Consider the following 104,186-nt stretch of genomic DNA (forward strand, 5'->3'; position numbering starts at 1 on the left):
CTGGGCACCCTGTGCCAGCGCCTCAGCACCCTCACAGGGAAGAGCTTGTGCCTAAGAGCTCAGCTCAGCCTCTTTTACAGCCATCACCCCTTCTCCTGTCACTACAATCCCCAATGAATTACCCCCACTTCCTGTAGCCCCTGTTAGGGACTGGAAGGCCACCACGAGGCTCCCTGGAGTTGTAGAGGGTCTTTGGCAGGAGTGAGCCCTGAGATGTCGATGGTCCCTGGCGCCGGAGCAGGACAGGACAACCCTCTGCAGACCTCAATCTCTTTATTAAGAAAAAGGCATATTACAGCAGCTCCGGAAGTACAGCTCCATACTCTAGTTTCTGGCTATTAAACGCGTTTTGAAAAGCACTTGGTCAAAAAGCAAAGTCGGCGTCAGCATCGTCCTGGCGAGCAATGGTGTGATGATGGAGAACGAGCATTTGGATCCAGCAGAGCAGTGTCAGACCTTTGGCATCAGCTCTGCCCAGCATGAGGCTTTCACTGTGCCCAGCTGAGCTCACAGCCGCAGCCAAGGAGAGGCCGCAGCTGCAGGGGGACACAGGGAGCTGCACCCAGGGGTGCCCCCCGGTCCCTGCCAGAGCCCTCCCCGGGGTCCCTCTGCCCTGGCACAGGCAGTGTCCCCCCTGGAGAGGCCTCCGCAAGGACCAGACAGCAGCGACCCTGAAACACCTGAGTGAACACAGGCATGGGGGAGCTGGGGCTTGGGGCCTTACCCCCATCCCCTGCGGTGAACGGGTCTGCTTTACAGGCATACAGACCGGGGGCTTCCCACGGCCAGCGTCACGTTCCTGCTACGGCTGCAGTGATGGAAAGCTCCCTTTGGAAGCTGCAAGCGCAGTGAAATCTATCGGGAGGAGGCAGGAGCACCACTGCTGCCATGGGGGGGTGTTGGTGCTCCCCTGCTCCAGCCCGAAGGTGGGAGGGAGGGAGGTCTGATGCAGCGACAGTGCCGAGTGTCCTGCACCGTGTCCCCCCCTTTCGCACGGCTGTAGCAGGGAGCTGGGATGCAGCGATGCAGCATCACTGCAGGGCCAACCCTCGGGCAGTGCTGCCGGGCAGGAACCAGCCCTGGGCAGCAAAGGGCAGCTCAGAGCAGCGCGGGGACACGGTGCTGTTACCTGTGTGCTCCCACAGCCCACATCCGCTGCTGGGGTCCTGTGCTCATCGACCCCAGATTCCTCCTGCTCACCCAGCCCAGCACAGCGGCATCACTGATCTTATCCGCAGCATGAGGCAACCTCTGGGCGTACCGGAGTTTTCTCTCCCCTCCAATCGCTTTCCCCATAGGACTTGGCAGCCAGGCACCCACGGTGCAAGAGGGTGACAAGAACAGACGTGCACCGGGGCGGCCGCGGCATCACTGCAGGCTCCTCACGGCTGCTGGGAAGTGAGGGCTGGTGTTCCCCAGAAGGGCGGGATGATGCCATGGCTTCACCGGAGCAGAAAGAGCTGGTTCCTGAGGCTGCACACAAGGACCCCAAAATAGGCCCTGAAAATGACAGTCCCTCAGCATGCTGCTGATTGACCTCCCGTGGGGAGAGGGACCCAGCCAGCGCTGTGGGGCAGCCGCTCCCCTGCCTCCAGGGAGCTCGCTTTGAGGAACTCATGCATGGAGATGCTCTGTGCAGAGCGGAGCAACCCCTGATGCTCCAGCCATGCCAGGCAGCGCGTCTCTTGCCGTGCTGCTGCCCACCCACCTGGGCACACAGAAGGGACCAGCCTGAGCCCCCCACAGCATCCACCCTGGTGACACCCATCACCCTGCACCCAGCTCTGCTGCAGTGGGGGGTTACAGGGCTCTGCCTCAGGTGAAGCTTCCCCGAGGCCGCAGGACCCGGCCCCTTGTGCAGCACGGGGAAGGTCCTGCAGCCTGCCAAGGGGCTGTGGGGAGCGGCTGCACTGCTCAGGCACCCTCACGGTGGGATGGGGAGGATGCTGCGGGGAGCGCTCAGACTGGCCGCAGGAAACACATTCAGAAAATATGGCTTTTAATTAACAGGGTCAAGAGGGGAACGTCCCGGCTGGAGTGTGGGGAGCATGCACCAAGCCACCGGCTCTGCCTCCCGGCCCCGCTGGCTCTGGCACCGGCACAGCGCAGCGAGCAGAGCGGGTGCAGCTCCTCCCCACCACCGCTCACCCCGCACAATTCGAGACATCGCTTCCTCAGAGGGCATTAGGAAAAACACTAATGGGGAAAAGAGAGCTTAGCAAAGCCAACGCATCAAATCCATGAGCGCTGCAGAGCCAAGGGGGTGCAGAGCGGTGCCGGCTCTTGGTCTGTGCGCAGAAAGCTCCCGGCACACGCGGGCTGTACACGTAAGACATTGTTTAACAACCGAGCGTTATTGCTATGATCCATTTCCAGTCCAACCATTCAGCTTTACATTAAGCATTGCTTGTTCCACAAAAAGCACGTGGGGTCAGCGGTTACACTCCTTGGTCTGTGCACCCTCTGGACCCCCAGGGGGTCTGAACTGACTGACTGCACCTACAGAGCTCGCTACACCCCCCAGGCTAAGGGCTGAAACAGCCTGAGGAGCTGCGGGGTCTGCAGGAGCCCCCGGCCCAGGGAGGGGAGCACAGGCACTGCCGGGGCTCCCGCTGCTCTGGGCTGTGGCTGGCAGCAGCTCCCCCAGTGACAAACAGGAACACTGTCTTCTTGTTCTTCCATCCTTCATCGTTTTGATCTCTTTGATCATTTTATATAAATACAAAGATTAAAATAAATTATCTCGACATCGTTTCTATTACAATCATACAGTGTTTTTCCTTCAAAACAAGTGTGTGTGTATATATTTATATATATATAAGTGTATATATAGCATCTCTAAAGCTCCCCCCCCTAGAAAGCAGCAGTGACTGAAGCAGGTACAGCACGCAGGAGCTGATCCTTCCCGCTCCAGGGAAAAGCGCAGGGATCACCCCGACAGCTCATTTCCAAGCACATTACATTGGCATGGAGGTGGAACTGGGGTGCTCCCTCTCCATCCCTCTGGGACCTCCCCCTCACCGTAGGCAGCTCTTCCTGCACATCCAAGGGCCGCGGGGCTCGGGGCCTGCCCAGCCGCCCGCCAGCACCGGGGAGCACCGGGAGGAGGGGAGCAATGGGGGGACTGGAAATGAGATCACTCCTTGAGCAAGCTGCTATTAGTGGTGAGGAGGAAGGGATCCTGCAGCTCAGACAGGGATGCTTCATTTGCATACTAGGCACTAAAACTGCTGATTGCTAGGCAGGTATTTACACAGAAGGATCAGTGTCTCCCTCCCCTTTTCAATGCTCAGGTCAGTCATGCACACCATGATCTTACCACTAAAAATGCATCATTCTCTATCGGGATTGTCTAGGGAGGAGAGGGGAAGGCAGCTGCGCACACCACAGCTAGTGGAACAGCCGAGCAGCACAGGGACATGCATGACCCTCTTTCCTGTTAAAAGAGAATAGAGACAAATCCTCAGCAGAACCTCTCTGAACCTGAGAGAAACGGAGATTTCCAAAGGCCAAAACAGCACCTCCCCTGCATCACACCACGGGGACCGGGTGGCTGCCACGCTGCACCGGTGCAGTGCAGCACAGGCTGCCCCTCGCCACGCTGCTCTGCCTCTGACGGGTGGGCGATGGCTGGGCCCCAAGCACACCTCGAGCCTGCCTTGAACCACTCTGCAACAGGAGCCAGGCTGGGGCTTGCCTCCCTTGTGCCACTGTACCACACTCATGGCAACGCACCCCCCTGTGCCCCTGGCTCCCCTCCTGCCTCGGCAGGGCAGTTGGGGCGCACAGTGCTGTGCAGCCGGGGCGTGAGAGCACCCTGCAGCCTTCCCAGGGTGGCAGCAGGGGAGGGCGGGCAGGAGCCGATGGGCTCTGCTGCTCTCTGTGCTCTGGGATGCATCAGCGGCTGCAGAAATCCCCTACCAAAGCTGAACCTCCGCAGGGCTCCACACAAGGCGACTGCTCCCTGGACCGCTGCCACTGGGGAGCTGCCCCAGGGTGGCTTTGCTGGGCTTCTTCCCAAGCTCATACTGGGAAGTAGAGGTCCCAGCCCTCAAGGGGGGACAGGAGGGGTCTTGCCTTCCAAAGCTTGACTATTCACATCACAGGCAAATAAATAGCTACAAAAGCTGCTAATTCCTGTCCTGCTCGTGCAGCTTGTACACTATGGGGCTGGTTTGTGCCAACGGCCTAGGGACTGCTGCTGAGAATCTCGTAAAAGCATTTTAATATAGTATATAAATATTGAACTACAAAAATAGACACCTCTGACTGCACGGGCACGCTGCGGGGGAGCTGGGGCAGGCTGAGCCCCGCTGTCTGCCAGGGCCATGTTTCTGGAGAGGTCTCAAACTGAACTGGAAGGAAATGGGGTTCCCATCGCGGCCGCACCAGCCACGGAGGCAGCGGGGCAGGGAGCAGGCTGCAGGCAGGGACCGGGGCCAGGCCTGCAGCCACACACCAGGGTAGAACATGCCCCTCGGAGCAGCGCAGGTCCCGATGGTGCCGGAGCAGTGAGCCCTTCACCCTGCCCTGCCACCAGAGCCCTGCTCTGCTCTCCCTGCTCTGCGTTTCACAGCACCCAGGCGATGGAGGTGTAACGATGATGGTTTGTGCTGCAGACCAGGCGAGGCTGCCCGTGCTGCACGGCCGCAGTGCAGGGAGGCCGTGGGGAGGACTGGAGGTGACAAACCCAGATGTGGCTGTGGAGGTGACTGGGGACCGAGATGCTGGTGTCGAGAGGAGACCAGCCCGGAGCCGGGGAGATGAGCTGCAGCACATGGAGTGAGGCTGTGGTGGGTGAGGAGCCAGGCGGACATGTGGCAGGACCGGTGCTCACGGGTCAACTCCAGCCACCTTGTCTAAGTCCTGCGAGTAAATGCAGAGGCAGAGAAACTGCTGCGCAGGGAGCAAGGGAGCGGGACCAGGCCGGCACGGCTGCACTGTGCCCTGCACATGGGATCCCTCCTCAGCCACAGGACCAACTCCACTCAGCTGCCTGCAGCCCAGAGCACTTTGCTTTGACATCCGGGATCCTCTCCAGCCCGGCCCCAGTGAATGAGCTCATCCCGCTGTGCCAAACCCTGTGCCCCTTGCTTGCTGCTGCACATCCACCTCCAGGCACCCCGGCCCGGGGAAACACACCTGGCATCTGCTCCGAGGGGCAGCGGCAGCAGGAAGCTCTTCTCGTTGCCGAAATGCCACCTTTCCTGCCTTCCTTCCTTCCTCGGAGCTCTGGACAGGCGCTCAGCCGTGTCCCCACTGCAGCCCCTGTGCCCTTTGCCCACTGTCCCGCAGCGCTCAGACCCTTTGTGCAGGGGGATCCTCCTGGCTGCCTGCATCAGGAGGTGCGAGCAAGGCACCCGCCTTCCGCTGCCCCTTCCCCTCGAGGGGACGGGGGGACGCAACGCTGGCCGGTGCCCACCCCGGTGCCGCAGGGCTCAGGCCACGCGGGCCGCTCGGCGTCTACTCCTTGGTGCCGGGGGAGCCGCGGGGGCCGGGCCCCTGCCTCTTGCCGGGATCCCCCTTGCCCGACCTGGCCCTGGCCACGGGCTCCTGCGCGGGGGGCCGGGGCGGCCGCTGCGTGCGGGGGGCCACGGAGGGCTGCGGGCGCTGCGGCCGCGCCGTGTACAGGAAGAGCGCCGGGTCGGGCATGGCGTCGTGCTCCTCGGGCCCGGGGTCCCTGGGCCGGGCGCCGTCACCGGGCGGGCGCCGGGGCTGAGCCCTGTGGCCGCGGCGCCGGGGCCTGCCGTCGGCCGGGGCGCTGTCGGGGGGCTGCTGCGGGGCGCGGGGCGCCGGCAGCCGCTGCGCCGTGGCGTGGAGCTGCAGCGAGAGGTACGCGGCCGCCTCCGTCTGCTTCTGCAGCTCCGTGTCGAGGATGGTGACGCGGTGGCTCCGCCGCTTCAGCTGCTCCAGGAACCGGCGCTCCTTGTTGCGGAGGCTGGACCGCAGCGCGGCCACCAGCGTCTCCTTGTGCTGCAGCTCCTTGCGCAGCTCCAGGTTGTCCTTCTCCTTCTCCTGCAGCTGCGCCTCCATCGCGCGGCACTTCTCCTCCAGCTCCCGGTCCAGCACCTCTGCGGGGACAAGGCACAGGCAGGGGTCAGGGCAGGCTCAGCCCCCCCGCATGCTCCCAACAGGACCATGGGGGCACATGGATGCGGCTGCCGGCCGTGCCATGCGCCGGCGTGTCCAGCAGCGCCGTTGAGGCTGCTCGGGTGCTTTCTGGAGCTGGGACTCCCCACACTCCTCGTGCGCACGGGCTCCCTGCCTTTCCCGTGTGCCGCAGGCAGAAGCAGGAGCCGACGCAGCACGATGCGTAGCACACAAACGCAAAGGCAGTTTGTGGAGGATGCTGTTGCCACCTCCACCTCGCTGCAGTTTCTCTGAGTGGCACAGGGCAGCATACAGCTGGGAGAGAAAAGGAACGGCTGGCACTGAACCCATCAGCCCAGTTTAGGGGGGTCTCGGACCTCAAGCCCTAAGGCCCCACAGCCGGATGTGAGGATGGAGATGCTAATGCAGGATTACAGAGCAGCCCGGCTGTGCTCGCAGGGAGGGAACCTGCATCCTGGGCTCAGGGGAGCCTGTCCCCGGTGCAGGATGGCCGGGCAGCCAGCCCCTGCCCTGCTGTGTCACCTCGTGTCACCTCTGCCCCTGCCAGAAGCCAGCTGCCAGCAATAGAGCTTAGGCAGGATTGGCTACAGCAGAGGTGCTGTGTCAAGCAGCATCTTCCCCACGGCTCCCATTGCCCTCCCTGCCCTTCCCACACCTCAGCGGGTGACAGGCACCCTCCCTGCCCCGGCCCTTCTGAGTCACGGCACCGGCACCCTACAGAGTGTGACTTCAGGTGGGGCTCTGCACGTTGCTCCTGCACACCCCACGCTGCTTCGGCCTGACACAGAACCATGGAATGGTTTGGGTTGGAAGGGACCTTAAAGCTCCTCCAGCTCCAACCCCTGCCCCGGGCAGGGACCCCTTCCGCTGGAGCAGCTTGCTCCAAGCCTCTGTGTCCAACCTGGCCTTGAGCACTGCCAGGGATGGGGCAACCACAGCTTCTCTGGGCACCCTGTGCCAGCGCCTCAGCACCCTCACAGGGAAGAGCTTGTGCCTTAGATCTAACCTGAACTGTTTAAGTTTAAACCCTCTCCGGTATCCTTGTAGGCCTCCTTCAGATATTTGAAGGCTGCTATGAGGTCTCCACCCATCCATCCACCCATCCATTCATCCATCCTTCCTTCCTTCCTTCCTTCCTTCCTTCCTTCCTCCCTTCCTCCATCCCACCTGCCATGGTGACATCAAGAGAGACTGCACTGAGTAAACACCTGTAAAGGAATCTGAATACCAGAGCTTTGCATTTTCCCTAATCCTTTCTGCCTAAAGCCCTTGCAAGGCTGGAGGGTGTGCGGGATGGAGGGAAGCACTGCACCCACAGCAATGCATGTGACACACAGGGGCATGGGGGCACAGACAGCCCTGGTGCCCCTGGCAGCCCTGGCCGTGAGCTGCTGCACCCAGCCCTTGGTGTGGTGAGGAAGAGGAGCGAGGCTGGCACCCGCCTGTGCTCCCCGCGCCTGCCCGGGCCTGCTCCCATTGTCTGCAGTAATCTCTGCTTTTTACGATGTGATTTGCAACTGCTTTATAGCCTCAGCTCCTAAATGTCTTCTGCAGAGGAAAAATGCTTTATAATGAGAACGTAAGGGAGGCAGTTGCACGCAGTAATTATTACATGAGTGGCACTTGAAGAGCAATCATTTGATAGCATCTTAAACTAGGTGGTTGCCCCATAAATGTGGCAAGTCTGACCGTACTCTTTGTAAGCTGTTAAAAGGCTGAAGGATGGGCAGAGACCTGTGAGGGAGACTCGCACATCATGGTCTGTGACACGCTGCCTGCTGCACGTCCCAGGGCTGGGAGCACCAAACCCCCTGCAGCCAGCACAGCACTGCCCAAGGTCAGCTTCATCCCTGGGATGGAGAAGGAAGAGGAGCCGAGCTGCTCACAGAGCATCCGTTGCCAGCCACAGGAGCCTGGGCACCACTGCCTGCCCCTGCCCCAGGGCTCTCCGGCCAGACAGGGCTGCGGGGCCCAGCTCAGGGCTGCCCCAGGACACCCGAGGGGACAGCCCGTTGTGAAATGCCTTTGGGCAGTTCTCTGTGGCTGGTCCCGGGCCTGGGACGGGGCCTGGGGCTTGCAGGCATTCTCCTGAGACATTTCTCGCCCTTATTTTGGAACGTGAAAGATAATTTTGTGGACAAAAGGGACTGTTTCATGACCCAGGAGGCCTCCTGAATCAGCACCGGGATTGCCAGCAGTGAGCGGAGCTGGAGGCGGGGCTGGCAATGTCCTTGGTGGTGCTTCCCTGCGGATGGAGGGTTTGCAGGCTTGGAGTCCCACCGCAGGGATCTGTGTCAGGGCTTTAGGGATGCTGGCTTTCACATGCAAAACCTCACAGGTGGCTCCCAGGACTTATAGGGGTCTGCCAACAGGCTGTGAATGCGCACAGTGACATCCCGGCCCTGCCCTCAGCCCCTCTGTTCCCTACAGACAAGGTCCGTGTCCCCTCCCTGGGCAGCCCGAGGGGCCCCCTCCAGCCGCAGGCTCTCTGGTGGCCCTCTGCTCCCCTTATCTTATCTCTGCAGTGCTCTTACCTTGCTGGCGGGCTTCCAGCTCTTTCATTTCCAGGTCATGAGTGAGCTCTGGAAGAGAAACCAGACAGGGCTGAGAGGGAGCATCCCTGCCACCCGTCCCATGGGCTCCCCGCGGTCACCGTGGTGGTGGCACTGCTCTGCCCAGCCCTTGGCGTGAGCGTGGCCGTCCCAGAGCACCAGCCACAGCCTGAGCCAGTGACAGGCGATTCCAGCAACTTGTATGTATGAAGCAGGCCCTGGGATCTGGGGTCTGGCAGCGGCCCCTGTGACGTGGCCACGGCAGCGTGCTCAGGTCCTGCCCCACGTTACTCCAGCAATGCCTTTGCCTTTACTAAGAGCTGCTGAGCCATTTTTGGTGCTTTAAATCAGGACAAAGAGCAGAGCAGCCGGCTGAAAATAGACCAAAGTGTGAGCTGCTGCCACCCGAAGCATTCCGTAATTTACTGCTTCCAGGCTGATCCCTGCCTCTGCACGTGATGCAGGTGGGACGGCCTCGTCCCACACCGTGTGCCTGCAGGAGGATGCTGCCCTGCTCCACAGGCACCGTGCAGCTTCCACATCCCCCCTGGGCTGGCCACCGGGACTGGCAGGGTCTGGGGTTCGGGTGCAGGCAGCTGCAGGCAGAGCTGCCCCGTGCCCACGCTGCACCCAGCAGCGTCCTGCAGGGATGAGCCCATCGCAGCCCTGCAGCCCCTGCCTGCTCCCTGCCTAGTCCCAGGCTACAAAACCAGCTCAAAAGGGAGCTCCGGGCTTTCTGGAGCTCCCTTCGCCCTGCACCCCGTTACAGACAGCCCCATGAATTAATTGTCCCAGCCCACCCAAGCACCAGCCGCTCCCAGAGGAGGAGGAGCGGGGCAGCAGCAGCGTTCACTCGTTCTGAGGCTTCTTTTTCCCCTGGAAATGAGCTCAAACGGTTAATCTTTGCCCTACATTTTTCTTTTAATCTGCTTTCATGTTGAGTGTAATCCTCATCGCTGCCACCCTCCTGAAACGGAACGCTTGGCTCAGGCTGCTCTGCCCGTCTGCCGTGGAAAACAAACCCGGAGCGGGAAGCAGAAGTAACCCAGCACGTAATGCAGTTTCTGGAAAGCTTTCAGCACTCCCGACTGCCCATTGGAAATCAATGGGACTCTGGTGCTCTTCTGAAGCTACAATAATAGGTTTGGAGGCTTGGATACATTTCAAATGCCAACTAAAGGAGTTGCCTGTTCCCAAAGCAGACGTGGCCCTGCGGGGCGAGTGCACAGCCCGGGTCCCGGCTTCTGCACTGGAGCCATGGGGCTGCTGGGAGCCTCACGGAGCTCCTCGGGACGAGGCGGTGGCAGCTGGGGCACAGCTCTGCAGGGGAAGGGCACTTCCAGGGGCCGGTGCAGATGTGTGAGGTCTGAACCGTCAGTGCAGGGCGCAGCATGGGGAGCGCCGGCTTCCCCACCGCGCTTCCCGCTGCAAACAGCCCCACCGGGCATCAGCATTCAAACCTCACCTTCAAACTGAGCAGGGCTTTGCCCCATCGCCCCGGGAGGAAGGGCCTTGCAGAGCCACACACCTCAGAGCAGGGTGTCAGCCCTGCCTGCTCAGACACTGCTGGCATCTGGTCACAACAGAAGGAGGAGGCCACGGACAACCCACCGAGCACAGGCTCAGTTCTGCCCCTGGGGACTCAGAACCCCCTACCCTGATTTACGTACAAAACCTCTGCTATTTCTCCTATCTGGAGACACCATAGATGAAGCCATTAAAACAGCGAAACAGAACAGCAAAAGCTTGGAAAGGATGGGGAGAAAGAGACAATTGTATCACTGCAGATACTCCTTCGTTTCCCAGGAATCAGGCAGGGTGAGAGGCTGGAAGACAAGGAGCAATTAGCTACGGCTGAATTATTGATGTGGGCGACGGCACGAGTTGGGATGAGTTTCAATGGCGGGCTGGAGGCTGGGAGGGGAGGAGGTGGCACTGCTGCAGCAGGGCCGTGTGGGGCTGGCTGCTGCGCACCCCACATCTGCAGGGGTCCCTGAGCCCCTCAGCAGGCTTGTGCCCGTGCTTTCCAGGGGCCTGGGGCTCATCCGGCGCGGACCAGCCCCAGGAGCTTCCCCACCCAACGTGTTCTGTGGGCATGCAGCTCCCACACGCCGCGAGCACCCCAGCGCTCACCTGAGCAGTGCTTCTGCAAGCGGAGGATTTCCAGGTGCAGGGCATGGAGCAGCTCCATCTGCTCCTTCTTCAGGAAGGCGATGTGCCGGTGCACGCTCTGGATCTGGTGCTCCAGGGACACGGTCTCCATCGCAACCAGATTCGCTGTCCAGGCCTACGGGGAGCGGAGGGGGCTCGTGATCAGCAGCACGCAGGTTGCCCCGTCCCCAGAGCCCTTGCCAGGGGCAGAGCCCCCAGGGTGATGCTGCTCTACCCTCTCCACAGGGATGTGGCTGTGGGTGAGGCAGCTCTGCCCAGCAGATCCCCTGGGAATGGCCCCCAGCCTGCCCCAGCTCCATCCTGCCTATACCCGGGCTGGGGGCTCAGAGGCTGCACAAGGAGATGCTGCTGCACAGACCCTGTCATCGGAATGGCTCGTTTCTGTGTTGACTTTGGCCTTAGGAAATGCTCCTTCACTGAGCAGGATTGCACAGGGACAGGACTGCTGCCCGCAGTCCCCAGCTGGGAGCTGCACCAGAGGCGATGTTGGCTCTCACTTGACAAGGCACATATTACACAGCAGTAGCTGCAGAGACAGATCTACACATGGAAAGCACAGAACGCTCGCTCCGACCGGAGCACCGGCAGGAGTTGTGCTGTCTTTCTGTGCCGCCGGGGCCGGGGTCCATCACCACGTGTTGATGGCTACAGGAGCTGCCTACCTGAGCTGCTGCACCGGGGGGGGGGAAATAACCCCCCAAAGGACCCTTCATCCTGGGGAACACCGTTCTGTGTGGATGTGGAACCCGTCCTCACTGCCCGCAGCCAGCCCAGGGGGAGGAGAAGCTACAGCAAAGGGAGAACCTGGCAGTGCCGGGTTAATGGTTGGACCTGCGGATCTTAAAGGCCTTTTCTAAGCTAAACAATTCCATGGGGAGATGTGGCAGGAAGCCTGAGGGGCAGCGGGCACTGTCCTGTCCCTGGGAAGCTGCTCCATCCCCTCCTTCACGCACATCTGACTTCCGTCTCCTTTCAATAGGAATCTCAGAACTAAGGAGCGCGTTAGCTCGTGCTCTGCTCACCCAGCACAGCCGTGCACTGCATTCGGAGGCAGCTCCTGCCACCAAATCGAATCAAGCTGCACTTAAAATCCATCCCACAGAAAGGGGTCTTGGCAGTGCCCCGCGTTCTTGCCAAAGCCTCTCCGACCTGTGCTACCCTAAAACCCAGGTCTTCGTGTTCCTGCTTATTTCTGGAGGCAAAATAATGACATCTTCAGCTCTGGGATGGCTCTGCTGCTCAGGAATGAAACGTTCCACACATCCACTCCATGAACGTGAGGGGTAAGCATGGGAAAGGCTGGCGTGATACCTAAAAGCAGCAGATACAAGCGTCCTGCTTCTCAATCGAGGCGATTATTGCAGGAGGTAAGATTTACACTGGCTTAAAGCTTCCCTGGGGAACAACGTCATGGAAGTGAAAACAGCCCCAGCCCAGCCTGCACAGCCCTGCCTGGGGGAACGTGCTTGGGTGCTCTGGGCAGGGATCTGCAGCCCTTCCATGCTGGGCTTTTTAGAATGGAACCGGGGGGAGAATCCAGCTCTAGACTTAACTTCCCAATCATCCCTTTCCTTCTGAGTGGCAAGCTCATGATTCTGAAGCCTTTAAGTCCCCCAGCCTTTCCTGACAAGGAATCGTAATTAACAGACAAGAGACATGGCAATGATGGGGGTTCGCTAAGGTGCGAGGGGGTGTTGGAAGTGATGGAAGTTACCTGGGAACACAAATCATGCTATGGCACACACCCTCTGCCACCCTGTGGGGCTGTGGAAGAGCCATGTGCTGGGCTCTGGAGCAGCTTCATGATGGGAATTGTGGCACCTCGTCTTGGGAAGCACAAGAAAGTAGGTTGGACGAAGCCCGAGGGACACGTAGTGCTATTTTCAAGCACTTTGCTCTGTCTGGTGGAAATGGCTTTAGTAGAAATGGCTGCAAATTTTCCATTGAACTTTGCCTCCTGCCTTTAAGTAGGAAATTACCCTTTTCACCAATGAAAATGTTTTTCTTGCAAAAGAAAACGTTGGTAAATATCAACCTGTAAAGGAAGTCAAAGGAAAACCATCTGGGATCGGGATGTCTTTGCTGTCTCTGCTATGGAAGATAAAAAGCCTGCATAATTTACTTGTGTGTGGGGAGAGGGGGAGTCTGTTTCCCAAACTGCCATAGGAAATCCTTAGCGGGTTCAGAGCAGCTTTGCCTGTCCTGCGGCTTCCACTGCCTCCCTCAAGAAACAGGTCTCAGCTTGCAGCAGGAGGAACGTCAGAGCTGTCACTGCAGGGGAGGGCACCTCGCTTTGCCTGCACAGAAGCTCCCGCTGGCAGCAGGACACGGAGGGAGGGCAGGAGCTGCCTTCCCAGGCAATGGGGGACAGGGCTGGACATGTGGAAAGCAGCGATGGGGAGTTCCAGATCTGTCCTGGGGCTCCTGTGCCCCTTCCAACAGGAGCTTGGGGGCCACTTATAGTGACCAGAGGCTGCTGCTGCTTCACCACCCGCAGCCCACAGGTGAAGGAAGGAACGAACTGTTCCACATCGTGGCCATTAGACCGCTCTGCGTCACACACAGGTCGTGATGCAAGAGCCGAGAGCTGTTAATGGAGCTGTAATTTGGTCCTGAGGCTTCATCAGCATCTGCTGCTGTTTGAGGGTCTCTAACACTGCCAGAGGCAGCAGCAGAGGCTGTGTCCAGCCCTTATCCCAAGGGGTTTCAGAACCAAACTCTTCTGATCTCTTTCCCCCAGTGCTTCCCAAGTCAACTGGAGATTGCAGCAGCAGTTTGAGCCTTCAGTCTGGTGTGTGCCCGTGGTCATTTCACACAGCACAACCACTCGGGAGGTGTTGGGAGTTAATAGGGATTAGCTGCTGACTGACTTAATGCTTTATGGGGCCACTGCGTCTCCCAGCTCATCATGCCAAAGCTCCCCATGTCGAGGGCTTCAAGGCACCCAGCAAGTGCTGATGACCCGATTTCTATGTGTCGAAGCAAGACAGGAACCTTCAGCTTGTGCCAGAGACACAAGAGCCAAAGCGCAGTGACTATCTGTTCATGAGAACTCGTGTTTCACAAACTAAGAGGACCGGAGCAGCCTCCTGAAATAGCTACAATCACCGATTCAGCTGCAAGCCTGTGAAGAGCTGATTGCCCTTGCACAGGCAGATTGTGTGAGTATTTGCTTCCAGGGCAAAACTGTACCAAAGTCCAAAGCCTGTTGTTTAATGCCCATCAGAATCCCAAAGCTCTGATCCAGATTAAAACCCCTCAGTTTCCTGATGATGCATTCGAAAGGCAGATGCAGCCTGTACGCAAAACCCAGCACAAACATCGTCACGCCAGGATCCAGCCCTCACCCATGTACTCATTTTCCCCCATAAATAGCAAATTAACTGGGAGTCAGAGGGCACAAACAAGCTTTGCAGGAACAGGTCAATAATTTATCCTGCTACGGCTGCCAGCAAACCCCTCTCCATCGCATTAAAACATGCACAGGGATAAACACTGATACCCACTAGAAATCCATACTGCCTAGAATTTGTCATCTCAGAGAACACGAACACAAACTTTGCAACAACGCCACGGAGCAAGTGCGCCTTTAAAGGGAAGGGAAATAAGGCAGCAGGAAGCTAAGAAACTCGCAGAAGGTCGCAGAGGTAGTGGCAATGCCAGGAATAGAAACTAGAGGTGAAATCCTGGCCTTGGGAAAGTCAGTGGGAAACCTTCCCTGATCTCAGCAGAGGCGGAATTACACTCGGAGCTCTGTTTGCCGTTCGTTTTCTATCAGTATCCATTTAAGATGAAATCAGTGCAAACGCTGATCAGAAACTGCTGGGTTTCCTCACTGCCGCCTGCCAACAGCCGAAGCCGGAGCTCCTCATGCGGCTGCGGGTGCCTTCCCCCGCTGCTCCGGGGGATGAGCACCGGGCTCGGCTCTGCGTCAGGGGCAGGACCGGGCCCGGCAGCTCCGCATCCGTCACCCCCGAGGCGGGCGATCCCCGCGGAGCCACCCCGCGCCCGGGGGGCTTCGCAGCGGGGCTCCCGCTGCCCGGCCGAGCCCTTCTGCCGGGGCAGCCCCGCCGGGCCGCGCACAGCGAGCGGCCGCCGGGTCCGAGCGGGGGAAGCGGCCCCGGGGCGGGCACGGCAGGGGCCGGGGCGCCGCGGGCGGGACAGCGCCGCCGCCGCCGAGCCCCCCCCGCCGGCCCCTGCCCGCGCCGCCGCCTCCCGCGGCCCCGCAGCGGCCCCGCGCCGCCGCCGCGCCCTGCGCCTGCCCCGGGCCCTTACCTGGGGGGAGCGGCGGGGCCCCGGGGGGTGCCCGCTGGGCGTCATGCGGCGAACGCGGCGCCGGGGCCGGGGCCGGGGCCGCGCCGGGCGCCCGCGCTGCCCGCGCTGCCTGCGGCGGCCCCGCCTCGCCCGGCCCGGCCCGGCCCCGCCGCCCGCCGGCAGCCGCGCCGTAAACAGGCGGCAACGTGACCGGAACTGGGGAGCTCCGCCTGGGCGAGGCGCGGGCGGGCGGGGACCGGCGGCAGCCGCGCGGGGACCGGCGCCTGCGGAGCGCGGCGGGGGCCGGGGAGCAGGGCACGGCTCGGCCCCCCCGGCTCGGCCCCCCCGGTTCAACCTCCCCGGTTCAACCTCCCCGGTTCATCCGCCCCGGTTCATCCCGCCCCGGTTCATCCCCCCCGGGTGTCCCCATCCCTGGTCATCCCCGCTGGTGCTCCCCCGGGTTCCCCCCCGCCACCGCATCGGGGCTCCGCGGCTCCCCTCCGCTGTCCGCGGTGCTGAAGGCGGCCTCCGCAGCCGCCTCCTGCCCGGCCCGGGGATCCAGGGCACCCCAACGGGTACCGCGGCTCGGGGAATGCGATTCAAACGGGGACGGTGAGGGAACCGGCGGGACGAGCGGAGCTCCCCGGGAGCTACACCCAGAGGGGGTGAGGGGTTGCTCATGTGGTTGCTGGTCCCCCGTGCCCCTTTGTCTGCGGTACCCAGAGCAGCTGGGGCTCCGCTTCCACAGATGACTCAATTCATTGCACCTCTTGCACAGCAGGGAAGCGCAGATGCAGCGGCCTGTTCCATGCTCACGGCAGTGCAGGCACAGGGAGATGGTAGCGTCCTCCCCGTCAGCTGACAGTCTGATGATTCCCCTTCCCTTCAACCAAAACTGCTCCAGGGAGAGCGGTGCTCCTGGAATGGTGCTCAGCTGGGTTGTGCTGCCATCCTCACATTAAACCTGCTGCTGTTCTGTGTGTATCAGCTTCCAGCGCACAAGCAGCATGTGGATGTGCTGTAGGGTGGCCCATAGGGGATTGTGGAATCATTTTGTCGTCCCACATCCTTTTCTTCCCTCAGATGGTTCAAACCTCTGACTGCGTGCCTGTGCTGCACAAAGTGACTGAGGGTGTGTGGTGGGGAAGAGCCCTGCCTCGTCCCTGCGAGGGCAGGCAGACAGGGGCATGCAGTGGGTGCAGTACGGTGGGTTCATCACATCCCTGAGCTGTAACAGCCACAGGCTGGCTCCTCGCCTGGCACCAAGTGCTGCTGACGACAGGACAGGGCTGGGCTTGGACTTAGGGCTCTTCCACAGAGTCTAAGTTTAGGTCATGCTAGGAGAGAACTCATTAGGTCAGGAGAAGAGGTGACCCTGAGGTGTGATGGTCTGCACCTGCACACACAAGCTTCCGATTTGCAACGAATTGTTCAGACATCTCTGCTGAAAGCTCAACCAGTGCAATGAGAGCTTCAGTGCTTCCTAACACTCATCCCATCACACTGACCCCTGTGTGGGCCCCGCGTTGTTGGGAGGTGAAGGATTCATGTGTGAAGGGGGAGAGTGCAGTCTTTATCACTCAGAGAAGTGCTGTTTCATTAGGAGAACCTCTCACCCATCCATAACCATTGGGTAAATGCTTGCCATGATGTGTCTGTCCCTCCTGGTGCAGCCTGTGATGTTTTGGGGGCTGTTTTTAATGTCCCACTGTGTCTTCTCCTGGCTCATGTGCTAACCTGAGCAGCAGTGATTTATAGATGGGGAGGTGGGGGGGAGAGATGAAGGGGAAGCTCTGGGTGCATCCTGTTTCACCAGGTTTGTACAACTTTCATTGATTTTCCACTGAACAACAGGCAAGCCTGCGCACAACCAAGGCCAGGCATTTGGGGACAGGGAGCTGCGGCTGGAAATGAGGCCATGGCCTCAGGATACGGCAGCGGGAGGCAGCGGGGCACAGCACATCCTCTGCACCCTGCATGGCACAGGATGAGGCCGGCTGCCTCTGCAGCAGCTGGCAGCTTGGATTCAGCCACAGCGCACACATGCTGTTAACATTTACCATCGCCTCTCTTGCTTTCTCTCACCATTCCACTGTGAACTGGTTTCACCAGTAGCTTTTGCTCTCAGAGAGCTGCTCTTGGCTTTTTCATCTCACTCTCTGATGGGTCCAAGGTTGTTTGTGATCAACACGGTAGGACAAAAATGGCAGGAATGCCATTTCAGCCTTAAAAGGAGTTGAGGGGTCCCTGCTGCCAGCCCACATGTGTGGCGGAGCTCTGGAGGCTGCCAGGCAGAGCTAGCCTGCTCCTTGCCTGTTGTACCACATAGAACCATAGGATATTGGGTTGCAAGGGACCTCAAGGATCATCTTGTCCCAGCTTTCTAGGCAAAGCATGACCTAGACTAGATGTTCCAGCACCCTGTCCAGCTGAATCTTAAGAGTGTCCCGTGTTGGGAAGTCCACCACTTCCCTGGGGAGATGATTCCAATGGCTCATTGTTGGGAGACATCCAACTGCAGTGCATCCTGAAGGAGGGTACTGAAGGAGGCTCTGCTCGCTGTGACCCCTTGGGTGCAGGCAGGGTGGCAGCAGTGGGGTGACAGTGGTGGGGTGACAGCAGCGGGGTGCAGGGGCCAGCAAAGACCCATCTGAGCTCTGCAGCCCCGGGGTTTGCTGCAGAGACACGGCTTTTCCCTGGGGAAGCCACCCTGGAGAGAGGAAGGAGGCGGCTGCAGAGCTGCAGAGAGGAGCTGCAGAGGAGCTGCAGGCAGCGGCAGCAGCTCTGCCGTGCGGGGCTGGGCGCAGGCAGCTGCCTGCAGCTCCGTACCGGCACTGACCTCTAGCGGCAGCGGTACCGGCAGCCGCGGATCGCGCAGCGCCAGAGCCGGGGCGCGGTGGGTGCGGATGGGTGCGGATGGGTGCGATGAAGGTGCTGGTGGGTGTCAGGCTGCGGCACGGAGCTGGGCACCGCACCAACGCGCTGAGCCCTGGCCCTGCTGCCCTGCAGAGGGGGGAAGATGAGCTCTGCACCACGGCCTTGCTCCGGGCCTGCCTGTGACACCAAGGTCGGGTTTGATCCCATCTTAGCTGAGGTACTCGCCCAGGCAGGGCACGTAACAGTCGCGGTCATCTCCCACTGCACTTGCAGCTCCTGGCCGTGCATCCGCTCCTCTTCCCTCTGGCTGCAGGAGCTGGGGGCCATGAGGCCCTGCCTGCAGCTCTGCCATGGTTAAACACCTCCTGTTAGCACAGACCACCTCATGTCAGAGGCCAGTCCCAGGATAAAACAGCTGCTTCCCAAAGGGAGTGAGCATCCCAGTGTACAGGGAAGTTACACCTGCATCCCCTGCTCTTCTTGTGAGCTACCTGAGTGCTTTTAGACCACGGCTTCCCCCTCCACCCCCGAGTTAATCATTAGGGGAATTGTTGAATTTAACTTAGAAATTAGTTTAACTGTGCCTCAAATACTGTTTTTCACCCTAGCTGAAGCACAGTGTGCGTGTGTCTTCTTATCGCTTTGAAGGACCTAATAAGAAGCTCCTTGAACTGGTGCAAGGCTAAAAGCGAAAGGGTTTTGATAAATTTAACATTAGGTTAACGCTTCCACCGGGATTTCAAAATACCGGGCTCGAGCCAAGCAATGCAATTGGTGCCTCTCCAAGGCGCTGTTCCTCCGCCTGCCTGGCTGGCGGGGGGCGGCTGGGGGGGCTGGGGAAGAGGCCCATGGTGCCCACGCAGGGCAAAGGGCTGGGAAATAACAGGACAAAGCTGTCCTGGCTCTGGGGATGCCCAGTTGGGATCAGAGGTGCAAAGAGGGACATGAAAGATGCTGGATGCACCAGTGCGTTTGTGCCACACGAACGCTCCTGCTTGTTAACTCTCTCACTGTTGTAGAGCTTTTTCCTTTTAAAAAGGAGCTGGTTTTGCTTCTAAATCTCTCGGGTGTGCAACACCCGGTGTGCTGGGGGTGCCCAGGCTCCAGGGCTGGGAGGCAGAGCTTCGGCCTCCCCTGCACCCCTCCTATGGCCTCACATTCCCATTGCTGCTTCCCTGCCCGGGACCTCTGGCAGCAATGCTGACACTGGGGAGCAGCCTGAGCTGTGAGGGGTCAGTGGGGGGCTGGCCACAGCTCTGCCCTACTAGGGACCAGCTCCATCATTCCCACCAGCCGGCACAGCAAAGCTGCCCTTTGCTCCTGACAAGGGGCAGATGGGATGGAGGCACCAACGCCTTTCAGGTGCACTGGTTTAAACTTTGATTTAAATGGATTGTGGGGGCACCGTTTGGGTTTGCTGTGTTGTGAAGTCCTCAGGGGTCAGAAAAGCTGGGATTTGGAGCCAGAACTTTGGTTCTGAGAAGCAGCTTTTAGTGGGCTTGGAAGTTCCTTGAAATAACACCTCAGCATGGTCCTGGGTTGTTTCCTGAGCACCATGGGCATCCTGTAACCGTGCGTACCCTGTAGCTCTGGGGGGCTCGGGAAGGGACCCCCTGCTTAGGCAGAGAGTAGGTTTTAGCTTTCAGTCTGTGGAGAGTCCTTTCTGTTCAGCATTCCTGGACCTTCTGCAGGTGAGCTCTGCTGGGCTATTTGTGGGTTCCTAAGGGTGAGCAGGGACCAGTGGGAGAGCCAGGGTCCAAGGGGCAGCTGCAGCCCCGCAGCCCTGGAGTGGTGCTGGGGGGCCCAGGACCCTGTCTCTGGGCTCCGTTCCACCGGTGACTGACCTGGGCACTTCGTGCTGCTCGGCTCAGGCTCCGCTGTCAAATGCGCGTTTCCGTGCGGAGCCGGGTGGGAGCGGCGGGGGCTGCGGGCCGGGAGCGGCACGGCGCGGATCACCGGGGCTGCCCCGGGGGGCGGGCGTTGTGTAAGGTTTACGTAACGGGGCCCGGCGGTGTGACCCCCCCCGGCCCTACCCGGGTCCCCCCCGTGCCGAAGGAGGCGGCGGCAGCAGCGAGCAGGAGCCGGCGCAGCGGCCCCGGCGGGACCGGGACCGGGACCGGACCGGGCTGCGGGAGCGGGGCCCTGCGGCGGGGCTCCCCGTTCAGCGCCATGGCCTCGGGCAAGGCGGCGGGGGAGCGGCGCTGGGAGCTGGTGCGCTGGTGAGTGCGGGGCCGGGGGTCCCGGTGAGTGCCCGGGGCGGGGCTGAGCTCCAGCGGGGTCTCGGCGCTGGTGTGGGGATGCTGCGAGCCCGCGGTGCCCCGGCTGCTGAGCGGGGGGAAGAGGGGAGCCCCGGCCGGGGAGGGCTCCGCGGGGTGGGGGGGGCACACACGGGACCCGGCCCCTGCCTGAGGAGCTCCGGGGGTCGCAGCGTGATGCCGGCTGTGGTGGGACCCCCGGGGCGGCCGCTGCAGGCGGGGAAGGAGGCGGGTGTTACCTCCTCGGGCAGCGCGGGGGCATCTCTGGCGTTTGGGGACCCGTGGGAGTGGAAGAGTTGGATCCCAAAGAGAGTTTCTGTGTGGGGAGTGGCCCTGTCCCACGCAGGAGTGGTGTGGCAAGCAGCAGCTTCCTGGTGTGTTGGGGGGCTGTCTCTGGGACACTGGGATGCTTTGGGGCATCCTGGGGTTGTCTGGGGGTGGAGGGTGCTGAGGCTGTGTCATGCTTTGGGGACCGGCAGATTCAGCTGGGGATGGGTGATTGCAGTGCCCTGAGTGCTGGGATGGGCTGACATTGGAAACAAGCTCTCCCTGAGCCTTTGTGTGTGCAGTTGTGTAGTTTGTGACGTCCAAGACTTGTGACTTTTGAGCAGGACGCTGTCAAGATGCCAGATGGTGACCGGGGGGGGGGGGGGGGGGCTCCGGTGCTGCTGATGTAAGAGCTGGGACCAGGCCCAGACTTGTTCTGGTACCGGCTGCCATGGAGCAGAGCCAGGATGGAGCTGGAGCTCCCAGTGCGGTGGGATCCGAGTGAGCCAGAGTGGAAATCGGCTGAGGATTGCCCTAAACTTGTGAAGCTCTTTTCATTCTGTTTCCCCCCTCAGCAGCTGAGGGCGCTTTGTTTCGTGCACACTTAGACCCCAGCTGTTACAGCGGCTGCTGGGCTCGGCCATTCTGCCATCCCTGAACTTCCTTCCCAAAAAGCATCCTGGCTTGCCTGCCACCACTGTGTGCAATGCTGTCACATGCAAGAGCTGCAGGGGAGCGCTGGGACTGCACCATCCCTGCCTGCTTTCACCCAGACAATCAGGAGGTCACTCTGTGCCGAGGACACTCCAGGAGCCTTTTGGGTTTCCTTCTGCTGGCAGCAGGAGGTTCTGGCTCTGTCACTGCCCCCAGCTCTGGCAGGACCTCACATCCCCGTGTTGGATGAGTTCGGGTGGGCAGCAGAGCACTGAATGGCTCCAGACGTGTCCCTGCTCAGCAGGCCTGTGGGCAGCCTGTGGCACAGTGGGGCATCCCCTTGGCCCATCCAGGCAGCGTGGCCGGATCCCTGCTGTTCCTGGTGGGATTGTACCACCCAGAGCACCCTTGTGTGGAGGAGAGGACCATGAGCTCGCCCCAGCCCTGGCTGGGGTTTGTGGATGCCGCAGCTGTGTGCGCGTCTCCAACCAGCACCACGGAGGCTTTAAATAATTAATGGCTTGCTGATGAAATTTCATGTCCAGAGGAGGGTGTGTGAAGTGCAGCTGGCTGCTGAGATGGAGGCAGGCAGCAGAGCTCTGCTCTGAGAGATGGGAACAACTGCAGTTACTGACACAGCGCTCACTGAACAGAGAACCTGCACTCTTCTAATCAAGATAGCCATCAATTCATCACTTGAATATTATTTAATAAGCTTCAGCATCTGGCCTGACATTCAAAATGGTGTTAGAAAGGCATTAGCCTGGGCTTGGTGCTGGTGAGAGCTGTGTGGGAGCAGTTGGAGCAGGCTGTGCTACTGAGCTGGGTACTGAAGCTGCCCCTCTGCCTGACAGGGGTGCACAGTGCAACATCCTGGGCTGCTTCGGAAGTGTTGGCTCCTCGAAAGGGCGCCGGGTCCAGCCACAGCCGTGTGCCTGTGGGAGCGTCTCCTGATGGGCAGAGAAGGATGGGGACCTGCAGGGGTGCAGGCAGGGCTCCGCTGAAGGGGCGGTGGAGCTGCGCCCAGCCCTGAGCCGCCCTCCTCGTCCCGCAGCTCCCCCCCCCCCGCTGATGAATATTCCAGTCTCTGCTGCTATTTTTAGGTACGTGCGGGAGGGCCGGTTTCGGATCGAGGAGAGGACACTGACGGCCTTCCAGTGGCTGTACTCGCCCCAGCAGCACCGCATCCTCAGCCGGGCGGACCTGGGGTCACCCAGCAGGTAAGGGGGGGCCGGGGCTGCGGGGCTGGGGGCTGCAGGAGCACTGGCACGTCCCCTCGCAGTGCCACCCGCTCTGCCACAAGCTGTCGTAGCTTTGACGTGGGTCTCCTGAGCCTCAGCCCGTCTCTGGGGCCCTGTGAACACCTGAGCATCTTTAAGCAGCAGTAAAATTAAGTCCCAGATGCAGCAGCTGGGAGCTGCAAGCATCGTCTAAACACCCCTCGGGTATAAAGCAGTGCAAAGGACAAGTTCCTGCCTGCCCGTAGTCTTCCTTTTTAACCCTCATGCTTTTGGTCACACAACCTTTGAGGACCTGCTTTATGCATGCAGCACACCTGAGGTTTAGTTAAAAACCAGATTCAGTGCCAGGGGATGCAGATCTCCCAGCATAAGTGATCTCTGGACAGTATTTGTTCTGATACCCCGGTCTGGTGCTTAAGCTCCCTCCATCACAGCTCGCTGAGGCCATGGCCTGGGCATGTGCTGTGGCTCTCCCTGCCGATGCGCATGTGTTGCTGTCGGTTTGGATCCCGGTGTTTGGTGGTAGAATGCAATTAACATGAGAGCCTTGTGGGCCTCAAGACACATCTAGCACAGTGTCTGCTTTGCTGCCCATTAAGGGCACTGAAACACCCAAGTCCCCGGGGGGCTGAAAGCTTTTCCCTCTTCATTTCTGCTGCAGTTTTTCTTCTTAAAGCCCTGAAGTCTTTATCCGGCCAGGGATGCCTGGAGCAGAACAGCAGTGGGAGGGAGGGGGTGCCTGAAACACCGCATGCGGGAGGGCTCTCGGAGGCACCTCGCAGGGTGAGGGATCACTGGCAGGGGCACCGTGCTCTGGGCCATGGGCTGGGTGGGGAGGGCTCTGCCCTGCTCGCAGAGGTGACATCCACACCCAGAAGGCACTTGCAGGAGGGAGGTCCCTGCTTCCCTCGGCAGCAGCCATGGTGTGCGCGCTGGCCGCATCCCGAGGTGGCCATTCCTCTGGCTCCCACCAGAGAGGCTTCCCAGAAGCTGCGGTCACCATGCTGGTTGTTAATCTGGACTAATTGTAGGAAATTGCTATCAAAGGCTGTGTAATCTCACCCCTGACGCACGCGTATCATGAGGCATGTGGAACGTCAACGTGCGCAACGTCATTTACAATTAGTGTGAAGTACCACCGGGGTTAATTCCATTGGATGCAGTTGATTTCCCAGTGGGCAGGGGAATTACCTGGAGAAGTCTGGTAAAGCCATGAGCGGCGCCTGCATCGCTCTTACGGAGGTGAAAGCTTTACCCAGGTTGCAGCTCAGGCTGTCACCCCGAGCAGCCCAAGTGCAAATCCAGCTCGGTGAGTCCCAGTTTTGCCCAACTGACTGCGAGCAGAGGCAGAGCAGCCTGCTCAGGCGGTGCCTGCAGCCAGGTCCTGCTTGGGGCACAAACCTGGAGCGAGTTGGCTCCAGCAGCTGCTCCACAGGATGGGAGTGAGCTGTGTTGGGGATGCATCACCACTTCCAAGCGCCTTGTTTGTGCTGCAGCCTCCTGGTCCGGTGGGCCCGGTGAGCAGGCAGCTGTGCCCAGCACCAGTCCTTGTTTCTGCTATAGCACGTTGCTTGACGCTGCATCTAAGGCACATTATGGTGCTTCAGGTGGCACACTGACACTGGGATGCTCTGTGGCATTTCAGGCTGTTGCTTTATTTGTCACATTCGTTGGATCACTGCCTCTGTTTTGCACTGACTGCTGCTGCTTTGCATAAGGGTAGTGACACAGTTTGGGGCAAGAAGAGAGTCGTGTGGCTGTTAGGCACCTCATGCAAGCACCGGCCTGGTCAAGTGGTGTGTTACTGGTGTGCTCCACAGGGACCAGGTGGCACAAAAAGGGAATTGCATGAGTTTCCTTGGATCCCTTGAAACTGGTGGGACCAAACTGATGCAGCTTGTGATGACCAGGCTGTGCTCTGGTGCAGGCTCACCTTTGGGCTCTGCTGGGGGATAGCAGCCTGAGGCCAGGGTAGAAAGAGCTAGAAAGGATGGGCCTGTCAGTGGGAATGGGAATTTTGCTTTTGCCTTTCCCTTCAGTGGGTCCAGATTTTCGACCCTGGAAGCTGCTCTTTTGTTAGGTCTGTGTCTGTAATTCTGCTGTAACAGATGAAGGAGCTCACATGAAGGCTAAAGTCTGCTTTCAAAGCTGAATCCAAAGGGGGCTGCTCCATTTTCCAGCTATCTTTTCCCAAAACAGCCCTTTCCCTCTGGGCAGTGCAATGACCAAGCTCCTCAGCTCTCCCTGGTCGGTGTTGCTCCAGTGAAGCCCCCCAGTAACCCTCGCCCAGGCGCCCATCGCGACTTGACCCTCCTGTTCTGCCCTTCCCGCTGCAGGGACCCAGTCCCAGTTTCCAGCTCCCGGATGCACTTGCCCTGAGCAGCTCTTGCACCTCTCCCTGGGCGTGGGTGAGGCGTTGGGGCGGCGGCAGCCCCGGCTCTGCCATTGGGAGCGGGGCCGCCGGTGCGTGGCCGGGGGTCTGCGGGTGCGCAGCGCCCGGCGCAGGCTCCTGGGAGCCCGGGGCTGCGGTAGCTGCTCGCATCGCACCGCACCGCACCGCCCCGCGCCGGGGCTCCAGCACTGCCGGCTCCGCGCAGCGCAGCGAGGACACCGGGGTAAGAGGCGTTCCAGGCTTGAGGGATCGGAGCCGAGGGCAGCGCACGGCGGGGCCGCGATAGCGGGGGACTGGGGTGGGAGCCCCCGGGTAAGGCTTTAACGGGAGGTTCAAGTCTGTGTTTGTCCTTGTTTTTTTGCGCTGAGCTTGTCTGCATGCAAATGTGAGGCAGAGCCGGCACTGCTATTGTTAAAGGCTTTACAGTTCTCAGCCCCTCGGTTTGCATTTAAATACGCGGTGACTGCTTGAGGGTCTGTGTGTCGGGGCTTGGGGGCTCGGGGTCTATGGGGTTTGGGTGCCGGCGCCCTTGTTAAATAGGGAAAATTCAGTGAGGAAACTTCAAAAGGTGTCTCCAGGGCTCTGCTCCGATGTGTTGGGGGTCGTGGTGTTGGTGCTTGCCCTGAGCAGCTTCCCAACAGGGCTGTGAGGGGTTCAGGTCCTGCCTTTGCTGGGCACCCCCTTTGCGGAGGGGCCCCAGATTCTTTGCATGACAAAAGCAGGGCACAGAGATTGTTTGTTCCGAGCCTCTGTGCACCCAGCGCTGTGTGCTGGGGTGACCCTCCTCCCCCCTGCCTTCGGGTGAGACTGCAGCTTATCTCTGTCGGAGGAGCGGTGTAATGTCTGCTCACACGCAGAGCATCGCTTTTATCCGGCTCCTCTCTGCGGGCAGAGCACCGGTGGAGCCGGTGTGCGAGCTCCGTGTCGCCTGCATCCCTGGTGGGGACGGGCTGTGAGATGGAGCCTGCCAGGGGCTGCCGTGTTTCTCATCTCCTGCACGCTCCAGGCTCCAGTGTTTTGTTTAAGCCTGGTTGTTGTTTTAGTAGCACAAGGGACATAATATCTGTCCACACGGCACGGTTTATTGGGGTTGGAAACACGCCAAGGAGTTTAAATTCACATTCAACAAGAAGCATGATTCCAGCCAGCAGGCTCCCTGTGTGCACCACGTTTAGCAGCTGCCTTGTCCCCCTGTGCTGCTGATTCCTCCCAAAGGGCAGCTCACAATCACCACAGCAGCAAAACCACCTTTTTGCTTTGCCCCATGTTTGTTTTATCACCCTCCTTCCCCTTCATGCCCAAGTGTACCCGTACAGCAGCAGGGTCCTGGGGGCTGCTGGCAGAGTCCCTCTGTTGCCATCGCCTGTTGTGTACCTGGAGTCAGATGCTCTGGTTGTCGGTAGCGGCTGCTGTGGAAACAGGAACAGGACTTCAGCAGCAACAGTAGGAAGAGGCATTTTTTCCAGGAGCTAAAAACAGCTCATTCTGCCCAGACCTCTTCCAATTTCGTGGGGGTAGATGAATCCCTGCTTGGAGTTAACATCTGCCTCCAAGTTGGATGCCAAACCAGAAGGAGCTGTTCCTTGACTCTGATTTGGATCTAGTCCAGCTCTTTGCAAAACCCACCCAAAATGGTGGAAGAAGACAGGTGACAGTGGTGAGATGTAGCAGCGGTTTGAAGAGCTTGAGTCCAAACCCTGTGTGTCTCGTTTGCTGTGTTCAGATGGAATCATGTGCAAGTTTGGCCTGGAAGCCGAGCCCTGACTGCTGCCTGGATCTCGCCCTGCTCCAGCATCCTGGCTGTCAGCAGTGGCTGCTGGAGCTGGGCAGCGTGTGGGGTGCATGTTGGAGCTGTGAGAGGGGGTGTGAGGGCAGGAGCTGGTTCTCCGAGCCCAGCTCCCCACTGCTGCCAGCGCCCACTCGTGTAACATCCTCATGAATGTGCTGAGCATCACTTAGAGCTCTTTTCTTTCTTCTGCTCTTAGGAAACTGTTCCAGAGATTGTTTGTATTAAAGACTAGAAACCTCCTAATTTCCAGACAAAGCATATTCAGGTCTATCTCATGCCCATGCTTTCTTCCCACCCCCGTGTTTTGCCAGCCCTTGTTTTTAGTTTAAGCAGTTCTTTTTCTGTCTTGCCACGATTTCTTCCTAGGCTGCAGTTGTATCGCTCCCACATTTGTCGTGTGAATTGGGCCAAATGGTCTCTGGTTCTGCTGGTCTAGCTGTGCACTAGTGCCAGCCTGCCAGTAGGAATGGGGTTTGGTTGGGTCTTGCCTTAATGCATCCTCCCTCCACCATCCCTGTGGTGCCCGGGTGGACAGGCAATGAGCTCCTGTAGCAGGGGACCACGTACGGAATGCGGGATGCACAGTGGATGTGCAGGTAGCCATGGTAACAGTGCCCAGGGACCAGGCACTGGGAATGGTCAGCTGCTTGCCTGCCTGTCCCCTGCCTGCAGCAGGGCTGCCCCAGGTGTGGGATGGGGCACTCTGTGGGCAGTGGTACCTGCCCTACCTGGGGCTGGGCTGTCTCTAGAGCAGGGATATGGATACAAAGAGAAACCTTCCCTCAGATTCCTCAGGGGAGGCACCGTGTGCATGTGGATACAGGCATCTGCTGCTCTTCCGAAGTACCCCCTCCTGGGCTTAACTTGCATGGGAAGGGACATGGATGGAAGAGGTGGGGAAACCACACACGCAGTAACAGTGTGCTTGAACAGGCTCTTCGCAAAGAGAGAGCCTCTTTGGGGATTTCCCTCACTAGCAAGATATCTCTAAAATGGGTGAACCTGAGAAAATGAGCAGCTCTGTACATTAAATTCACTGTGGGCTGAGATTTTAATGAGCCTGGAAGTATGTGTGGTGACTTTGTGCAGTGCTGTGAGCAGATGAGATCTGTGTCCTCCTACAGGGAAGAGCCAGGTTGTGTGATGCTGGCAGAAACCCGTTACTGATGTGTGTCAGGCTGGGTACCAGGGAGCATGTGTGTGTCCAAATGTGTATGCTGGTAGGGCTCTTGCTGCTGCAGTTACCCCAGGAGGCCCAAAGGCAGGAGCCAGGGACCAGAGGGTTGTGTCCACATCCCCTGATGCTCTGTGCAGAGCAAACCTTGGAGGGATGGGGAGTCACCTGCTCCTTGAGGTTTGCTCCAGGCTGTCCTTGCCTCCCCTTGGCGCTGCTTGGAAATGGTGAGATCAATACTGTAAAGAAAAGGCAAATTAGCATCGATGGACTTCAGACCCAGGAACAGTTAAACACATTGATTTCAGCGGGTGGTGTTCGCACCAAGCCGGGCTTGCAGGGTTTGGCCTTATTTTCCTCTGCAGTGGTCCCACAGAAGTGTTTCTGTCCCCGCCAGGCTGAGCACGGCCCCTGCTGCTCGTCCCCGAGTCCCACTGCCGATGCTCACCAGGATGCGTGTGACAGGCACTCGGGAATGGCCCTTTCTGTGCTCCCACCCTTGGCTGGGTCGGAGTTCGCCTGTTCTGTCTGGCTGCTCCATTCCGCAGCTGATCCAGTTAAAGCTCAGATGTACTGAGCCGTCCCTAATGGGTTTAACAAGTGGCTGCAGACAGCAGGCGGCTCGGCTCTGCTCCCCGGGCTGTGCCTGTGCCTAAGGAGCAAAGCTGTTGGAGCTGGTCAGTGCCCTGTGATGAGCAGCGCTGAGACTGATGGAAGCAGGCAGGTATCTGGAACCTGCCCTTGGCTTTACTGTCCCTTGGCTGCAGCTCAGCTCTTGAGTGACAAACGGTGTCCCCCTTCCCGGTGCTGGGGCTGAGAAGCCCTGTGGCAGCCGGTGGGTGCTGCAGGCCCATGGGCTGTTGAGCAGCAAATAAGCACCTTTGAGAGCAAGCTGGGTTTTGTGGAACCTGCTGTTTAAGACACCGACTTTCTCACTTCCTTTCACTTCAGCAGCACCATAAAGGGGAGAAAATACTGTTAAAAATATTCCATGTACTGAGTCAGAAATAATTCGGACCCTATTTTGTTTGCTTTCCGTGTTGAGGCTGCTGATATGTACAGCGTGTTCTTCCTGCCAGGAGAAAACCTGATATTTCTGGGTGCCCACAACCTTCCTTGGAATCATAATAGAAAGATGAATACCCTCAGCGTGCCGCATGCAATATTAAAGCACTAATGATGCAATCAGTTTCTCTTAGCCCCAGTAACAAAGGGAAGAATTGTGCTGCCCTTCCCGGGCAGTGTTCTGCTCTGCGGTGCGGGCCGAGGATGCTGAGGATGCAGTGTGTGCCCATGGCTGCAGCCTGGCCTGTGCAGGGGCCCTGTCTGTGCTCTCATGGGCAGAGGGTCAGCCCTGTGCTGCAGTTCACCGTTCCATGGCTGCCTGAGTCACCCGGCTGCTGCAGGAGCCTCAAGCAGCCCTGGGAATGGGAGCAGCAGGTTCTGCCTGTGCTGGCTCCACCGCAAAGGGTCCTGAGCCGCTGAGAGATGGGGGCTGGTGGCCTGGCTAACCCGTCCTGCTGCTGCCGCTGTGTGCACAGGAGGGCTGGCCGGCAGCTTTGGTCGCCTGGGAGGAAGGTGCCTTCAGGGCCTGCTTTCTTCTGTGCCAGGAGTTGGTGCTTTCACTGGTGCTGAGGGTTCGGTGGCCTCACTGGCAGCACACGTCATAGAATCCCAGACTGGGTTGGGTTGGAGGGGTCCTTAAAGCTCCTCCAGTCCAACCCCTGTCACAGGCAGGGACCCCTTCCACTGGAGCAGCTTGCTCCAAGCCCCTGTGTCCAACCTGGCCTTGAGCACTGCCAGGGATGGGGCTGTCGGGGGCAGTTCAAGCCCTGCGGTCTCCTGCAGGGGATGGGAGCTGAGCTGGGGCTGTGCACAACCCGCCTGTGCTTCCCTCTGTGAGCAGCCCAGCTGCGTGTGCTCATTATCCCCAGCACTGCGCAGTTGTCAGCGCGCTGCTACGGCTCAGCCACGTGCTCCCTCCTCTCTTGTCTTGTGCCTGGTTGGGGTGATGGACATGGGCACCTCTCCTGCACGCTGCTCCCCTCTGAGCTGCCTGGGGGGCTCCAGGGTTGGTGTCCTTCATTATCCATTAACGATACGTGGCACTGAGGATGCTCACCAGGGTTGGAGATATGGCTGGGGTATGTCGGGGTGATGGGCTCATGGCTCTGGCAGAGAACCTTGGAAATGTTAATTCTGTCTTGTGCAGATGGCACCAAGGAGGCACCATCCTCCCCCAGGCCTTTGTTTCTTAGTTTGGGCTGATCAGTTCTGATGTGCCTGCTGTGAAAGGAGGAGGGATTTCTTTATCCTTTTGTTTTTGAGCTCAACTGTGTGAAATACCCCGAGGGGGAAGAGGGAAGCAAGCAAATGTCACTGCAGACACATTCCTCCTGGATGCCTCCCGTGCGGGTGACGTGGTGCTGGTGGGATGCGCTGGAGCAGAGTGGGGAAACTGGAGGCCCCTGCGGTCTTAGATTTGGGTCCCTGGTGTGGTTTTAACCTTTGCCTGGTCCAGATGCTGTTTGTCGCCTGTGTCTGGGGTGGCTGATATGGCCCTGGAGGGGATGAGGAGCAGGCAGAGCTGCTCTTTTGCCCCTGGGCACCCTTGGGTACTGGTCCTGCTGGTGCAGGGTGAGGTTGGCATCACATGGAGCTGCCTCGCACCTCTCCTTGCAGTGAGAAATGGAGGCAGCTCCCCCGTGGCTGTGTCGAGGTCCTGCTCTCCTCGGCTCTGACGTCCTAGGGGAGGTGTGGGAAAAATTCCTCTGCTGTGCCAAGGGGCCATAAGGAGACCCTAGCAAGCAGTGGTGACCCCCTGGCTGTGCTGACTCCAACAGCAGGGAGCGAGGCCCTGCCTTCTGCACGTCTCCCCCTCTCCCTCTGCTTCCGTGTGCCTCCGACAGCAGCAGGTTCACGTAAGGACTGAAGTGGCAGAGCGAGATGTGGTAATTGCTGCTTACAGACTGCAAGAGTAAACGTTCAAATGAAGAGCTGGCTGTTTTCCTGGGCCCTCCACGCTGCTTCTGGTGCGGTGCCAGCTGCAGACTGATGCTTCCCATGGCTGCTGTCACTACTGGCACTGCACCTCTGTCTGCAGGGCTGCACTGGGCCACAGCAGCCCCATGCAGTTCCCATGCACTGCAGGGCTCCCTGCCTGTGTTTTCAGGCATGTGAATCATGTGCGGCTCAGTAGAGCTGGGCAGAAACCAACTGCTGCGAGTGTAAGAGAGATGTGGCCTGGGGGGGAAGATGAAGCGCGAGGATAACGTCACACTGCTGTTGATGCAGAGCTTTAACACGAAGCATCCAGGCCAGAAACAAACGTGCTCTGAGCAAATGTCTGCTCCAGATATTTCATGGTACCTGAGTTACGGCTTTCAAGCCTGCAGCGCGCTTGGGAGGCTTTTGGGTTTTCTTTCCTTTTTTTTTAATGATGTTCTTAAGAGCCCTCAAATGCAAAGGATTTTGATCACTTCATCCCTCTAAGGAGAGACGGCTGTGGGCAGAAAAGTAGGAGTTGAAATAGCTGGGTTTGAGTCCAAGCTTTTTCCCCAGAATTGAGTGATTTCTCTCTCCAACTCCCCATCCACCCCCCTGCCTCCCCTCTTCCTTTCACACATCAGACAGGATCCAAATGCTTCTCAGTTTAAAGCTTTCGGGTGCTTGGATGAGAGGCTGGCTCCCGCAGAGCTCTGAGCTAGGATTCGCATCAGGACCCAGGGAGCGCTGGGAGCCAGGCTCTGCCCAGCAGCACTCCAAGGGATGTTTGCTGTGTGTGCGGGCTGTTATGTTGAATCACCGGAGTAGGAGGTGAGTGCACAAAGAGTTGAACCAGGAGCACCTGAGCTCTGAACTGAAGGGACTTCGGGAAGGGAGCCTTGGGTTCCTGCATCTCCTGAGCTCGGTGGATGATGCGAGGCTGCGGTGCGAGGTGCGGCTCCAACCCGCGTCCCACTGCAGCCCCTGGATAGTGCAGCCCCCCTGGCTGCCGAGGGATGCTTGGGGTTCCCACCCTTCCTCCTCACTCACCAGGGAGGGTGAATCCCCTCTTGCAGCCTGAGTGGGTGCAGATGGGTGCTGGTGGCTGGTGTGGGGCGGTGCAAGGTGTGAGGACGGGATGGCAGCCCCTGGATGTGGTGCCCAGGACCTGGGCGCTGGTGAGGAGCACAGCTCCCAGCTCCCATGGGCTCTGATGTTCCCAAAGGCTGGTGCGGGCAACAACAGCCCGTTTTCTTGTGACCTTGTGATTGATGGAAGCTCGTGTCCAGCTGGAGGTCAGCGTTTCCATCGAAGAGGGATTTACGAAGCCTGGCTGTTAGAGGACTGCGTGGTTTTCAGGGGCGGTCAGGCTGCAGATGCACATCACGGAGCTGCTGGGGAACGGGAGAAAACCCATGTACTGCTGCTGAATGGAGCGGGGTGGGAGGTGCCCCACTGAGAGCTGGAGCAGCCGGGGACCTGTTTGCTGTGAGAAGTGTGCTGATGGGGTTTTTGGGTCGGGGTTATTGAGGTTCCGTGCCTTTAGCGGGAAGCCCATTGAAAGGGGCTGGAGACACAGGAGGATCCCTGACCAGGGAGCCAGCTTGGTGCAGAGAATGCAGGATTCGGGGATGCAGACCCCTGCAGTGCCACCAGAGACCCTCTGCCAGCTGGGGCAGCCCCACGGCACCATGACGCCGTGTCCAGCCCCAGTGCCACGGCTCCTGCCGTTAGGAGAAATACGACATCTGCAGCACGGGGCTGTGAAAAGCCCGAGGCCGCAAGAGAAAACAGAGAAAAGGAAATGACTTTTATCTGGGTGCGTGGAGGGGAGGCGCTGGGTCCCCCCGCCCTGGCACAGCGCCTGTCCCGCAGGAAGCACCCGGCGCTGCTGGCGCACGCTGCCGCCGTCCCAGTGTCCCCATGGCTGGAGCGCCCCGGCAGCACCGAGCCACCATGTTCCAGAGGAAGCGCAGCGTCTCCTTCGGCGGCTACGGCTGGTGGGTGCCTCTTGTCCTGCGCCTCCTCGGTGCCGCATGGGGAGCTTCTCTTTCCCTCTGGAAGGAGGCACCGTGGTGCTGTGCTGCGGGGTCCTCATGGCAGAGCCCTTCCTGCTGCCCCGCGCCAGCACGTGCAGGAGTCAGGGTCTTCCCCCTGTGCCCACAGGGAAGCCCAGGCAGCTTCTCGCTGCTGCGGACCTGCTGCCCGCTCCTCTGTGCCTGGGCAGTGATGCTCGCAGCCGCCTTTGGCACCTTGTGGCACATGATGGGGTCCCACCGCGTCTATGGCAGGTTCCTGGCACCATTGGCACCTCCTGAGTTGTCCGTGCTCCGTCTGTGCTTGGCAGAGCTGTTTGGGTCTGCTTGCTTCTTGTGTCCCTTCTCTCCCAGATGTGTTATCTATAGGGAAATAAGGAAGTGGCACTGCTCTTCCCCAGTTTTCTCCTTTCTAATGTCCTTTATGCCCATCCCAGGTCTGTGCTGTGTGACTGTGGTCACTGGGGACTGATGGGCGAATGGGTGATTTTGTGGTGGCTTTGGCTCTCTGGTGCTGGCTCGAGGGCAGATCTGCTGCGGTGCTGTGGGGGCTGCAGGCTTGGGAGAACACTTGTGGCAGCTCAAAACCTGCTGGGGAAAGTGCTGCAGGGGGGCAGTGAGCTCGGGGGGGTTCCAGGTCCCTGGAATGAAGCTCTCGCCCCACTGAAGCCAAGCGTTTTCTCAGCTGTTTTTTTTCTCTACATGAAAAGGGGAAGGAAGTCCTTGGACATCCTCCTGCACACATAACTTCAGTGGAGGGCAGGCTCCTTCGGGGCAGAAGTGGCAGCTCTTGGGCAGCTCTGCCCCACTGCTGCCACCGGGAGCAGAGGCTCTGGGGCCCCAGCTGCAGCAGGCACACGCCGGGAGCTGCTGCCGGTGAGAGCCTCCCGCTGGGATGGAGCGGAGCCGTTACCCCCGCGCTGGGGTTTCGGGGCCTCTGGGCTTTGCTCTGTTGTTTTCCTCCTGGCTTTGGCAGTTGCAGGGAGCAGACAACCACAGCTGCGGCTCGGGCAGGAAACGAGGTCTGCTGGAGCGAGGGGGCTGCGCTGCAGGGCACGGGCTTGCTGCGAGCATCAGCACCCGCGCCTGCACGGGGCCCGAGCAGGGTGCGCGGGGGCAGCTCCCGGTGGGTCAGGGCACGGCTCCCTAGGGAGGATGCCCCTCGCAGCCGTGCGCTGCCCGGAGAGCTTTGTGCCCAGCGGGAAAACACTTCCCCGGGTGTTTACGGGACGGAAGAACCTGCTGCAGCCGGTACCTGCGCCTGCATCTTCTCACCCTGCCCCAGCCAACACACCCTTCCTGTGGGGACCGTGTGTGGGGTGGCCGGGCACACCCAGACACCACTGCCGGTGCCTTGAGAGCTGCTTCAGCCCTCCAGCAGGGTGTGAATCGGGGTTTATCCTGCCCACCGTCTGCATCTGCAGCCAGAGAGGTCCTGGGAAGAGCTGTCCCGGGGCAGCAGATGCGCTGTTGTCACCCTGGGATGTAGGGGTGCGCATCGCGGGTGATGTAAAGCCACGGTGACGGCCCTGGGGGCTGCCACTGCTCCCCTGCCCAGCTCACTGGCCCCAGTGCCTGATGCAGGGGCCCTGTCCCTCTGCCCCCAGCCGGGGCTGGCTGCTGGTGTTGGGGCAGCGGGTGCTGTGGGAGGCGCAGGGCTGTGCTGGGGTGTGCAGGAGGAGCTGGGCTGGGTGTGGGGTGTTTCACTTCACCCCACCTTGGGAGGGGGCACGGGGCAGGGCCGGCTCTCAGCTTAGTCATCCTGCAGCTGCGGTTTCCCTGCGCGGGGCTCTCTTTGCTGTGGTTTATTTCTGTTTCTTTTCTTTTTTCCTCCGCTCTCTACGAGGCCAAATACCAGCAACGGGTTTTAGTTCCTGCGGTTCCAGATGGAGCCGCTCGGTGTGGATCCCGCTCCGGTGCGGATCCCACAGGAGCTGCCCCAACACCCGCTGTCCCCTGGCTCTTTGCATCTGCCACCGACCCCAACAACAGCTCTTTACCCCAGCACACTTTAATGTTCAACTCAATTTAATGATCAACAGGGGCCATGGACGGGCTCGTTGAGTATTAAGTGACAATAGCAGGGGTCTGCGTCTACTTCAGGAGCAGGAGCGTGCCTGCTCTCCCAGAGCTGTTTGGGGGAATGCCTGGAACGAAGCTCCCATGGCCTTGGGGTCTGGGAGGCGAATGCTGGCCCAAGAGAGGGGATGGTGCAGGCACAGGCACGGCGGGCAGGAGGTGCCGGCTCGGGCCCTGGAGTACCAGGATCTGGCCCCGTGGGTACAGCCTCTTGTGACGGGGAAGTTGAGCCTGAAAGCAGAGGGAGGTAAAGCTGCGAGTAGAGGGGAAGCAGCATTTCTGCTGCCCTGCATCGTCCTCTGCGGGCACAGGGTGAAACAAGTGGGGTTTGGGGCTGCTGTTTAGTGTTTGCTTTTTCCTCGAGATGCGGCTCTCATCCCATGTGGCAGAGCGCAGCGTGCGCAGCGCCTGCCAAAAGACGTAATTTTGTATTTTGAGGCATTACTATGATTTGCATTAATTAATATTAATGTGACTGTAACCACAATGACTCCGTGGAGATAGGCACTTATTAGCGGTGCTAAATAAAGAAGTGAGGCACTGGGGCTCCCGGCAGGGCTGGCAGCAATGGGGCTGCTTCGTGGTCCCCCCATCTGTGTGCATGTGTGTGCTCACAGCAGCTATGGGCAAGGGAAGGGGTGAGTGCCCGGGTGGGGATGATGCAGCCCTGCAGGGACGAGCCTGAGCTCACACAGCGAGGCTGTGCCAGGGCAGGTACAGGCATCCTGCCCCTGCTGTATCCTTGTTCCTTTCTTGGGGGCATCACGGGGCTTCTCATGAAGCTGTGGGGTTGGGCTTGCCAGCAGCCCCCAGTACCCACGTTGGAGGGGGACACATCCCTCCTGCACCTGCAGTGACACCCTCCTCTGCTCTCTCCCCAGGATCGACAAGACGATGCTCGCCAGCCTGAAGATCAAGTGAGTGCCCTCATTCTTCTCTCATATAAAGTGATTCCCTGTGAGATACGCGGTGCTGGGGATGGCTTTGTGCATGGAGGATGCTTTCCTGTTAGCCGGGCTGTCTTTGCGGTTCCACCTCTGTGCAGTGGCACACCAGCCATATCTCCCTGCTCCTGGAGCTGTGTTTGTGTGTGTCATGCAGCTTGGTCTCCCTTCCAGTCCAAGGTGATTCAGGCACTGGGTGGTTATAACGACTGCAGCAACACAAGTGCTGCATGATCAGTGGGTTAACTCGCAGGTGGTGGGATGGGGGTGGGAATCGCCACCGAGCTTCTGGCAGTGGAGTCGGAGCTGGTTTATTCTGGTTTTGAACCGTGCAGTCTGGAATGAGGGTGGTGTCAGTGGGCAGTGGGTGCCTGTGCTCGTTGCATTGCTCCTGCTCCCGCAGGGCTTTGGGCATGCCTCTGGAGGGATGAAGATGCTCTTGAGGCCCAGGAGGGTCCGTGAGCCGGGGCTCTTGTGGTGCTGGCTGATGGGTGCCGGCTGTCAGCGTAACCATGTGCTGGCACAGAAGCACTCCAGCTCAGCCTCCCCGGGCACGGGTGATGTGTGTGGTAGCAACTCCTGTGGTTCCCTCTACAGCCATTAGTGGCAAAGTGCACAGAGAGCCCGGGGGAACCTGCTGCCCCAACGTGCCTGCAACTGCCCGTGGTAAATAGCACAACAGAGCTGCTGTCCCCGGCTCGGGGCTCGGGCTCTGCTGAGCTAATGAGAGGTTTAAATCAATGCTCACCGCTCTGGGTGAACCTCAGCAGGCTTCCCTTTTCCCATCGAGACGGGAAGGAGTTAAACACCCCGGGTACGTTGTGCCCTGATGTTTTCCCCAGGCCCCATGCAGCAGCCCTGCTGCAGAAACACCATTCAGCCTCCTTTCCCCACCATGCCGGGCACTGGGTGCCATGGGGCACGTTGCTGTGCTCCTGTTTAGGCAAGGGTGAGGGTCCAGGGCCACTTTTCTCTCTCCCATCCTCCTCTCCCGGCTGCAGGAGGGGGTTCGCTCCGGGCGTTCCATGAGCATCCACTGGAGCTGCTTTATCCCTGCCATTTGCAGCTAATGCTTTCCACAGCCTTTCCTAATGTGTCTGGTTTGTGGACAGATTGCTTCGTTAAATGGTTCTGTAATTGGGGCCCAGCCAGAGCCACATTAGATGTTTGTAAAAGCTTTTAAAATATATAGAAAAATAATAATAAAAACATAGTTCTGGTTTTCTAACACCCTCTTATTACTGCTGCAGCCTTCTGCTGACATGCCAGGCGTGGGCAATTCCTTCACTGTGTAACTTGCTAACAAAAAGACAAGCTGCTTTCTGCAAGCCAAGGAGCACTTCACGAAGCCTTGTGTGTGCTACAGGCATCAATATTGACTTGCAGGAGCCTGGCACGGAGGGAGAGTACAGGGTGGCAGATGTGGCCCCAGTGTTAGGCTGCAGGGGGGTCCCAGCGTGGTCTGAGCTGGCACCCAGGTTCGCTGGGGCACTGAGCCCCTCGATCCCCAGGGGTCAGTGGGTTACGTGCCCCTGCTGGGGTCTGGAGGGAAGGGTGAAGGTTGGGTCCTGTGTGGAGTTGGTGTCTGGTGAGACCGAGTGCGATGCTGGGCTGTGGGATGCTCCCTGCCTGCTGCTCTCCTCACTGGTGTAATAAACTCACACACACAGGTGGCACCAGAGCATCGAAGCGGTTTTCCCTCTGTCTGCCTCTCCTCTCTCTTTTAATTCGGGTTTCATTAGTTCCTATGGTAACCATGAATATGTCTGAGGGCCTCGGAACTGGAGAGGATGAGTGGATGCTGTGGAGTGGGAGTGTCGGGGCGAGGTGATGGATGGAGAGCCCTGGTACCGCGGGCAGGGGCTTGCGCGGTGCCGGGCGCTGCGGGGAGGCACCGGGGCCGTGCTCGGGCGGGGAGGGTGCTGTGAGGACCCAGCACCCCCGGGCGGCCGCCGCGGAACGGCCGCGCTCGCTGCTCGAGCTCCGAGATGCGCAGGAAGCTCCGGTGAGTTCGGGTCTGGCTCTGCCCCGGGGGCTGCCGCGGTCCCGGGCTGGCGGGGCTGGGTCTGCACCGGGAGCGGGTGTGCCCGGTCCCGCCGGCTCGGGTATGGGCGCTGGAGAGTGTGGGGGAGCGCTGGGAGATGCCCTGGTTGCCGGTTTGGGGGTGCATGTACCCAGGGGCTGGTGCTGCCAGGAGAGGGGCCGGGGCTGAGAGACGGAGGCTGAGGCACTTGTGCACTAAATGGGATTTGGCACGTGCCGAGCCAGGACTTTGGCATGGGCCGGTCCTGTTGCGATCCCTGCTTTTCTGTTCTCATGTTCCTTACTCCATGGGAAAGCACTGGGGCAGCTGAATCCCGCAGGCTGGCCAAAGGGCCTCACATCCAGAAGCAGCCCTCCAGACCCTGGCTTGGTGCTGGCATTTGAGCCGTGTGAGTGCCTGCAGAAAGCCTGCAGCTTCTGCGGGACTGTGGGGTGCTCCTGTGGTGCCCTGAGTGCTCCTCGGGGCACGGGTTCATGCAGAGCCTGTAAAACGTGGTGGAGTTTGAGGTCAGGTCGTGCTGCCTGGGAAGGGAAGAGCTGAGCCAGATGGCAGCTAAACCCACTTCCCGAGCGGGGAGGTCACCCCAGAGGAAAGCATCAGCCTATCGCAGCATCTTTGCATATCAAACCCAGCCCAGCCAGACGGGCTTGCCTGGTGAGTTTGCTTCTCATGGCCCTGCACTGACCCCAGGCAGCACAGAGAGTGCAGGGACCCCGAGACCCCTCCACACAGGAAATCCTTGTGCTGGGGATGCGGGAGGTAGGAAGGTGTGATGGGGACAAACCCGCTCTGATGGAGATGGACCCATGGGGACCTTCCTCTTCCCTGCAGACAGACTTCTCGGGAGCGAGCAGGCCAGGAGATGTCCCACGTGGGAGGTTAACCAGCCCCTTGCCTGCAATGGCTGCTCAGCCCCCTGCACTCTTTGGTGTCACCAGCCAGATACACTGAGAAACCACCAAGTGTTAAAAGCAAAAGTCAATAGAAAGTGCCTCCTTCAGGCGGAGTCACCTCTTTAGCCTTAAAAACAAAACCAGCAGTGAAATACTCATATCTCTGAGGAACAGAGGAGCCTTGTACACCGATTATTGAGAGTCAGCGTGTGTACAGCTAAAATTCACATGAAAGAGCATGTGATGCTCAGCTGATGGTGGGAACAGTGACGGAGATAAAGGTGGGAAGAGAAGAGATGAAAGATTTGCTTGACCTTCGAAAAATGAGCTGTGTCCAGGCTTGAGGCTCTTTAATATTTGATGGGCCAGAGCTGAGTTAATGGGAAGATGTGGGAATGATTTAGCTTCTTGGCAGTAGCTGCACTGAGTATTGCAATAATCTAGGAGGTCTGCACTTAGGTCCTATGAGGACAAGGTCTGGAGAGCAGATTGTGTTGGAGTTAATCCCTTTGACTTTATTACCACCTTTCAAAATGGGTAATTGCATGCAAATGTATGCTTGGCAATTGCACTGTAGCTGTAGGAACATGTGCATTGCACTGCAGAGGAAATGCGATCACAACTACGGCAAAGCAGTGGCAATTCCTTTGGCTTGGGGGCAGGAATGCAAGAGGAGAGCTGAGTGTATGTGGCTGGTGTGCCATGGGGGTGCTGGGACCTGGAGCAAGTGTTAGAATTGGTGAAAATGGATTTTAACCAATTTTAACCCAACCACTAAGTCTGGGTGGGCAAAATGAGGTAGGGGCTGGCCCTGCTCCCAGCCAAGTGCTGGGCAGTCTCTAGATGGGTCTGTGTGGATGGCGTTTAACTGGGCACCCAGCCGAGGCAAAGGCTGTTTAACGGACATTGCCCCACCATCTTGATGCTCTCCTCTACCTAGAGGGATGCCTTGCCCTCTCCAATACTGTTGTTATACTGATTGCCATTGATGTGCTTGTGGCTTACCTCACAGCAAGTTCTGAGCTTTCCTGAGCCACCTTTCTGAGTCCCCTGGCTCTAATCCCACCCCGATTTCTCGTGAAGTTTTGCTGGAATCCTAAGCCCCCCGTGCCAGGCGATAGGCCAGCCACCCGAAGTGGTTCAGTCCCTTCAAAATGATGGTGGGAACTCGGTTTGTACCTTTAGTGCTTCCTCAGTGAAGCTGCTGCTCTGCCTCCTCCCGGGGAGCTCCTAGGGCACAGTGGGCTTGCGGGGCTGGACACAGCATCCCTGGCAAAACGGGTTCTTGTGCCGGAGGCAGGTCTGGTGCCAGGGTCCCTGCCGGCACAAAGCCCCTCACCAGTGCAGGGAGGCTGCAGGCCAGTGGCCAGGGATGGTGACAGCTCCCGGCTGCCGCCATCCCCGCTCCCTGCCTGCTGCCTTTGAGCTGCCTCTTGAGCCCTTGTGCCAGCCCCGGCCAATGCGGGGAACACGGGGCTGCGCGGATCCAAGTCACTGCTGCCCTCGCAGCCCCCAGTGACAGCTCCGCCCGGCGGGAGGCTGGAGGCTGGCAAAGCCGCTGCCGCTGACCCGAGTCCTTCACCGATCCGCCGCTGTTTGGGCGCTGTCTAAGCCAAGCCCCCTCCGCTCCGGCCGGGTTTCGGTGGGCCCGCACCCAGGCCGTGCGGGTCAGCCCCTGCCTTCTGCAGGAGGCGACGGACCCGCGAGGAAGCGTCCCCAAACCCTCCTCCGTTTGCAGCGCGGATGCGAACACGCGGCAGCGGGCGGCGGCGGTGTGGGACCAGCCCGGGGCCTCCCGGAGGCTCCCGGCCGCGCTCCCCGGGCTGAATCCTCTTCCCGGCTGTGCCAGCAGTGGGCACACGAGCGCTTGGCTTCTGCTGCCGCTGGTTCCCCCTGCGAGCAGATCACAGCGGGGGGAGCCGGTGCCGGGGGTGCTGCTGCTGCCTGGCCACATCGGGGTGACCTCCTGTGTGCTGGTGACCAGGCTGCTGCGAGCCCGGTCCCTCAGCTCGCATCGCAACCGCGGCCGCCCCTCTGGGCAGTGGGGTGAGCCCCGAGCAGGGGCTGCAGGGGATGGGGCAGTGCTCGGTGCCCACCAGGGAGCAGCGGTGAGCGTTGCCCCGTCCCGGCATTCCCAGGCCGGAGATCTTCAGCCCGAGGTGGGAGTCGCTGGTTCCACAGGAGCGATGTAAACCTCCCAGAACCGGGGCGATTGACAAAATCCAGCCGGCCCCAACGTCTCCCCGCTATCTCCGCCGGCAGGCGGGAGCTCTTCCCTCTTCCTGGAAGGGCGGTTATCGGCCCGGCCGTCCCCAGAGACACCCACCCCGAAGCATCCTTGAAGCACGCTTCACTGCCTGCCCAGGCAGAAGAAGCTTTCCCAGCAGCAGAAAGGTGCTGTCGGCTTTGAGGACTTGGGGCGTCATATCCATTTAACCTGGTAAGCCCTATCTATGCGCGATTTCATGGGGGGATATTGGCACAGCTCGAGTGATGCTCCTGCCCTTGGAGACTCTCCTGGTATGTGGCTCCCAGTGGCTTGCTGTAGATATTTGGGGTTATTTGGGGGGTTATTCCTGCAGAAGCCTGAGCTGCAGAGCCGAGGCAGCGGATTGGGATCTGGCGATGCCAACGCCGCTCCCCGGTGAAGCTGAGCTGGTGCAGCCTGTGCTCACCAGTTCCATATGTTAAAATGTTGTTGCTGTCAGCCCTCACATATTTAAAGCTAGATTATCCACAACTACATCTGCCCAGAGGACTTAGCAACCCCACATGGGTCTATTTTTAGCGGTGTTTCAGACCTAATAAACCCTGCTGGGTTATAGATCTTCCCTCCTGCCATATTTGCAGCCTGTCAAAATAGGAGCTGTTTGCAGACAGCCGAAAGGCGGCTGCTGGGAAGAAATAACAGCCTTCTAAAAGCAAATATTGTTGTGACGGGCTGGGGGGAGCCTTAATGGCTGCAGTGACAGAGGCACCATCTGCCTTGGGTGCGTGTTCGCAAAGATCTGGGTGCGCAGGAGGACGGGGTTGTGTGTGGGAGCCGAGGGTGCAGCAGGGCTGCCACGGAGCTCACCCGGGGCAGGGTCCTGGCTGCTGGTGAGTGCTGGGGGTGTGGAAAAGCCTTTTCCCTGCTCAGAGTGCCTGCTGGCCTCCCCTTGGCTGTGTGTCCTCTTGCCTCTGGGATGGGAGCAATTTGGGAGCGCGAGCAGCCAATGAGGCCGGAGCAGGGCTGGGAGCACGGTGCTGGCACAGGCGCTGGGCCAGAGCCTGTGCTTTGCTCCTGACGATAACCTCATTAACTGCTGCGCTGCTCCTGCCACCCATTGCTTTCTCTTTGGTCTGCAGGGCCCTGGCTCCGCAGGGGCCGGTGCTGGCGAGCCCATGGTGCGGCAGGAACACGGCCGCTGGCACCGCGCCGGGTGCTGGAGCTGCCTGGCAGCGCTCTCACTCCAAGGGAGGGTTTGGTGCCAGACGGTGCCAGCAGGACCCGTGGTCGCTGTCTGGAAATGGCCCGGCTCCATCTCTGATGGTTTATTTCCAGTGGGGCTCGTGATGCTGGGTTTGCGCTTGGTCAGCAAACACTCGCATCAGCGTTGGACCCGTGTGACATCCAAGGACCTGGCGTCCTCCAAAGCCTGGTTTAGAAACCTGTCTTAGCTTAGACTCCCACCCAGAGGAGATGTGTAGAGGCTTGACAGGTACTTGAACAGGTCAGAGCTGTTACGATGTCCCTGTGAAGACTCAAAGGTCACTCCTTTCGGACACCGTTTCTCTCGTTCCTCTCGAATGTTACCGGTGTCACATCAGGGACTGCGACCCCTCCTTCTCCTAAAGGCAGTTTGGTGTTCCGCCTCTCCAGCTGGAGCTTGGTGCTCATGTGAGGGTGAACCAGGGGCTGAGGAGTGGCTCAAGAACTTCCATCAGGTCTTCACTGGAGCTCCAGAACCTAAACACAACTTTGTTAACTGAATGATTTGCTTTTCACTTGCACTCTAAGCTCCAGGGCAGGGGCTGTGCTGACGGCCAGGAGTGTGAGGCCGTGGTGGTGGAAAATACAGGATGAGACCAGAGGTCTGTGTCCACCTCCTGGGAGTGCCGGTGCTCAGGGGAACACCGGGAAGCAAGACACGTAAGTCATGTCCTTTCATCCGAGGTGCCCACCTCCTCCTGGGCACACTGCACCCAGGCAGTGGGAAAGGAGGGTTTTCCTTTTGCCTGTGGTTATACCACTGCCCATGTGGCTGATGTGGTCATAGTGGCTGCAGGCTGGACACACAGAAGGTGCTGCTGTGAGCGGGGCTCTCCCCTGCTGCTCCAGGCACGTCTCCCGGAGAGGACAAGCACCCATCCGGAGACCCTGTCGTGGTGCGGGCAGTGTGCATGTGGCACCAGTACGGAGCAGGTCTCTTGTTCCTGCTCATCGATGAGGTTGCACAGTCTGAGGTGATTTAACAAGGGAGATACTGGGCTGGGTTTCCAGATAACAACTGCATCATTTTCTTTCTATCTGAAGCAAGAGGCAAGGAAAAAGACGCAGAGCCACAGAAACCCATTGCTGAATGTGATTGACTTCAGCACATTCCCTATTGTACAGATGTCACTGAGATAATACCTGTGTTTTAGCTCCACAAATTATATGTCTCTTAACACTCTCACATCAAACAAGGTGTCTGAGGGAGACGGGTAATGGAGAGGCCAGCATCTCCTGTGACAGCATCTGGGAGCTGCTGGCCCAGCCACTGCTCCCCATGGCACAGGGACACGCTCCTGCATGCACCGATGACCACCCCTCGCAGCAGAGCAGGGCACTGATCTGCCCCCAGGTTTCTGGAGCTAGAAAGGGTTTCTCCCCATTCAGCACAGGTTGACGCAGTGGCAGATACCATCCCTCCTGTCACCAGAACACCGCAGCGCTGAGGGAAACCAAGGCCCAGAGACAGCATGAGATTTTTCCATGGCTGGATGCTGGTGGTGGCTGATTGGAACAACGGCTTCGGGGATGGTGGCTGCTCTGCAGGGCGAGCTGGGGAAGGACCAGGGCTAAGCAGGGTGCTGGTGGTGCTGGGAGCGTGTGGCTGATGTTGGTTTGCCATGCATCCTGGATCTGGCTTTATTAGTGATGTTAAGGATAAATGACGGCATTTAGGTCACTGATTTGTTAGTAAAATTCAGAGATCTGCTCATGCTGTAAAGACCTATTTCCTCTGCTGATTCGATCTAGTTTAATTTAATGCCGAAATCTTGGTGCTCATCTCTTCAGAAAGTCTGCGTTTACAGGGAAAACCACCCCAAATTATCAAGAAGACAATTTCCATGTAATTATGCTGCTGTCACAGGCGTGACTGCCTGGTGCTGTGTTTAACCATCAGAGATTATACACTCACACAAGGGAGCAAACCAGGCAGGGGCTGGTGCAGCACCGGAGGCTGACACACGTCTGCCTTCTCCTCTGCCACTAAATCACTGCCTGGCCTTTGGCATCTCCCTCCATCTCCCCAGGCTACCATTTTCCTCTTGACTTCGGTTTATTACAGTACCTGCTGGCCCACGATGTGCTGAGGAGCCAGGGCCAGCGCTGCTTGGCTCTGTTCAGCACTGCTCTGCTTAGCTCAGCACTGCCCTGCTCTGGTTGCTGGCGCTGAAGGGGCACCAAAATCATGTGCTCAGCACCAAAACATGATTCTTGTGATGAAGTCCCAGGTGCGTGTGATGGGAAGGTGCTTCCTAAGAGCAGCCTCCAGAGGGACACAGCTTTGATAAGAAGCTCTCGTGCTTGAGCAAACAGCCACTCGGTTGCCCTCCCACCAGCACTGCTTGGTACCAAACCTTTGCTGCCTCCTTCTCTGTGCTCAGGGGAAAGGGAAGGGGCACGGGGTGACCGCAGGGTGGGCAGGACCTGTGGCCCAGCCGTACCTTCCCCTGTGATCTGCAGTGGGTCACCTGCTGGGGTACAAACAGCCACGCCGTGCCCTCCGCTTGCAGGGTTTTGTGCTCCAAGTTGAATTGCAGTGTGATAATCCGAGCTCATGTTGTATCACTGCGCTAACGCAGAACACAGCTCTGCTCTGCAGCCGCGCTGCTGCTGGCCAAGGCTTTGTGGGGGCAACACTCACTGATCTCTGCGTGGTTTTGGGGTGGGCAGGGGTGTGCCGGTATTCAAGGAGCTGTTTTCCACACCGGCAGGATGAGAGAGGAGGCCGCTGACCACAGCGTGTGCCACAGGTACCACCAGGTTCTGCCTAAGGAGCTCAGCTCTGGTGATTGCGTTACTGCTCTGCTTCATACATGGGCACCGTAGTGGGAAAATCACTCACGTTTCACTCCAGAGGGGCTCATAAACCAGGGCAATCGGCAGCACCGCTGACCATCAGACCCCGCTGCTGCTCCCGTGCGGGGCCAGCTCGTTTTTAGTGGCTGGCAATACCTGCCTGAGCCTTGGCTTCCTTCTGCAGCGGGAGGTCGCCCACTTGTAATGAGTTTTTGTTCTTTCCTTGCGGCTTTGATTGCTTTCCCTGCTCATTTCCTGGGAAGGCTGATGATTGCGCTGGGGAGATGACACATCGCCGGCCGCGCTCGGCCCCAGGTCAGGCAAAGGGTCGATGCTCATGTGTGCTTGTGATGGGCTCTGGATGAGGAACAAGCCCATTGTGTTGGCTCCCAGATAAATTTCTTTTGCCTGTATCAATCCTGTGTTCCTGTGTATCTCCTGTGCTGGATGGCAGGGAGCTGCAGGCGCAGTGGGAAAGCTGGGTCTGCCCCACACTTTGGCACACATCAATCCCTCTCCTGATCACTCTGAATCGGCAAGGTGCTGAGGTTGCTGGTGGTGTATTGTGCCCATCTCACATGGTTTCAGGAGAGATAAACCTTGCTGTGTTCCATCCCTGCACTGCCTGCACGGAGCAGCTGCTTTGTGCTTTCTTGGTATTTCCTCTCTGTCTTTCTGATTGAAGCCATAAAATAAATCTCTAATCAGATTACTCGGGGCTGGATGTAACACAATCTAAAGCTCTAGTTCTTGTGATACTTCTCTTAAAACTGGATGCACTCTTATCCTCCTCCTGCAGCACCGTTTGGAATGTCCTAATCGCCTTCTCCCTACTTTTGCAAGCTCCCAAATCCTTTTCTTCCTCTGCCAGGGAAATCAGAACGTGACTGCTCCTTCGCAGGGAGCCGGTTGCTATTCCTGGCTTTCGGTCTGTGCTGTTTCGACTCCTTTTGTTCTCCCCAGCTGTGCCCAGCCACGTCCTGCTCGGGTGGGGGAAGCACCATGGGGGGCTCTGGGTGATTGCTGCGGTGATGGGGAAGGGTCCCTGGGCAGAGCTGTTGGTGCCCCATCGGCCGCGGTGGCTCAGCCACGCCAGGGCCGGTCTGGCTGTGCCTGCAGCCCCTGTGGTACATGCCTGGCATAGCTCGTGTGTTTCTGGCCCTGGCCCTCCTGAACCAGAAATACCTCCTGTGAAGGGAGGCGCAGAGCGCTCCAGGGACGTGCTCAGCGCCGTGGCTCTGGCCGGAGGAGCCCTGAGTCACCAGAGCCGGGCTGGGCTGTGCCCATGGCTCAGGTGGGAGCGATGGGGCCATGGGGTGAAACGCACCCATGAGCGGCTCAGGAAGGGCTGCTTCGTGATGGGGGCTTTGCTCTCACTGCAGCACTGACACAGAAGCCGAGTTGCTCCACAAATACATGGCGTCATCACAATATTAGTAGCATCACTTATTCATGGGAGGTTCTTGACCTCGTCACAATCTAGTATTTTCGGATCCTGCTTTCTTAGCAGAGTGTCCAGAAGGAAATGTCAGGCTTTGTGTAAATGAACCAGCCACCCATGATCTGCTAATCACAGCGTGTGATTGTTCTGACCTGAGCATTCCCTGGCCTGGCTTCCTCGCTAGCTGCAAACCTGTCTCCTCTGAAGCAGAAATGTCAGGGTGTTTTTAAGGAGAGATTTATTTCTTCACGCAACAGGGGCAGCTGCTGGACTCGGAGGTTATTTAATCACTGCGGAGTGACTGATTTAACACTGATTGTTTTGTTAAAGGAAGGATGGAGCCTCGGAGGAGCCCAGCAAGGCTGGGGGGATGGAGGGAGTTCATGGTCTCTGGTCCAGGCTCCACCACAGAGAGGGCTGGAGCTCCCTCCATCTGAGCCCGGGACCCTTCCATGGATGGGGAGCTGACAGTGCTCCAGGGACCTCTTCAGAGCTGACCCAACCTGCCCCTCACTGGGACTGGTTTGATGGGATCCTCTCGGAGGGAGTCAAGGCTGGATTGGGGACCCACATCATAGCTGATGTGCTGCTGGAGCCAAGGAGACCTGGCTCTGCTCCTGGGTGAGGGTGCCCCAGTGGCCACTGTGGCCATGCAGTTCAGGTCCCTGTGCTCCCAGCTCGCTGTGCCCACCCTGCTCCTGCTCCTTGCATTGGTGATCAGAGCTGGTCACTGTGTGCACCGTGAGCTCTTGTCCCTTTGCAAGGGGGACCCACTGGATGTGAGAGGGGAGAGCAGCAGGGAAGGGAGAGAAGGGAAGGCAGGCAGGGGCTGGGGCTGTTCATATGCACCAGTCCTGCTGCCTCCCCTGCCTCCTGGAGCATCCCTGGTGCCCTGCCCCAGGCTGTCCTGGAGCATTTGTCAGGTAGCAGAACACAGGAAATGGAGGGCAGCTCCTTCGGGGCCCCACTGCAGCCACCAGCGATGTCTCTGGGAGGAGGATGTCTCTGGTTCCCCCTCACCTGTGTGTCCAGTGCCTGAGCATTCTGATCCCCAGGGGGACCCACAGCCCCTCACCATTGCTTGTCTTGCCCTTGTCCTATAAATTGCAAATCAGCAGAAATTGATTTCAGGCAGGCTTGTTTGCCCTGCTTGGATGGAGAAGACGTGGCTGAGTGTGTCTGCGCAGAGTGATTCTCTATTTCCAAATATGAGAGAATTGAACATCTTTAAAAATCAATACAAAGCCACTTCAGCATAAACCAGGAGGAGATTAATACTTAACTTGTCTGGAAAAGGGGAAGAGAGACAGTGGAAAATGTCTCCAGGGAGAGAGACTCAATGAAATTCAAAGCTGCCTGTTTAATGCGAGAGGGAAAAGGTTTAAAATTAACGCCCTCCCCCTCCATTAACCAGGAGCTAATGAGGTGCTGCCGAATCGCTGCGATTTGGGGTGAGAGGGGCTCTCATTTCTTTCTTTTTTCTTTGCTATGCCTGGAAATCTGTCGTTCCAATGACTTCTGCTCCGGAGGAAGCAGTCGGTGTCGCCTGCAAGAGCAGGCGTGTTGGGCCAACAGAAGGCTCTTCAGTGTGAGCTGAGCACTCTCCCTTCCCACCAGGGAGGGTGAAGGAGGCACCGGGGTGAAGAGGAGCCTTTCCTCTCCCCACACAGGTTCTCTTCCCTACCACGTGTGGTTTGGCTTCAGCCAATGTTGTGCCAAGGGGGCAGGAAATGTGTTTTGGGGTGTTTTGAGAATGGGTTGGGCTTTTCCTCATGGGGATGTGGGGATTTGGGCTGGGATCCCTGTGCCGAGGCCCTGCTGCTGCTCCAGCCTCCCCGGGGACTCATGAGGTCTGCTGGAATACAGAAACACTGGTCTTGGCTTGGAGCTGAGATCTTGACTCTCTGAAGAGCTGTTTGTGTGCTGTGTAGGTCCGTGTGAATGGTGTGGTCAGGTCCTCCTGGGCTGAATTAATGTGGCATCTTGACAAAAATAACACTGTTCATACTTTTATCTGGCTTTTAGTAGAATGCAGGAAGAGATTATGGGGATGATGGGGTTTTGTTGAATTAAAGGATATGCCTGATTAGAGATTGTGCTAAAACATTTAGATAGGAAAGGCTGGAGCTATGGTCACATTGGTCACCTTAAGCATGGCAGGGAGGGGTGGCAGCGAGAGTGGCTGCCAGATGTGATCTGTGGCTCCCAAGCAAACACATTCATTGCAGGAGAGCCCCAGTGCTGTTAATGATTGACTGCCCCAGCCAAGGGCTTTCCAGGCCTCTCCTGCTCCAGGGCCTTGTGAGACCATGGGGATGTTGTGTTGTGTGTGACCGGGTGGGCAAGGGATGGGAGCTGCTGCAGGGGGATGTCCTGCTGCAGTGGGATGCTCATGGTGAGGTAGTTCTGGCTGGGGCTATGGGTGGGTGGCCATGGTTGTGTGCCCCCAGATCCCTGTGCCCCCCAGCCCCCTGCCCATTTGTGGCAGGGCCCCTCCTATGCTGTGCTGGGGGTCCTCCCATGCGGGAGGTGTGCTCCCTGCTTTGGGGCCAGGCTGGTTAGAGCACATCCAAGGGGATGTTTTCCTGGGCTTCACCCGATGTTGCAGTGGGATTACGGTGACTGCAGGGTATGGAGCTCTGCTGGGTTAGCTGCAAGTGCTGATGGTTCAGTCCTGTTCAGGGCTGGAGCTGTGCCTGCGTGTTCTCCTAGATGCCTACAGCATGGGCTGTGTTTTCATCCCTCCACTGAGGAGCATGCTCAAAATGCTGTAGCTGGTCCTGTGTCTAATTCCTGTGAAAATTAAATTCACAGAGGAGGAAGGTGAGATGGGGGGGACGGACAGGGAGGCCCGGGTGTTTCATCGCCATGGCAACACAGACTTCCAGGGGAAGGTGCTGAGGTTGGGAAGTAGATCACATACAGTTTACTTAACTTAAAAATATATATGTCTTTCCTGGAACAAGCTGTGTGCCGGCTCCCTGGTGCAGGAGGCAAGCTGAAGGGCTCCTGCTGCCGTGCTGCTCCCGGGCCTGGCTCCGTGCAGCTCTGCACTGGGAGGGAGGGATGCTCAGCTCTGGTCCATGCAGCTCTGCTCCGGGGAGGGATGCTCAGCTCTGGTCCATGCAGCTCTGCTCCGGGGAGGGATGCTCAGTCCTGGTCCATGCAGCTCTGCTCCGGGGAGGGATGCTCAGTCCTGGTCCATGCAGCTCTGCTCCGGGGAGGGATGCTCAGTCCTGGTCCACGCAGCTCTGCTCCGGGGAGGGATGCTCAGTCCTGGTCCATGCAGCTCTGCTCCGGGGAGGGATGCTCAGTCCTGGTCCATGCAGCTCTGCTCCGGGGGAGGGGGAGAGGGATGCTGAGCCCTGGCGCAGGCGCGGCAGCCACGGGCTCAGATCGGCTCCGTGTTATCCCGTTCGGGGAAGGTTCGGAATGTCAGAAAAAGGCAGAGGGAAGCGGCTGCGAGGCAGGAGCGCCTCCTTCCCCCGGTCCGGGTTCTGAGGGGCTGCCATGTAACTTCCCCCGCTGGAAACCCCGGTGCCGGCGTGCTCAGACGCGGCTCTTCCCTCGGTCCCGGTCTGGCGGCGGGCGCACGGAGCGCGGTCGCGGTCCCGCACACACACACGCTGCCGCCGCCGGGGAGCGCGCAGGGCGGCGCGGGAGCGGAGGCGGGCGCGGACGCGCTGCTGCCCCCGCAGGTGCCGCGGCGAGGGCCGGAGCTCGGGCGGCGGCGGCGATGTCCGTGTCCCGGCCGGCCGGGAGGATGCCCGCCCGTCGGGCCGGCGTGCGGGCGGCCGTGGTGCTCATCGGGCTGCTGCACCGGTCCCGCAAGCAGAGCAAGGAGAAGAGGTGACGAGCGGTGCGCCCCGGGGGGCCCGGCGGCGGGCGGCGGGGGTGCCCCGGGGCGGGGGCTCCGGTGTGGGATGGAGCTGGGGGTCGTGTGTGTGCGGGCAGCGCTTCCCTGGGGCTGGACCGCAGGCGCGGGGACCACCGGGACCGGCCGCCGGGGTCTGTGCTTGCCTGCCCGGGGGTGATGGCGTGAGAGGGGGAGCAGGGGCCGCCCTCCCGCCTCCCCCAGCGGGGTGAGCCCCGACATCCGCCTCGGCCCGCAGGGCACGGAGCGGGACCGCGCTCCGCCGGGGCTCCGGAGCCGCTTGGACTCGGCGCAGCAGCCGAGAGCAGCTGAAGGAGGGTTTCGTGTTTCATTGACTGAGCCGCGGGTTGTACTCGGTGCTCAAGTTTGCGCTGGGAGGAAAGGGCCTGCCGGCCATGGTGTGCCGCGGGCATCCGCGCCGCTTCTCCCCGCGCCCGAGGCGCTGTGCGCTGCCGAGAGTCGCCCCGCTCGGGTTTGTGCTGCACGTCCCCGGTCACGGAGTTCTCTCCCCTCCAGGACTGTGCTGCTCTGGCAACTTTGCTGTTAAAAATAGTGAGAATTGTGTGCCCAGACCTCGGCGGTGCGTGTGCCGCTGAGCCGGGTGGAAGCGACGTGGGCACTGCTGCAGATGGAGCGTTTTTTGTGTGGTTTTCTGGCTGGTTTTTTGGTTCAATTTGTGATTTTGTACCACAGCCATATGAATGGAGAATTGATTACTCGGAATCTTTATTGTAACGTATCTCCCCATCCCCTTATCTATGAGCCTGAAAAAAAATCAGCGTAAGACAACTGGGATGAAGCTGTAGCTCTTTGCCCACCCACAGCTCTGGGGCATGGAGGTCATACCCCCGTTTTTCATGCCCCATTTCTCAGTGCTGCTGCCTTGGACAACAGGTGCCCTTGAGGGCAGGATTTCAATGATGCTTTTATGACTTAGCCATGGCCTTCCCCTGTAGTTCATGTGCTGCTGATTTGGGATATTTTCTCCTCCTTTGCTGAGGTTTTGGGTGGATCATTACAGCTGAGCAGTTGGAGCCCCTGGCCTTCTTGGCATCCAGAGGTGGGTGCTCACCTGAGCTGGGCCGTGCCACCGCTGTCCAGTGGGATGTGGGTGCAGGAGCTGCCTTGGGGCTTGGCGGCTTGGCCATTCTTGTCTGTTGCCCCTCGGGTTTTGTCTTGTGTAGCCCAGGCCCATCCCTGCCATAGATCTGCCCATAGGCCATGAGCTCAAGCTGTGGGTGAGCAAGTTTCGTAGGGGCTGGTTGGTTGTGGGGTGGCCAGAGTCCCCCTGACCCCCCAGTGCTCTGTTGTCTGGAGCCTCTTTTCCTGCTTTCATGTGCTGTGTGTAGGGAGTGTCTGAGCACCAGTAAGGTCAATGCTGCCAGCAGGGCCCAGATGCTCCTTCAGATATTGTCCCCCCTGGAACTCATTTGCCATCCTGAGTTTGCCCCAGAGCATGGCAGGGAAGGAAGGGGAGAGCTTTACCAGTCACACCGAGAGAGGCTTCTCCCAAAGAGTCAGCTTTCCCCTGGGCATCACCTTTCCATGAATGAGCTCAGCACGACACTCGAGGGCTGAGGAAAAATCTGGCTCCAAACTCTCACTGAAATCTGGGTGATGTGCGAGTCTGGGTCTGTTGGTTTTTTCCCCCACCATCACGTCGAGCACAAGCTCTCTCAGTGTAGCTCTTGCTGGGGGGTTTGCTCAGTGCAAGAATTGTCACACAGACACCTCAATGGGAGAACAAGACCCTGAGGAGGGGTTTTCTCCTCCTGCTGTGGACTGAGGAGCCTTCGTGGGAGCGACTGCAAGAATTCAGGCAGTGCTTTACGGCGGTTGCTTTGCCTTATGCAAGCTGCCAGGGCCATCAAAGTGACATAATCTGCAGGAAAAGGAAGGGACTGCTAGCGGCATCGTCAAAAGGGACTCTGTTCCTCCACCTGCTCCTATTTTCTTTTTTTCCTCCTACATTCAGTCTTTGTTCTGCGTTTGCAATTGAGTTTTGCTTTACACGAGCCATATGCAAGCCTGGCAGGATCGGTGGCAGCTGCAGAGTCCCTGGTGGCCTGTGTCCCTTCCTTGTTAGCAACCCAGCAAAGAGCAGCACAACAGCTCACCCTCACCATGCTCCCCTCGCCGTGCTGGGGTGATGCTCCTGTCCCGCTCCAGAGATCCAGGGTTTGGATCTGGGTGTTTTTATCTAGATGCCTTTTCCTGGATGTCCCATGTGTAAGTGAGAGGATGCTACAGCGGCTGTTCTCTGGCGGGGTACGGCCGGTGGGTGGGTGCTTCAGGGTGGCTGCACCCCTCCATTCGCTCACCAGTCTCAGCTATGGTGTAGATGGCTGGGAGCAAGGGAAGTGTCTTCATTCAGTGCTGGTGGTTTCTGGGTTGGTTCAGGGCTGCTCAGAGGTGGTCTGCGTCCTTGAGAAAACCTTTGTGCTGCTGGAGCCCGTTTTAACCCCTGGTTGTTTCAATGGGACATTCACCAGAGCAGGGTCCTGAGTGGTTTGGGCCTCTCTGCTCCTGCCCCAGCCTGGGCCCACGTCCCTTTGCCCTTTGGCATCGGTTCTGCCGGCGGTTGGAGACGCTGGTTTCTGGGAGCTGTTCTCTGCAATTTGCGGATTACTGAATCAGCTCAGGAATGGCTGCCCAGGGCTCGCAGGCTCCTGTTTGCCAGGAACTGGCTCAGACGAGCCTTCTGCTCTCAAGTCCATGAGTGCCTGGGCTGACGTACCCAACCGCTGCGGGAAATCACTGCTTTCTGCTCCTGCGAGTGACAGCAGACACTGAAATGTGTAAATGGTAAAATCCTCTTTCCACCATTATCTGCACGTGGAGCTGTGCTTTCCCGGTCAGACCAAGTGGGAAGTCCTTGGCTGGTTGGAAAGAACACAGTGCCTGCAGAGGTGCTGGCAGAGCAGGAGCGGGCGGCCCCTCTTGTACCCAGCACAGGACAGGCAATGCGCAGGGACCCAGCACAGGCAGTGCTGCCTGCACGAGTGCGGAACACTCTGCACTGTTCTCAGCGGTGTTTATTCTCTGCGCAGAGGGGTGATTAAAGCTGAACTCATGGCAGTGAAATGTCACCTTGCTGCGAGCAGGGCCCTGGCTCCCGCTCGCGGGAGCTGCCCGTGGGGTGCGCGCAGGTGCAGGCTGGCGCTTCGCGCTCACCGTGATTTATTACATGAAATCTAGAGCAGAAAGCGCTGCGCTTGTTCTCTGCTCACTCTCAGGCTCAGCGCACCAAGGTAACGCTTTGGGGCAGGGCCAGCCTGAGCCCAGGACGTGACAAGGTAAATCAGCTCATTAGGGAAGATGTTCCGCAGCGGGGGCTTTGCAGCTGGGTGCCGGATGAGACCTGGGTCTGGGGGGAGCCCTGCAGCAGTGCGTGTCCTCTGCAGGCGTCCTCCCCGGCATGAGTGATGATGCAGCGAGATCTTGCCTGCCTGGAGTGCCCGGGATTGGATGGAGAGCTGTTCAAAGTCAGAGTAAGGTGCTTCGCTCAGGCACTCCCTGCAGATCTCCATGTGTACAACCTCAGCCAGGTGCCCTTGTCGCTGTTGCAGAGAAAAAAACCACTTTTGGATGAGTTCCTTTTGTAGTGTGAGCAGGCGGCTGAGGGCTTCTGGCTCCACTGGTCCCAGGCCTTGGGGTTGGGGGCTCGATCCCAACGTGAGTGGGGTGGGGAGGATGCGGGATGGAGAGGAGCCTCCGGCGAGGGAGGACAAGCAGCCCCAGCTCCGCTCCCACCACTGCCGGGCACAGGGGCTTAACCCGGGCGCTGGAAGGGTGAACGGCAGTACGGAAGCAGAGTCTCCTGTGCAAATCAGATGCTGGGCACTGAATATTAAATAAGCTAAAAAGGGAGCAGCTGGCAAGGTGATGGCCATCAAGGGCAGAAAAATGATGAGGCTGAAAATAGAGGCTGTTAATTTACAGGATAATCTTTGCTGTCCTTCCTAAGGATGCAGCATCTGGACAGGCTGAACCTGTTGCTGCAGGAGTTTTGCACCTCCTTAGACCAGGTTTCATCTGCAGAATTAAGAGTAGATATAAAGGTAACCCGCAATGCTCCGTGTTTAATTTACCCAGTGTAACAACTGGTAGAGCCAATCACTTAGTGTGAAACACCTCATTGTGTCAGGTAATAGGTTGACATCTCCCTTCCCCGTGTGTGATTTATATGAGCACGCCGTGTCAATTTAGAGCCTGGCTGCTAAATCAGACAAACAAAACAAGAAGGTGGGATGCATTAGGTGTTTTTCATTAGGCTTTAGGTTGGGAAAGCGAGAGAAAAGAGTGCACTTGGAGGAAGAGGTTCAGCTGAAAAAGCTGAGGGGGCATGGATATGAATTTGTAGGCAATTTTGGGATGAACAGGGATGCTCTAAAGACAAGAGAAAGACTTTGCTCTCACTGTTGGGAACCCACCATTGCCCACGTACTCAAAACGTGGGGGGACCCCCCTAAGCACATCCCCATGGCTCTGGGAGGGGGATGGACCCATGGTGCGGTGGCAGGGCTGATCTCACGGTCTCCATTAGGAAACCCTGCAGTTGGGCCTGCGTAACTGCATTAAGGTATTTCCTTAATTAGATTTACTAAGTATGTAGGATTCTAATTCTTTCTTTTCCTTCTCTCTTAATTTGCCTAATGAGAAAAACGAAGAAACAAAATTACAAAGACGGAGCCTGTGTTGCATCCGGAGAGGCCGCATGTGGCTGTGTAGCGCTGGAGGATGCTCTCACCCATCCCGTGTGCGTGTGTCTGGCCCTGGCCAGGGTGGGCTCAGGGCGCTGGGGCTGGGTGAGGCCCCTGGCTGGTGCCGGGCACTGGGTGCTGCCTCCAGGCAGTGTGTGCAGTGCTGTAACCTCTGTTGTTGATGCTGGAACCACAAGTCCTGTCCTGCCAGGGAGAGGGGGCAGAGGGTGTTTATTGGAGTTGTGCTGTGCCAAGCCCAGGCTTCAGCTCATCGCACCGTTCCTGATGTCCTTTGCTGTGCGTTCTCTCCCCTGCTCCCCAGTTGCCCTCTCCTGTGCTTGCGGTCAGGCTGCTCAGGCAGGAGCTGTGTGCTCACCATCCCGGTGCAGGACTGCAGGTGTTTTGGGAAGGATGATGTGCAGCGTGCAGGGGGTTGTGCCACGGAAGGGTCCCAGCCCCTGGGGTCCATCCTGTGGCACAGCACAGGCAGCGATGCTCGCAGGCTGCTGACCCACCCCATCCCGGTCTCCAGGGGGTCTCAGTGTCCTGGGGCCGCTCCTGGGGCTCTGCTGTGGGTGGGAGCTGGGTGCTGGTGCCCTGGGGGCTCTGTGGTGTCCCTCGGCCCTGTCCTCACTGCTGTGGACCCTGGGACCCTCACTGCAGCTTGGCCTCCATGGACACTTGTACCCCTGGCGCCAGGCAGGAGCGGGTCACAGCGTGGGGCAGCCTCCGTGGCTCTGGTGGCACCTTCAGGGGACATCCCCAGGGGCTGCTCTGCCTGTGAGCACGCCAGTGCACAGATAAGGACGTGCTGATCCTCCCCATGATTCATGCAGCATCCCAGGAGGGCAGTCTGCTTCGGAATCAGGCTGACGGTCCTTGACCCGGTGCTGACGGGAGACTGAATCATCCCAGTCAGTGGCTGGGATGTAACGTAACGTATCTCCAGCGCATGGAGGCTAATTACACACGGCGGCTGCTGAATGGGTTTGTTTTGCTCTCCCCGGAATTGCAGGAGCGGCTCCAGCAGTTTGGCCCCAAAGAAGCAATCAGCATGTGACAGAGGAACATGTTGTTGAGTTGTGTGAGTGATTTTGTAATACTTAGGATACGATGCTATGGCAACCTGCTACAAATCACAGATAAATCAAATTATTTGTGCATCCCTGTAACTTTCATCTTTGCAAAGTCTGATACATTTTATGCCTTTGAGGCCACTCTGCAGATTAGAGCGATCAGGCAGAGCTCACGGTTCAAAGCAGGAGAGCAGAGGATGAGTGGTTTGCTCCAGATCAGGCTGTGCTTTAGTGCCCCAGAAAGCCAAAAAGCAAACAGTGGAAATCTGTCGTCCTCAGCATTCTTTTCAGCAGTGCAGCCATGGCGAGTTGTGGAGAGGGGAATGGGCAGGAGCTCGATGAACAGTATGGAAGGGCAGGGAATGAATTCTGCTATTGCCTGTAAACCGACCCACATTGCTTTAGTTCATTTCTTGCATTGAGAAACTGGAAGATGCTCAGAGCTTAAACGAGATGAACTAATGGAAAGCAAATGTCCGTGCGTCTGCCCCGGGCTGTGGGAACTGCAGCCAGCAGTTCATAACAAGGACAGAGGGTTTGGTCTGTGGGGTTCCAGGGGTCTGTGGGCCAGGTCCCTGTGTGCTGTGCCAATCCCTCTGCGCCCCTCCTGGGCTGGTCCTACACCTCCAGGACAGAATCGTAGGCTTGAATCCAGAATTCCCCGTGACATCCAGCCCCTGTTGCCCTGGCTGCAACTGGAGTCCATTACCTTGTTCCTTGGTCGCTGGATAATGAGAACTATCTGCCTGCAGCCTGTTCCCTTGGCCACAGGCGCTGCAGCTCCCTGCTGCTGTCTCCATGTGTGCAACACGCCAGCAGCAAGGGTTGAGAGCTGGCAGCCCCCCAGGTCTGACCGTGCTGCCCTTGGGACCCGGCACCGCTGGTTCCAGCTGCTTTGCCATGAAGTCAGTCCCACAAAGACGGGGAGAGATGCCAAATTCCCAGTGTGGGCTGTGGTGCTGCGAAGGGCAGGCTGGGACCCTGCAGGAGCGTGGGGCTGCAGTGCCTTCCTGAAACCATAGCGCGCAGGGGCTACCTCCGGACCGCTGGTAGGTACATGTGTATGTGCTGGGGAGATGGAGCCAAGGTTCATAGGCAGCAGAAGTCTGTTTGTTACCAAGAGCAGGAGGAGCAGCAGCCAGCCCTTCCCAAGCTCTGTTTCTGTCCCTCAGTAGCAGGGATGCAGCCAAACAGCCACCCCTTTGGTCACAGAGGTGACAGTGGGGTTTTGCACTTCCTATTGCACCAATGGCATGTAGAAAACCTGCAGCATCCCCGCAGCATCCCCGCAGCATCCCTGCGCAGGAGGTCGGGTGTGCACCTCTGACGGGAGCTGTGTGCTTGGACATGGCCCCAGCGGGTCCAGGCTGCCGTGTGCCGTGCCATGCCGTGCCGTGCCGTGCCGTGCTGTGCCGTGCTGTGCCATGCCGTGCCGTGCCGTGCCGTGCCGTGCCGTGCCGTGCCATGCCGTGCCATGCCGTGCCGTGCTGTGCCATGCCGTGCCATGCCGTGCCATGCCGTGCCATGCCATGCCGTGCCATGCCATGCCGTGCCATGCCATGCCGTGCCATGCCGTGCCATCCAGGGCGGGCTGCCATGGGAACCAGGCCTGGTTACTGTGAGATAAACAGCGGGACATTTTGGCCGGGTTTCTGCGGCGCTGACCTGGCAGGGGCGAGAGGAAACGAGATTAACTCAGATCTCCTGACTCCCAGGGCAGCGTCTGGCAGCTCTGCTGCGAGCGGCAGCTTGGGCGTCTGCCTGGGGAGCAGCTGGTGGGAAAGGGCTGGGGTGCTCCGATCAGGCAGTGAGCGGAGGGCTGACGCTGTGCTTCCGGAGGTTTGGGGGGATTCTGTGCCGGGTTTCTTGGCAGGTCCATGGCACGGGCGCTGCTCCCCCTGCCCTGGGGTCTCGCATCCTCCTGACACCTCTCACTGCCTCCAAATTCGGCCCTTGCCAGGTAGCTGTTGGCAAAGGGGCTCTGGGCTGGGCCCTGCCAAACCTGCACTGGGGTGTCCGTGGGTCTGTGCTGGTGTCACCAAGCTGGCTGCATCCCAGCGCGGATGAGATTCTTTCACCATCCAGGCTGCCAGCTGGCTGCAGGTCCTGCCCCAGCCAGTGGGGCAGTGGAGGGACAGCCCCAGCCGGTCCTCCCAGTGGAGGGACACTGTGGGGATGGGTGCTCACGGCAGCCCAGTCCTGCTTCCCTCCTCCACCTGCATCCCTGTCACCGTGCCCAGTCCTGCAGCCGGGCTCTGGCTGGCTCCTGCGATGGAGGCGGGTGCTCAGCGGGGCAGAGGGGTCTCACCCCGCACTGGGCCCGGGCTCCTCAGGTGGCTTTTACCATCTTCTGATGCCGTTTGGTCCCTTCTCAGATTCACGCTGCGCTTCCCGGCCGCCGGCCCGCGGCTTCGCCGAGCAAGATAAGCGCTTATCTCCCGCCCCGCTCCGCGGGCCGCGGGCCGCTGACACGCCTGTGCCTTGGCTCTTTCAGGAAACAGGAGCTGCTCGGCAGCGCGGATGTGACCGTCCCGGAGCGGCCGCTCTCGCCGCCCCTCACCGCGCCGCCGACCATGAAGGTGAGTGCGTGCGCGGGGGATGCTCACGGGGCTGCGGCGCGGAGGGGCCGAGGCGCCGGCTCCGCGCGGCCGGGCTGGGGAGGAGCAGCGCTTCCAACGCCGCGGCTGCACGGGTTCGGGCTGCCCCGGGGGCGGCGGGGGGGCAGCAGTGGGTGGGTTCTGGAGCTGAGCCCGCAGGCGTTCAGGCACCATCAGCCGTGCGCGTGTCGCTGGGCCCCATCCTGCATCGCCGCTCGCATGAGGCGGCTGTGGGCAGCGGTGCCGGGCAGGGTGCAGAGCCCCGGTGCTGTTGCCCTCTAACAGCCACCGTGAGGCAGCAGCAGGAGCTGCGGGCAGCGCCTGACCCAGCGCTCAGCCTGCCAGGGGCCGCTCTGCTGCTGCCCTTTGCCGTGGCTCTTTCTCTCTGCTGTGCCCATGCGAGGTCACCTCTGCAGGCTCTGCTCCTCCTGCATCTTCCCAAACCCAGCGGGAAAGGTCGGGAGAACCTGGCTAGACCTGGAAGCTGGTCCTGGGTGAGCTGGGGCTGGTTGGGCACCTCCGCAGCTCCCAGCTCGTGTGTTTATCTCACCCAAACAGCCTCAGGCGAGTGGGGAGCGCGCAGCCCTGTGCCAAGCAGCGCGATGCAGAGCTGGGTGGTGACCTGGGGCAGAGCTTCCGAGCGAATTCAGCAGGAAAAGTCAATTTGAGACATGGAAATGGATGGAAAATAGGATAAAATAACGGGATTCACCAAAAGCAGCTTCCGTGAGAGCCACCCGAGGCGCTTCAGTGATGCCAGTTTCCAGACAAAGGCAGTTGTAGCTCTTCTCCCCTGGTTGCTGCAGAGTGTTCCCTGTGATGCCACCCGGGAAAATACTCATTAAGCTGGAGATGAGGTGGATGTGAGGATTATGAGGTAGCTGAGGACCTGGTTAAATGGTTAAGAGCAAGTGGGTTTGGAAATAGAGCACTGAGTTGGAGGAGTTTATTAGTGGAGCATTTGGTGGTTTGGCTGTTTAGGGTTTTGTGCATGACCTGGGCACACAAAGCATGTGGGAAGTGACATAGTGCACTGGTGACATGAGCTGTGGCACCTCGTTGGGCTACAGAGGAGGAGAGGGGGATCCCAAGGGGGCTCAGAGCCTGGAGCGATGGGAGGAAACAGGAATACCTTTGCCCACATCATGTTTTAAATGGAAATTCTGCCTTTTAACGCAGGCTGAGCCCAGCCGTGCGGGTGCAGAGGTGGCTCCTGGTGCTGGGGTCTGCTCCCTGCCCTGCTGCTGCTGCAGGAGCGGCTGGGGGGGAGAGACCCCAGGCACGCTGCAGGCAGGGCTATGGCTGCCCCTGGCTGGAGCCAGGGCAATGCAGGCCCGTGCATCCCAGCACGGGGCTTTGCATCCCAGCACGGCGCTGAGCACCCGGCAGCACCCGGCAAACCCTGTCCCGCTTCCTGCCCAACCTGTTTCGGGCACTTTGCCTCCCAGGGAGCCACCCTTTGAGACAACAAAGCAGCAGCCCTGCCTCTGGCCTGGGGAAACATTAACGAAGGAGGTGTGGGACAGGCAGGGATGGCGGCGGCCGGGGCCCATGACAAGCGTGGCCGTGGCTGCTGCTCAGGGTGGTGATGCCAGGAAGATGATGGATTTCTTCCGGGGCCTGCTGGTGAGTGCTCCTGGACCCGTGGGAGTGGTGCTGGGCAACACTGCCCCACTGCGCTCCATCCTGGCTGATCCCACCAGTGCAGGCTTTCCTTATGGGGATATCTTCTCTGGAAGCCTTCAAAGGGCACTTTCTGCCACAGCTTCTGCTGAGAGGAGCCGTGTCCTTCGCTGTGCTGGCGCACCGGGATGTGACCATCCCTCGTGCTGCCTGTAGCACGCTCAGTGGTGAGGGTGAGGACACACGAGCTTGGAAGGAAAAGCAGCGGTGGCATCTCAGTGGAGTGTTTTGTATTTCTGAGGCTGTTCGGACCCGCTCCTGGGCAGGTCTGTCCTGCTGAAGATGGGGGGACGCACTGTCCGCTCCTGCTGCCTTGGGTTGCCCTGAATAAGCAGATGCGGGGTCAGTTTGGAACCGTCCAGCTTCCTGCTGGGCAGCACAAAGGTGTAATTGTCTCTGCTATAATTACCAAAGTACCTGTGGCCCAGTGAAGCTGGCTCCAAGCTGCAGAGATCCCTGCAGGGCACAGGCTGCCGTCTGCTGCACTGAGCACATGGGCAGGCTTCTGACGGAGCTCCCTTGGCAGGTGGACCCGGTGCCGCTCTGCAGGTTGGTTCCCTGGGTCTGGCTGCTGCCGGAGCGGCTCCTGGGAACTGTGTCAATTGCTCGAAGAGTGTTTGTCCACCGCAGAGACCTGAACATCAGCTGGAATCTAAACCAAGCTCAGAATAACGAAAAGCCTTTTAAAGGGCTTCCAGCTTCAGGCTCTTCTGAGCCCGGGGTTTGTTTTCCCTCCTGTAGGTGCCGGAGGTTAAACTGGGCACAGTCTGAAGCTGGGAGCGTGGCCAGGGTTGCGGTTGAGCCTCAGCAAGTCCCCGCCTGCATTGGCAGTGTCTGCCCCATCCCAGCCGGTGTCACTGGGGCAGCCATAGGCTGCCCGTGCTGTAAAGCAAACCTTTGCTCACCACATTTGTTAGAACAAAATCTCTCTGAGGTTTTCCTTTGGGTTTTGATTTTCATTTCTTCGTCTCCCCGTTTGTTTTTTCCTCTCCTTTTTGTTGTTTGGTAAATCCAGTCTGTTCTAAGAGCTCACTAAAATCACCCCTAAGCCTTTCTCCTTGGTATTGTGGCTCTTTCTGCCCCAAATCTCTCATCCCTCTTCTGCAAACTGTTTCTGGTAGCCGGCAGCATTGGAGCTGCTGATCTGGTTCCTGCTCTCCCTCCAGGACCACAGCATCACCTGCAGCAGAGATGCCCCTTGGTCTTATGAGCAGGGAGCAAACATGGGTTAGAGGAGAGGTGGGAAGGATGCGGGAAGGAAGGACAGGGAGGCTGCAGCAGGGCTCCAGAGAAGCCATGGAGCAGTTTACTGGGAAAGCCTCAACGTTCACAGCCGCTGCTTGACGAGATCATTTATTTGCCTGTACTTGAGAGCAGGAAAAGCTGGATGAGGGGTCGGGATCATCCAGCTGTGCCTGAGCCCCTGCGCCAAGTGTTGCCAAAGAAAGGGAGCCACTTGCCCTCACGCACTTGGGATGCTTGTGGGGCTGCAAAGCCCCGTGGCCCTTGGCTCATCTTCCTGAGCTGCTTTGGAAGGGGAGCACAGCACAGGAGAAGTCAGGAGGAGAGGAGGGAGCTGCTGCTGCTCCCTGTGCTGCCCGTGGCTGCACCGGGGGTACCTGCTGTGGGACAGCCATGGCCCTCGGAGCAGCTGTGGGGTCCATCCCTGCCCAGCAGCAGGGCTGGAGGGGATGTTGCAGAGCCATTGGCTATGGATGGAGTCTCTTCTTCCTGTTCCTGCTGAGGGCTGGGGTGCCAGCATTGGCGGGGGGGGGGGGTCTGGTGTCCTTGCCTGGACGTGCCTGGGGCTGTCTTGGCTCCTGTCTGTGCATTGAACAGGAGACTCCTTCTTCTCTTTTCCAGTCTGCAGAATTCTTCGAAATGCTGGAAAAAATGCAGGTGAGCAGCCGTGTGCATGCCAGCAATGCGGGACCCCCTGCACCTCCTGCACTGAATGTGCGGGACCCCCTCTCCAACCATACCCTGCTCTGAATTGCTGCTGAAGCCCCTGCGCTGTGAGCCCTGTGTCGCCAGGCAGGGCGCGTGCTCTCAGACCTGGTTCCATTGCTCCCTGGTAAAGTCAGGATGCTGCTGCCTGTCTTTGCAAGCACCAGGCTCTGGTGCAGAGCACGGCTGGGTCTAACGGTATCTCAGTACGCTCGGGTCAGGGCAGGGCATGCTCTTGTCCCACTATGAAACACATCAGGATGTGCATAAGGAGGACAGTCAGGGGACCAGGGTGTCCCCTGGCATGTGCCTTGTCCCTGCAGGAGGGATGCGGGCAGGCGGCGTTCACCCCCAGTGCTGGGATGTGCAGTGCTCCCCCCGCATGGTGCATGCTGTGTTTGGTGCCTGGGAAACGATGGTCTCATGTAGATGTTTTCGGTGCGGTGTTGCTGTGTCCCAGGTCTTGTTCTGCCACATCCTGCGTTACACTGGGGTCTGTCCTGGCACACCAGCACCTCTGCAGAGCCCCTCCTTTCATGTCGCTCATGTCGGTGATTTCTGTGTAGCAAAATACCCTTGTGGTTCTGTCTGCGTCGTTGTGAACATCTTAATCATTCAGTCTATTTGTTGTGTACCAAACAGGCACCAAAACTTGAAGAACAGAGGGCTGGAAGCCAAAAACACAAGGTTGGTTGAATTCTTGTGTGGGTCTCTTCAGGTGTCCCCCCCCTTACCTCAGAGCTTTACTGTGCATCATCACCAGTCACTGAAAGGACTAAAAAAGATTTAATGTTATCGAAAGCCAAGGCACAGACTGAACTGCAAAGATGAGGGAGTGGTGCGGGTAAATCCCTAATCCAGCTTTATGTCCAAGCCTGTGCATTTCAGCGATGAGCTGTGTAAAGCCTTGCGCTGGGCCACAGAGCTGAGAGCTTACACGGGTAATGGAGACCCCCTGGGGAAGGGCTTGTCTTGCCCCGGGCCTTCCTGCTGATGTGGGCGCAGAGGGGTCCCCACCTATGTCCCCAGGCTCCCGGGGTTGTGTCCATCACCCATCAGGAGCATCGCGCTCTGTTACTGCCTGGTGCTCAGTGCAGGGCGTGGGGATGGGAAGGACCAAAGCAGTTGTTGGATGTGGTCTTAAGGGATGTCTGGTGGGGAACAGACGGTCATATACGGTGTTTTGGTTCCTTCCTGCAGGAAGACTACATCCCGTACCCCAGCATCGATGAGGTGGGTGCCCTGAACCACCCTGAGCGCCTTCTGGCTATTGCCTTTCCAAAACCCCTGATGATGGGAACTGGTGGAATCCCGTTTCCAAGGGGAGCTGCACAAAGCATGTTCCTCCTCCCCACCTTTGTAGCTGCTGCTTTTCCTCAGTGGCACATTCCCTCTTCTGGCAGAGAGAGAAGAGTTTTCAGAGAGGGGCTGGATTTGCCGTGGTGCCAGGGCTGGGAGCTGTTGTGGGAAGGACAGGATGTGGGGCAATGAGCCCTGCAGCCCACATCCACACCCCAGTCCTGCCCGACCCCTCACGGACACATCTCCTGCAGATCCTGGAGAAGGGCAGCCCGTACCCGCTGATCATCCTGCCCCAGTTTGGGGGATACTGGATCGAAGACCCGGAAAACCTTGGCACGCCGACCTCGTCCGACAGCAGCATCTGCGAGGAGGAGGAGGAGAACCTCAGCCCCAGCACCTATGGCTACAAGCTGGAGTGCAAAGGAGAGGCCAGAGCCTACAGGAAGCATTTCCTGGGGAAGGTGGGTGCCCTGGTGCAGGGGCAAGTGGTCGGCTGAAAATTACCCCCAAGAATAAAAGGAAAGTGTGAAATCGCAAGCAAAATGGGCAGATTCTGCAGCTTCCCCCTTTGCAAGGATAGCAGGGACTGGAGGGTTACAGCCGTGGCTCTGTAATCCCCTTCCTCCGTCTGACCAAGGCTGAGGGCATAGGGCAGAGGGATGAAGCCCTGGTCCTGGCGAGGAGGGTGGGAGGGAATCGAGTCCTCACCTCCAGCCGGGCACGGGGCTGCCCTCGCCATGGGCAGGCTGCTCCCCACTGACGCTGTTTTGATGGTTTCTATTCTAGGATCATCTAAATTTTTATTGTACAGCCAGCAGCCTTGGGAATCTGATCCTTTCCATTAAGTGCGAGGAGGCAGAAGGCACCGAATACCTAAGGATTATACTCAGGTATGCTCTGTTTAACAAAATATTTTCCTTTGGGAGCCTTTGGTTTTGTTTCTGTAGTAAAGGCCGGCAGCATGCCACCGCCACTCGAGAGGGGCTCAGGGAGGGATGGGATGGGATGGGACGGGGTGGGATGGGAAGCAGCAGCATCCTCCTTCTACTGTTTTAACACGGGAACTGCCTGCCCCCTGATAAGGAACATGAGACTTTGATCTGCTGCTAAACCTGCTGAAACCAAGTGTAAACCCCTCTGAGTTTAATCCTCCCTGGGATAATGCCAGTCACATCTACCACTGTCCCGCTGTAAGCTGACAAGGCACAGCGTGTCTGAACCGTTGTGTCACTTCCCTCCAAACTATGAATATTTTAAGAGCTGCAGTGATGAGAAGACAAATGGAGCCTTTCCTTACTCACCAGCCCCAACAAATCCAGCAGAACATGGTTTTCCATGCAGCATCACTGCGGGGGCTGCACGCTGCATCCCTTTGCCTTAGACACTCCCTGATGTCTGCTCCTTTCTGCTGCTTTGCTAGGTCCAAGGTGAAGACATTGCATGAAAGGATCCCCCTGGCAGGATTTAGCAAGCTCCCTAGCATCCCCCAGATTGCAAAGGTAAGGTGCCAGGCGGGGCTGGGAGACCTGCAGCAAAGCCCACGCCACTGGTGTTGGATGGCGTTGGGTGCTGTTGGGCAGCAGTGCCTGGGCTCTCAGGACCAGGGGCACTTGGTGGCTGGTGATACGCACTGTCCCTGCTGGTTTCCCACCGATTCTGGGCAGGTCACTGGTTGATATGTGGGGGAAGAGGTGAGGAAATGTCAGCACCTTTGACCTGTGGAGACACATGGGACTTGTCTTGCTGCATCCTCAGTTGGGTACCAACCAGGCCACAGAGCATCCCTCTGAGAGGGTGCAAAGAGGGCAGCTCCTGCAATCGGAGGCTGGATTTGGCTCCTTTACGAGACATTCCCAGCCTTGCTGTGGTGGGACAGGGGTGTCCCCTCCGCACTCAGGGGTCCGGCACTGACTGCTCTTTCCCCTTGCACAGGCCTTCTGCGACGATGCCTCTGGGCTGAAGTTCAACCCAGTTCTGTACCCCAAGGTGAGGTCGCTTAGCCCAGGTCAGCCAGCAGAGGTTGGGTAGGGTTAATTCTCCCCTTTCCTCCAGGACCTGGCAGCTGCTCTGGGACTCTTTTGCACATCAATGAAACAATTCACATTCTGGTTTGCCGCAGGCGTCCCAGATGATAGTGTCTTACGATGAGCACGAGGTCAACAACACGTTCAAGTTCGGTGTGATCTACCAGAAGTTCCGGCAGGTGAGGGATCCCTGTGCCATCCTCTCGGAGCCCTCGTGTCTGTTTCACAAGCGGAGTTAATCCTGCCACGTGCAGCATGCTGCGTTGCCGGGTGTCCTCAATAACGCGTTTCTTACCGGCTCATTGAAAAGTGATGTGACTGAGGAACCTCGGCGCGGAAGTCAGCCCACAGGCTGCTGTAGGAACAGGGGATGTGAGAATGGGTTGTAGCAGGGATGGTATTTTAATCAGATGTATGTTTAGACGGTGAAGCAGTTACGTTTGTCTTGGAGGACCGTGGGCTCTGAAGACACGCTTTTGCTGGAAAGGCTGTCATTAGATGGGAATGCTGGACGGGGAGCGCAGAGGCAGCTGTGTGTCATAACTCACCGAGGATTGTTCTGACAGGCACCCTAATTATCTCTGCATATTGCATTTTACTCTGGGTAGGGTGACTCACACAAGGCCACAATTGAGGTCTCGTTGCTTTGAAATGTAGCACGCAAGGGATGGCGAAGACTTGGATTTTCCAGTGGAGAATTCATCTGCATTTTGGTGTTTCCTGAACATTATCCTGAGGTCCTCGCTGCTGGTCAGGAGCTGCTCTCAGCAGCTTCACCTTTGGGTATCTTGGTGACCGGGGGGGTTGTGACCAGCCCATGGCAAGCACAATGGTGCCAGCTGGGGAGCAGCTTGTGGCTGTGTGTGGCGCCCGGGACAAGGTGCTGGTGGCACCCCCGGAGACCCTGTGGATGGGCAGGAGGTGTCAGGGGATGGACAGGCAGGGAGAGGTGGCCCAAGCAGAAACCACCAAGCAGAGCTGTGGCAGGACGGTTCCTTTCTGTGTTACTGTGGCACTTGCTGATAGGAAGGTTTGACTGTAAGGGTGAAATGCTGAAGGTGCACTTGGAAGGGACCCCCCATGTTCGTGGTGTCCGTGGTGGTGTCTGTACCACCGGTAGCATGGCAGAGGAGCAACTGGCTGCTGGAAACAGGCATAGCTGGGGCTCTCAAAAGATGCTCTCTGTGTTTCATAGACCCAAGAGGAGGAGTTGTTTGGCAATAATGAAGAGAGCGCTGCCTTCAAGAACTTCTTAAGTTTTCTGGGAGACACCATAACACTCCAGGACTTCAAAGGGTAAGTTAAATAAAAAGCCTGATTTTACAAAAACATTTAGCAAGAGACCGTGTCATATGTAAAAATATCCACGGTGCAAGAACAGAAGTCACCTCCCCCCTGAGCGGGATGTACAAAGCAGAAGCAAATATAGCTCTGGCTTGTTTGACAAAGCTGGGGGAGTTAAATAGGAGCTGCCAAGAGAGAGCGAATTCCTTCTGCAGAGAAAATCCGGCTGCATTCACCGCAGACGAGGGCAGCTCTGTATGGTGTGCGCCCTGTCCAGTGCCATGGGCTCGGTTGTGGTGTGATGCCAGCCCGGTTGCTGCAGCGGCCACAGCATAGGCAGAGTCCCAGCTGGTGGTGATGGCTGAGGGCAGCCTGTCACCGCAGTGCTTGACACTGCTGTTGGTCAGCCTCAGCCGCTGGCCCAGTGCTGCCGCGCTGCGCAGGCTGCAGAGCGGTGGTGATGTGCCATTACCGCACATGATGCACAGTTTGTTCTCTGCCGTTTGCTCGCTACCAGACAAAGACAAACGAGGCAGTTGGTTCTATTCCCTGTCCTCCAGCAGCTGCTGCTCTCTCTGCGAAGCACTCTATTAATATCTCTTGGTTTCTCCCCGCCTTTCCCTCCATCTCCAGTTTTCGAGGAGGTCTGGATGTCAGCCACGGGCAGACGGGAGCAGAGTCCGTGTACACCGTGTTCAGGGACAGGGAGATAATGTTTCACGTCTCTACGAAGCTGCCTTTTACCGAGGGAGACACGCAGCAAGTAAGGGATGAGCTTCCTTGCGCCAGCACCCGGCACTGGTGCGTGCTGCCGCGGGAGCAGCGCCGCCGGGCTTCACCCACCAAATGTTCTCCTCTTCCGCGTAGCTCCAGAGGAAGAGGCACATTGGCAACGACATCGTGGCAATTATCTTCCAAGAAGAGAACACGCCGTTTGTCCCAGACATGATCGCCTCCAACTTCTTGCACGCCTACATCGTGGTGCAGGTGGAGAACCCCGAGGCGGAAAACACGGCGTACAAGGTGGGCGAAGCTCACGCGAGCCTGGTTCTGCTCCAGCAGCTCAGGCCGAGGTCAGGAGGTGGCTGCCCAGCCGTGCTGTACCGAATCATACCCACACAGCTTATGGATGTGGATGTTAAACACGCATATATACACACATGTATATTTATGTGCACACTATTACATAACGTGTGAGTATACATACATGTATGAACTATGTGCATGTATAGTAGCATGCTCATTTGCTAAAGATTTTTGATGCTACTCAGTGTTTGAATAAGCCTCAGAACAGCTCAGAGCTGTCTAATGCGTCGCTCAAGGGCAGGTGGCGTAAACCCTGTCACTGCTCTGGTTTCTGAGAGAGACACGAATGAAAACAGAATGAATAGGAAGGAAACATAAAAAGCTGGGTATGGGTGACCCCCTCATGAACACAGGAGGGATGGCTGGGAAGGAGCTCTGGTGCATCCCTTCGCTCTTAGGGGCTGGGCTGAGCATCTCCCATCCACACTGGCTGACCCCAGGAGAGGGACATCCCTGTGCTGGGGCTGCATCCACTGGAATAACGCTTCTCTTGGCTCCGCAGGTGTCGGTCACAGCTCGGGAAGATGTCCCCTCCTTCGGCCCGCCCCTGCCGAGCCCGCCGGTATTCCAGAAGGTAAGTGGCAGGAAGCATGTTCCAAGCTGTAAAAGAAGTGTGTGAGCATGTCCGAGATGTTTCCGAGCACGCCTGCATGGCTTCAGGGACGTGTATGCATTTGGTTTGATTTCTGGTTTATGGTAGGGTCGGGGGTTGTGCTGTGGCATGGCCCATGTGCGGGTGCTGGCCAGTGCAGGGGGGCACCCCGAGCCAATGCCCCATGTCTGGAGGGGCCGCAGGGTGCTGTGAGCTCAGCTTGGGGCCAGTACAGCTCCATAGCCGAGATGGAGGCTGTCACGGAGGGGGTGTTTTCCGCTGCGGTTCTGTGCCCCGCAGAGCCCCGAGTTCCGCGAGTTCCTGCTGACCAAGCTCATCAATGCCGAGAACGCCTGCTGCAAGTCCGACAAGTTCGCGAAGCTGGAGGTAACGCTGCCCGCGCGTCCCCGCCGGCAGGACCGCTCCTGCCATTCCTGCCCGGCATCCCTGCCCCATGGGCCACTGCCATGACCCGATTTCGCTCCCCAGGACCGGACGCGGGCTGCCTTGCTGGACAACCTCCACGATGAGCTCCATGGGCACACACAGACCATGCTGGGGCTGGGGCCGGAGGAGGACAAGCTGGAGAATGGGGGTCACGGGGGCTTTCTGGAGTCATTCAAGGTAAACCCCGTCCCTTGCAGCATTAAATGCACGCAAGGCTGTCAAGGAATGTTCTAATGGAGGATGCGGATGGGTGGTGCAGGGGGACAAGGGGGACCCTCCAGAGGGGTCTTGGTCCACCGCTGCAGGGCAGGTCCTGCTCATGTCCCCCAGCTGCTGGCTGCCCCTGGGGCTTGCTGTGGCACACCGCCTGCAGGACAGGATGGGGGGAAGGATGCCTGGGGCGGCAGAGGGTGAGAGGTGGTTGGTGTCGTGCTTATGACGGGAGAGACAATGGGAGGTGCTGGATTTGGAGATGGGAAACGGTGCTGGGTGTGCTGGGGTGGGTTGGGTGAGTGTAAGGGGAGAGAAGGGGTTGGAGAAGATAAAATGATGTAGAGGAAACTCTGAGCCGCTGTTGCAGCGACCCACTGGGCAGTGGGGACTTGAGTCTTGGGGTGTGAGCACTGCCAGAGGTCTCTGGTGAGGCTGCAGCAGTGATGGGGAGCTGGGCAGGGCTGGTGCAGGTAGATCCAGGCTGTGCCCATGGGTGAGTGTCCACCGGAGCCCCTGAGCTCGGGCACTGCATCCCTGCCTGGGGGCGCAGGGACAGGCACGCTTCCTCTGCAGTACAGAGCAATGGGCACTGGTGGGTGGCAGACGGGTCGCATCATCCTGTGCTGGGTGCCGAGGAGGGGTGAGCACTTCCTGGCCACACTGCAGGGATGCTGGAGGCTCAGATGTGCCCCTTATCTATGAGATGTGGGGAAATGGAGATGCTGGCGGCTGTACATCACAGCAACAACTTCAGGGGCGGAGTCGATGTTAAATGATCATTCTCTGCATGCTCTCCCTGTACAAAAGTGGACTTTGCTCTCTTGGCATTGCAGGGTGCACTGGGGCAGGTGGGGAGTTCCGTGGCCTGGGCTGGGCTGCTGGGCTGCTTGCTCGCTTATGTCCTCCACCACGTGCTTCAGAGTGAGCAGGGAGAGGAGAGGTGGTGAGCCAGGGCTGGGATGGGCGAGACCTGACCCCCGCAGCACTGGTGACCCAGCCTGCAGCCCCTTCCTGGGCTGTGCAATGGGGCCGGATGCTCAGGGCAGCAGAGTGGGGCGCTGGGTGCCCTGCAGAGCTCCACAGCCCTGGGCAGACACCGCCTGCTGCAGGGCACAGCACCCACTGGAGCCCCTGGCAGCAAAGTGAGCGACTGGTTCCTTCTGCCTGCCAACACTGACTTGTACCAATGCTGACCCCAATAAACCCGGTCTGATGGACTCTTGCTTGGTGCTTGTTACTGGACGGGCAGGAGGGACAGCGTGGGGCTGCCCTGGTGACCACGTCCCCAGCACGGGCTGGGTCTCAGTGGGAATTTGGGGCTGCAGCTCCTCCACACCCCGGCGCAGGGCCACTAACCCCTGGTGCCAGTGCAGCAGGGGCAGTGCTGGGCACCTCCAGATGTCCCTGATGGCTTGTTTCCTCCTGCACCCCTTTACGTTGAGCTGGGATTCAGGGGCTGGAGGAGGTAGCCGTGGCACGGTGCAGAGTGCAGCCACAATTCAGAGGGAGAAGCTGCGATGAGGAACTTTGCTGTAACTGGCACATTGGCATCACGGTCCGGTTTGGGCTCCCGTTACTATGGCGACTGCAGGAATTAAAATATGGGTGTAGATTTTTTATAACTTGTGCATTTCACTGCTGCTTTTCCTGGCGTGTGCCAGACGCTGAGAAGAACCTGTGGTCGTATTTGTAAGTGCCTGGGACAACAACTGAGAGAAGCCTTTAAAAATAGCTGAGGTCCTGGTTAAGCACCAAGTTTGGATCTGCAGAAAGTCTCTGCCTCCAGTGTGTGCAGCTCTGCTTGGAACAGTGTTGAGACAAAGCAGGTTACAGCAGCCCTCTTCCAGCTCATGCTGCTGATGCTCACAGAGCCCGGCTGCCGGTCCTTTCCCAGGGCACACAGGGAGCTCCACGGGGACTGCGAGTCCATCATGCCCAGACCCGGCCCGGCACATCTCCAGGCTCTGCTACAGAGTAGGGTTGGACTTGGTGCCCCTTCTCCATGCCTGGGCAGGGCATGTCCAGCTGTGGGCATCCCTCAGCCGTGGAGCTCTCAGTGCAGGCAGGGGGAACAGGGGCACAAGGCCTCGTGCTTGGCATCTCCTTCCTGTGAAACCCAGCCTGTGCCAAAATGGACACAGATATCCCAGGGCAGAAGCTGTGATTTGCTGCATGAGCTCAGGCTGTGTGGGAAGTGCAGCCCTTGACCAGGGCTGGGAGGAGGGCACAGATCTTTGGCCATAGGATTGAACTGCAGGAGTTGTTCTATGCAGCAGCAGTAGTGGTGGATGCTCTGCTGCATCCAGCAGCGGGGCTGCAGCAGAAGCTGTGCCCAGAGTTGGTGACGTGGCTCAGACAAGGGCAGGCTGGAGGAAAGTGTCCAGAGCCCAGTGGATTGTGGCTGACGTGAAGGGTGAGGAAAGGGGCTGCTTGAGTGGGAGAAATGAAGATGGAAGGAGCAGGGAGAGTCTGTGGCTGCCATGGGGATGGTGCTGTTTCCAGGTCTCGTACAGCGATGGAGGGGCCAAACCAGCAGCAGCAGAGCTTCAGGCTGAATGTGGTTGTCAAGCATTAGCATGCTGAGAGCAGAAGTGCTGCTGTGCAGCTGAGCAGCCTCCAGCTCTGGGGATGTTTCGGGCCAGGTTGGAGAGTCCAGCAGCATGCAGGAGAGGGGCAGGCAGGAGGCTCCGTGTTGGATCTGTCCCCTCCGGGTCCAGGGAGAATCACAGCGGGGTGTGCGCATCCCTGTTCCTGCTGAGGGATCTGGGAGGTCGGGCAGAAGCTGGGGTTTGAGTCTGCTTCTCCAGTGCCAGCGCTGAAGTCCTTGGCTCTCACGTGTGGTGTCACAGAGGCAGTGGAGGGAAATCTGCTCGCATGGTGGCTGTGGGGCTCCCAGAGCCCTGTGGTGCCTTCTCCTTGGGCTGTGCAGTGCAGCGTGGCTGCTGTTACCTGCCAGGTTGCTGCTGGTGTGTGCTGGTGCTCGGGGGGGACCAGGCAGGTCTCTGATGCTCCTGGGGCAGACGTGGGGCCGGGCACGGGCTTTGGGGTTGGGGTGGTGGTGACCTGCTGTCCCCTGTCCCCTCCGGCACAGAGAGCCATCCGGGTGCGCAGCCACTCCATGGAGACCATGGTGGGCAGCCAGAAGAAGCACCACGGCAGCGGCATCCCGGGCAGCCTCAGCGGTGGCATCGCACACAACAGCGGCGAGGTGACCAAGACCACCTTCTCGGTGAGCGCGGCCGCTGTCCCCTCGTCCCGCTGTCCCTCTGCCCGTCCCTCCCGGCCTGGCAGGGCACTGCACGTGCTGACAGGGTCTGCCTGTCCCTGCATGGGCAGCGAGTGTAAGGGAGAGGAGGTCACTGATCACAGCGTGATTTCATCAGTGCTTTGGTCAAGTCGGGCTTGTTTGGGGGAGAACTGTTGAGGAGCTTCCTGGGGCTTTCAGCCCAGCACACAGAGGAGAGTCTGGTGTTAGGTGTTTTCTAGATGAGAACTGCAGGCACCATAATTCCCCATAGGGTGTTCAGTTGTCTCGGCCTGCAGGCAGGAGCTCTGCTCTCCAGCCTGGTCTGCTCTGTGCTTTCAGCCCCCGGTTCCAGCAGCTGCAGCCAAGAACCAGTCCAGGAGCCCCATCAAGCGCCGCTCGGGGCTGTTCCCTCGCCTGCACACGGGGTCTGAGAGCCAGGCGGAGGCCAGGACGAGGTGGTGAGTGTGACGTTGCCCATCTCTAAGGACAGAAACCCCTCTTGCACCTTAAACGTCAGAGAAGCTGTTGGTGGGTGCTGGAAGCCTCTCCTGGGGCGCAGCCTCCCCTTCCCACACAAGGCAGCAACGAGAGCTGCTTTTGCCGTGTTCCAGGAATTGTGTCTTGGATCGCTTCCCTCTGATTTAAATCGCAGTGGTGATACCCAGCGAGCATCTGTCACTCCTTCAGTTTAGTGTTTGGTGCTAGGAAGTATAATTTGCCCACCCTTTTTAAGTCTCTTGTGCAACTCATGCAACCTGTCTCTCTGTGCCCCCAGTGACAGTGTTTCTGGTGCCCAGAAGACACCGGATCTGGGACATTCTTCCCAAGAGATGAAGTCTGAGACCTCGTCCAACCCCAGCTCCCCTGAAATATGCCCCAACAAGGACAGGTGAGGTGTGGGGAGCTGCAGCCCAGCAGGCCACTGGGGGCTCTGTCAAACAAAACCGTCTCCAGTTTTTACTATAAATAAGCTTGAAATTCAGGGAGGGGAAAAAACAGATTCCGGTGATTCATGAGCACAGCCCCTTTATGGGCTGGAAATAGCTGAAGAGAGCAAAGAGCAGCATTTGGCAGGGGCTGCTAAATCCTCACGGCAGGGGTTGAGCGGGGGGCTCAGCCTGACCCTGGGCTTTCTGCTGGTGGCTCCCACCGACTGCTCTACCCCGTGCTTTTGGAAGTGGTTGTTTACAGAAGCACCCCACTCGTTCATCCCTATGGAGCTGCTCTGCTCCAGGGTGCGCAGGAGGGGCTGTCCCCGTTGTCGTGGCCAGAGGACCCAGCTTCCCCAGCGACAACCCCATGCCCTTTGTTTCGTTCTGCCTCTTCCCAGGCCGTTCATTAAGCTGAAAGAGAACGGGAGGACGAACATCTCCCGCTCCTCCTCGAGCACCAGCAGCTTCAGCAGCACGGCGGGGGAGAGCGAGACCCTGGAGGAGTACGACAGCGTGGTAGGCACCGAGCCCACCGCGGCGCGTTCGGGACTGGGACCCACAGCTCCACATGGCCCCGAGCTTCCTGCCTGCAGACCCCCGGGTGGTCTCTGTGTGCAGGAAGTGCCCCCGGGTGCCTCTACCCCACTGCCATCAAGGGGTTTAACCCTGTCCCCATGTTCAGGGCGGAGGAGAGCTGGGTGGGAAACCCCATGAGCCCCGGTGTGCCCTGGATGGTGCTCAGCACACGGGGCCAGGAGGTTGCTCTCCATGGGCGGGGGGTGATGGGGCTCAGTGGCACGGATGCAGCCGTGGTCTCTCCGGCGCAGGGGAGCCAGCCCTCCACAGCATCACCGTTCAAGCAGGACGTGTTTGTGTATGGTGCCTCGCCCGGCAGCGAGAGCCCCAGCGCGGCGGCTGCGGCCACCCCCGTCATCATGAGCAGGAGCCCCACAGGTGGGTCATGGGCAGCACCGGCACCGCCTTCACTCCCGGAGCCCCTGGAAGCTCCTGGGTCTTCCAGAGATGGGGTTTGCAGCTCCGGGATGGGGTCTGCGGCTCTGGGATGGGGTCTGTGCCTCCGGGATGGGGTCTGCGGCTCTGGGATGGGGTCTGTGGCTCTGGGATGCAGAATCCCTTCCCAGGCTTGCCTGAGTGGCAGGCTGCTGTTGGAGGTGATGGGGTGAAGCAGTGGATGCACTCACCCTGGCAGGACGGACATCCCATACGGGATGCAGCACAAGCCCTCGCTCATCCCTAAACCCTGATTCTGATGGGCTGCTCTGGAGAGGCGGCCCCATGTGCTTTATTCTGCACTTCCATGGGAATTTGTTTCCCTTCTAAATGAGAGCACTGAGGTGGCTTTTGCTGTGGCTTTGTTTCCTCCCTCCTCCCCGACGGGCATGTGCAGTAGTCGTGGAAACTCACTGTCTCCAAGGACCCAGCCATGACTCACTCCTTATTTAATAAACAAGCAGCTTCCCCTGGTCCTGGCTCCATCACCCCGCTGCCAACCAGCCACCGGCTCCATCCGTCCCAGCCGGACCATGTGCAACAGGGTAGAGCTGGCACAAATGGCCCTTTGCAGGTGTTAATGGGCTGGGGGTGCCAGCAGTGCTCGCCCCTTCCCTCAGATCCCTGCTGGCAGAGCGCTGGGGAGCCGCCACTGCCCAGACGGAATGGTGTTCGGAGCATCAGAGCTGGTTGTGGAACAGCCGGGGTGGCACAGTCCCACCCCGAACAGCTCTAATTGGAACAACAGGGGGAAAGCCGGGCTGCAGAGCGCAGTCTGTCTGGCTTTTTGTGTCTCAGCACCCCACAGGTCCTCCTCCTTATTCATTACTGATTTTCTGAGCTATCAAACCAGCCCCTTCTAATGTTTAAAGTGTTTATTTTGTATTTTTCCTGCCAAGAACAAGAAAATCCACCCATACATTATACGGATCAGTCATTTCCCATAGCCTTTTCAGTGGCATTTCCAGTAGAAAGACTGTGAAATGTAATTAAGCCTCAATTTGTTCCATCAAAAACATTTAATGTACAGATTTTGCCAAACATTCAGCCAAAACAGCCTCAATATTGGTAGCAGTGGCGGCGGTTTATTGAAGCTCCTGGCTGGCGGGTGTCAGCATTGTGCTTCTGCAGATACTCCTGTTCACAGCGATGGTTTCTCCTCTTTGCTTTCCCCCTCCCGCCAGCAGATATAAAGAACAGGAACTCTCCCCGCTCAAACCTCAAGTTTCGCTTTGACAAGCTCAGCCACAGCAGCTCCAGCTCGGTAGGTGCCGGTGGCTCCGGTGGGATGGGGTGCAGCGTGGCCGCATCCTGCCCATCCCCTTCTGTGGGGCAGAGCCTGCGCAGGGCCGGGGTGAGGGTGGGGAAGGGGTTTCACGAGTTCTCACCCCTTCCTTTGCAACTCATCTCCTGTTCTGGTCTTTCAGCAGAGCCACTAGCAGGAAGAGTCGTGACCCTGCACAAGGTGAGCGGCCGGAACGCGCTGCTGTGCAGAGCGAGCCACGTATGGGCAGGGGGGTGTGTAGCTAACACTGGCTAATTGCGCTGCCTATGGTTAAATATGTGACCGAGAATGATCTTAGAGCATCCTAAATGCTCTTGGAAGATGAGGGCAGCACTAAGTAAGAATAACTAGAGGCTGCTGACAGACAGGTCTGTGACCACCAATGCCACTGTGCGGAGGATGGGGTTTGCTGTGCTCTGCTCTGTGCAGGAGGACGGGGTTTGCTGGGCTCCGCTCTGTGCAGGAGGACGGGGTCCGCTCTGTGCAGGAGGACGGGGTTTGCTGGGCTCTGCTCTGTGCAGGAGGACGGGGTTTGCTGGGCTCCGCTCTGTGCAGGAGGACGGGGTTTGCTGGGCTCCGCTCTGTGCAGGAGGATGGGGTTTGCTGGGCTCCGCTCTGTGCAGGAGGATGGGGTTTGCTGGGCTCCGCTCTGTGCAGGAGGACGGGGTTTGCTGGGCTCTGCTCTGTGCAGGAGGACGGGGTTTGGTGTGCTCCGCTCTGTGCAGGAGGACGGGGTTTGGTGTGCTCCGCTCTGCGCTCCAACGCTTTTATCCTCTTTTTTACTCTCTTTGCAGAGAAGTTTTGTTTCACCAAGGGAAAACTCCACCATCCTGTGGGAAGCGCGGGCGCTGCGCCTCTGCGCCGGGATCTGCCCCGGCAGGACCCAGCCACCCTCCCACCAGGTGAACCCCCACCATGGACGCAGCAGCTCCCCAGGCCCCCGGGCTCCCCCTCAGCTCACGACCCACATCACCGCTGCTGGGCAGATGCAGCCCCTCGCTCTGTACGTGCTCGGTGTCTGGCACGAGGGGCGCGCGTGTGAGCCGGTCCTGCGCTGAGCTGGTGACCGAGGCCAACGTGTCCTCTCTTGCCAGCCCCAGAGATGGTTTGTACGTCCTCCCTGCTTTCTCCCTGCCTGAAACTGAGCACAGGCACACGAAAAAGTTAACCAAAGCTAAAGCTGTAGTATATCTGAATACCGGCCCTGGTACTCGGAGTGAATCCACCCGGTGGGCTCTGCTTTACCCTATAGGCTGGGTCACATAAAATTCCAGTGATTTGGATGGCATTAGGCTGCTCCCCCCCGCCCTTGCAGAATCTGTCTTGCTGCTTCTGAACGTGCTTTTCTTTATTTTAAAAGATGAGGATTACGGGTTCTGCAAGGTGACTTCCCTGGAATGCCCTTTTCCAAAAAATACCTCTCAACATGCCAAGAAATCCTTTTGCTCTTTTATGGAACTTTGTCCAGAGTTTACTGAGGTCTGTCCATGAATTTCCCATTGCTCATAGATTTCCCTTACCAGGTTTCTGAAAGAAACACTGCAGAGATGCTCCCTCCCCCTTACCACTGTCCGTGACCTTTGCAAACCCCTCCATGAAATAAGGTTCTCGGTCTCAAGTGAAAGCAATTCTTTGAGTTCATGATTCCTCATGAGCACAGAACGTTGGGTGCCAAAGTTACCTGTACACGGCTGGAGCTCCCAGAGGCACACGAGTACCCCACAGCCAGGTTTAGGAGGTGCCTGCAGAGCTATACCCCTAGAAGCAGCCCCAGGCAGGCACCACGGCTGCTCCCCGGAGGATGCAGCTCTCTCTGGGGGAAGTGCTTGTAGAAGCAAACCATCAACTCCCTCCTCCCCATCACCTCCCTTCTCCCCATCACCTCCCCTGGGCCAGAGCAAAGCCAAACCGAGCTGGCTCTGCTCTCTGAGGCTCTGCATGGGGCTATCTGATAACTTTACTGGTCGGTTCCTATCGGTGCTCCCACTTGTGCACATCATTTATCCGTTTGGAAAGGAAAGGCTGCAGAGGAACCACATTAAAGGAGGAAACGACTTAGTGGGAAGGCAGAGAACAGTTTCACAGGCACTAAGTGGGCTGCGTAGGACTCGTGAATACCAATAACCACCAGTGGGGACACTCCCCTGCTTTCACTGAGTTGCATTTAAATAGAGTTCAGATCTCGAGGTTTTCTTTAGAAGAGAAGCACCGTGTGCTTAGCCTGGTCCCTAGCTCGCTCTAGATGTCTCAGGTTCCACATACTTTGCTGTTCAGCACTTCTATCTGATGATGCTTTGGTAGCACTTTCAAACCTGTCCCCAGTTCTTCCTCTTAGAAGCTTTTGGTCTGGTTTTCTCATGCCGCGCAGTGAAACACTGACTGGTGCAACGACTGGCTTTGAGGGTCTGTCTTGGATTTGTTTTTTGCCCTAAGAAGTTGCTTGATTCTGTAAATGTCGTCATTCGCCTGGGTGTTGATCTCCATGAGATCTTTCAGCAGAAGATGCAGTGGCTACTGTCAGCTGGGGTTTCATTTTTGGTTTTGCTTGGGCTTTTTTTACTTGAAACTGTGACTTTCCTTGTTGATCTGTAGAACTGTTCTAACGGGATTACAGGCAGCATCACAGCGTGAAGCTTCAGGGAGAGAGATGCAGTGAGTGGGGCTTGTCCTTGCCTTGGCAGTGGGGCCAGGAGCTGAGGTCCGGCACTGGCTTTGCCAGTGGCTCCTGTATGATTTGGGATGTTTTCAACCGCATCCTCACAATGGCTGCACAAACCCGCTGCAGCATCCTTACAGCCCCTGGGCCATGCAGCTCGTGTCTTGGCTGGGCCGTAGCGTGGTTTCTGCCTGTGCTCCCTGCAGCCCCGTGTGCGTGGTGTGCACCCTTCAGCCCGTGGTGGTGCTGGGACTGACCAGTGGTCGTGTTAAACCTCGGAGGCGTTTGCACTTCCTGCAGTGGGTGAAGGTGTTCCTGTACATATACTGCAAAACGTTTTGTGCTTATGTGACGCACACACATATATACATGTATAAAAGGGATTTTATATATATATCTAATATATATATAAAAAAAGAAAGGATCCTTAACTGACACTAACAGTATTGGCCAGTGCATTTTCCTTTCTGATCCCTGCCGTTATACACATAACTTCTATAGGACTTGAAACTGACTTTGCACAGGGAGCAGAAGGGGCTCCGGAACGCAGCTGGGGGGAACCAGGGGAGCCCCCAGCCGTGTCGGGGGTCTCTCCTGTTGTGGGGGGCTGCTCCCCTCCTTGCCGGGGTTTCAGTCCCCCCTGCTCCTGCTGCAGCCTGCCTGTACTTGGCCTGGACCACTCCATGAGCCCGATGAGAGGCAGAGGCAGGTTGGGTCCGGGTCCATCTCCGCAGTGCTGGTGCTGCAGGCAAGCGGAACCTGGCTCCCCACCACCAGCATCTCCTGTGTGAGCCCAGGGACTGGTTGGAGCTGCTGCTTCATTCAGGAAAGCTCTTGGCAAGTACTTGCACCCTCTTGATACCCCACAGAGCCAAGCACAGGGTTACACCCCAGCACAACGTGGAAGTGCTTTTTTTCCGAGCGAAAAGGGGGGATCTGAAGCACAAACTCAGTTTCTTTCCAGAGCTTCAAGGGTCTTTAGCAGCGGCAGGGGAAGGGGCCGCTGGCACGGGTGGGCTTATTGACCAGGGCTGAGCTGTCTGCCTGCCTCTGGCTTGGCTGCAGGAGGTGCTGAGCACCGATAACTGCTCTAAGCCAGCAGCAGGTCAGCGCTCAGCACCCGCAGGTCGCACCTCGTGCTCACGTTGCTTTGCTGCTCGCTGGAGCTGGCCGGGTCCGTCATTCCCCGTCCCAGAGCATGCTTGCATTATGTTTTAACGAATGTAGCACTGCGTGTATCCTGCAAAGGGAGATGCTGGATTTATAGCGTTAGAATGTGAAGAGAGTTTACAGAGTGAAAATATATCTTGAAGAAATGTATCCGACAGAGTTTATTTTTTATGTAGAGAGGCGGTGCTTTGTAGTTCCTGGTGGCCTATGTCTGTTGTAAATAATGTACATTTAATTTATTGCTATGGTAGCAGATTGTATTTGTTATGTATAAAACTAAAGGTTCACAAATGTATATTTTGTTGCTTAAATGTGTCTTTGCAAAATTCACAATAAATAACATATTTTGTGTGCTATGCTGTGTATGTCCATAAAGCGACAGCATTAAATGAGCTCCTTGGGACTGTCCCCCCGGCATGGGCTGCGGCCCACCTGGGTGAGCTCCCATGAAGTCCCAGCTGCAGCACGCTGTGAACTGGGACATCTCCCAGTGCTGCCGCTGAATCAACAGGGCAGGACCCAGCTTCTTTACAAACCCTGGCACAGGCTGCCCATGCAGATGGAGGAAGCACCATCCCAGGAGACACTCAAGGCCAGGCTGGATGTGGTTCTGAGCAACCTGGTCCAGTTGAAGACATCCCTGCTTGTTGCAGGGGGTTGGACTGGATGAGCTTTGATGGTCCCTTCCAACCCAAACTGGCTGTCATCCTATGATGGTTTCCCAGTGCAACCCTGGCTCTCAGGCCACAAGATCTCCCATTCTGTGCACAGCCATGGGACATGACCCGGTTGGATGCTGGGCTGTCACCCCAGTTACTCGGGCAGGTCACAATCTAATGCTGCTAAAGTAGCATTCTTGTAACTCACTTTTCTCCTGTCCCTGAGCCACTGCTGTGCTATGATTTGTTCTCAGCTCATTCTATATGACAGTAACAGGTAATAACTTCTCCATAACTCTCATTGCAACAGAAGGCTCCACAGTGTTGTTTCGGACATCATTGCAAAGCTACAGCTGAGAGGAACATGCACAGCTGTGCACCGGGGAGTGCTAATGAGCACCCACCATCAAGGGGCACATGGGGAGCACCTGAGTGATTAGCAATTAACACTTCACCTGTGGGATGCTATAAAAGGGGCTGGGTGTAAGAGTGCCATTGGTCAGGCTGTGTGCAGGAGGGTGCTCGGGAGGGTGTTTCCTTCCCTCTCTTGGCTCCCGGGCTCAGTTCTGCCGTGATTTCTCTCCTTGGACACTGAGGCTCTGTATTCCCAGTGAAGAGCTCCGGCAGTGGTAAGAAATCCATTTAAATCCTTTGTTTCCCTGTGAAAAGGCTGATGTGGGCCAGGAGCTGTGGCTGAAGCTGGTGTGCGGGTGCGGTTTGTCCCTGCAGCCCTGCGTGCTGCCCGGTGCTGCCCTGGCTGGACTCTGCCGTGGGTGGCTGCAGCAGGACGGGTCTGGGAGCCCCTTGCAGCAGCAGCCGCAAGTCTCGGGCTGCTTGACCTCGGGTTCCTCCTCCTGCTGCTCCAGACCTCTCAGCCGAGCATCTCTCGGTCAGGTCGCACGGGAGGGGTGTGGGTTCAGCAAGGCGAGGCTGCGGGGTGAGATGGGAACTGGAGTCCTGCTGCCATCCTGACCCTCCGGAATGTGCCAGCTGACCGAGCGCTGTCAGGCCGCTGGAGCTGCAGTGCTGCCCATGCAGGCACCTCAGGGGTGCTCTGGCCGCTCAAGGACTAGATAAGGCTTAATGGGGGTGGCTGTGATAAAGCTTCGGTGGTATAAGTGTCTGCTCTTTGGGCTATGGAAGCATATGGGCAGAAAACTGATGCTTTTGAGAAACTGTTTGATGTTACAAGCTTCTGCAGTGTATGTATAACCCTCTATGCAAGTCAGAACATGCTTTTTAATAAAAGAATTTTGTCTTACAATATGCTGAAAAAACAGCTTAAGCTATTTGTAACTTTGGGAGGCTTTTAAAAGTAGACTGAGATGCATAATCACAGACTCAGGAGCTAAATCTGCGAAGGGGCTGTAGTGATAGGAGAAGGGGCACTGGGTTTAAACTGAAACAGGGGAAGGTCAGGTTAGATCTAAGGCACAAGCTCTCCCCTGTGAGGGTGTTGAGGTGCTGGCACAGGGTGCCCAGAGAAGCTGTGGCTGTCCTGTCCCTGGCAGTGCTCAAGGCCAGGTTGGGCAGGGTTTGGTGGAAGGTGTCCCTGCCCATGGCAGAGGTGGGAACTGGATGAGCTTTAAGGTCCCTTCCAGCCCAGTCTGGGATTCCAATTTTATTGGTTGGTAAAATAATTCTGTGTGTTCATTCAGCACTCATGGCATCAAATAACTGCTTGTAATTGAGGCAGACAGGGAGCGAGAACAGGCTGCTGTACCTGATAATAGATTGAACAGAGTGTGGTGGTTCAACCGCCCACCCAAATACAGGCTTCAGAGGATTTGGGGGATAGCAATTGAGCTAAACTGTTCACTTTTATAGCCGAGATGGACCAAACCCTTACATAATGTGCTTGAGAGCACTCAGCTGCCGGGAGTCTCACCCATCAGGTACAGCACAAACCTAAATCCCGCAGGGCCTTTCCAGGTCGCTGGGCTCAGCCTGGTTTCAGTTTGCGGGTAGGCTTTCTGGCCCGTTTGGTTGAAGAGCCTTCTTCAGTTCGGCTCTGGAACGTTTGACGCTCGCTGTGATTTATTCCAGCAGCAGCTGCAGTTACGAGCTGCTGTGTACACGGCTTTACAGCTCAGCCTTATTCCGTGTAATTTTGAAGTTGAGATGCTCCAGTCAGGATCCTCGTTTTCCAGGCTCTGTCTATAGGCAGACACATGATGAGTGGCACTTTGAAACGGCTGCTTTTCTCCTGATGAACTACAGAGGATCCGATCGAGCATGAATCCAGGCATGAGAGGAAAATATAAGTAGTCATTACAGCATTCATCTCCTGGGGTTTGTTACTGGATTACTGAATTAAGGTGTTTTCCTTAGACATGCAGCTGTCTATAGACTTGAGTAATTTTCCTACCTGGAGGTGCTCTTTCTTTCTTGGTGCTTTACAAAGCATTAGTGGTTTGCTTGGAGTTTCTAATTCATCCTGCTCCAGCTTTCCATAGCACTAAGACCGGAGCACCCAGCTTGCATTTGGGAAGCTATTGCGTGTGTGCTGGAGCTGAGAGAAGTGGTTTTGCTTGGAGGGCTGGAATCATGGAAAGATGCTTGGGGGATTTTAATGCCCAAGCATCTTCTCTGCTTCTCGCAGGTGTGTGCTCACTGCCATGGGCCCCTAGCTCTGATCACAGAGGAGCATAACTTGAGTGTTCAGTTGCAGGTGTCTCTGCAGACATGAAGCAGGCTTTGGTGCTGCAAGTGTAGCAAAAACCCTACCTAAAGCCTTACAGGGAGGCTTCAGTGGGTCACACATGCAACAGTGAGGAGCGGCCCTTTCTGATCATTGCAACTCCATAACCAAACATAAGTGTGAACTGTGGCATCCAACCCCAGCTAAGGGGTTAAGGCTGTAGGGAATCATCTCCAGAGCTTATCAGATCTGGCAGAACAGTTTGGTACATCCATTAGGGAAGCTGATAAGCTCTTTTCTGTCTCTTTAATGGAAGTCTATACGTACCAGATAATCATGCTGAATAGCACCCATTGGAAAACCTCCTAAATGTAATTTGCCAAGCGATTTTTTTTCTAGCTGCTGTAGGAAAGCAGAATGGAGTCAGAGGGGTTTGGGTTTATGTTCGAAGGTGACTTTAAAGAGCAGCTCCCTGCCACGGGCAGGGACATCTGTCACTGCATCAGCGTGCTCAAACCCCGTCCAGGCTGGCTTTGAACACTGCCAGGGATGGGGCATCTGGGCCTCTGCAAGGTCCCAGCCCAGGCTTAGCCCTGGTGGGTGGCTTTGTGCGGCTTAAGAAGCAGTCAAGGCAGCTGCTGATGCAGAGCAGGTTTGGTCTTAACCTTTACATTTGGGACCAGGGACAAGAAAATCCAATGTAGGGGGTTGTTTTAATGTCAGTGAACTCGATACAATCTGAAAAGCCATTCCCAGTGAGGGTGTGCAGCAGTTTTCTGTACTTATGTGGGTTATATTGGTGGGTGAGGTGTGCATCCCTCAGCATGGGCTGCAGCTTGGGGCAGACAGATGGAACCGAAAATCACTTCAAACCTTTCCCTGGGGAAAGAGTTGGGCTGACAGAGAGGAGAAAAGCAGCCACCCCTGCTCATGTAATTTACTTATGGTCCCATTAATTCATTTAACTAGAGGGCTTGGTATTTGTAGCCAGGTTTACTCTTCATTTTGATTTCATCCTAAGGGCTCTTTGCTTCCATCACCTGTTGGGTGTCACCCCAGAACCCGTGTGGATTCATGGGGAGCTCAAAGTGGAGCCGATGTACTCCATAAAATGAGAAGGTTTTGGCACTTGTGGGTGTCGGAGGCGCGGCTCAAGGCGCTGCTGAGCTGCCGGCAGCGCGGGTCCGCCGCTGACTGGTTTCGGGGGTGACTCCGCGCGGGGGGAGAGCTTCCAGCTGGATCCCTTGGAGCTCCTGAAGCTGAGGTTCCTGCTTCTGTCCACGAGGTGGCGCTGGAAGCACAGAAATGGCCGCGTAACCCCCGGCTTGCTCCCAAAGCGGGGCTTCAGCTGCGAGCGTCCTGCCGGGGGCTGCTCGCACCTTAAGGGAAACGAGCTTTGCTCCCCAGTGAAGGGCCCTGAGCAGCCTCTGCAGGGCATGAATTTACGGGGTGATTTGTACTGACCTGGGAGGAGGAGGGGATTCTTGAGCTGCTCCCGTCCCAAACTCACAGTTGCTCAGTTCTATGGAATGTGGGGGTTTTCCATGCTGTACCCACAGAGCTTTCGAACAAACTTCAAAGGCCAATGGGAGTCAGTACAGAACATACGGAGCTGTGTGAGCTCCACGGGTGAATTAGTCTCTAATGCAGGTTGTCACAGCTCTGAAAACTCGCGGTAAGCAGAGACGGGGTCTGTGCCCACCAGTACCTGCTGGTGTGTTTGCACAAGCAATAGGTGAGTGGTTATTTGATGTCTCTGGCCATGTGTCAGTTGTCCTATTTAAACAGTGATTATCCCATGCGTTGCACAGGGCTCCTTCTGCAGAAAGCTCCTACAAAATGAGAAATGCCAATACAGTGAGTTTAAGGAATGAAAGGGAAGGAGATGAAGAATAGATTTCTCATTACCTAGCAGGATGATGAGAGTACCCTGGCAATTACACTGAGCCGCAGGATTCTTCAGCTTTGATCACTGCAGTGAGGCTTCCCCTGCTGTGACACTGCACTGTCACTGATCCTGAGCAGGGCAGCTCCTGAGTGTTTGGAGCCATATGCAGAAGAAGCAGTTGTTACACCATTCACGTCCCTCTATTGGTTTAACAGGTACGGCTCTATTCCTGGAAATGGTGTGTCCATTTTTGTTGCCTTGGCTGCTTCAGGAAGCCATCAGGGATGCATGGAGAGGTGCGATGCAGGGCAGCGGAGGGGGCTTGGGAGTTGTGTGTTTGTGGGCATTTCTCAGTGCTTTTCACTGGTGTCGTCAGCCTGAGGACAAATGCCCTTGAAGGACAAGTGCCTATGGCCCAGCCAGCCCTCGCAGATGGTCTCTTACCCAGATTTCCAGGGGGGATCCCGCTGGTTTGGAAACATCGCTTTCAACCGCTGCTTCCAGCTGAATAACTGTGAGGGCTTCTCTGCAGCGGCCTCATTTCCTACACTAGTTCTGACCAAACCCAGTACTTCCTAGGAACCTCCCCACTGTATCCCTGCTGTCACCATGGAGATGATGCTCCTGATGCTTTTCCTTCCTTGCAGAAGGGACGAGTGAAGGAGCCATTCCTGTTCTCCTGCCTGTGGTGTTTGCACAAGCACTTTCAGGACTTGATCCATGCTGTCGAAGTGCCTTAAAGGGTGCTGCTGTCGCTCCCCTTAGCATGTGCTATCTAAAACAATATATTTGGCGTACCTCTAAGAGCTTTAGAGCTTATTTTGGAAGTGGAATAAGCTGTTTGTTCAGATGTCTTCTCTCTCATCTCGGTTTGCTACTCGAGCACATGAGGATGGGAGACAGCAAAGAAGCAAAGCTATAAAAAGAACAAGGGAGCAATGAGGAGCGGAAATCAGGAACGCTTGTCAGGAGACTCAGACTCACACACTCCAGCTCATCTTGTGGTGCTGGGTGCTGCTTTGCCTGTGTCCCTGCTGATGACCACTGACTGCATGGGCTGGGGTGGGCACTGTATTCCTGGCACATGGCAAGGCTTCTCTGACCTAATGCCTGGTCCACTGGTGCATGCAGCTTCTCATTTTGGGTTTTCTGAAGGAAAAGTGCCAACAGCCCAGGAGTCCTGCCCGGGACGTGGAAGGAAATGCAGGGGTTTTGCTGTGGTCGTTGTGGAGGATGGGGTCCGTGGCTGCAGCTCCTCCAGTCTGGGTTGGAAAATGCCAATCCCTCTTTGTGCTAACAGGGAAGGAGCTGCTGTTTGCGCTGCTGGCTGTGCTTAAGCGTCCACTGTGCTAACTCTGTTAAACAGAGTGCGCTGGTGGCCCTGGCTGTGTGGCCAAGAGCCATCTCCTCCTTACTGTGCAAGTCCTTAGGGTGAAGGTTCATCCCATAACTGCCCACCCAGTTAATGTGCAGGACCCGAATCAGGCTTGCCGTAAGCCAGGATAAAGGCTCTTTCCAGCTGGTCTAACCTGTGTGGGCAGTAGGAGTGGTGCAGGGGATGGAGGTGATGTGCCTCATTCAGAAACACAGACACAGACCCTGGTGTCCCGGTGCTGTGAGGGCTCAGGCTGGACCAGGCCATCAGACAGGAGCCACAGAGCGGCAGCAGCTCCTCAGCAGAGGAGCACCCGCTGCCGGCTGCTGCTCTGCTTGGGAATCGGCCCCGAGCGTGCAGGAGCACGGGATCGCGCACGGAGCACGGGATCGCGCACGAAACACGGGCGAGAATCAGTTGCAGGAGCTCGGAGCGCACGTGCTTGACTGAAATGGGGAAATGCGTGTGGTGCTGGAGCTGTTGCGAGACCTCGCATCCACCCCACGAGAGCAGCTCCTCGGGAAGGGAACGGCAGTGATTCAGGGCGAGCTCACGGGGCGCTGGAGCCGGCGGCTGCGCTGTCCTAACGGAGCTCAGGTTTCCTTTGCAGCCTCGCCAAATGCTGCCCTTTGTGGGAATCTTTGTGCAAATTTGGGAACTAATGAGCCTGTCCTGAAATCCCCGCACTGTGGGCTTGCTCTCAGTGTTACACACAGGGATGCTGCGCTCCTCGGTGTTTGCCAGCAGTGCCCGTGTCCCCTTGCCCCACATGGCTGTGAGCGGGAGAACCCCCCCACCTCCTGCTGGGGGGACCCAGGAGCTCAGGCCAGGTCCAAGGAGGACTCTGGTTGTGTCCCAGAGGGTCAGCTCCCTGCAGAGGGACCATATGGGCTCCTGGACCCATCCTAAGCTACAGCATCACGCTGGTATGGGGCTTTCAGAGCAGCATTTCAGAGCCTTCCCCTTTGCATTTGTCTTTGCCTGCCAGTTAACTGAGCAGAAGCCCTGAATTTCCATGATGTTTCTGGCTCTGTTTCCCATGTCCAATAGGAAAGGAAGGTTTGGAAAGGAGAACTGATAGATCTGTCTTTCTGTGCACGCATGGTACTGAGACCTGCGAGACAAATTGTGCAGCTCTGTGAAGTGCTGGGCAGTGTGATAAATTGTGCTGCTGCTTTGTGCTCTGCCCACTAATCCATCTCCCCTTTGATTGCCCCCCATGTTATACCCCCCCTCATGCAGTTTCCATCAATCTCATTCAGGGAAGGACCCCCACACCTTGTGAGTTGCTCCAGAAATTGCTTCCTTTAACCTCCCAGTGTCATTTCCCCTCTGTTACCTGAAGTCAGAAGCTGGTTGCAATTTGGAGTATAGAAAAGGCTGATTCGGGACCCTCCAATCATGCCTCTAATTGCCCGGTTTCTCTGACAAGGATGGCATTGCTTCTCTGTGCTCTGCTGCACTGCCCGGAACAGGGGCGGAGAGGGCGAGCTCAGGCTGCATTTGGTGTGCTCTGCTCTCCCTCTGCTTTGCTTGAGGTCTTTCTGGTGGGTTTTTTTATCAACCAAAGTAAATGTGTTGGGAATAAACCACAGTTGCTCACAATGGCTCTGTAAAGACACGGTGGTGCACCGCTAACACCAGTGGGGATGTTAGAATGGATGTCAGTGCACGCAGCACTGGCTCTAAAGAGCTCTTCTGGAGGTGGGGCTGGTGCTGAAGAAACCACCACTTTTACTGACAAGAATTAATCTGTTGGGGTTTGTTTGCATGGATTCTGCAAAGTAAAACCCGGCTTGTTTTCCATTTCTGCACCACGAGAAGCGCATTGATTTTTCTTCACTCCTGATTGTTCACATTACTGGATTGCTTTTAAATAGTTGTCAGAGATCATTCATTTTCCTGCCCAACGTGTTTTACTGTGCCTTTCTTGCTCTGTGTGTGTGTATGGGGGGGTTCCACAGTTACACATCACACTGGTCATGTTCTGCAAGCTGCAGTCTGTGTAGAAACTGTTCCTCTCTGGGGCTCTTGGTCCTTTCTTACCTTTTCCCCAGCAGCTTCAGCATCTTTGTTTCAGGTTCCTGACATGGAACTTGGAGGCAAGGTTCAAAATCCCCTCTGAGACAAGGGTTAGGAAACACCAGAGGAATAAATGACTGTGGATAAACCTGTAGAGTTAGTGATGGAAGTACTGAGTGGTCATTCGTGGTGTTATCATTGGAGTGTTAAGTAAGGGATGATGTGCTCTCCTGGGGAGTGTGAAGCATCCCTTCAATGCCACAGACACAAGGAATGGGGAAACCTGTGGACATTGTTTCAGTGCCGAATCCACCAGGCTTTGAAACGCTGCCCTAGCCCAAGCAAACACCAACGCCTGCTCTCCCTCCACACCAGCAGCTATTGAAGGTGCCTGTCTCGAGATGCAGCACCCTGCTCAAAACCAGACTCATCTGTGGCACAGACACAACCCATTCCAGGGCTGCAGTAAAGGAGCAGATACCCAGCCTTGGGTTTGTTTGAAGATTAGTGTTAGAAAAACCCCAGCTGGCCATCAGCAAAGGCTGAATGTGAGTCAAGTGGCAGTGCTGGTCTGAACATACTCACATATTGAATAGATATGTTATTTCATTTCTACATTTTACCCCTAGGGAGTGGAAAACTGTGATCTTTTATGTTTGCAGAGAGTGATATTAAAGCCCAGGCCTCCTAAAATAAGCTTGTCCTGCATGGAGTTTATGTCTATTGCAGCAGGAACTGCACACACTGCACAAAGCTTTGCCCAGAAAGGTTAAAAGCATCTTGTCTGTTCAGCAGGACCATGACTGAGCTAGAAATAGTCTAGATGCCGGGGGCAGGAGATGGTAGCGGAATAGTGAAACCAGTGAGTTAATTCAAAACTGACCAAGAACTTTTCTTTCATTATATTGTCTTATCCTTTCATTGGGTTTTTCTGGCCACTTTTTTCTTTGCCTTTTGCTTTGAGTGTAGAACAGCAAACTTTGTGGAAAAGAATGTCCTGGAGCTCTTTACACTGGAAAAATAATGGGGCCTTTTAGTGCTCATATTAAATATTATCAATATGAAGGTATTGTTACTACTATCAGTGCTATACGTGACAGTAAGAACATACCATGGGTGAGCAATGCCTCTCGTTGCTGCTCTCTGTGAGGAAAACCCATGTGATGTGAGCAGCAGGTCTGTGCCCAGGCTCTGCAGCACTCACATGCTCAATATGTGCAAATCTGCAGCACAGGCGACCTGGAAAATCAGCGTTGGCATTTCCTGGGTCTGGTTGGTGCCTGGGCTGTAGCTCTAGGCGAAGAGGTCTGTTAAAACGGGATTGAAACGTGGATTCCTCAGCTTCCAGGGTGTTTGGAGCGGCAGAATGAAGCTCACCAGGGAGCTTCTGATGAATCCGGGGTGAGGATGGTGCTGATGAAGGCTCACAGAACTGCAGGGGAGGGTTCTGCTGCTTGGCATTTGTGTAATGAGTCTTCCCCAGAGACAGGCAGTAGTTTGGAGGCCATGTTCCTCCGCTCTGCCTTTATCAGGTCTCCTCCTGTCAATCCAAATGAAGTATCTAGATCTGTCTTGCAACGCATCGTCGCTAGAGGAATATGGATTGAATTCATGAATAGTCCCACATGCTCTGCATGTTGTTGCTTTGGTTTTAGGGCATTTGCCAGTGGACAAATTGAGTTTAGTTCAACACCACCATACTAGAAAGCACTTAAATAAAATTAATGGCTAATGCAGCATTCCTGAAGGGCGGTAGTGTGACTGTACCATGTTTCATCCTGTCAGTGCTCTGCCTGGTGCGTGCTGCCTGCCTTCAGGGGATGTGAGCTGCCCTGGACACAGAGCCATGGAAATGTCACTACCCTCAGCACCCGGTGCTGTGGCTGTGCTCCCCTCCCCTGGTGCAGACACCACCCCAAGGGGCTCTCTGTGCTTTCTCTGCCAAGTGGTGGCCTGGATGAGGTAATCCCATGGGAAAGTGAACAAAAGGAGTTGATCTCTCGCACAGCTCTTGTTAGAGAGCCAAACACCCAGGTTTGCTCCCAGCAAGCAGCCCATGTTCTCTGCTCCCCCACATTCAGGCTGGATGACCCAGGAGGCCCTTTTTTCTCCTTTAACCTCATTATGGGGTGAAGGACGTGCAGCAAGGAATGCTGCTTGCTGCTGGAGCAATTAAGGGGGAATTAAATATTCACAAGTTCCAAACGACTGGGGCATCCTGCTTGCAGATCAAAACCAGCCTGCTCTGGAGGCACAGAGAAAATTCCCTCTTCACATGGTGCTGCAGCATGACTAAGGCTGAGGTTGCCTGTAGCTGCCCACGGTAGCTAAATGGCATTCACTTTTCCTGTTTGCTCTGCTTTCCTCTTTCCCTTGATTGCCGGATCTGCAGGGCTGTGCCCATTGGCACTGGGGAGATCTGGGCCTTGTTTTCAGTTGTTCGTTGCAGCGGTGTTTGTGAGAGGCAGGTACCAGCAGTGAGGAGCTGTGCGGGGCTGCGGTTGCTGTTACTGGAGCTGCTGAGCCCCGACTCTGGGACCAAGTAGAAATCTCTTTTGGAAGCAGATTCCACTTGAATTCTGTTGTTTTCTCTGTAGCACGGCATCTGCGGTGCTGCCTGCATTGCCCCTCAGTGATGGACAGCGATGATGCCTAAGTCAGATTTCACAACTGAGAGAAAGTTAACTCTTCAGAAGGATTCCTTTCCCCTGTTACTGGTGCTCTGTTGGCGGCTGTGCACTAATATTCCCTCCAGAGAAACTGACAGCACTGACAACAATCGCTGGACTTTTGTTCGCATCTGAATATCTAGATAAAAGATGGCATTTCTGCATGTGAGAGGCGTTACTGGTGATAGGAAACAGTTATCTGTTCTCCCCTTTGAATTACAGGGTATTTGTTAGGTTTTCCTTCTTTCCTGGCCAGCTTCCTGAAGCATGATTTGGCAGATGCTGCTCGCTCATGCTTTGCTCTCCCACATCGCCTTTTGCAGAAGTATTAAAGCACTTAACTCTCACTGATTCCCATTACTCTGAACCAGATCTAACATGTCTGGGTGCCTGGGTGAATGTGAGTCTCTGTGCTGATCTTTAAACCTCTCTGGTTCCTGCACTGCTCCGGGAGCACGGCATCGCTCCTCAGCGCTCCTTAGCACTGAGACCACTGAACCCAAAGAACCACTGAACCTCAGATCTTGAACGTGGTTTGCAACCCCCCCAAGCAAACAGTTTTGGAGAGATGAAGGCCAGTGAAGAGCCAGATGCAGCCTTTGTGCAAGAATGGGGTTGGACTTGAGGCGAGACTTGATTTTGTTAAATGTGATCATAAAGGCTTCGATGTTTCAAGGCACGGGAAGTGTCAGTAACCTAACTCTTGTCAGGTGCTTCAAACCTCTTTGAACACGAAACATGCACAAATTGTGGTTTTAGGAACATCCAGGCTGTGGCCTGCAGCATCCGTGATTGTCTCCACACCATGCAAACAAGCTAGGCTTTTGCAAGCAGATTCTTTGCTAAATGGGAAAGCAGATGGCTCCCTCTGCAGATGAACACACTGCTGGTGGTTAAACCTGGGGCTTGCCTAGTGAGGGCCATGGCCAAAGAAATCGTGTCTGTCTTCCTCAGGGATGTTAGCAGAGGGTGGAGGGGCAATACTGGCATAAGTTCTTTGATTCCTGCACATGGTGTGGACTTCTCAAGCATATTAATTGATAAAGAAATGATGGATTGTTATTAGCTGAAACGTCAACAGCAATAAACTTCACAGGGGGCCTCCAGCACCCACTGGATTAGACTGTAATGGTTTCCCATCGACAGCCCTGAGCTGGAGCTGATCCTTAGAGGAAGGTGATTCCATCCCTCCCTCCTCGATGCAGCTTCTGAATGGGCTGTTTGACGGGCATCGTTCCGGTGTTTATTTCTGCAGTACCTTGAGCAGAGCCAGATTCTGCCTTGTGGGAATGCCACTTGGCTGCTCCTGGAAACCAGGCCTATTAAACGAGTCCCTCTGAATGAATAGTCAGCCTGGTGTACTCCCAAGTTTGTGAATCAAGCCCTGTTGGTGGGACGAACTGCTGGAGCCTTCCTGGGCACAGAAAGCTTGCGCATTTCCAGACAGAAAAATGAGCGTAGCTCTGTAAAGCTACAGGGAACGGAGCACCCGTTGTTTTGAGCAGCTGATCTGAAAGTAAGAATCCAGGCAGGGCTTTGCTCCTCTTCTCACTGAGCCAGGCGGAGCCCATCACAAGGGCTGTGCAAGGTGCTGCCACGCAGGACACGGACACCGGCCAGGGCTCATCGCAGCAGCGCGGGCTCGGGAGCGCTGCCGGCACAGCCAGGACACCAGCCAGAGCCAGCGCGGCGCCGTGTCAGTGCCATCGGGGGACCAGAACCTTCCCCTGCACCAGCACCAGCCCCGTCCTCACGCCTGGGCTGGGGCAAGACCTGCGGAGGCTCTTCAGGGGCACCCGGGAGCTTCGCGCTCTCTGGAGCTGGTGCCAGTTGATGCTCTGAGACTCACAACTCCCGGCCCAGCTGATGCAGCCCCAGGGACCCTGACCCTGCAGAGCCCCGTGCCACTGCTGCACAGGAAGCACTGACCCTCGGTCTCGCAGGCGCGCCGTGAGGCTTCGTTAATGCTTCTCGAGAGCCTTGCATGACGAGCAGGCTCACACGCTGCTGGTCCCGGGGGAGCTTTCCCCTTCCACAAGGGATCTGGGGTTCCGTGCAGTGAGCAGCGCTGTCTGAGGCTGTCCTGGCTGATGTTGGAGGCGAAGCAGCAACACGTTCACAGGGCGCTGCTGAATCTGAAGTAGACTCCGGTTTATTGCTGAAATGCAGCAATGGAGCAAGTGCTCCCTGCTGTACCGCTGCGGCGAGGCCGGCCTGAGCCTCTGCCTCCAGCCAGTGCTCCTCAGCTCAGTGCCAAGCAGGCACAGACACAAATGGCTGCAGTGGGAGCAGGTTCAAGAGGGTCCCACCTCGTTTCCCTCAGGGAAAACCAAGACGGAGGCAGAGAATTCACCTTTTCTGTAGGCACGCGTTGTACCCTGCCCTGCGCCTTTGAGTTGGGCCCTGATTCCCTTTGGAGCTCAAGGGAGTCTGGGGCAGTTGAGCGATGCTCCCAAACAATGGCTATGCAGATTCCGTGAATGTACCGGGATTTGTACCGCTTGTGCTGCCGTGGGAGCGGGTGCGCTCTGGCGTGCGAGCAGCTGCGGAACCGAGCCCTCTTCCTTCCCAAGGATGATCTGCAGGAATAGAAGCGTCTTCAGAGGTTCGCTCTCTGATAGCCTCACTGGTGGCTGGCAGAGCACGCACCGTGTGGAAGCCAAACAGCCCTCCCGGATTTCTTCCTATTTAAATAATTGCTAGGGCAGAGGAACGCTGCAGACAGCTGTGCTCATCCCATAAGCATATTCTCCCTCCTTTTGGAGCCTCAGCTTCCAACTTCTGCCAGAGCCTGTCAGCTGCAGGAGTAGTGGAACATATTTCCTTTGCAGAAATGAAGCGATTGCTGTTGAATAAATATGTTGTGCATAGACCTGAACTACCCAGTGAGTGTTGCATATGCAAAAGGGAAAAAAAGTGACAGTGTTTCACACTGAAACGAGCTGAAGCGACAGTTCATCTGCCTAACATGATGGCGGTGGAGCTGCCTTGTGTTAGCAGCCTAGCAACACTGAGCTTAATGAAAAGGAGCCCCTGGATCGGTTCAGCTCCAAATGGCATCATCCTGCATCACAGGGCACCCGCCCTGGCTGGGAAACGGCTGTAAATCGTCATGGGGCGGGGGGGATGTGCCCACAGAGGTTCCCCTGCAAACCCCTCATGAGGGGCTGATGAACGCCCACAGGGAAGTGCCCACATCCCCCCAGCTGAGGAGATGCTTCTCAACCAGCTCCTTGTACCCTAAATTGATGTCAGAGAAGCAGCCCCAGAATTGCTGCGGGACTCCAGGCAACGGCTTTGGCTGGAGTCTGTATCCAGAGATGCTCCAGTCTGGCTGCTCGGTCTGATTCCCACCCTGGCCACGGACTTTGTCTGACAACACTTATTTCTCACAAACACCAGCTGCCTTTTTCACCGTTTCTTTATTATTTTGACCATGGGCTTTGCCGAGATGCAGTCTGATCTTGACTAATTTACAGGCAGGCATCCTTTCAGTCTCAGCCCTGTGGGAGCACGGACGGGTCTCTAACAGCTTCGGATTGCCTGGCTGATTTAAAGCGCGATCTGAAGGGAAGCCTCATCTGGGGAGGGCTGGAGCTCCTGGGTGTGTGACCGGTGGCACGGGGCTGAGGGTGCGGAGGGGCCGTGCCCCAGGGCCGGCAGGGCTCAGGGTGCAGGGCTGGGACCGGCCAGTGCTGCCGGGCTGTGGTTTGCTCCTGGGGAAAGCTGGGTGAGCGAGTGAGCCCCTGAACCCACGGACCAGCCTGCGCTGGGCAGGGAGATGTGCAGAGGTGAAGCAGAGCAGCCCCCGGCCTGCGCCTGCGGAGGGACAGTGGGGAAGATGGGGAGGTCCAGGAGAACCGTGTTTGTCCTGGTTGTAGGGGTTGGTGCTCACCTGACAAAGTCAAACCCTCTGGCAGCCCCACTTGTTTCTGAGTCATTTCTGGCTGGAGGGGATGAGCAACGGGCGCTGCCACCCATAAACCTGGTGCATTGGCGAGCTGCCGGCAGCCCCTGCTGTCACCGCTCTGTTTGCTCCCGCTCAGCACACGGGAAGGGGAAGGTCTCTCAGAAGCTCCCCAGTTCCTCACTCGCCCATTGGGCTGCGGAAACAGACGGAGCCCTGCTGGCAAGATGCTGCTCACCGAGAGACACAGGGCAAGGTGTTTGACACATCCAGGCAAGTGGCAGCAAACGCAGTCCAACTGGTGCGCGGAGGCCACCTTCCTAATGAATGCAAAGCGGGAGCGATCAATCAGCGCCTGGAGAGCAGTCAGCACGCTGCTCCCCGCATCCGCACATGCAAATTGAATGAACAATAATGAGTGTTATCTAATTAGTTCACACAGCTGCAATGTTACAGCCCCGTATAGGACGTACCTGGTTAAATTTCATGTTATGTGTAATAGAGTGTCTAAGTTAAGATGATTGAGATTGACCGTGTGCAGGCCCAGTACACCAGGTAGGTTCTTAGTGATAAATGCGTTATCCCCAGCAGATGGCTGCTGGATTAACTAGTGCAAGGATCTCATTAGTGGTAGATCATTAAAGTGCAGATCAGCCCATGCAGCACAGGGGGTGTGTGGGTGCTTTGGCCTTTGGAAGGAACAGGGACCTCGCCATCAGGGGTTGGTCCTCAGTGAGCTTTCTCCTATGGCTGCTTTCCAGGGGCTTTGTGAGTCCGTTTGGAGGGTCCTGGGGACGACAGGGAAGAGCCCTGTCTCGGGGTGCTGTGTGGTGAGGGCTGCCTCTGGAGCGGTGTCTGCATTGGGTGCCCGCACTGAGCATCTGCAGGGCTGAGGAGTTTGAGTCACTTGTGGCTCAGCCTGGACTGTGTTCGTAGCGATGCGCTTACTTGAAGAGGCTGGAGCATCCCCCTTTAGGCTCCTAGCAAGAATCCCATGGGAACAGGCACGTTCCAGCAGGCAGGTCAGCCCCCCCTCTCCTGGCTGCACTGAAACCTGAACATGCTGCCCGGTAATCGGCGGTGACACTGCAGGGGATGGCACTTAAATATTGATGCTTTAGCAGCTTATGGTTTTAATACATTTTAAATTATGCACATTTTCACTGGACTCAGGTTCATCACGGAATTAGTCTTTTCCAGCTGCGCAGTGGGGTGTTCAGTAGCTCTGTATTGATTTCTGCCTCAACCTTGGAATTCGTGGGACTGGATGTGCCAGCGCCTTGGCAAGGTAAACAAATCCACAGGCCTCCATTGGAGCACTGCTGGTTGGTAGCCATAAATGTGTAATGTGCAGCTCGGTACCCCCGCAATTAGATCTTCTTAACAATCATTAGTTTCATCCCTCGCTGCTTTAATAAACCTCTTGGTAGCAGGCCAGTGCAATTACACTTGTGCTTGGGAAATTATGAAACAGGGAGAAAACTGTGTGTTGCCACAAATAAGTGAAAAATTCAAGGGCCTCAGTTTGCAGCACGTTGGGACTCATCTGTCATCTCTCTGAGGCTCAGATTTCAGTGCTGCAGACAATATTAAGGGAATCTGTATTTATTTTGCATGTTTCTGGATTCTTCTCCCTGATGCTGGGGCAGCATCAGCGGCCGGACCTGGCTTGAGCTCTGCAGACCCTGCCCAGCACCACGCTGTGAGAACCTTAGTGAATTAACTCTGGTTCGTAAGTGTTCTGCTGGCAGATCCCTGGCCAGTGATCCTCCTGAGCGCCTCAGGAGCCAGGGTGACTGTTGTGAGACCGTGACTGAACTATGTGTAACTGAGTGACCGAGAGCTGCGGGCACTCGTCACTAAAGCCCAGGCCTGGGACTCCAGGTGCTGGCTTTCCATTTCTCCCTCTTTTCTGCTGCCCTGGAGGGATCATGGAGCATCCCTGGAGACTGGAGCTCTGCTCCCGTGCATCTCTGCCTGTTGGGACATGCCCAGCACGGTGCCTGGGCAGGAGCTGGGGAACTCCTCAGTGCCCCTTCTGTCCTGGCTGCTGTGCAGGGTGAGGGCTTTTCCTCGGGATGAAGCCTTTGCGCTCTAAAACCATGGAAAGTGGTGCCATCCCTCACCCAGAGGACAAGCCCTCCCGTGTCACTGCCGTTTTCTTTAGGTTTGGTGAATGGGCTCTGTCATTCAGCAAGACTTGTGCAAGGTGCTGTGAGAAGATGTATTTGCACCAAGTGCGACTATTGCATGGGCTCTCCCTACAAGAAATCATTAATAAAAAATCCATTCATTCTTCTCCAGGCAGTTCTTATGCCATCATGCACAAGATCTATTTTTCAAGTGAGGTGATAGGTTTCTAGGATGCAACATGGGTTTTACAGTAGAGCCGCCGGCATTAGTGAGAGGAGAATGGTAAAATAAGCCATAAAAATAACAGATGGGAAGCAGATGTAATAAAATGGAAGCACAGGCAAATTATAAACCCATTCCAATTGTTCATGCAGATAAAACAAGGAAACAAAACCACATCTGAAATCTCAAGGACCGGGCGTCTGCTGGGGAAAAGGTTTGATTCTGTTGTTTGTTCGTGTTGTTTGCAGGGGAGGTGTTAGGTGCCCAAGACCTGCAACAGTGATTTCTGGTGCTGGGGGGCCATCTGCTGCGGTGCCATCATTTGGTGCTGAGGATCATTTTCGATGTGGAGGCTTAAAGACGGTGTGTTTTTCTCAAACCCACTCTGCAAATGTTAATGTTCATCTCGTGCCAGTGCTGTTACTTTAGTGCAATAAGAAAATAGCAGCTAAATAATTTCAGAAACATGAAGGGGAAAAGACCTTACAAAACCCCAAAGAGCAGCTGAATATGGAAGCGGAGACACAGAAAGATGCTGGGATCCTGTGGGGTGATCCTGGGTGTTTGATGGGATGGCAGCCGGGGATGAGGCCCATGGGGGTAAGGGGCAGAGCCCAGTGAGGGCAGGGTATTGCATCTGAGAGGGGTCTGATCCATACTCATCATCCACTGTTGGTGTTAGTGATGTGGGGCCCTGGGCTTGCCCTTGCCACTGTGCTGCTGCTCCTCTCTAGCACTTGCTGCTCCTCAGTGCCTTGGGCTTCCAGAAGCAGGGAAGCAGCTCTACGGAAGCGTGTTGTGGGCCATGGGCAGGCACTGTGTTGTATCCACATTTTTCTGCATTGCACTCCAGAAAACCTTAAGCAGAGAAGCCACTGCCACGCTGCAGTGCCGGGAGGGAGGGGGATTTGTCTGATGGTTTTTGGGGTACTGGGATTACAAGGCTGAAACTCCATCAGAAACCCCTCATTTTCTCAGGCTCTTAGAACATCCCAGTGTATTTTACATTTAAATAGGAACGAGGCCTCCTTGAAACAATTTATTCCGGTTGGCTTTGCACATTGATGATTAAAGAACACGGTTCATTTTTTTGTCTCATTCTGAGCAGTGTCTCATTAGATTTGCTTTTTATTGCTTTTCATATCCATCATGATTTGTGTCAGCAGAATGGGTCTATAGATGGACAGCTTATTATCAGCTTTAAGTGAAGCAACAGAACACAAGAATGGTTGCTTAAAAAAAGGGAAAGGTAATTAATGCTGGGTGCCAGAATATCAATGAAGCTTGACATTTCCACTTTGTTAATCTAAATTAACCCCTGTGTTAATGTTACAGCTTGCAGGAAGGGACGCTGAGCCTCTGCCTGCATCCCCCCTGGTGCTGTGTACCCCAGTGCAGCACAGGGATGCCCAGCACGGCTTCCACTGCAGGGTGGTGGTAAAGATGTGGTGAGGATGTGCAGCGCTCCTACACCCCGATCTGAGCTGCTGAACCTGACCCACGGTGAGTGTTTTCGGTCAGTTGGGAATTCATACTGCTTTTGGAGAGTGCTTTGCTGTCCCCTCCTTCATTTCCTCATCCTAATGTGGTATGTCTGCAGAGTAATTAGGCTCAGTTATTTGATGTATAAAGTGGGAGTGGGAGGGAGGGTCAGGGAGGACACATTAATATGAATTGGGAATCCTTAAGTGAAGAGAAAAGAGGGCTGGAGGGAGCCATGATAACTCTTTACCAATACTTACAGGGACATAATAAAGAGGACAGGGACCAATTACTCTCATTAGTTGCTTGCGAACTGAACAAGAAATAATGTCTTGTGCTGGAAAAGGGAAACCGGATGATGATGGAGATGTTCAAGGAGTAACACTGAAAGGAGCTGCCCCAGGAAGGTTATGGTCGTTGTGCTCCATGCATGGGAAGGGCTTCTTAGAATATCCCAGGTACAGGTACATTAGTATGGGGAGGGGGCTCAGTGCCCAACTTATCCAAACCCACCATGCATCTGTAGCTGTCAAATAGATTGAAAACGTGGTTGTGTTTGTCCAGTGCTTTTCCAGTCCTCCTGCAGCAGCCAGCAGAACCACTTGATTGTCTGATAAGCGACTGATTGTCTTGTCTCCTCTATGTGGGGTTTCTTTTGCCATAATATAGAGCTTTTAAACAGAAATTAAACCTGCGAGCATCAGTACATGAGGGTCCAAGCAAACAGGCCCTGATTGAGGAACTTTGTTGCAATCAGACAAGTGAAGAACAGCAAGCACCTGGCCAGGTCCCAGACAACTCACCAGTGCATTACAGGTAATCAGTGCTGGCTTTGTGTATACCTGGTGATTCCTATTCAACCATGGGCATTTTTCTTGTATACAAGATGTTCTTGTGTGCATCCTCATTATTTGAGGTACTGCTTTAGGGCTGTTTGAGGCTCCTTCTGGTGGTGTGCTTCTCATTGCAAGAGAGGTGAAAGTGAGAAGAGCTTGAGAGAAATCTGAGTCAGTTACAGGGAGTGCATTAGCATTTGGTGAGCTGGGCACAAGAATCACTCGGGGAATTAAAAGGAGGGTGATATTTTTAGGTGATGAAACATTAAAACATGAAACTTGCATTTGAGTCAGGGCCAGCCTCAGTTCTTCCTTTTCAGGCTGTAGCTTATGAAAAGCTTGAGCCCATGCCAGTACCAAGTGAAGTCTTTGGGCTACTGCAAAAGGGAGAAGGGAGAGTGAATCAAAAGGGTTAGAGATGAACAAGGCATGCTGCAAAGGCAGGAGTAAATAAAATACCCCACATGCAGCGCAATGCCAAACCACAGGAGGGGATTTTGGGCTGATTCTTCTGTTCCCTGCGTGTGTCCGGCTCAGAGGTAAGGAGCGGTCTACGCCCTTACCCACGCCGTGCGCGCTGCAGCCGCTCCCCACATCCCAGCCAGCTCTGCCCTCTCCCAGGCACGAACTGTACAGCCCGGGGCGCACAGACCAGGAGGGAACGAGACTGTGGGAGCACCCGCGGAGCCGGGTCCCGCTGCCCCGTCCCGCGGTGCCGTGGGGATGCGCGGAGCCCGGCTGGGCGCTCGCTGCCGCCGCAGCACCGGCCCCCGCGGCTCGGTTGGAATCCATTGAGCTCCGCACGCCGCTGCACGGCTTTATTGCTGGGTTTTTCTCGTGCTCTCTGTGGCTGTTACTGAAATACAGATTCATTACATCCATTCAGCGCACAGAGACGATAAAGCCCAGAGAGGAAAGGCAGGAGAGCACCATTTAAGAAATAAATGCAGAGTTCTGACGCCTCTGTCTGCCTGAAAGAGATTTTTATGCAGTTTTTGGCATTTACAAATCCTTTGTGAAAAGGTCACCCTGTGCTCGGAGTCGCATTAACACAGGAGAATGGCCCAGGAAATGTCATGTCTCTTTACGCGGCTGTTTGCACAGAGCAGTGACACAGCTTCAGCAGCGGACAAGGGGGGTCCCAGAGCCATGGTGGGGGGGAATAGGCCTGTCACTGCCACCATGGGACAAGGGTGGTGATGGCCGGGGAGACCTGCACGCGCATGTGTGCTGACACCCCTGTCCACAGCCCCGGCCCCGAGACCCAGCCAGCTCCATTCGTGTCCCACACCCCGTGCCGGTGGCTGTGCACCGGCTGCTGGAGGAAGCAATTCCGCTGTTATTAAGGGAATCTCGTGATTGTTTTTTGAAGTCCAACTCATTTTTAAACACTCGGGACCATGAGTGCCAAGGAGCAAATACTATGGGAAAGGCATCGATTCCTCCGTGATTTATCTTCTTTTATGCTAAATGATGGCCCTGGCTGCCCTCTTACCTGAGCAGAAGTGTCGGGCTCCTTTAGAAACAATATCCTGCTAATTGTACAGAGTCATTCTGCTGCATAACGCATCTTATTTCATAATGATGTGAGTGGTGCAGTGTAATGAATGCCTGCCTGGGGAAATTAAAGTAATCAATTGCTAAGGCCAACACATTTTAGAGCAAGTACAGAAAAAACTGTAGATAAGGGCTTTTAAGCCACAGGGTGGAAAATACGCACATAATTCTTTGACCAGTTTTAAAATATGAACAAATGTAATTTCTTCATCAGCTATGGAAATAAAACCCCAGGCTCTGTGAGTGGGGACCTCCACCCTCTGCTGAAAAGTGTCTATGGCAAGAACCCACAGAACCTATTTCTAGCAGACATCCTGGCCCAGTGGCAAAGCTTAGATATTTTATATCTATCTATCTATCTATCTATCTATCTATCTATCTATCTACCTACCTACCTACCTACCTACCTACCTACCTACCTATCTATCTAATCTCTATCTATCTCACACTTCCTTTAGGTATTAAGCAAATCATCCCGCAGGAGGGAATGTTGCCATTTGCTCATTCATGAGGCTTAATTAATGTTTGCAAAACACTCGGAGATGAAAACGTGCTCCAGAAGTGCTCCGTGTTCACCGCAGCCACCGCACCGGGCACCGCGGTGGAGCTTGGTTAAACGGCCCCTGGAGCACCTGCAGCAATGGGTGAGGGGCCTGTTCCAGCCCTGGCACTTTGGCTCTTTCCAATGGGCACTTGTGGTGCTATTCTGTAAAATGAGTCTGCTGTAACCATGCTGGACAACTTGAGGCCAGCACACGCTGTAATGAAGGCACGGGACACCCATAAAAGACCATGCCATGGATGAAACAGGGAGTGCATCATTTTTGTCACTTGTTACATCAAATTGAATCGCACCAGTGATCTGATGCTGAAAGCCAGCTGGAAATGAGAAGGAAACTGCAGCTGTATGGGAATTCTTAAGCATAATTCATAGCAGCGTCCCTGGCCCACTGCTCCTGCCTTCCTTTGGGGAATTTATAGGGTACCCACACAAACGTATGGTTAATTTGCCTCGAGAGGCACTGCATAAACTCCTCCTAAGCTGAGGCACTTCACCACCCCTCTAGGCAAGGACAGGACTGCCTACAGTGCTTCAAGGGGCAGGAATTGCTCAGGCTCTTCAGCCTTACTTTTGTAAAACTCAGTCCCAGCCCAGACCTTCATCTTAACCTAATTCAACCGAAGGGCTGCCATCCTCATACCAACCACCACCACCAGCTCCCACTCCCCCCTAGGCCCACAAGCACCTAAACTGTTTCAGATCTGGCAACAGACGAAGGTTTTCAGTCCTTGTGTTCCTAAAACCAGTCTCCAGTCCCTGTGTATAAAGCACAGCCCCTCAGGTGCAGAGGCTCCGGCCCCGGCAGTGTCGCTCCCTCCAACCCCTGCAGTGTTCTGTGCCCTCCACATTCTGTGTTCTCTCTTTCACAAAGTCACTTTGTCATTCACTCTCAGTGACAGGTCACCACAATCCAAGCACCAGGCTGCAGCAGTGATTTATTGCTGCTGGACCTGCGCAGCTCTATAAAAAGAGCCATTTCTGCTTTTCTGGCCAGCACTGACAATTACAGATAGTTGGCCATTTTTCCTGGGGCTTTAGCTTGCAGCTTTTTCATTCCCAGCAGCTCTAAGGCACTAACACAATGCAGGTGGGCTCCTAGGGCTTGAGAGAAAGCTGCTTTGCTTCATCCAGCACAGCCTCAGCTGCAGAGGGGGGAAGATCCCAGCAGTAGCCGGCCCCTTTCCCAGCTGTAGGGACACATCTATTCCTAAGCACTGCTTTAAGTAGTTTGTGCTCTGCTTGCTCATGTACAGGTAGGAAGGACAGGAGGGCTCTGGTCTGCACTTAGGTGACTTTGTCCATGTCCCTCAGATAAGAAGCCAACAGGCAGCTGCAGGTCAGGCTCATGGTAATAAGCCCTGGGGACTATTGCTCTCACGCACAGCAGTTGTGAGAGCCCAGGCCGTGCTGCCAGCACCCATCCTTGAGCTGCACAACACAGCAGACAGCACAGCAAGAAACACGACATCTGTGCATCTCCTCTGGGAAATCACTAAGAAAAAGTTTGTTCCTCACCTGCAATTTAACTTTCTACTTCAATCTTTAATCCACAGCTTTTAGTTATGTTTGTGGCCAGCTCAGAGCCCAGAAATAGCTGAACTTTTCAGACATAAAGATAAAATATTCACAGATTAGAGGTTTAGGCATTCATTCTCAATTCTCCTTGATTTGATATGAGGAAAGAACTTGAAAGAAAAAAAGAGACCTTTTCAAACTCCTTCACTTGTTAAGAGACACTGAGGGAGCTTCACAGCCTTGTCTGTTCCTGAGGACCTGGAAGTATTTATAGTTACTTCAGATTTAATCTTAGCACACCTGATCCATCCTGCCCTGCCCGGTGGCTGCTTCCACACCTATGAGCAGCTGTGGTGTTACCGCAGGCACTGCAGCTGGTACAGGTTCGGCATTCAAAGGGGGTGTTTTGTTTTAGGAGCCTCAACTCAGTAAGAGAAAAACAAAGTCAGGAGATGGATCGGGAAGGAGAAAGCTCCACAGTTACTCCCAAGGACATTTCAGCTTCCACAAACCAGCCTGGGGTGCCCACCTGCACAGAGGAGCTGCCCGGGTCTGCCCCTTGCATCCTTCCTGCAGCAAGAGCATCAGTCACGCCGCACAGGACTCTCCTGCTCTGCCTCCATGCGCTTCATTCTGCCTTTAATGGGTTTTGGCAGGACTGAGGTATTTATTTGAGCAAAGTAGTGCAAACAGTTGTGAGCAGGTTATCAACCTGTGCGGCTCCTGTCAAACCACGTCTGTTTTAATGCAGTGGCTTGGGCTGGCCTGACTTGGCTCTAAGCACACACAATCAATCAAGATCAAACTTTACACCGTATAAAATTTCCTCAATCTTAATAACGGGCACAGTGCAATGTTTTGCCGGCCCTGCCGTGTTGCAGGCTCACAACCGGCTTGTTTCGCTTTCCCAAATCCATCACGTTTTTGTTTCACCCTTCTCTTCATAGGAGTCAACTGGACGTGTCAGAGCTCGCGGCAGGTTTTGATGAAGCACGATATCAGAAAGTGGTTTACAAGACACACACCTCTGCCTGCAGAAACCCCCACTAGTCACTGCTCCTTTCATGTTTGCTTTCCTTTGGGATTTAAGATTCCCACTGTTCTGTCCCACCTTGTGACCCAGGCATAGATTTCCCATTAGGACATAGATCTAGTCTG

At 56.8% G+C, this 104,186-nt stretch overlaps 2 protein-coding genes across 10 annotated transcripts; one reads left to right on the top strand and one right to left on the bottom strand.

The window, feature by feature from the left end:
* Positions 1–1,982: 1,982 nt before the first annotated feature.
* On the bottom strand, positions 1,983–15,190 carry CCDC92B (coiled-coil domain containing 92B). Of its 2 annotated transcripts, XR_010615957.1 has the most exons (5): positions 15,111–15,190; positions 10,797–10,950; positions 8,646–8,693; positions 5,143–6,071; positions 1,983–4,866 (listed from the first exon to the last, which is right to left on the bottom strand). XR_010615957.1 is itself a non-coding variant. In XM_065694764.1 (4 exons), the coding sequence occupies exons 1-4, from the start codon at positions 15,153–15,155 to the stop codon at positions 5,464–5,466; spliced, it is 855 nt and encodes a 284-aa protein (XP_065550836.1). In that variant the 5' UTR covers positions 15,156–15,190; the 3' UTR covers positions 1,983–5,463. The 2 variants fall into 2 exon arrangements, 1 of the variants encoding a protein (XP_065550836.1); XM_065694764.1 differs by having other exon boundaries at positions 1,983–6,071.
* Positions 15,191–22,310: 7,120 nt separating this feature from the next.
* RAP1GAP2 (RAP1 GTPase activating protein 2) lies at positions 22,311–79,916 on the top strand. 8 transcript variants are annotated; one of them, XM_065694310.1, is made up of 25 exons: positions 22,311–22,362; positions 35,720–35,755; positions 58,579–58,663; positions 62,228–62,263; positions 62,954–62,998; positions 63,512–63,544; positions 63,865–64,074; positions 64,400–64,503; positions 65,034–65,112; positions 65,546–65,599; positions 65,733–65,816; positions 66,833–66,933; positions 67,555–67,684; positions 67,789–67,944; positions 68,510–68,581; positions 68,900–68,986; positions 69,089–69,223; positions 72,351–72,488; positions 72,846–72,964; positions 73,282–73,395; positions 73,837–73,954; positions 74,266–74,392; positions 75,634–75,713; positions 75,877–75,914; positions 76,529–79,916. In XM_065694310.1, exons 2-24 carry the CDS (start codon positions 35,733–35,735, stop codon positions 75,886–75,888), a joined length of 2,142 nt encoding a protein of 713 aa, XP_065550382.1. In that variant the 5' UTR covers positions 22,311–22,362; positions 35,720–35,732; the 3' UTR covers positions 75,889–75,914; positions 76,529–79,916. The 8 variants fall into 8 exon arrangements, with proteins under 8 accessions (XP_065550382.1, XP_065550379.1, XP_065550375.1 ...); XM_065694307.1 differs by lacking the exon at positions 22,311–22,362 and adding an exon at positions 32,562–32,723 and having other exon boundaries at positions 75,880–75,914; XM_065694303.1 differs by lacking the exon at positions 22,311–22,362 and adding an exon at positions 32,563–32,723.
* Positions 79,917–104,186: the final 24,270 nt, after the last annotated feature.

Source organism: Lathamus discolor, chromosome 14 (assembly GCF_037157495.1).
Source record: "Lathamus discolor isolate bLatDis1 chromosome 14, bLatDis1.hap1, whole genome shotgun sequence".
In the NCBI taxonomy this organism is placed as follows: domain Eukaryota; kingdom Metazoa; phylum Chordata; class Aves; order Psittaciformes; family Psittacidae; genus Lathamus; species Lathamus discolor.

Bases quoted from the DNA above. Each gene is read 5' to 3' on its own strand.
- CCDC92B (XM_065694764.1), bottom strand. From the start codon at position 15,155: ATGACGCCCAGCGGGCACCCCCCGGGGCCCCGCCGCTCCCCCCAG. The intron at 10,951-15,110 runs GTAAGGGCCCGG...CGCTCCCCGTAG, and splicing joins GGCCCCGCCGCTCCCCCCAG to GCCTGGACAGCGAATCTGGT. The intron at 8,694-10,796 runs GTGAGCGCTGGG...TTTCTCTTCCAG, and splicing joins CTTGCAGAAGCACTGCTCAG to AGCTCACTCATGACCTGGAA.
- RAP1GAP2 (XM_065694303.1), top strand. From the start codon at position 32,647: ATGGCTGGAGCGCCCCGGCAGCACCGAGCCACCATGTTCCAGAGGAAG. The intron at 65,600-65,732 runs GTGAGGTCGCTT...GGTTTGCCGCAG, and splicing joins ACCCAGTTCTGTACCCCAAG to GCGTCCCAGATGATAGTGTC. The intron at 74,393-75,633 runs GTGGGTCATGGG...CCCTCCCGCCAG, and splicing joins CATGAGCAGGAGCCCCACAG to CAGATATAAAGAACAGGAAC.